Raw genomic sequence first — 122,444 nt, 5'->3', positions numbered from 1 at the left:
ACCTGCCACGTCCTTCCTCGTCAACAGGAAGGAGAATCTACTTATCGCCCAGCAAGAAAATGCCCAGTCATAAAAAGCAATGAATTCTGACCCATGCTACCTTGGAAACATTGTGCTACGTGACAGCCAGTCACAAAAGGACAAAGTTGTGTGACTCCATTGACAGGAGGCACCCAGAGCAGGCCCATCTGCAGAGACGGGAAGTAGGACAGAGGTCACCTGGGCAGAAGGGAGGAGGACCAGGGAGGCCTTGCTTCATGGGCACAGAGCTTCTGTCCGAGACGATGAAAAGTTTCGGAAATGGTGGTGATGGTTGTACAGCATAGCGAATGTAATTAACGCCATTCCATTGTAAACTTAAAAATGGTTAAAATGATAAGTTTTATGTTATTTCTATTTTGCCACAATAAAAAAAATACAAAAAATAAAAATGAAAAAAGAGTTGGGACGCTTTGGGCCGTTGAGTGTCATGGGACTCTTGTGCTGCAAGGACTGACAAGACTGTGTTTCTAAGATATCCCTTCCCAAACATTCCTGGATATCCCTTCCCAAACATTCCTGCTGAGCTCACAGCTCTACCTCCAGGCTCAGCCCCATCAGGAGAAGCTTCCAGAATCAGGGAAACACATTCTGGGGAATGAGTTTGGTTTTAAGCAGAATTTTTAAAGTATCTTAAAAGCAAAATGGCTATTTAAAATCAGCTAAAATAGGCCCTGGCCATCCAGCTCAGTTGGTTAGAGGTTTGCCCTGCTACACCAAGGTTACAGGTTCCATCCCCCATCTGGGCACATACAAGAATCAACCAATGGCCCTGGTTGGTGTGGCTCAGCGGATTGAGCGCCAGCCTGCAAACCAAGAGATCACTGGTTTGATCCCCAGTCAGGGCACATGCCTGGGCTGGGGGCCAGGTCCCCACTGGGGGTGAGTAAGAGACAACCGATCTATGTATCTCTGGCACATTGATGTTTCTCTCCCTCCCTTCCCCTCTCTCTAAAAGTAAATATATAAGTTCTAAAAATACATATATTTAAGTAAAGAATCAACCAATGAATGCATTAATAAGTGGAACAACAAAATCATCTCTCTCCATCTAAAATCAATCAATCAGTCAATCAACCGATCAATTTTAAAAAGGCTGAAATATAAATGTAACTTTAGGGAAAATTCATTATACATAGTATCGATGGCTAGCCCATGAGCAGTCAAGTTTAGTTTTCCTTTTCTCTCATTTCAGAAAGTAAAGATAAAATGGCTTCGCTTAAATATAAAAACCGAGCCTCTCTCCTCCCCTTGCTTCCTTGCTTGCATTGGATGGTTTGCCGAGAGCCCCCTGACCGTGGCTGTGTGGGTAGGAGGCTGAGACAATGTCTGCGTTCTTTACAACCACCCGGGTCAGGTTTCCGCTTAAGTTTCAGGAGGCAGAAAACTCCTCAAGGATTTCCTTTGAGAATAAAGACCTTTTAAATAGCACTGATCGCACGTTTCACATAACACAGGGAAGCTTTTGCCCAAAATTATTAGTGTGCGTGGCTTGAACTTGACTCAAGGTCAACAACGAACCCACACTGAGAAGAACCTTGGGGTGATAAACAGGAGAGTGGAGTTTGCAGTTCACCAGGGATGACGGTTATTTTAGGTGTTAAGCTGGCTAGGCCACAGTACCCAAATAGCTGGTCAAACATTCTTATGCATGTTTCTGAGAGGGTGTTTTGGATAAGATTTAATATTTAAATCAGTGGACTTTGGGTAAAGCAGATTGCTCTCTGTAGTGTGGGTGGGCCTCACCCAATCAGTTGAAGGCCAAATAGAACAAAAGCAGGAGAGCATTCGGCAGCAGACTGACATTAGACTTGAACTACAACATCTGCTCCTTCCTGAGTCTATTGGCTCACCTTGCAGACTGGGCTTGCCAGGCTCCGTAATTGCATGAGCCAATTCCTTAAAATAAATCTCTTTTTATATCTACATACACATCCTTTAGTTTCCGTTTTCCTGGAGAACCCTCACTAACACAGAGATCCAGGGACAAACCCTGGGTCCTCTCTTACACCGTTGCAGAACGATTTCCGTACGCCAATTAACCCCAATGTCTTTGTCTGTAAAATGGAGAGTGTTATGTTACCTGGAGTGTTCTGGGGACAGTGTACGTGAGGCAGGGGCACGTCGTGGATGCTGAGTACAGGTAGCTTTTACAAGGGAGCACTACAAGCACGAAACTAAAGAAACTGTTTCTCTCGCTTCAGAAGCTTGCACCTTTGCAAGGGAGATGATACTAACCCTGGGGGTGGGGAGCGTGCCAACACCACAGAATCAGTGCTACAGGTTTATGCTCTCCGGCATGAGGAGGATGGAAATATCCCAGCCCGGCCCATCACACTCCCACACAAGGATTGCTCTGAGCCGCAGGCAACTAGCTCTCTGCCCTCTTCCTGACTAAAAGCAGGACACAAATTTCCATTTGGATAGTAGGCATGTTCCTCTGACTACCAGGAAGAATTATTCAGAGACAAAGCTCTTAGCCCCTGAGTTGACTCTTATTTGCATAACAAAGCTTATTCAACAAACCTATTTGCTTTTCCTTTCCTCACCTTTCCATATAACTTACCACCAGAAATCCCAAGCCCCTGACTTTTGTCTAGCCTAGGATGGTATATAAGCCTCCACATTCTAATACAAAGTCTTAACAAAAATTAACACGGTGGAATGTCTCAGGGAAACAGGAAAAAACCCAGTGCTCCAAATGATGTGTTCTTTAATAATTACTTAAATAATCCGCAAAGGGTAACTCTCCGGTTCCTTTCTGCAATTCCCAGAAGACTGTTTCTCCGAGGAAGTAACCACCCTCTACAGCTGTAATCCCCTCCCTCTGTAAGCATTCCTTGAATAAAAGCCCATAAAGCTATTTTAAACATGAAATAAAAATAACCACCTCCTTGAGTCACATTCCTTTGTGAACTCCCATGCATAAGGACACAATTAAATCTTTTTTTCTGCTGTTAATCTGTTTTTTGTCAGTTTAATTCACAGGGCCGCCAGTTACTGAATATAGGAGAGTAGAAGATTATTTTTCTTCATGTGCAGCATCATTAAAAATTTAGGAGATCTCTCAATGAGATCTTGGCCTACTCTGAAGCGATATCTTCAATCACAAACCTATTTTTCTCATCCTGAATTGACAATGTGTTTACCTAGAGAAGACAAAGGCAAAGGCATTCAGGAAGGTAACACTGGCCACCAACTGGGTAGAAGAGCTGGAAAAGCCCACACACCCCTATGTTCACAGCAGCGTTGTTTACAATAGCCAATTTCTAGAAACAGTCTAACTGCCCACCAGTAAGTGAGTGAATCAAAAAACGATGGTACATGTACACAGTGGAATACTACACAGCAGAGAGAAAGAAGGAGCTCCTACCTTTCACAACAGCATGGATGGAACTGAAGAGGATTATGCTAACGAAATAAGCCAGGCAGTGAAAGACAAATACTATAGAGTCTCACCTATACGTGGGACCTAATACACCAAACAAAAACAAATGTGAGCAAACCAGAACCGGAGCTGTGGAAACAAGGGACAAACTGACAGGGACCAGAGGGGAGGCTGAAGGGAGATACGGGAGTGAAGAAGGGGAAAGGCCTAGTTAAAAACACAGGCATAAATGACCCATTGGACACGGACAGCGGGGTGGGGATGGACTGTGGGAGCGCAGGGGTGCGGGGGGGGTGGGCGGGGCAGGGGAGAGCACCAGGGGAAAAATTGGGACAACTGTATAGAACCACAATAAAAAAAAAAAACAACTTTTAAAAAAAGTTTGCATCCCTAAAGGTTTTAATAAAGTGCTATAAAATTAAAAAAGTGAATCGATCTACAATTACAGGTAGGTTACCACCAGCTTCTTGATGTATTAGATTAGAGGTTGAAATGAGGTGCATGGAACAAAAAGCACAGGGCCTCAAGTCCAAGGGGCTTTAAAATGCAGTCAAGGGTCAGCTGTGCTTCTTGGCAGCGGCTGGCGGCAGGACAGTCGTGGACAGATACATTCCCTGAGCTTCACTATGCTCATCTGTCAAGTGCAGTCGCGGTGCCCAATGAGAACGCAGCGAATGCCGGCATCTTCGCCCGCGCGGGGAGCTGAATGGCTGACGGCCACTGAAACAGACATTGTTAACCAGGCCCAGGCTGGACGGGTCCGGGACAAAGACAATGGAGTTTGACAGAATCACGTGTTAACGGGACGACAGCGTAAATGGGAAAAAAAGAGGAGAGAGAGAGAGAGAACAATTCTGGAAAAATTGAGAGAGCTTCAGAAATATCTCGAGCCTCCTGACTGCGAGGGCTTGCTGACGGATTTACATCTCAGAGCCCTTTTCCGACCTCCGCGTTAGCCAAGGAAGGGGGTTGGTCGGTTCTGCAGGGCCGGCCGAAGGCAGGCCACCGAGTGGGGCTGGTCGGGTGCATGCAGGTCTCGCACGAGATGGACAGCAATTTGAACATGTCACCTACAATGCCATATGGTGTGTTTGAGTGTGATACTGTTATGTTACGGAACTTCATGCTTATGACTTTGTAATAAACGTTTCACGTAATAAACCAGGGACGTTATTTGTGCCGGACCCCATGTATAGGAGAAAGAGAGAGAAAACCCATGTCCCTGTGCACTAGAATACATCGAATTTCACTAAACTGACCTTGACAGCACTAATGTCACCTTGACAGCACTCGAGGTGACCGGCTGGTCAGAGCGGAGCAGAGGGGAAGCGACTGGTGTCCTTGACCCTGAGCCACTCCACCCCACCGACCTTACGACGGTCTGGGTGAGCCTGTGGAGTGAGATGTTTTGTCAGACTCCAGTGCAACTGTGCGGACCTCGGAGAGTGTGTAACCCACTGCTGTCACTGCCGGGACCCAAGGGGGACTCCGCCTTGCACAGGCGTCTGTACGCACAGACACAGGATCCCCCGACGCTGGTTACTAACAAACATGGCGGGCGGGGTGGGTGAGACAGCCTGAAGGATGTGTCTTCCTTTTCTTCTCTTCCCCCGCACAGGTGCCGGGGTCCCAAGTGACAGCAAAGAGGTGGCCTGTGCCTTGATTAGGTGACAAACAAACGTGTGCTCTGATTTCTGCCCTGGAGTACAGGGAGGGGCAGGCGCAAACTCCCGGGTGGACAGCGGATTCCTGCAGTCGCTCTCAACTCCTGACTTCAGCCCCGCTGCCCCCACCTCAGGAGTCGGGGGCTTCCTTAATCGAGTCAAAGGGTGACCTGTAAGCTGACTCCAGAACTGAGAGGAAGATCCCTTCTATTAGCACTACGTTGTTTTTAAGTACTTTTAAGAACTTAAGTACTTTTAAGTGCCGTTCAGTTGACAAAAAATTTAATATACACCACTTCCTTATGCATATTGCTATTGATTTTTTAAAGCTTAATATTAGGAACCTGCCCTCAAGGATTTTACAACCTGCTAGGGGAGTCAAATATAAAAGTTAAATAGAACCATACACAGAGGGCACACATATTTTTGATTTTAAGAGAAGCTGGAGAGCACTAGCACTCACCGGGCATCTGTACCAGGAGCGTTTATTGCTCCAGGTACCGACACCGGCACCTGCATTTACCCCAGGATTCCACTTCTCCGGAGGGTGGAAGACGCTATCTGCACCTTGCCCGGGAGCATGCTGAGCTCAAAATGGTTAAGGAACTAGATAAGTGGTTTCCCACCCAGAGGTTCTGGCTCAAAATCCAGGAACCTTTCTACTACACCAAACCTGACCATAAATATCCCAAGTTTTTATGAAAGAATGAGCACTGCAGCTCACTGCACCCAGAAACGCCCCTTGGCTTTCCGGAGCAGCGCCGCTCCCAGCTGGGGGACAGCAGGCCTTATAAGCACAATTCCTCTGCGCTCCGCTCCGCTCGTTGGCAGGTGTCCCAGGCCACCGCTGTCTCCCTCCCCGTCCCCATCCTCCGGCCTTTCCGGAAGAGGTAACTGCCTTCCTACGGAAACTCTTTTCTCCCCCCTAACAAAGAGCAAGGCCCTTTCTGCAAACCCTGTTTGCTGCCCAGTAGCTCCTCTATGGAATCATTTAACCCAGGATAGTTCCGTGGTTTGGTTGTTGTTTTTTTTCACAGAGTGGTCCCAAAGCTTAGTTGAAAGCCAAGAGAGAAAAAGAGTTAAATTGACAGTAGCTTCCTCTACATGACTGTCCATTGCCATGGCACAGAACTGTCAGCTTGCTCTCCCATTCTGTGGTGTGCAGGCACGCACACGTCACGTGTGGACACATTTGTGTGGCATTTCCCAGTGTGGATCAGAAAACCAGAAGTTTCTCATTGGGGAGTCCGTGCAGACAGGGACATGGTCACTCTGAACGTCATGCAGGTAACACCCCAAACAGCTCATACCACAGCAGTGCGGTGGCTCTCCATTGATCCTTTTGTTCACGTGGAGATTAGACAGAAAAGTCCGGAGTGTTAGCAAGCCTGCAAACTCCCAATGGTATTATGTCTTTATTTTGGGGGTTCCTAAGAGGGATTTCACAGTGTCGTTAACAGTAGTACTAACCATCCTCTTACTTAACCAAAGCCAACCAACACAGAGTTAGAGGGTCTTTCGGTGGGGTGTGTGTGGTACAAAGATGTGAGACTGGGGGACTTCCGGTCAAGATGGCGACGTAGGCAAACATGGCTTTCCTCTTCACACAACCACATCAAAATCACCACTAAAATATAGAACAACCATCACTCAGAACTTTCAGAAATTGAGTTGAATGGAAGTCTGACAACTGTGGAATTAAAGAAACCACATCCATCCAGACTGGTAGGAGGGGTGCAGAGACAGAATGGGCTGGTCCCACATCCATGTGTGGTGGCTAAAAATTTGGGAGGGATATCTCGGGAGAGAGGAATCCCAGCCCCACACCAGGCTACGAGTCCAGGGTTCCAGTGTCAGGAAGATAAGTTCCCACAACTTCTGGCTACAAAAACCATAGGGGATTGAACCAGTGGAAGAAACTGTGGGAGCCCTGGGCAGTTCTTTTTAAAGAACCCACACACGAACTCATATACTCAGAGTACTCCCTCTGAGCTCCAGCACTAGGGTAGCAGCTTGAAAGGTGTATAGCAAGGAACTGAAGTATCTGGCATCAAGGAGAGCAGAGGCCATTGTCCCTTTCCTGAATCCTTCACCCAGAGAGTCACAGAGTTGGCAAGCCGGTGCCATATCCGAGACTCCATCGACCTGGCTAATACTGTCTGACTTGCCTTGGAGATCTCCAGAGACTCCACCTCATCCTACTTACTGGCCCACCCAAGCTGCTTTTCCATATGAATGGCTGGTCTTGGCTCATGCTGCACAACTTCCTAAATCCTGTATCAAACAAGCACCAGCTGGCCTCAGTGAGCCCCAGGCCAGTACTAGCGGCAGCCAGCCAGCCTAGATTCATAGCTTGGCTTTACCTGGGAATCTCCAAGCCCAGCACAAGTAGCAGCCACCTCAGATTCTCAGATTACTTTATATCTTAAGCAGGGTGGCCCTGGGAAAAACACAGGTTGGGGCTGACCTTGGCCTGCACCACCCAGAAAACCCCTGGGCCAGCGCACCCAGTAGACAGCAACAGACCACCCGTACCCTGCCCCTGAATAGCTGATCCTCCACAGAGGGTGGAGATTGGTGGTCAGTGGTCACAGCCAATCCTTGCAGCTGACTGGCCTGGGTAAATCCTTCCCATTGACCTGCCAACAGCACCCAAAGCTCAACTGCACGAGGAGGGTGCACTCAGCCCACAGGAAGGGCGTACTTTGAGTACCCAGCTTAGGTGATAGGGGAGGCTGTACCACTGGACCCTACAGGACATCTACTACGTTCGGCTATACTGCCAAGACACAGGGCCAAAGCAGCTCTAGGAAATACATAGGAGCAAACACAGGGAGGCTGCCAAAGTGAGGAAACAAAGAAAAATGGCCCAAATGAAAGAACAGATCAAAATTCCAGAAAAAAAGCTAAATGAAATGGAGCTAAGCAACCTCTCAAATGCAGAGTTCAAAACACCATTTATAAGGATTGTCAAGGAACTTAGTGAGGACCTCAGCAGCATAAAAAATATCTGGTCAGAAATGAAGGATACACTAATTGAAATAAAGAACAATTTACAAGGAAACAACAGTAGAGTGGATGAAGCCAAGAATCAAATCAATGATGTGGAGAAGAAGGAAGGAAAACACAACCAATCAGAACACAAAAATAAAAAAGAATCCAAAAAAAATGAGGGTAGTGTAAGCAGCCTCTGGGACAACTTCCAGAGGGCTATTGTTTGCATCAGAGGGGTGCCATAGGAGAAGAGAAAGAGCAAGAAATTGGAAATGTATTTGAAAAAATAATGGAAGAACACTTCCCTAATTTGGTGAAGGAAATAGACATGCAAGTCCAGGAAGCACAGAGAGTCCCAAAAAGATGGATGCAAAGAGGCCCACTCCAAGATGCATCATAATTAAAATGCCAAAGGTTAAAGCTACAGAGAGAATCTTAAAAGCGGCAAGAGAAAAGAGTTACCTATAGGGGAATTCCCATAAGACCATCAGTTGATTTCTCAAATGAAACTTTGCAGGCTAGAAGGGATTGGCAAGAAATATTCAAAGTCATGAAAAGCAGGGACCTACAGCCAAGATTGCTCTACCCAGCAAAGCTATCGTTTAGAATTGAAGGGCAGATAAAGAGTTTCCCAGGTACAAAAAACTAGAGGAGTTCATCCTCACTAAACCATTATTATATGAAATGTTTAAGGCACTTATTTAAGAAAAAGTAGAATCAAAATAATGAACAATAAACTGGCAATAAATACATATCTATCAACAATTGGACCTAAAAGACAAACTAAGCAAACAAGAATAGAGACAGAATCATGGATACAGAGAGGGTTTTGATGGTTGCCAGATGGGAGAGGGGTGTGGGGGAGTGGGTGAAGAGGTGAGGGGATTAAGAAGTGCAAATAGGAATTTACAGAATAGCCACAGGGATGCAAAGTGCAGTATGGGAAATGGAGGAGGCAAAGAGCCTACACATGACCTGTGGACTTGAACAATGGTGTGGGGATCGCCCGAGGGAGTGGGAGGTCCTGGGTGGAGGCAGGCACAGGGGGAAAAATCTGGACACCTGTAATAGCACAATCAATGAAATATACTTTTTAAAAAAACACCCTGGCTGGCATAGCTCAGTGGATTGAGCGCAGGCTGTGAACCAAAGCATCGCAGGTTCGATTCCCAGTCAGGGCACATGCCTGGGTTGCAGGCCACGGCCCCCAGCAACTGCACATTGATGTTTCTCTCTCTTTCTCCTTCCCTTCCCTCTCTAAAAATAAATAAATAAAATCTTAAAAAAAAAAAAACAAAGATGTGAGATTGAGAGCTGAACAAAAGCACACCCCACGGGGATGGGACTTAAAGATATTAAAAGAACAAACAAATGAAATAACTGATGCCAAGAAAAAGCAACTTGGAGCGGGGGAGGTTTTTCAGTGTATTTTGCCAGTAAAAAGAGCACTGGGCTGGGGCAGGGGAGGAGAAACTGCAGTGTTGTGGGGTGGGCATGGGGGCGGGGGCGCAGGCGCAGGCGGAGGGATATCAGCCTCAAGGGTCATTCAAAAACCAACTGATTCATCCACGCACAGTAACACACACCACACATTTAAAAAAAAAAAAACCTGCAAGCGGCAGGGTTCTCCCTTTAACTTGCCTGTAGCTCAGCACCATTTAGTTAGTTTTTTCAGTCCTTCCAATAGAAGAACAGAGGCAGCTTATGTGAAAGGGTTGACCGGTGAGGAAGGAACGTGCAGAAATAGAAGGTCGTAGAAATAAAGAGCACCTGCTCCAACAAAGGTCCCCGACAAGAGAGCCCTGCTGTACTCAAGCCCTCCAGCCTGTGAGCGCTTCCTTAAACTGAGGGCCACAAACACTCAGATGGGGGTAGAGGTAGGCCCAGCTGCCTGCAGCACAGGTGGATCAGGGCTACCCCTATCCTCTCCTCAACTTCCTCACCAAGTGACGTGTGACCCTGGAAGCAAGTCTCAGGCTGAAATCGGCCATAAAATAAACACGCGGGAGCCAGCAGGCACAGAGAAGTCGTCCGGCCGGTTCTGGCACTCGGCGAAGCACCAACTCTCTCCAGGCGCCCTGACAAAGGCCTGACACAACAGACTCACGTGGGCGCATGCGACAATACTGTAACAGCGAGATTTAGCTAACCGCTGAGTCAGAGGCAGGTGCAAGAACCCTCCCGCAAGCTGTGGGCACAGGCCCCATCTGCAATCCTGAAACAGAGACAACCTCTGGGAGGACATGCACTATTCATAGGATTTCTAGATCGTAATCCCCAGTTGAAGCAAGGGCGGGAGGGTCTGACACTGTTCTTAACCTACTCACATACAGTGGTCCCCTCCTATCCAGGGGGATACAGTCCAAGGCCCCCAGCAGACGCCTGGAACCACAGATAGTATCCAAACCCACCTACGCTACATCCATACCTATGATAAAGTTTAATTTCTAAATTTGGCGCAGTAAGAGATTAAGAACAACAATAATAAAATAGAACAATCATAACAACTTTTTGTAATAAAAGTTATTTGAATGTGGTCTCTCTCTTGAAATATCTTATTGTACCGTACTCACCCTTCTGGTGCCGTGAGATGATAAGATGCCTTATCAAGTCACTAACTTTCACCTTTTCCCATAAAGGAAACACTTGATGGCTTCTCTGTGGCATCTCTGAGCTGCCAGTCATCCCACTTGCAGGTGTTTGCTTGAGAGGAACAGAAGCTGATGTCCATGCGACACTGGTACATAAATGATCACAGAAGCTTTACTGGTTAGCAATAGCCCCGAACGGGACCGCCCCAGGGGCCCCCCAGCAGATGAATTGGATGAACACTCGGTGGCTCACCCATCCAGGGAAACACGACTCGGCAGTCTACAGGAATACGCTGCGGATGCACGAGACACTATGGGTGGCTCTCAGAAGTATGCTGAGCAGGAGAAACGGGAGAAAACGGGTGCGTCGTCATGTGTGATTTCACTTACGTAAAATCCTAGAAAGGGCAAACTCATCTCCAGTGACAGAGAGATCAGGGAGAAGGAGGGCAGCGTGGGCAGGGCAGAGGAGGTCGAGTCACAGAGGGGCCCAGGAAACAGGACTTGGACGGCGACAGGTACGGTGGTCACCCCATGGTGGTGAGGGTTTCGTGTGTGTGTGCATGTGACACCCCTGTCCAGTTGTTCACTTGTGATATGTGCACTTAAATACTGCACATTTTATTGAAGGGGGTCAGAGCTTGCCACTCTGAAATATGCTTCTTTGGGATATTGATTCTTTTATGCTGGTTATTTTTAAGAAACAAAGACTCGGGAAAAACCTTTGACTTTCCCCCAACTGCCTAAAAGGTTTTGGACAGAGCGTCTGCTCCAGGAAAGGAGATACCGTCCTAAACAACTACAGTTTAATATGAGGTAGGTGTGGTAGACAGGGGGAACCTAGCAAGGCCATTTTTTATTGATGAGAGAGAGAGAGAGAAATTACTTTGTCGTTCCACTTAATTTATGCATTCCTTGATTGTGTCTCCTATGTGCCCTGACTGAGGAGCAAACCCACAACCTTGGTGTTCCAGTCCGTATTCTAACCCGCCGAGCTAGCCAGCCAAGGCCAAGGCCCCTTTAACCAAAGTCCTCTGTGTCCCCCTGTTAAAAATGGCCCAGCAAGCATTTATTTGCCAAATATTTGCTTTTCAACCTCCATGTGAATTGCCTTCCTCCTCTTCGAAGCCCCAAACCACTACCCACCCCCTCTTTCTCCTTAGCTCAAAATGGCACATAAGCCTTAACCGACCGATTCGTCATAGGGTCCCACATTCTTATGGAACCCCCATTGTACACACACAATTAAATTTGGTTATGTTCTCCTGTTAATCTGTTTCATGTCCATTTGATTAATAGAGCAGCCAGAAGAACTAAGAGGAAAACACGGGGAATTTTCTTTTCCTCCGCGTTATCATGTGCCAATTACACTTCCACAAATCTTGGAAAAGTTCACCGCTTTGTGCTCAACACACTCTTCCTGCAGTTTACAGAGTCCCTTCTATGGCGGCTGCCAGCCTGGTGGCTGGGTGAGAGGCTCAATACTCAGGCCCGGTTACAGCTCACGGCTCGGCTATTGACTGGTCTAAGTGTGTGTTAAGAAAGGCCAGGCATCTCATGGTGCTAAAATGAATGGGGAAATGAGATCGAAAGGAACAGGAGAGGCACCATGGGTCGGTGGCAAGTGGATGGGAAAAGTGTGGGTTTGAGTGGAAGCACCGGTGCTCACAGAGGTGTGACTTCGAGCTCGCTTCTTAATCTGTCATGGTGTATTACTTAGAGCCACGTGGTCGCCAGAAACTGACTCGGCTGAGACGTGGAACAGATTAGAACCAGCCGCTCCAGAGCCTCTGAACAGCAGGACTCAATAGTTTCGCCCACAGTGCTCCTCCCTCTGGTCCTGAATTCAAGTCCAGAGACAGAGCATCCAGCTGGACCGTTCTGAGTCGCGTGCGCACAGCCCCTTGACGAGGGGAGGGACGAGCATCCTATGAGGGAGTGCAGCTGAAGGGATTGGGGGCATGCAGATGCTGTCAGCAAATGCAGGTGAACAGATGCTTGATGCAAAGGCAGGTGGTCGCTTTGCCGATGATATATCGCACACAGTAGAGTTAGTGGCGTCCGACGGCTCATTATCTCCCACAAACCTGTGGGTTAGCTGGGCGGCTACCCTTCTGGTTTTGCCTGGCTCGTGTGTGCAGCAGCACTTGGTGCAGGGCGACGGAGTGGACAGCCAGGACGGCCACGCTCACACCTGGAAGAAGGTGCTGGCTGTGGACCAGGACGTCTTGTTTCTTCTCTGCATGGCCGCTCCTCCTCCAACAGGATGGACCTGCTGCCTCTGGGGACGTCACAGGACAGTGTTCCGAGCGAATGAAGGCAGAACCTGCCAGCCAGCTCGAGCCTGGTTTTCGATCTCACACACCTCTTCTGGAACATTCTTTCGGCAGTCCAAGGGTCCCTGCAAACTCTAGGAAGGGAACGGATAAACTGCACTCCTGGGTGGGAGGAATGGCTACGCCACAGTGCAGAAAGTGTGCGTGCTAAAAAAAAGGGACATGTCGCCGCTGAAAAACCACCCAGTGCCATTAAGAATATTTTTATTTTCCTCATACACGAAAAGAGAATAATAAAACCCAACTCCTAGGGTGATTATGATAATTAAAGAAAATAACATATTTGAAAGGTATTTTTCGCTAAAAAGCACGCGGTGAGAGAACGGCTATTGTAAATGTCCTTATGGACTAACGGTGTAGGTGAGCAACCCTCAGACGGAAGTCTCTTGTTCAAAGCACTCGCGTGGACCTCTTCGGCCGGCGGAGGCTGCGGTGCACAGGACAAGGGACCGAGTTCTGTCGTCGAATTTCGGGATGACGTCTTGCTTATCACTTCCTTTCTCTAAGCTTCCAAATGCAGCTGGAGTAAGGGATGAAACACATCCAAATTTTCATTCGATTCACCTTCAGTTTTTGTCTTTCGTTTATTATGTGTGTATCTGTTGGTGTCCGGCGAGCAAAACGGAACTACTGCAGCAATGTCACGCAGCAGCAGGGCCTGTGCCCAGGAGACTGGCTGTGGATGTATGGAAGGGCTGGAGCCGAGGAAAGGAAAACCCACCGCTTCCCTGCTGTGGCTAGAACACCGTTCAGGAAGCGAGGAGGCTGACCTCCCACCCGCAGTGCCCGTCCCTGGTGCTGGAGCTGCTGTGCTGCCGGAGCCAGCGCCAGATTCCAGGAATCCCGCGGCGGCGCTGAGGCTGCAGGAGCCCAGGGCAGCCGCTGCTGTTGAAATTCGACTCCCTGAGCACAAACTCACATTCACCCAGCACTGCTGCTGCTGCTGCTGCTGCGTCATCACTGTTGGCTTCGCCCTTCCCACCGCCTTCCCAGCTCCCACCGATGTCTCCCATTAGCAGAAGCTAATTGGAAGCCAGCTGGCTGGGTCTGGGCAGTGTAGTCTAGCCCCTACCGAGAAGGTCAGGAAGAGCGGGAACACAGACAGATAGCCAGCACAGTGTGCGCCTGGGCCCAGATGTTCCGCACACGGCGCTGCTGTGCGCGGGTGTCTCCAGATGTTTTCTATTCGGGTCTGTTTGAAGCAGAGAGAACACATGTTGGATGTTTCAAAACTTCTAATAGAACACTATCAGAACACATTTTAACCATCCGACGATCACACCCCTCTTCCTCCTGCCCATTCCCTCCTTCCCTCCTTGGGTTTGGCAGGAGATATGTAAGTGCTGGCAGAAACTTGCATTTCACACTCCGCTTTGCAGAGTACCAGTGGAATCTTTTTAGTTTCCTGCCTCTTATCCACTCAGAAGTGTTTCATCAAGTAACCGATGCACTGTGTACATTGTGTGGGGCATTTTATGCAGGGGGATGGCAGATTCTTGGTTTCCCTCCAGTGCGCCCATGCGGTGCTCCGGGTTTTCTCTTCCAAAGTGTTCCCCATCCCTTATCAATGTCGGCACGTGCAGGGCAGCGAAACACGCCACTCCAAACCACGACTGTGGGGTTCAGGATGTGCTGCTTCAGGGTATCAGTTATTTTAAACCATAGGCACTTGAAAGACAGCAAATTCGGGGAAAGACTTTCTCTGAACTCCCCTTATCTGTCTAAAACAGAACCTCCGAGAGGAACTCAATTGTTGCAAACGCCCTCTTGGATGTTTCATCAACCAGGGAGCCTGACTCTTGTCACAGGGGAAGAGGCTAGATGTTGACACCACACTCAGACACACGTTGTCACAAACTAGCATAACTCCCGTCTTTTCTCCTAGGGGCCCATTCCCCTTCCCTAAAAATCATTCCGTCTCCCCCAAGAGGCCCATGCTCCCTCTCCCCTCTCTCTATTAAAATGGTATTTAAGCCTGAATTCTAAGCCACTTCTTTGAGTTACTCGTTTTTCCCCAGGTCTCTCCCAGGTACACGAGATATATGCGTTAATAAAATTGTGTTTGTTTTGCTCTTGTTAATCTGAATTTTATCACAGAGGTTTCAGGTAATGACTCAGAAAGGTAGAAGGAAAATTATTGTTTCTCCCCTATACGCATGAAGGCTGCTAGATCCACAGTAAGGCAAAGGGTCATTCGCTGAACCAGCAGTGACTGTCTCCTATGCAACAAGGTCATTTCCTCTTAAGACCCAAGCCCTGAGCTCATGAGGCTCTTCTTGCCTTTTTCTCAGGTTCATCGAGCCTGGTTGTTCCTTCATGGGCACAAGCCACGCTGCTGTCTGTAAGGCCGGCTGTAGAGGGGGAGGTGTGTTAGCTCAGAGCCACTGTGACAAAGGACGCGTGGTCAGGGATGGGGAAAAACTCGGCCCCACAGTCAGCGTCACAGGAGAAGCCGGATCACACTAGACAGCAAGGCAGTCACAAAGACGGACCGCGAAGCGAGGCTCGCTCTGGAAAGCGGCAGTCCCATGGAACCCGGCTCCAGTCGGCCTCTGCGCCCGGCTGTGTCACCCCAGGGGCCTCCATCCGAGGTAACAGCAGGGGATGCAGCGGTGAGTGGGGTCCTCAGGGGGTGAGGGGGGGGCATGTGACAAAGAAGGCTGAGGTCCTGCGATATGACAGACATGCTCTATCACTTTGTCATTTTGAAAACAACCTCAGGACATCATCTCCTCTTTACAAACAGGGAAGCTAGGGGGACCTCGCATCTAAGCAACGTAGCCAGAGTCGACGCCCTGTCTATTCCACTCACACTACAGTACAACCCGGGACTGGCTTCCCCTAAGGGGACCGAGGCACAAGGAACCTTCACTGAGGCCCTGCCATGTGCCGGGCACTGTGCTGTGTGTTTGACACCTACTATCTATAGTATTTCACTCTTCCTTAGCACCCTGGAGAGTAAAGTACAGTAGAGGTGTGACCTCGAGCTAGCCAGAGCTAGCATGGCACACCCGTTCTGCAGGGTGGGGAAATAAAGCCTAACACTATAAATGTGTACACAAGACGATTTGAACCTGGGCCTGGCTTACTCTAAGGCCACCTTGTTTGCATGAACCAGCCGCCTCCCAATCTACTTTGGGGGTGAAGATACAAGCATCTAAAGGTCAGGAAGCGCACTGGGCAGAGGGCAAGGGCTGGGTCACGGGCTTGGGTAGGACCGTGCAGAAACAGAGGAGAGGAAAGAGGCCTGGGGGCCGGGGTGGCCATGCCCTCGTCACAGCTGCCCTGCCCCTTGGGCCCCTCTTCCCTGCCAGCCTCTCTTGGAGGTCAAGAAAGGCCTAGGCCACTTCCTTTTATTTTTTTCCAGAACCCGGTGTGAGTTTGCATGTTGGGTCCAGCCAGGTGTTTCTGTGGATCTCCCCCACGGCGGGCCTCCCTGCTGCCCGTCACCCCCTCCGCCTGCACCCGGGTCTGCTGGGCTCCGCAGGGCAGGCGCCTCTCATCGCTAAGGGGCCGCCTCCTTCCAAAGGTCGTACACAGAGCTGGGCAGGGCCCACGCCTGCTCTCTAATTGGTCCCCCTAAGGACCCGTTACGTCACGGTGCACCCAAGGGGTGGACTATAAATAATCCTGACCAACGGAAAACACACATTAACCTTTAAAATAATCCCCAGCCTTGCATGGACAGTGAGGCCATGAAAGTCAGTTTCCTGGGTTCATGCTGGGACTTGCCAGCAGCATTCGGACCAACCACACAGCACGAAGATGTCAGTGGCATCCAGCAAGATGGAAGAAGTGAGCTGCAAACATATTATCATCTCTCAGATCTCTTCCTTTTACCGTTTGGTGTTACAAGACAGAATTTTCCTGCCTCAGCAGCTTGTAGTCGTGTCTTCACCCCACACGCCCTGCTCTTCCCCTGCTCCTTCTCCTCCTCTTCCTCCTTCTCCTCCTCCTCTGAAGAAGAAGAAGAGGAAAAGAAGAAGGAGGAGAGGGTGGGGGAGGGGGAGTCATGCGATTGGGAAATTGCTGGCTAAAAATTCCTTCTGCCTCAGCACTTTGTCCTCCTAACCTAGTTCTGTGAAAGGTCTCAGTGGCCAAAGCTTCATGCACTCGAGCCAAACAGAGCTCGGAAACGGAGTGGAGTGCGAGGAAGAAAATCAGACAGTCTGAGGTCGTAAAATGAACTCTTTTAGCCTAGTTTTCCATTCTAGGTAAATGTCATCTTCAGGAACATGTCGTTAAACACCATTTTGTGAAAAACCAATTCTGGGAAGCGATGAACAAGAGATTTCCTCTTGGCAAGGAGTCTGGATCTACTTCTGGTGTTTCTCGTCCGCTGCGTGTTCGGCAGGTGATCTGAAAGGCAGGAATGGTGCCGGGCCATTCCTCCCCGTACAACAGCTGCACGGCAGACACCCTGAGGGTCTGAAAAAACGACCTCCGGAGTAGTGGCTCTTAGGAGGAGTTAGAGACAGACTGCTTTATCACTCTCAGTGGACTCCAGAGGCATTTCCAAATGTCTGTTTCCTGACCTGAGTTTTAGTTCGTCTTTCAGCTGTGGGCCAGCAAATGCTGTGCCAGAGTTACCTTCTCTCACTGTTCTGGAGTCTTCAGCTCCAAGATGGGACAGATGGGTGGTTGGATGGGTGGTCGGATGGGTGGGTGGGTGGGTGGGTAGATGGGTGGATGTAAATGTGGATAGATGCACATGATCCTCTGTCTCTGGGCCCAAGAGCCTGTGCTTGGAGGAGCTAGTCACCTCTCAGCAGTGTCAGACTTCTGTTGACTCAAGAGTCCACCCGTAAACCTAGGGAAACCTCCCTTGTAGGGTGCTAAGCAATGCTCTCTCTTCCAGCTTATGGACTGGCCACGATACACAGGAAGGAAGTCATAACTTAAAGATAAAATTCACACATAAACCGTCAGCCAACATATGAACCGTAATCTGAAGTCTCACAGTATTCCTCAGTGTCACCAACAATCACAGGGATATTCCGACACCTGGCACCATCTCCTCTGAGCCGGGTCTTCCTGCCGGAGCCGCCCCAGCGGAGGCTGTGGCGCTGTGCTCTGCGGAGGTAACTCCGCCCACAGCTGGCTTTGAGGCCCACACCCCACTCCCTTGTCCGTCCGCGTGGGGGTAAATTTCCTAGGCCTGATGACAGTGTCAATGAACCTCCTCAAGTTCCTTGCAACTTGCCTTCTGATCACTAATGGCAGATGAAATAGCTTGTCATTGAGTCAAAGGAACTTTCATTGAATTTCTGCTCTTCCCCAAAACTACTCCAACAAAGGCTTCCTCCCCTGGGTCCTGTCCTACCTGACGGAGGCCCCTGGGTGCGGTCACACTCGGAGCCCAGAGCAGCCAGGAGGAGGGTCCAGTGTCTCCTCCACCCAGAGAGAAAGTGGGTTTTAGTACTTCGAGGCAAATGCACTTTTCCAAACTGCCCGTCAGGAAAAGGTGTTCCTACTTCTGATGTGCGTGTTCATTTTCATTTTTTTTCCAGTCACCTCCTGGTAACAGCCAGGGCTCTATGTGGATGACTGGCTCCTTTTCATAACTCCCCCGTGAGCCTCCGCGCCCTTCCCGACGCCTCGATACACACGGCTCTGCTACCCGGAGGTCACCGTGAGGCCAACGGCAGAGCCGTCTGGCACCCAGGATGTGGAAAGTCATCACTGGAATCCACAGATCATCTGGGTCCATTAAGGGACCTCATTTTGCACTCCGGCGCTTCCTTCGAGAAATTCTTTTCCTCAGTGTAACATCCAAATCACCACTCCATACAAATGAAATTAAATCAGACATTCAACTCTAAATATGCCTTCAAAACCATCACTGTTCATAGACTCAGCCCCTTCCCGGCCCTCCTCCCCACCAGCCCTGGCTGACAGGAGCCCTGTATTTATTTGCTGCCTCCAGTTCTTCCTCCTGGTTTCAGATTCCAGCCCCCTCACCCCCCCTCCATCAGTGTTAGAAGTGGCATAAACAACCTTATCTTTTGGCAGCATTTTTTAAAAACATAAGTCCTTTCTTTTCTCTCCACTTCCCCAGCCCGCCCTGGGCTATATTAGGACCAACTTCCCCTGCTTTTCTGCAGAGCCTGGTCCCGGAATCGGCACCTGGGAAAACACTGCCTGCCTGATGGCTTTGCCCCTCCAGCCGGGTGACTGGAGTTCAGCGGATTATGGGGCTCATTTCTCTGTGGTGTTAACTGAAGGTCAAGGTCCATTGTACTTCAAACCCCTCCCTTAGAACACAAAGGCCAATACCGTTCCCACCAAACCAGCTTAAAACCGGATACCTTGGAAGCAGGTAGGTGTGGCTGGACCGGCTGGCGGGCAAACATTTACCCTCCGCAGGGCTGCTGCCCGGCAGGTGGGGCTGAGGGCCTGGATCAGGGGAAGGTCCCTAAGCAGCTCCTTCTCCTCTTGCCCCATTGACGCTAAATTGCATGGAGCCTCTTTTTAAAGCCTTCCGGAGGAGGGTACGTCAGTCGTTGACCTTGGGAGTGCGCCTTCCTGCGCGATTTAAATCTAATTCACTTACACGCTCAATCTAAGTCATTTCTCGTTGTGAGTTCTCGAGCGAGCGAGTGAAAGGCTGCTTCTGCAGCTCTCACTGCCTTTGCCTCGGAGCCCCGCTCGGCTGGCCTCTCGGGAGCAGTCCCATGACTCAGCTGCGTCCTTCTGGGTGCAGAAAGAAAGGGCCTCCCATCCTCTGCAGAAGACCCCAGTCACAAGCCCCCAGCACCCTCCCGTCTCCAAGCTGCGTGGCCTCAGTTTCCCCGACAGTCTTTGCAGCCGTCCTTTGAACTGTCTTAAGGATTTGTTTCTCCGCCACCACCGCACCCTCCCTCGCGGCCCAGGTTGACTCCTGAGCAAACGGCAGGCAGGGGTGGGGTGAGGAACGTGCAGCCCTTTGAGAACAAAGGCCAAGGCCAACCCTGAGTCCAGGAGGCAGAGCAGAAATGGGACAGGAGCGGCCAATGGCAAGGACAGGAGCAGGACACAGAGATCTTTGAGGGCACAGGCCTGGGGCCCACATGCAGGGCTTTGCAGCTGCAGCTGGAGATGCACCCTTCCCACCGAGTGCCACCTTCAGACGTGGAGGGTGGATTTGAAGGGCGAAGAGGAGAAAGGAGAGGGGACAGGAGTGGCGAGGGGAGGGGAGAGAACGAACTGACTGGCCAGGAGTGGAGCATGAGGAACGGTCCTGGCCTGGGAGCGGCTCCAGGGCTGAGAAACAGATACAGACATATTGAACTCACTGGTAACGCCGGAGGCCCTGACGGCTCTGGGCGGGCGTGCCTGGGTGCCTCCCCGTCCTCCAGTTGCTGGGTAGATGAGGCTTTTCTGTCTGTACTCTGTGATAGGCAGAGGCATTAAAGTTGTTGGAAGGGCCTTGACTGGAAATATTAGGGAAGGACACACTCTAGAACCTGCTCTTCTGCAGTTTCATTTCCTCCAAGGGTGCCAGTGCCACAGAAGCACAGGGGGCTGCTTTCAAGGGGAAATTACAGGGTCCGGGAGGCTTGAAGGAGGCGAGAGAAAGCTGCAGCATGCGTAGGTGTGAGCAGAGGGGCGGCACTGCGTCCTGGAGAGAAGCTCCTAAATGCCCAGCGGCCAAGGTCATGGGCAGTGGCCCCATGTACGGGATGACTGCAACCTCTGGACACTCTGACTGCACCCCCTGCCGCCACCAGCTACAGTCTGCACTTGCGCAGTCCTTCCACACTTCAGATGGGCCCTTGGAAGCGACGAGAAGCAGGGCTTTTCAGAAGGAAATAGAGAGTGTCAGCACGCTGGAAACTTTAAGAAAAAAAATCTGAATATTTTGCAGAAGTGTCTTCTTCCATGAGTGCCGGCTGGAGCTGGTTTCCTGACTTTGAGAAACTGGACTTTCCAGAATGTCCGCGGAAGGAGTGAAGATGAAGGATTCGCAGACACACTTCCCCCAGTGTTTGGAAAGCGACGGTTGACCAAGACGGCTATTTTGGGATTGCATTTTTAATTTTGATGAAAGGGCCACTACCAGAGACACGTGCCCTCATACATACTCCGTTCTCCAGGAGAAAGCACGAGCCAGGGCATAGAGACGCAGTGCTGGTGGAGATTACCGTACTAATATTTTGTGAATATTGTTATGAATTTTATTAGAGCTCTGGTTGTAAATGCCACAATTTTTTAACGATCTGCCCCAGCCCTCCTTTTCTCATAAGCCCAATTATTTGTTATGTTTGATTTTGCAGAAGTAAGATTTTAATTTCTGGGGTGGGGGGAATGCATACATGGTATTACAATAAAAACATCAGTATTTGGCAGTTTCTGGCTTGTTGACCTATTTTCTGGATTCTTGTCTCATTTCAACTTTGCTGTATTAGTGTCCTATTGCTGCTGTAAGAATTTGCCAAAAATTTAAAACAACTCAAACCTGCTATCTTACAGTCTAAACACCAGAAGTCTGAAATGGGTCTTACTGGACTGGAATCAAGGCGTGGGCAGGGCTGTGTCCCTTTGCTGTCTTCTCCAGCTCCAGGACATGGCGTTCATTCCGCGGCTCCCAGCCGACAGCTGTCAAAGGCGGCCGTGTCCTATCAGGCCTTCCTCACGTTTCATAAGCCTGATTCTCGTGCCTCCTTCTCATTTATATGGAGCCCTGTGAATGCACTGGGTCCCCCTGGACAATCCAGCCCAATCCCCCATCTCCTCAGAGCTTGGATTTACTGGTATTCACAAAGTCCCTTTTATCATGTAAAGTAACATGTTCAGAGTTCCTATGGACTAAGGCATGGACCTTTAGGGGATGGGGGAGCATCGTTCTGCTAGCAGCCTGTGATTGTTTCCCTTTCCACGTGTCCATGCTTGGCCACACCCAGTTGATCCCAAGCCCACTGAGAGGAAGGACCACTTCTTTGTCTTCTTATTGCCATTAACATTCGCCCAATTCAGATACTCAAAGGGTGTGTTCATGAACTTTCCTTCCTAATTCTCAATTTAAATTACACCCTTCCAGGTACACCTGGTGTGGAGCCAACCACGGTATCTTCCCATCTTGCTAGACAAAGAACGCAAAAAATGATTCAATATTGTCCCCATTGTCTGTAAATGTGCCTTGCAAAATTCTCGAGATAAATGGTTAGCATCCAGGGTGTGGGCTCATGAAAATATAAACAGCACACACACAACTAGAGGTGGAAATAAGTGTGCCACTGTAGCCAGCGCAGACTTACAGAGCAAGGAGAGAGCTGGGCGGAGTGGGGAAATCACCCAGGGAGACAGAGAGTCAGAACGGGTCCCTTCTCTCTCCGTGTGGAACAAGGTAATGGGGAAGTCAGGAAAAGTGTGAAAAGATGCAATAGTATAAAAAGGAGAACCCCCAGAACAGCAAGGTGCATGTATAACTTAAATGTGAAGGCCTGTTCAGAAAGTATCCAGCCACATACTATGAGAAAGAGAGAGACATTTATTGAGGAAGATACAAGAAACATTGTAAACAGGACAAGGATGCCTCAGTCCCCTTCAACGTAGGCACCTTGGGACCTCACACAGTTCTCCCAACCGCCATCAGCTGCCTCATCATATTTTCCTGACTCTCATCAACAGTCTGAAATCTCTTCCCTTTCAAAGGTGATTTGAGTTTTGGGAAGAGCCAGAAGTCAGAGCGCACCAAATCTGGGCTGTAGGTGGGCTGAGTCACTTGGGTGATTTGCTGTTTTTCCAAAAAACTCTGTATGAGACGTGATGCATGAGCAAGCGTGTTGTTGTGACAAAGCTGCCAATCACCAGTTGCCCACAGCTGTGGCCTTCTGAATCATCCAAATAGTTTCCCTGGAGGAGTGTTCAAGCTTAATGAACATTTGACGCAGATTTGTTGCTCTAGTCACTCAGCCATTTAGAATGTGACGGCCACACAGCACGCTTGCTCACTCAATGGTGTCTACGGCCCCCGCTGACTAGTCCAGTGAAGCTGTCATTGTTCACACATGTGCATTCCAGTCCACTCTCCTTGGCTGCCAGGTTATATCCATGTCATGCAAACCATCCTCGTTATAGTAACGATGGCTGGACTTTTTCTAGACAGATCTCATATATCAGAGGAGCAAAGGAGTTCTCACCTTATTGAAAGTGACAGAAACAAAATCAAAAAATGTAGAGAGACTATTGGGGTTTGAGGGAGAGCAGGAGGGACTGATATAAGCAGACTTGGGGTCCTGTGCTTTGTCAGTCAAATGCTCAAATTTGGACTCCATGGACATTTCAAGCTTATCTCCCTCCACCCTAGCCCTCTCCAATATTGTAGGTACAGTGATGTGGTTACATTGCTCCATACTCCCCTACCTTGCTGTATGTAAAAGTACAGTCTCCTCTTCCTAGTGTTCCCTCCTGTCTGCCTCGCATTGCCAGGTTTAACTAAAATACAACCAGGTTTTCCCCAGTGAGGAAAGATCCGCCCCCCCCGCCCCCACACACACTGCCCTGAATTCCAGAGCTCTTCCTTTGCAAAGTGCAGAGTGCCAGAGTTAATCCTGTTTAGCTTTAGTTATAGTTAATAGGCTTAGTGATTAACGCAGGTAAAAAGCTATTGTTCCAGGAACTGGAATGCATGACTACACCTACCCTGACTCCAGGAGGCCTGAAAGCAATTCAGTCTTTGTGCCCTAGGAGGACTGCAAGTGATCAAGAGGTCATCTGTGAGGCTTTGCACTTCAGGGAGGGGCCGCCCTCCAACCAGGATGCAGATCGCCACTGGGCAGCAGACGAAGGGAAGCTAGGCTAGGAAAATCACGAGATTGTAATTTTTATCTGATTAACCCTTGTCCTGAATCCCAAACCCTTTACCTACCCTTTTCTTCTCCTTAGAATAAGGTCAGCTTGAGATAAGATGTTAAGATGATTTCTAGGTCACGTAACCTGCCGTCTTCTCAGATGGCCGGCATCTGTATAAAGCGGCCATAGAGATTCAATCCTTGTCTCTACTTATTGGTTCTGGTAGTTACAGGGGGCACGAATGCTGGCTTTTCTGGTTTCACAACCGTGTGTGGCTTCACCTTCTGCAACATAAATCCCCTTACAGCCTCTCAAAGCAGAGTCCAGGGTGGCTGATGGTATTTCCCAAAGATGAAAAGGTCACAACATCCCCATCCAGGCTCTTCTAGAACTTCGTCACCACTCTGTGAAGACATAGAGCTGAATTCCCTTCCTTTAATCTGGGCAGGTCTGTGACTCACGTGTTTTATTCTGCAAACCACTGGTGGCCGTGATAACCATTAATCCACGTTTGTGCTATAGTGTTTGTCAACTAACTAGCATCTGGAAGAGATCATCTAATGTCTTTAACATGCCCTTGACTCTGTTACTGCATCCCTATCATTGGTGATGCAATAGGACACTTCCTCTGTATTAAAGGGTCAAGGGTTTACACTGGAAACCTTATAATTTTATTAACCGATGTCACCCGATTACATTTAATAAAAAACATTTTTTTAAATAAATGCTTTTTCAGTTGACTATGTCTACTGAGTCAGCAGTTACTGCTGAAATTTGTTGAATAGCCCTTCCAAAATTATACTTGCGGAATATAAAAATAAGCGGATTACTTAATTTCTATTGAAAATGCAGTGGACGTGATACTACAGGACTTCTTGGGCAAGGAGGACATTGGACTTCGGTCTTGGCTGCTGGTGCACCGGCGCCTGGAGCCCTGAGCTGCTGTGTTAGGAGTCCACCACCTGGGGCTGCCGTGCTGAGAGGAAGGCACACCCCACGGAGAGGCCCGGGGAGGGTGCCCCAGCCAACAGCACCCACCTTCACACACCCCCAGGCCCAACAGGCATGTGTGAAGACATAGAGCTGACACAGGCATGTGTGCACAGGACTCTTCAGCTGACTTTGTCCCCCATCTGCTGCTGCATCACCCCAGTTTCCTAACTCCCGATATCACGGAACAGAGGCAGGGCCTTTCTGCTGCCCAAATTCCAAATCCACAGAACCCATGAGCATAATAAGGTGATTGTTTTAAGCCACTACATCTTGAGGGTAACTTCTTATGCAGCCATAGTAGCTGAGGCACCAGGGATGAGTAGCTGGCATAGTTTCCATGGAGTTTACTGCTTGGGAGTGTCCTGAGTCAGAGGAACAGTTATAGCCTTTACAGTGTCAGGTAAACTGACACCCCGAACAATTACAGGACAATTAGCGGCTTCCGCAGAGTCTCAGACACAGTGCTGGGCGAGAGAAAATCATGACAAAAATCAATGCTCCGAGTTATGTCACTGGGGGCAAGAAAAAATATTGGGGGGCATTAAATCACTTTTCTAGGAGAGCAAATGAGCAGAATGCAAGTGTCCAGAGACCTCTGAAGGCGGTCGGCACAGCACCCTCTGCCCGGCACCCTCCAGGGTGAACTGCCCACTGGTGTGGGACAGACTGGCTCCAGCCCTGGCGGGAGGGGCCCTGCGGGAAGGAGGCAACCAAGGAAGCCCCCCAGACAGGTGAGGGGTTTCCAGGCGGTCTGGGGAAAGCGCTTTCTGGTGCCTCGCATACAGACGTTATTTTTCACGCCACATGGTGGGCCGCACACAGATGTGTGTTTGCACACGCACGCACACACACACACACCCCCACACATATACACACACTGCTCAGCTGACAGCAGCAGGACTTCCGGCGGCTGGATCAAGTACTTGTTGCTCGGAAGGGAAGGGAAGTGCCCGCTTCCGCTGAGCTTTGCTTTATGTGGCTGAAATGTGAGGAACTTGGCACGCCTCCCAGTCTGAAGTCTGTGCGAATGGCCGATAAGACGAGCAGAACAGTCCCCACCAAAGCGACTGGAGTCACAGTGAGCTGTCTCTTTGCGAGACACTTCCTTATATGGGGAAGGGTTACACTAAAAAACAAAACACAGCAGATTCTGCGATAGTGTCTCGGCAGTTAGCCGTCATGCGCAGACGTTGTTGAGACATTTAGGAATCCAAGCGATTATTACTTGCACTATTGTTTTCTTTGTTTAAGACATCTGAAGGATTTTGTCCAAAGCAGGGTGGAAATATAACATTTTTATATTTTCTTCCCCAAATGAATTCATTCATCAATAAATAATCACCAAGAAGGTAACTCCAAATATGTTCCTTCAGGGAAAGAAATTCCAAGAAGGAACTTTTAATAATCTGTAAATAGATGTTTCCTTCTGTATTAGCTGGGGCTCATTTATTGTGTGTTACAAATTTGCTCAACATTCAAGGCTCCAGACTTGAATTTTAAATACCAGCCTTCTTCTGGTCCTGAGGGGTGTAAACACGTTCTGACGGTCGCTTTAAGGCACGGTGGTCTTACTTAGTGTAATCACCCATTAGGCACCCTCAGTGAGCTGCTCACTACATGGCAAAGTCTCCAGCGTTCCTGGGCTGACGTTTGGAGAAAAGTCTGTCTCACCATGTTGTATTAGTTAAGACGGTGCTAGCTGCTATCAAACATAAACCCCCAAATCTCAGTGGCAAAAATACCATTATTTATTTATATGAAGTACAAAATTTTGCTTGTGAAATTTATTTCCCACTCGTGTGGTGTCCCAGTGGCACAAGGCAAGGGAAGGCAGAGCTCCACTCTATACAATCCCGGGGAGACCCCAGCTGCAAGGGGCAGCGCCATCCTCAACGCAGGATGGTGATGATCCGGCCACCCGACAGAGAGGGAGCAAAGGAGCATGCCGGCCAGGCCTGGAAGTGTCTCCATCAGTTCGCCCCCAGTCCCATGGCCAGAACTCAGACGTGGCCCCAGTTAGATGCACGTATTTCTGGGAGATGCCATCGCTGGCTGAGCATCGATTTCCAGCAACAGAAACGAGCACAGCTCTTCGGTGAAAAACCAAACCTTCTACCACACAGCTCGTTTACACTGTGGGTTCTGCCTATCGCCCGGCCTGTCGCCAGGGCCACAGGTCAAGCCCAGTCCCGCCAAGACCCAAAAGACTCATGCTCTGCTCTCTTAGTCTGCATTACATTTAGCCCGGAACAGTGCTACGGAGCTGAGGGACGGTCCTTCCCGGGAACACAAACGGATGAGGCTCTGCCGGCCCAGCTCACATTCCTGCCCAGGAGCACGGTGGCCTTCCACGTTTCCAGGGGTCCTTCACCCCAGGGGCCACCAAATGAGGAGGACCTGGGGAAAGAGGAGAGGGTTCCTCTGGTCCTCGGTGGTAGGTGGGCACCCCCACCTACCCAACTTTGGGAAGCCGGGACCAGGCATAAGAAGATTTGCTATGGGGCTAGGTCCTGGCTAGGATCTCGCTTTGTGACAGACCCTAACTGTCCCGGTTCTTCTGCGAGCACCTACTGCTGACGGCACGCCCAGGGCAGCCAGGCCCGTGCAGAGACGGATCACTTATGGAACACGCTGGCCTCCTCTGTGGCCCCATCGCTTTCCTTGTGAGGCCCTAGATGATTTTTAAGGACGAAAATGCAAATAAATTATCATTTGCTGCTATCCCATCAGACTAGGCAATGCGCGAAGTGCAGTACAACTTTCTCTCTATACTAGTCAGGATGGTTCTGCTGGATAGAAACCGGGTTTTCCATTTAAACGGAGGTACCTCAACCAGGTTAAGTAGCTCAGTCATTATTTTTTAAGTTGAGCAGAAATAGAATTATTTTTCCTTTAAGTAGCTCATTCAAAGTAAATGATGAGCGGCTGAGCTGAGATTCAAGTCTGGCCCAGTGTGACTCTCAAGTCTGCTCCCCACCCACCACGCCATCCGAGGAGTGCCCCCGCCTCCCCCACTGCTGCCCCACGGGGCGCTTTCCACCGGCTTCCAGGAGCAAACGCTCAGCGCACAGAAGGAAACCCCAGCCCGTGCGCTCCTCCCTGGCCGGGCTCACCCAGATGTGTGTTCTCAGCCTGCTCGGAGCCCGCCTGATGCCCACCACGTGCAGAAAGCTTGAAGAAAATGTATTCGTTGGAAAGTGAGATTTCATGTACGTAACTGTGCACGGCCATAGCATAGGGTCAGTGGCCGTCCCCGTGTCAAGGCGGGGCCGCAGAGACGCACGTGTTTCAGATCCATCATCACACAGGGCTGACTTCCTTTACCCAGTGTTCTTCACAGTCCGCAGGGCGGAATCCCTTCTCTACCCCCAGAGATGTCACAAAGGCAACACCGGTTCAGAGAGTGGCCAGCTGGTCACCAAGACAGCCTGTGGGCCAAGCCACAGAACATTTTATTTATTTATTTATTTTCATTGCTTTTAGAGAGAGAGGAAAGAGGGGGAGAGGGAGAGAGAGAGGTAGGAAGAGAGAGAGAAATAGAGAGGGAGAGAGGGAGAGACATCAGTATGAGAGAGAAACTGGATAGGTGTCCGCCTCCCACACCCACCCTGACCGGGGACCGAACCCACAACCTTCCGGTGTACAAGACAACGCTCCAACCAGTTTATCCACACCAGGCAGGGCACCACAGAGCATTTTAAATGAGAGTTACTAAAGCCAAGATTCCATAGGACTTAGTATCACTTTGTTGAACAAAACATTATTTGTGTGCCTCTGTGGAGACTTGAAGCAAAGGCACAGCAATCTGGTGTTGGAGATCGTGACCAAGAAAAGAACACCGCATGCTCCCTTAGAGACATTATTAACACAACGCCTTTGCTCACTGGCGCACTGAAGATGTCCCGGCACTGCGCCGGATGTTGCGCACACGCTGTGTTACTCAGCCTCTCTGACGTTCCTACCAAGGCCGTAACAGTCTCACTTCTCTTTTGCAGAAGCAAGCAAGGACACGGTGAGAGTCGGATTCAGTGCATCACCAATGACAGTGGGAGAGCCTGAGCCCGGGTTTGTCTGGCTCTCTCTAGAGCCCACGGGCTTGCCTGCCGACCAGCCCACCTAGAGACTCAGAGCTGTGCGTGAGGAGAGGCAGCCAGAAGCATTTCCGGCCCGGAGAGCAAGGCCGTGCAGCGCTGCGTGGCACTGCTGTTGTGCAATTTCAAGGGACGGGACACAGTGTTCTGAGGTTGCACAAGGAATGTAAACAAGACAAATGAAATCTCTCAGAATCGGTGCTAATCCCTTGCTGAAGCTGGATTCCAGAAAGAGCATGTGTGTTCCATTTGATGAGGGAGCTTGGTTGGCTCCCAGACGCTCAAAAAAAGTGTTGAGAGCAACACCCGAGTTTTGCAAGTGTCTGTGCATGGAAGGTAGTTTATTTCTCCCTAAGCCAACAGTTCCTTTGCTTCTGTCAAGTCTCAAAGGCTTGTTGAGCTATTTGAAAATTTCGAGGAAGGCTAGAATTGGCCTTTATAAGGAGAGCCCCAAAGCTGACTTTTGTTGATGAAAGTATTTTCACTAGGTTTGCGAGCCTGGCCTTGCTTGGCCATTCCCAGTACATTGCAATGCCATCTATTTAAGATTTGTGAGCCCTCGTGGGGGCAGCAGTAGGATGGGATCCTGTGCAGGCCCCTGCCAGCATGTCCCTGCACACATAATAAATGAGTAGATCAAGGTCCTGTCCCTCCAGAAGTGTTTCAACTGCTTCAGATGAAATTGCTCATGTAAAAAACTGGCTGGCATAGCTCAGTGGATTGAGCACAGGCTGCAAACCAAAGCATCGCAGGTTCAATTCCCAGTCAGGGCACATGCCTGGGTTGCAGGCCACGGCCCCCAGCAACCAGACATTGATGTTTCTCTCTCTCTCTCTTTCTCCTTCCCTTCCCTCTCTAAAAATAAATAAATAAATAAAATCTTAAAAAAAGAAAGACCCTTAAAAAAGATGTAATTCTATTTAAAAAAAAACAAAAAACACACAAAAAACCTCATATATATTTTACCACGTTTTCATCTGTAACTGAGGCTTTAGGTAGACATGACGGGTACAGACGAGGTGAGTCCTACATTTATGACTTCATCCCGATAGCACCTGCCAGTTTCTGGGGGACAGCACCCTCACGTCCACGGTGCCCACAAGGAAACTGAAAGTCAGAGAGGTTAGAGGTTTTTCTCAAGAACCCAGAGGAGCTGAGCCCAGATGCAAACCCAGGGCTCTCTGCTCCCAAAGACAGGCTCTTACGATGTCTCTGAATAACAGACCGAAGTGTTCTTGCACAATCACACAGCTCCTCGTCTGAGAGGCCACGGGACCTCGACATGTCTTCGCACTTCCTGGTCCTCTGAGTCATTGTAAGAATCTTGGAGAACAGCAAGGAGGAGATTCTTACAGGTACCTGTAGATAGTTTGGTTTTTTTTTTTTACATGCATGGTCCTTTCTTACTCACATACAAAACTCCCCAAAGTCTACTATCCATTATGTGAAGTAACACAGTTTCATCAGTCCGAAAGTCACTTAAGTGGAGCCCCAATAATTTGCCCACAGTTTCCTACACACTGTGGAAGTTTGAGCTTTTATTACGGTCCCGTGACACTTCTGTTATGTGGACATATGACTTCCAGACCGGGCCTCTCGGCCCCGCTGAGCCAGCCAGTCTCATTCACGGGCCTTCAGCCCAGCTGGGGCGCAGGGAAGCCAGCATCCTCTGGGCCACGCTCAGGATCCTAGCGGGCCTTCCTGCAGTCTGACCTTCAGCTCTCGACAGATTTTGATCATACCAGAGACCATAGACTTGGAAATGTCACCACAAAATCCTAATCCCTGGTTATGCCTGAAAATGTTCAATAAAACTGACTTCTGATGTTTGCAACTCCCAAGAGACCCCGTTGTCTGTATTCCTTTGTCATGGATGCACAGATGCTTTAAAGACGGGTGCCCTCCCCTCATCCAAAACCCAGGGTAACTGTTGTTTCCACAGGCTTCTGTCAAGTCCAAGAATTCAGCTTCACTATCTCTGCACCTACATACGGTCCCCTTCTCCCAGCTGGACATTGACCGGGCACAGCTTTCTTTCTAAGGAGTGTGGCCCCCCTCCAAAGGACAGCTCACTGCTGCTCTGAGCATCAAAGAGCCAAACCCAAAGAAAGCCCTCGACAAGGTTTGCCCCGGGCTACAGCTGGAAAGAAGAATAGGTAAGGGGCCCAGCCTCCTCTTCCCGGGTCCGGTGTTCAGTGGGGGAAGTAGAGTGGGAAGTCACAGGAGTTCCGGACAGGTGTGGGCAGGTGAACGAGGAGAAAGACAGGAGTGGGTTCGGGTTTTGTGAGATCCCAAAGGTAATATAATTTGGGGTGCCCCCTTGAAGGAAAAAAATGCGCAGCATTATAAATATAAAAATAGGGATGAATGTCAGTAGAGTGAGAAAAGAATAAAAAATGAGATATAAATTTAAAACTGACAGGTAACACAGACATCAAGAAGTCCAGAAAATTAAGATTTTTCACTGCTGAAAATACCCCTACCATACTTCCAAAAGACTTTTATTAGCTACCTATTTTTAATTATTTTATAGAAAGAATATACATACACTGTAGCCTGTTCTCCAGATGGTTGGAAAGTTCCTTCCCACTTTATAAGTTGTTATTGATAACATCTTGTCAATATTCAGGATTGTTTTCAAGTTTGGGGAGACCTTTGCGGTCTCCCGTTCACAGAGGAACCGTGCCAGGTGTAGTCACTATGTGTAGTACCACCTCGGGCTGGGGCCCCAGGAATGCGGGAAGTCCGACAAATTCTATTCCGTGCAAATTCTATATCAAAAATAATATATACATATTATATAGAGAGAATTCTGATTATATAGAACTGATGCACTATATATATACAAAAATATATATAGTGAACTTACAGTGAAATGCTCCTCATTTCCAAGGTCATTCCCAGCGGGGAGAGCTAGCCTTTGAGCAAGTGTCCGTGAGAACGTCATCCTCTACGTAACAGTTTTGTGTGTGGAGGACTAGAAGAGTTTCCCGCAGACTAGCTTCCGGCCCCACGCACTTCGGTCATTGTTTCTCCCCCGCCCCCCACGCGCTCTCGTGCGGGCGACACTGGTTCTCAGACGCCCCACACTTGTGTCCCCATGCTGGGGTGAATCTGCCCAGTGGGCCGGGGGAGTATTCTTGGGAGCCATTCCTCATCAGGAAAGTTATTAATACCCATGGGGGATTCGGTCTGAAAGCCACGCGAATATGCCCCATTTAACCCAAACTAAATATATCTCCAACTCAGACTCCACCAAAGCAAAAGCAAACACCACCCAGGGCCACTCCCGAGACCGACACAAGACAAACAGAAACGGGGAGAAGTCAAACTGGAAACGACCAGCCGTCTTAACGTGCGGCTTAAATATCTTACTTTCACAGATTTTGTAAACGATTCTGAGCTTCCTCGAGGGGACCTAGAAGAGGCCCAAGCTAGCCCAGGGCCGTGGGGCTTACGCTTCAAGAACTTCTCGGTGCATCGCCCCGGGCAGTTACTTTGCCAGGAACACGGCAGAGGCGGAGCAGAGCTTGGAGAGGGCTCCGTGCGACCTGCAGTCCTCCGTCCTCCGCACTGAGGGGCACCGCCTCGCCCCCACAACTCTGGGACTCACAGACCCCCTAAGGAAGGAAAGACGGAGGGGAGCACCCTAAAATTCAGTGTATCCAAAGGAGGCTGAGTTGAAACCTTCATTCTGCCACCAAGTGCAGAGGGCTGCACAGAGCGATCATGCTGAATTGCAGAAAAAAATAAACACTACTTTTTGCCGAGAGAGCTGTAACCTGTTGTAAAGTGTAACCCCAAACGCATGTCTACCGAGAACCTCGGGATGCGACTTTGAAAATAGAGACTTTGCGGATGTAATTTTAGTTAAGGGTCTCCAGATAAAATCATCCTGATTTTAGGAAATGCCCTCAACCCTGTGGCAGATGCCCTTATGAGAGGGGCAGACCCCGGGAGACACACACACGCAGGCGGCCACAGGAAGACCGAGGCAGAGACTGAAGTGATGCAGGCACACACCCAGGAGCCCCTGGGGCCCCCACGAACTGGAGGAGGCAAGGACGGATTCTCCCTCCAGCCTCTAGAAGGAAGCACGGCCCTGGTGACTCCGGGATCGTGGACTCTTCGCCTCCAGCTGGGCCTGTTGACCGGGGCACCCGTGAGCGTTCGCCCCCCGCGCGCCAGCCGCAGGCTAGTCGGGCTACTTACGAGGTTGCTCAGGGCTCCAAGGATTCCTAGACAACGAGGTGGGACCGGAGGAATGGCCTTTTGTGACCTGGCCTTGGAAGCCACATGGCATCACTTTCGTCATTCTCTAATGGTCACAGGCCCAGCCACAGTGCAGGGCAGAGGACACAGACCCAGCCCGGCAACGGTAAGGGTACCAGAGAACCTGTGTCCGCAGTGCGCACCTGCCATGGAGCGGCCTTCTTTCACCCTTTCCTTAAACCCACGCGGGACCCAGGGGACGGCTCGGGCTCTGTGTGAGGAGCTGCAGAGCAGCCTCCTCTGGCTCAGCCCTCGACGCTCCGTCGAGACGGACCGCAGTGATGGCACATGAACGACTTAGAGCGCCGTTTCACCGAACTCTCTGGGAAGCGTTTGTCCCAAAAGCCCGTTGGCAGACCTGCATCCCTAGCTTCTCAAAACCAGACTTTGGCGAGTAGGCTGACATCACCTTTTCGTGCGATGATCGCGGAGCCTCTTGCAGCGGGGGATGGGGTTCTCCTGAAGGTCGTAACGTTCCAGCTGCCCATCAGCCGGGCAGGAGATCGTTTCTGGGATGGGAAATAAGGAGCCTGAACTGGGGCGAAGGATACAACGCCTTCCTCTCCGGAGCCACGGCCTCGTCTGGTGCTGCGTCTGAGGAGGGAAATGCCCGCGTGTTTCTGGCAGCGGGTGTGGGCTGCCCCCGGCCACAGGCGAGCAAGCCCTGGTGACAACAAGGAGGCGGTGTGGTGCGAAAACCCGGGGCAGCTCTGAGTCTGTGCAGTATTTGTAAATGATTTCCCAGGAATATCTGTGTCTGGGCTTATAGCTACATCTCTGTCGACATCTATGTCTAGGTCTGGTTTCATGTTTCTTCCTCTACCCTTGAACCTCAAGTAAACCCTGTTGTTTCGCAATCTCCTTGGGAGCTTCCGGGGGTGAAACCGTAACCTGGCCCCTGGAAGCAGAGGGCAGGGAGAGACCAGAGCAAACAGCCAAGTCTTTCAGCTGGGCCGGTGGCAGGTTTGGTAAACAAGGAAACTCACCCAGGAGGCTCGCCCTGGATGAGCAGGTTCCCACACCCGCCCGCCCTCATCTCACAAGTTCATACGGCGGAGGCTTTCACCGAGGTCAGTCACATCCAGTGGATGTGCGCTGGTCACGCACCCAGGCCAGATGGTTTCATCAGCACATGGCGATCGCAAGGCCGTGTCCTTGGGCAGCTTCTAGCGCAGGGAAGGCAAGCACAGCACACGTTCCAAACACAGGGGGACCAGTGGGGACTCTCCGATCACCCGGCTCCAGGTCAGAGGTCAGAGCAGGGGTCACAGCTTCTGGAAGACCTTCCCCAGCACTTGTTAAACATCATACTGTGGTCTCAGCCCTGCCGTGGGAAACTGAGGAAAATCCAAGCCCGTGCAGTCAGAGGGCGGAGGCCCCTCCCTCGCGCTGGTGGTGGGAGGGGTCTCTGGCGGAGACCAGGTGCGCCCTGTGGAGGTGTGATCCACAGGAGGGTCGCGGGCAGCGTGGCCAGAAGGTCAAGGGGGGAGGGCCTGAGAGACATATCTCTGAATTCGAGTCAAATGGACCTTGGGGAACAGCCACCAGTAGCCAGCAAACCCTTGTGTCGGCACTCAGTAACCTACGATAGTCCAGGAGGGGCCGACCTCTTGTTCACTGCAGGTCAGAGGGCAAAACGGCAGCACAGCTTTCAGAAGTGGGGTGGCAGTGTTTTTGCACAACGAGGTCAAATACGCCCTGTCTTAGTCAGCTCGGACTACCAGAACAAAATATCACTGCGCTCAAACAACAGATGCTTATTTTTCTCACGGTTCTGGAGGCTAGAAGTCCAAGGTCAAGGTGCGGCAGGTCTGGCTTCTTGTGAGGGCTCTTCCGCCTGCAGGAGGCCACCTCCCCTCTGCCCGCAGTCCAGCCTACAACACACACCCACCCGATACCCAGTCACCTCACCCCTAAATACCTCCCCGAGCGAGTGTCGCACAAAACTAGCACGCAGATGCTTCAAGTACTTTATGCATCGTCACCCCAAACTGGAAACAACCTACATGCCCTTGGAAGAGGACCAGACTCTGTCACCCCCAAATATGCCGCGTTGGTATAAGGATTCTTTTGAGCTGAAGTCAACTGAGAATCCGCAGGTGAAGGAAGGCATCTCCCCAGAGCTCCCCTTACCTGACTAAGAGTAGACACTTCTGAGAAGGCGGGACAGCCATAAATTCTCTCTCCTCGCTAGCTTTGTGACCACGCAGAAGATGGAAAGTTGGCGCCAACGTGGGCCTGCGCAGACGCCCTTTCCTCAGGAACGCTTGCCTTCCGTCCACTCCCCTGTGCACGAGCCTTCCCATCATCACGCACCGCCCCTGGAAGCTCAAACCCCTTTTCTTTTGTCTTTCCACTTCGGCACAGTTTTATGGTCCTTTTCCTGAAATGGTAGACAAGCCTCCTGGTCTGACAGCCTTTTGGAGGGTTTTGGTTTCTGGGAGGGTCTCTCTCTCTTGTGCATGTGAAGTAAGCCTTGCTGTGCTGTTCAGGTGTCTTTTATCAGTTCCGTTTCCAGGGCTTCCGAGACTTGAACCAAGGAGGGCAGAGGAAAAGGGGTTCTCTCCTCCCCCACCCCGTCCACGGATGCATGGGTGAGCAAACTGGGACCCGTCCACACGATGGGGTATTGCTCACAGCAAAGGGTGAGCTACTGACGCATGATTGAATGGCGTGGTTGAGTATCAAGTCCGTCAGGTGGAGAGAAAAAAGCCAGACACAAAAGGCTGTGCATTGTATAAAACCATTCACATGACATCCTGGAGTAGGCAACACTTGTAGGACCAGCAAGCTGATAAGCAGCTGCCAACGTCTGGGAAGTGGGGAGGGGACGACTCCACAGAGGCAGGAAGGAAGTTTCCAGAGTGCAGGATGTATATTTTTACGTCGTGGTTGCGCTGGGGGCTATGCGTTTGTCAGAACTGAACTAAATGCATTTAAGACATTAATTTGGCCGCATGTAAGCGACATCTCATCATTGTTTCACATGAGGACGAAAGAAGAAAATGACCCAGAATGCACGCCACACAATTTTTTAAAATGGAAAAGGCCCATTCCCACTGCTGGAACTACGGTCACATCCCATGGAACGCAGTTTGCAAACCGGGTCTGCGATCAGGGATGAAGCCTTCGGACGGTCACACCGGGGTCTTGGTTTACTTCCTCGTCCGCAACACTTGGCGGATGGACACCTGCCGTGGGCGCTGTTCTGGATGCTGGGGCGTGTAAAGGCGAACTAAAAATAAGGGACCGGATTCTTCCTGCGGAAAAGAAGGGAAGGGACTGCCCCCTTCTCCCTGTTCTTTCAGAATTTCTTTCTCTGTCCCCTTCAGATGTGGGTAAATCCTTCTAATGGCCAAATAAGCCTGTTGCCAGTGCCTCTTTGAAATGTAACCATGGGAGAAGAGAATGCTGTATCTCCCAGTCACCCGACTCAGACCGCAGACCCCTAGCTTATTTCGTAATCAGAGACTGAATACTCTTCCAAATCGTTTCGGGCACCTGCGTTCTCCACGGCTTTACGGGGGCACTCTGCTTTCCGGTCATGTTTGAGAACGTGGCCACTTGCGTACTCTTAATATTGACAATGTCACTGGAAGGGTCTTGCATAATGCATAATCCTCTTTGGCTAAACTTACAACTGGGCTTTTCCTTTGTGTTGTAGTATTAAGCAGCTCCTATTGAAAGTCACTAGAAACATTTGATCGGTTTGGGAGCCTGCAGAGGTTTTTTATGGTGTGTGAAGCGGTCACACCCATTTCCCCTGGCTTCAAGAACTTTGTAGTTTATTCTGTGTGATGAGGTGACTCGCAAGGCCTGGCATCGGCCGGGCAGCTTGTGGGCACACGGCGACTCTTGTTGCAGCACTGTACAGCAGTGCCGTCTTTGCGAAGACATTTTCGGTGGCCATCAAGGTCAGAGGTTAACAGTGTGTGGTGCCACCGACGCAGATAATGACACAGAAGTGGCTAAGAAGGTGACAAGATGCTCCTAGGCTGGCCACGTTTGTGGTACCTTGCTCCTCTGCCCAGCCACCGGCACTGCAGTTCCTAATTTCATACATGTCACCACGTGAAGAAACAAAGTGACTCTTCAGCCAGAGGAAATCCGGCAGTTTCCAAAAATCACAAGGCCTCGAGAACTCTACTTCGCCCCCAGAGCTGGAGCAGGTCGACCAGCTAACAAGTCGAGCCGACCTCTGCCCTTCCTGCCACCCCAGCTCCGCTCTCCCGAAACAACCCGAGAGAGCACAGAGTTCAAGTCCCAGCCGGGAGAGAAAACCTATCTGAAAAGGAAGAAGAAGACAATAGTTTTGCTTCAAGTTCCTGCCTGAGCGACCCCGAGGCTAATCTCTTCCAGATCAGACTTCAGTTCCTGAAGGCTCCTCAGCAAGGGTGCGTGTTCCCGGCAAGGACTGTACAGGCTCCTGTCCTAGGGCCTTGAGCCTCGTGTGAACGTGCATGGACACGCAGCTGTCGTGAAACACCCCTCACGGCTGATGCAGGAACTAAACACTAATCCCATAAAAGTGTTTTGCAGTTTTGATTGCTCTCGCATGTGTGTGTCCTCTTGCTTCGGGTGTTTGTTTTGTTTCTTTCTTTCTAACAAAGTTATGGAGCAAAGCACCTTTGAATCGTGGTGACACATTCTCACGCAGCAAAGCCCCTCCCTTCCTGTTTTGCCAGGCTGCCTCTGACAACATTCCCAGCTTTATAACAAAGAGTGCGTCCCCAGCCTGTAAAGAGGTGACAAGAATTTACCCAGGAGGGCAGGGCCAAACCAGGCCAAGACGCGCAGGTCCACACGGAATTTCCATGAAGCTCTGGAAGGAAAAGTCGCCTGGTGGGCATTCGGTGTCTGTTTCAGCGAGGGCCAGCCCCGGGTGGGGGTGAGTGAACCCCACGTGTGTGTCTGCAGCCGCTGCCCCCACTGGAGCTGGAGGACCCGCAAACAGGGCCCCGGCCCTCTGCTCCCCTACCCTCACCCCTCACCCCTCACCCCTCACTCCTGTGCCAGACAGGAAAGGGCAACTGGAAACCCTTCGCTCTCACTTCCGGCCGTGGAATCCTGCACTTTTACCCCCTCACTCATCATGCAAACTTTCAGATATTGTACATCTCACTTTTTCAAGTTGATTTTTGAAGAAAAGTCTCATTTCCCATTCCCAGCTATCTCTGCATGGTACTCTTGGAGGACTGGACTTTCCCAGCCCCTGGAAGGACCTGGGCCACTACTGTTGAAAATGAAAAGAATTCACTTAAAAGAAAGACCTTTGATCTAGATAAAAAATCGTCACCGCTCCCCAGGGATAGGTGGATGATGTAAATGCATCTTTTGCCGCTGCTTAGGTTAACTAGCATAATCTGAACAGAACCACTAACTTCTGAGACAGACATTGGTACTTCTTTTGCAGATTTTGTCCGCAAGTTTTCTTGTGGTCCGTGATACCACCCCTGCCCGCTTGCTGGATAATAAATGTCAACAGACACTTGGTGCGACTTGCATCTTCATCATCCCCTTCTTGAGGAGCAAAAAGAGAGCAATACATTTTACATTAAGCAAGTGCTTTTTAAAAATCCATGTTGCCCAAGTAAGTGGCTGTGGATTTAGACCATCCGATAAGTGGCGGTCGCTGCAGCAAGAGCGTCGAGGTACTTTGTGGATGTTCTACGGAAGGCGTGAATGCTCAGCGTGTGTCCTCTGCACGCATGGCAAGTGCAGCTGACCTCTGACTTCCCACGTTTCCCGCTGACCTCGCCACGGGGCTGGTGACGGTGTCGTTCACGTCCCAGCCCCCCAGCACCACCGGAGGGCACGCCTCGTGGCAGGCGGAAGCCGCAGCAAATCCCTCCCCCGAGGTGGAGAGGCTCCTGCTATCTCCAGACACCGGCGCCTGAAAGGTCGTTGTGCTCTAAGCAACCCACGCACTGCCCTGAAAAAGGAGATGATTGTGACGCTGTGTCTGGGGAGGGTCAGGGTACACACACAGTAAAGGGAGAACTGTTTTCCCTGCACGTGCGCCTCACACTTGGAATCAGACCAAGGGGATCCCACAGTGAGAGCAGAGATGCACCGAACTTATTTCGGATAAGTTAACGTGACCGTAAACATGAACGTGTGGCCGATTTTTAAAAATGACACATGTGTATTATAATTGAAAAGAAGATATTAGGGCAAAGTATTGAATACATACGCATAACTTCTACCTCATCTATTAAACTGTTTAGAACATGTATCTTTATTTCCTCTCCCTCGGACCGGCCAAGCCCAGCGTGGTGTGAAGTCCCCTATGACTGCTGTGTTTCCATCCACTTCTGTTCTCATCTTGTGTCACCTCTGCATGACGTTGGTGGTTGCTGCGTTAGCTGTGTTAGCTGGTCCATAAATGTTTATGACTTACCTTGATCGTGAATTGTGGTTTTCAGCCTCACATGTTTTGTCTCATTTACAGCTTTTTGGCCTGAATTCTACTTTATTTGTGATCCAGCAATCACTACCTGGCCTCTATTGTTGTTATTTTTCTAGGGTGTCTTTGCCCATTTCTTTATTTTTGGTCTTTTGAATCACTGTGCTGTTGGTGTGTCCATTAAATACACCGTGGGGGTCAAGTTTAGCCTCGTAAGCCAATTTGAGAGTTGGCTCATGTGTCAGTATCGCCAGAAAAGAGAAGAAACAGCAAAATCCACTCCATTTATTGCTATGACTCATATGTTTAGTCTCAAGACTGTCACGTTATTTTCTGCCGCAGTTACTGCCCGTGTTGTGTTATTTTTCCTTTTGAGAGAGAGGTGCACCAATAGGTTCCCTGCTGCGAGCGCCCGAACCGGGGATCAAACCCGCAACCTCGGTACACACCCCAACCGGCAATCGAACCCGCGACCCCCTGGCGTACGGGACGAGGTTCCAACCGACCGAGCCGCCCGGCCAGGGCTGCACGTGTTATATTATAGAGTATTTTTCTTTATTTGGCATCGTTCCTTTGCTGTTCATTATTTCACTTCTTCTGGCATTTCAGAATGTGTGTGTGTTTGTTCCAGCGGCTGCCTCTGTATTCATCCCGTTTACAGGGGCTTCCTCTCCCTTGTTTCTCACGGAGGCTGTGCTCTCTGGGTGTTCGCTCACACTCCTCCCCTTCACCGCTGGGCTGCACAACTGTCAGTGTTACGGTCCCAGCTTCCGTTTCTCTCCCTTCCCCCTCTCTTTCGGTTGTACGCTTTTTACTCTCCTAGAACGTATACGATATAGGTACTACAATTCATGTCCTCGTCCTTGTTTGGGACTAAAGCTCTACAATGAATATATACTTATTTAATGAAATATTGTATGTATACATAAGTAGAGAACATAATGGAATGATTGTGTAATACACAATATATATAATATAATAAAAACGATCATGGGATAATATGCTTCAAAAAATTGCCTCATACAATACATTTCCACCGCCAGTCTTTTTGCTAAAGTTCCTCCAGTTATCACGTGGTCAGAGAAAGTTCATCCCCGGAAGAACCCCACTGTACATGTGCACGGTGTCCCCTGAGTTACTGCACGTTGAAATAACCCTAACCCTAACCTTGGTCCTTGAAGGACAGCGTGGCTAGATAGAATATCTCTGGCCCACGTTCTGGCTCTTAAGTCCCTTCAGAATGCGGCCCCATTACCAACCGGCTTTATAAGTGGGCTCCTGAGAAACCCGCTGCTTGTTTGACATTCTTGCCCTTGTAAGTACTTTGACCTTACAGTTGGAGACCCTGTGGTGCATTCAGCAGTGGTCCCCCAAAAGACACATCCATGCCCAAGTCCCTGCAACATGTGAACGTTACCTCATTTGGAAAAAGGGTCTTTGCAGATGTAATTCGGTCAAGAATATTCACAGTAGATCATCCCGGATGATCCGGGTGGTCCACTAGTTCAGCAACCAGCCTTCCTGTGAGAGACAGACACAGGAGGGTAGATCTGAGACAGACGGCGGATGGTGACGTGGAGGAGAAGCCGTGCAAAGACAGAGGCAGAGACCGGAGGGATGTCGCCACCACCCAGGAGCACCAGGGGCGCCCCAGCCTGGGAGAGATGAGCAAGGGTGTTCCCTTGGAGCCTTCAGAGGAAACGTGCCCCCTGTTCTCGCCTTGGTTGTGGACTTCTGGCCTCGGGAACTGTCAAAACATCGATTTACATGGTTTCAAGCCACCAAGTTTGCAGTAGACTCTTACAGCAGGCCTAGGGAACGAATACGGGCCCTGAAGATTGTGTGTGTCTGTGTGTCTGTCTTTACATCTGACAGTTGACAGGAGCGATGTCTCCAAGTTGTTTTTATAGATACAATTTCCTAGGGGGCCTTTTCCACATTTACATTTTCTCTTATTTCTGGAGAGTGCTCTGGAGAGCTGAACCCAGGATTATTTGACTTGAAAGGCCTAACTAACCTCTTTCCCCTCCCCTGGGGCATCCAGGAGTGTGCAGGCTGCAGTCTCGGGATGCTCTAACAAGTCTAGGACCACGGTTCCGGGACTGTCTCGCAGCGGGGCTTCCAACTGTGGATGAGGTGCAGCTAGTTGCTTGCGCTTGCTGAGACTGGGCGTGAGAACCGAAGCCAAAGCCGCTTTCCCGCTGATGCGGCTGTGACCTGCGGCAGCCACGATGGTGGAGACACTGGGACTCTCTGAATCGGTGTCTCAATCAATGCTCGGTCAGTCATGTAACGGGTGTCGAGAGACCGGTTAGGGCGGGGACGACAGGGACTTCCTGATTCTGATTCCAGCGAAAGCCCTGTGTTCCCGCCGCCTGCCCCTCAGTGGCGGCCTCCTGACGTCCCACCTTCACGGAGCGGGCGCCGTGGCAAGGGCCTCCCGAGGGCTCAGTGCTATAAACACCAGCCTCTCTGCGTGCAGGGCCTCCTGCCTAAAATAGCTAGCGTGGTTTCTATTTCCTGCAACTGAACCCTGCTGATACACACGGTTTTCCTCTTTCCCACTAACTGCTGGTCTTTGCAACCGCCAGCCCTCTAATTGATCCTTCAAGTTCTGAAATGAAGGCTTTGCATGTCTCCGTCATTCCCGATCTGCCTTCTCCAGCTTTGCTTTTCTCCGTACCCCTTACTGTCGCTGAAAGAACATTCATTGGCTGAACGTCCATCTCTGCTAGAATTTAAGCTCCACGAGAACCAGGACTGTATGCTGTTCACTTCTGGAAAGCTCTTTAATACTTAGGACAGTTCCGACAAATGGAAGGAACTCGGTAAGCAGAGGTGAATGAATACATCCGCCTTTCTAAACAGAATCCTGCTATTCAATTAACGTATCAGTAATAGACTCATCAGTAACAGGCCCTTCATAATGCCTCCTCGTGAAACTTTCACCTAGGTTTGGAAAACCCTCAAAGAACACAGAACGATGTTTGTTCTCTGAAACTCAGCACTGCCTGTAGGGTGGCCAGCGGCTCCTTGTTTGCCAGAGACTTTCCCGGTTCTGGCGCTGCAGTCCCATGTCCCAGGGACAACCCCCGCAGTCCCGGGCAAAGCAAGATGACGGTTCCCCCCGATTAAATCCATGAGGTGCTCAAGCAAGGTATTTGGAAGTGCATTACTTGAAGTCCCTCTAGCAAATAGAAGTTTGCAAACATGAGTCTTCAGTCAGCCTATGATTCCCTTCCCGCATCACAGCCAAGGTGCAAACGACCCCTGAAGCCATCAGGCGGAATTTGGGCAACGGCTCTGGGCTGCGTTTCACATTGTTCCTAATATTTCTATCTGCCTACACCCTGATTATGTCAGGGCTCAGCCTGAGAAATCTCTTCTGTATTTCATAATTACATTAAAAACATAGTACACCAGCTCCCCAGGGGAAAGGCTGCAGTTTAAGTGCATAATCTGGTTGGAAGACAGAAGAGGAAACTTTTGTAGCGTTCACTCACATCAGTGTTAATTCTAGGAATAAATAAAGCCGCAGCCACCGGTAACCATAAGGAACTCAAACCCCCCCCCCCCCCACCCCGCCCCATCCCTGCTAACATTATCCTGAAGTTTCAGGCAGTGTGTTCGGGTATAATTTGTGGATTTGAAATGTCCGTGCCTTTGAGCTGGTGCATTAGAGAGAATTTGTAGGGTCTGAGGACTCTCAGATCCTCGACCCAAACTTCTGGAAGATGGGAGGGACGTCACGGTATTCTCTTTCCTGATGATTCACGTGGATGGATGTTTGGGTACTTAGATTTCAACACGCTCTTCTCAACCAAAACTGAAACTTAGAGATGCTGTCACCCTGGAAACTTTTTTGCACCTGCAGAAAACAGTCATGTTACTAAAATGAACTGTTTTTGCTGCACAGGCAGTTGCCTGTAATGGGGGCGCCCCTCCAACCGTGCGTGTAAGGGGTTAACAGACCGGCATTGCACAATCCAGCACAAGGCATTCCACAGAGCCGGCGGTCTCTGTCTGAACACGTTTACGAAGCAGACACAGAGGGACTGACCGGTCCTCCCACCGGCAGCTTGCCCGGAGGACAGGAGCAGCACCCACAGCTTCTCTCCTTAAGAAACTGGTCACAAGCTCCAGAAAACACTCTTTTCAGACCGTGCGACCTCTGAAACGCCCTGCATCTCAGTCCTGCCACAGCGTGACTCAAGTTCTTGGACAGATGTAACATTTTCGCTGAAACTGGCTCTTAGGCCTGGCCACTTCCTTCCTCCCAGGCATTATTTTCAGCAGCAGAGAGAGACAGGAGCCCTTGCACCTGCTGTCGCTGTGGCCGAGGAAGGACACCTCCACAAAACCCTTGCTTGCCCGCAAAGAGGGGCCAGCGATGTCCAAGCCAGGGCTCGGGGTGCTCTCAGGGCCCAGAGGCTGGGCAGGGCACCGTCCTACCCACCATCTTTTTGTGTGGGCACAGCCCGGGGCTCCGCTCTCCAGGGGAACACGACTGGTCGTGTCCCTAAGGGGCACAGCCAAGGGTCCGCACCCTGCTCCTTTGACACTGATGGGATGATCCCAGGGGAAGGGGAGGAGAGGCTGAGATGACTGCCTACTGTGGAGCCAACCTCGGTCCCCAGGTTGGGAAGGAAAGGCGGCTGAGACACAGCCCTGAGAAGCTCACAGTCCTGTGGACTGTGACCCCCCTGGGGGAGGGGTCTACCACAGCCTGGGGACAGATGGAGCGTGCTGGCTCCCAGCCCTCGGCTCATGGTCAGGTTCAGGTCCCACTGGCTCTGATCAAGTCACCTGGCCCTGGGTGTGGCATGGGATGGCATTTCAGGATGAGGTAGCTGGACACCACCAGGTAAAATCCAGTTTCTGCCTCCATGCTCCTTCCAAACCCAAACCGGTACCGAGACACTGGATAGCTTTCCTGGTACGCCAGGGAGGTATCTCGGCTACCGGTCTGCCAGCCTCTTCCCAGCATGCATTTTGTCTTTCTCCAGCAGAAATCTGGCAGAACGCTGGGGTTCTTATTTTCACCTTTTATCTGGGTCTGTTTGTCCATAGCTAGAATAACAGGGCTTTTAAACCCGAGTGAATGCCACGTTCAGAGGATGGCCTCAAGCAAATGGAATGTCTAATGTTCCTTCTCTCTAGCTCTGAGGGAGAGGCCATTTGGGGCTTCGTATCTTTTTCATTCACTTGCAAAATGCTTACAAAAAGCACACGCCAAGAATCACCAATCTTACTTATTCCTAACACTTTCATCTCAGTAGCAGTTCCTTGATTGTCTCGTACACTGCAGCTTTGGTGGGGGGGGGGGGGGGAGATTCTATTTGGGGGTTTTCATTTCCACTGGATTTGTGCTGTATGTCTTTCTCATCCATGCCTGTTTCTTCTTCTCTATAAATACATTTAAACAGACTAAACACCCCCCTTGGCAGTGACTCCACCAAAACACGGAAAATATGTTACAGCTGAACATGGATCTGTTTGGAGACTTGCAAATGGTGTTCTGCAAGCCCGTGCTGGGTCCTCTCAACCTTGCGCCGAGCCGGAAATTCCTGTCACTGGGGTCAGAGTTCACAGCTGTGCCGAGTTCCTCATTATCAGGGAGGGGCCTCGGTGCTGGCCGCAGAGAGCGGAGACTGTTGTCCCCACGGTTGTCACACCGCGCTGGCTACCTAACACGCACACACACATGCACACGGCCGAGCCCGTCGTAAAAGCGTATCAGCTCGCCCAGATGCCAGCCCGAGGAAGCACGTGTCCCCGGAACTTCCTGTAACTGACAACAAGGTCGGAGGCGTGGGCCCGAGACACGCCCCCTGGCTTCGCTGCCCCCTGCCGACCCCCAGCGTTGCACTGTCCACCCAGCTGGTCTCCCTACGCTCCTGGGGAGTAACACTTAGAAACGAAAAACAATTACTCCCTTTCTCGGGAATAATTGAATCGTGACTCCGTTTTTCATGGCCTAATTGGCTGCAGAAGATCATAGGTACTTCGACCGTGCATTTCCAAATACCGAACTTCCCTGCACCTGGCAAGGTTCCGGAGGTCTGCTTCCGCCGACCAGAGGGGCGGAGGGAGCCGGCGGGGGCGCCGGAGACCGGCCGGATCGCTGAACCGGGCAGGAAGTGAGCGGGTGCTCCTCCTGTGCTGGGGGCGGGGACCCGGGGCCACCCTCACCCCTTCGACGGCCTGGCCTTGGGACCCGGGGCCTTCTGTTACTGGTTCTCTACGTGCATTTTAAAACGGGGCGGCTAAAGAAAATGACTGCAGATGCCAGTCACGAGGAACTGGGAGAAGAGCGAGGTGCCGAGGAGGCCAGGGGGCCCTTTTTCTCCCGGCGACTCCTCGTTTGACCAAGAAAGGGCGGTCTTCCTGTGACATGGAGGGGAACACGCGGTCAGCAAGGCGCCCCTCGCGGGACGGGCGGTCAGCAGCCCGTGGCGGCGCTTCAACGCCCGCACAGCCAGCCGTGCATGCTTGTTAATTTCTGGGCGGGGCCGCTAATTTTACGATCACCAGTGACCTCTGCAGCCACACAGAGAGAGAGACGCATTAAACCGGCCCTTTGCCTCTGACCCGAGGAGGCTTTTCAAATGTCAACCTCCGCCACAACCCTCCCCCCCGGCCACCCCAGGTCGGCGGCCGGCAGATGGGTCTCAGTTCCCCGATTTCACAGGTGTCCTGGGAGCGTGAGAGGTGACTCAATGGGGCTCCCCCCAGGTCAGGGATACACCCTGAAGTACCACACGGGTGGGGGGCGTCTGGGGTCCTCGAAGCCACGCTTCTTACTGGAAAAGACACACCCTTAAGTTCTGAGACCTATGCGTAAGGCCCCAGGTTCTGGAAGGAAGAGGGGCTTAGAGTCAGACCCCAGCAAACACCGCTTGTTCTTGAAGACGTCTTGTCCGTGGGCCCGGCGTGAGACTTAGTGGAGAGTTTTAGTCGCAGGCTTGAGCCTCCAGCGGGAACAGGGGCAGCACCGAGGCGGGTGGCACATGCACGCACGCTCACGGCAGAGCGGAACGGCGGGGTGGCGAGAAGACTCGCCCCATCGTCACACTGGACTCGGGCTTCTCTCACGCCCTTGCCCCGCACTACCCGTGTGACCTTGAGGGAGGGCACTGTCATTTTCAGCCTCTGTTCCCTCCATGGGAGATGGAGGTAAATCCCCGCCCTGCACACGACCTTGACGACTGCAGAAGGTGACTCCCATAGAACATTCAGCGCAGTGCCCGGCTCAGGGCGGGCCCTCCGTGGAGGAAGGCACTCGTGTCCTCCCGGTAGGGCCCTCCAGCGTGTCTCGTGCTGGAGAAGGGAACACTGTTTGGTCCCCAAGAAGAAATGGCACTTTGCCGGTCCCGCCCCAGGGCTGTGCTCCAAAGCAGACCCAGACAAAGCAGGCGTGATGCCCATTAAAAATTTAACTATATATCATATTCATTTATTATCAATCCACAGGATAATTTGATTGCTACATGAGCTCATAAAAGCTTTTTCACCTTTACAAAATTAAAAAAAAATGTGCCACAAGGATGTAATAACAACTGCTGATAAACAAGAAAAGAAATCTTAAAATTATAAATTTGCTGTAGAAAAGATAAAAAACAATTATATTTTCTTTAGAATTTTCACCTTGAATAAAATATTTCCCTGTATAAAAAATAAAAAAGCTTGCTCTGGTTAGAATTAGAGAACTTTTTTTTTTTGTCTTCAAATCTGAGAATTTGCATAAGGTCTCCATGATAGTTTTTCTTTGTACCGCGTGGCATTCAAGCATAGCAGATTAGAAAGATTTTTCTCTTTTTTTTAAAGCAGTCTTAACATGGGGCATCTGTGGAGAAGTTCCTTTTCTTCTCCCCCCCACCCCCTGCCCCAGCAATGTGGAGCGCAGCCACTGAGGGAGGAGGAGGAAAGGAACTGGGAGGAATGGCTGGGAGCCGCGGGGGAAGGGCGGGAAGGGGTGCCGAGTGCGCTGGGAAGGGGGGCAAGGTCACGAGAAGGTCTATCTGTAAGTGCTTTAAGATAAGGTGCAGAAGCCGACCGCAGATGTCGCTAGTACTGCCCTATGTACATATTCACAAGAATAAAAAATTCCAGCGAGTTCACATTTTCTCTTCCACTCGGAGGTGTCCACTCCACCATGCTGGCCTTGACCACGGGCAATGCAGCACCTCGCTGCCCGTGGGGGTGTTGGTCCTATGATGTCCTTGAACTTGAGGGAGCAGCCCTGGGAGATCCAGCAGGCTCTTAGAGACACATGTCTATCACTGGGCTGGAGTCCTGAGTTAAAGCGACGCTCCAGTCCTGGAGTTGGACACAGCGATCCATGTCCTACCATCAAGGCTTTTTCCTTTAGATTTGTCTAAAACAGGTGCCAGAGAGAAAAATAAACTACAAACGAACAACAAAACGAAGCCAAGAAAACCCCAACAACCACCAGGGGAAGTCGAAGGCTTAACAGCTCTTGACGCGGGCCTGGGCGATATCCGACGTCTTCTTGATGACGCTGGCCCGGTTCTCCCGGTTCTCCCGGTCTGGCCGACTGCTGCTGGGCGCGGGGGCGACAGGGGACGCGAGCGGGTGGTCTGGGTAAGGGGGCCAGGAGCTGCTGAAGGGCATGGGGTAGCTCTCCTCTTTGATGGTGACCTGGAGGTCCGGCTTGTTGGAGGTCACGAAGGTCGCCATGCTGGGCAGCAGGTAGGTGCTCCGTGTGCCCATGTTGCTGAGGTACTGCTTGCCTTCGATGTTCCTCTTCCGCCAGGGCGGTCGTCCCTGCCGAAGGAGAGAATGGAAATAGGCGTTTTCTGGGCTTTCTAGGGAATAGCTTAAAAAAAAAAAAAAAGGACCACCGTTCCCACGTGTTAGTGTTTAACTGGATTTCTTAAGGGTCGTGGAAGGAGCAGAAGCTTCCCATGTCGACATCTGTCAGCAGGAGCCCCTGTCCAGCGAGTCACACCCCGAGTGGTGGTTTCTGCTCCCTTTCTACCAACTCCCCTCTGCTAGCGCCCAGAAATGCAGCCCGGACGGGGCTGGGAAGGCAGGAGAACAGGCAGCCACTAGGCTTCCAGCTCCCCTCGGCCCCGGCCGCCCAGCCTGATCGTCAGGCAGGTCCTAGGCCTCGATGGTCCGTCTGTGATGGCAACTTGGTTCCTCCTGGGCGGCCCCACCGGGTCTTTGAGTGAACTGGCATTTTCAGAGGGAGGGGAGTGAGACACCCGGCACCAAACAGTCAGTAGTACCCCCTTGGCTGCTGTCAAGTGGGTGCCACTTGGCACTCCAGGGTGCCAAGCCAACAGCCGGCCTCACGGGCGGTGTCAGAGGAGCTGGTTCCCTGACCTTGAAGAAACAGGGTCGGAATGCATGTGCGTTTCGTGTACACCTAGTTCTGTCTTTTCCGGATTCCCGGACTGTGCTGGGAAGTACTTAGTACACTGGGGAGCCACTCCTTCAAACAGCCATTAGCATGTGTGTGTGTCCTTCTGTCCTTCTGTCCCTCTGTCCCCCTCTCTCTGACACGGGCACAAAGCAGGCTTCAGCAGGAGTGCTTCCCATCATCATCACCGCTACAGCTGGTTCCTGCGCTTGTGTGAGCCCAGAGGGCCGGGGCCCGGGTGCCCAGGGGGCCACCCTTGCTTCGCCAGCACTTTCTGACAACTACTGCTGGCCACTGCTTTTGGCCACCCGGACCCTCTGCCTCTGCGCGTGAACGCGGCTGTTGGCAGCGGTAAGAAGCGCAGCACCCCCCGCCCGGTCCTGTCTCCTCTTCCTGCCATCACAGCCTCTCTTCCCGGGGGCGAGGTCGGGCACCCTTCCCTCCTGTGCGGCTCCCAAAGCTTCACCTTACACTTCGGCCTCCACAGTACAGTAAAAGTCATGTTCTGTACACTTTACCCCCCCACACACACACACACCCCCAAGAGCCACCCTCGGGACCAACGGCAAAGAGCCTTCACGGGCAGCGAGGACCCCATGCAGCCGGCGGCCAGAGTGCTCACCTCGGCGCTCTCCTCGTCACTGGGCACGCTGTCGGTGGTTTCGCTTTCTGTGCAGAGAAAACACAGGGCCGTCACTCCCGCAGCACCAAGGGCTCCGAGGCTCGGGCAGGGTTAAAGGAATCGGCACTTCTTTTCTTCCAAGAGAAACGGGTAACTAAACCCTTCATTTCCGCCCCCCTTGTAAGATCAAACACGTGTGTGGGGGAGATGCCAGGGTGAGTGGGGGCGCTCTAACTGGCCCTAAAGAGGACGGCTTCGGGGTTGAGGGCGCCTCACTCTCCACCGGCCAGGAGGGGGTGACAGTCACTGGGGTGCCACCTGCTTCCTGCTCCCCACGCCCTCTGCTCACACCCGCCTCCTCGCCAGGCCTGGTCCTCCCCACATCCCCCCTTTCAATGCCCCCACGGGCCCCCTCTTCCGGTGCAAGTCCCCGAGTTCACCACGTCTCAACTCAGAGTCTTCCTCTGTCACCCCGACCCGACCTGACCCGACCCCTCCTTCCCCTCGCTCCCCTCGAGTGCGTGTGCCCTGGATTTTCGAGTTGCATCTTCTGCCCAGTTACTGTGGACGGGCAGGTCTGGGGTGGCCGCGCCACCCCAGTGGCTTATCCCGGCGATTACTCTCCTGTGGGACTCCCTCCTTGGGAGGGTGGCTGGGACCCGTGACTTGCTTCAGCCCAACAGGACACGGCAGTGAAGGGGACGGGGCGTGTGCAATTATGCAACACGAGGCTGAACCCTGCATCTGGAGGAGCCTCTTTCAGGGGGAAGTTCGTACGACGAAGGATTAAGGGCTGCTTCCTGCCCACAGGCAGCGAGAAACGGAGGCCCTCGGCGGGACGACTGCAAGGAACCCACATACCCTGAGCTTGGACGCGGATCCCCGCCCCTGCCCTTCGATCCTCAGCGTGGCTGCGGGTCCGAGCTCAGCCAGGCCTGCCCTCCCGAGCCTCAGAGATGGCAGGATAAGAAATGCATGTTGTTTGAAGCCACAGAGAGTGGATTCCGTCAGCATCCTGATTCAGCTCGCCAGCCCTTAGCCACGGGGCAAGTCGCCTCCCTTCCCGGAGCTGTGGTTCCCCGTTTGCCAAACGGCAGGGTCACACCTCCCCAAGAGGGCTACGTGCTGACCGCGTGAGAGGCGCAGGGCAGGCCCGGACAGGCCCTGGCAGGCGGCACACACTCAGTCAAGGTGGCTGTGCCTTTGAACTCTGCCTCGGTCAACACCGGATTTGCACATGCTCGATTAACAGCGTCAAAGTCAACACCAGTGATTACGAATCACCTGCACATAGAACACAGGGGTTTTTTAAGTTGTTCAAAGTTCACAGCTTTGAGAAATCAAAGCACCAAGGGCAGAACTTCTGAAACACAGAGACGCTCAGAGACCCCTGAGCCGGGCCCCGAAGAGCAACCGTCCGAGCACACGGTCACGGAGGGCCGTGGGCGGGGCGGGGCCCACTGCGGGGACACAGGCCTCCTCGGCCTCACCGGGAGTCAGAGTCAGCATAAGGAGGCGGCGCCGTCATCCTTCCACGGAGGAACTGGCCTCCAGTCTCAGGGCTTGCCAGTGGCGCAGCCCCAGCCCAGACCCATTCCTCTCGCGCCCCAGAGCCCCAGGTGCAGACTAGGCCCTCTGTGAGCTGAAGGCAGGAGAGCACAGGGGCAGACAGAGCGCCCTTTGTTCCCTAACAGAGAAAGCGAGCGTGCCGGCCACAGGGGCCCCGCCCTGGAGCCTTTCTGCAGGTGTCTCGGCTGTTGTTCTCCGGTGACCTCTGGGGCAGAGAGGGGGACCGTGAGGAGGACGCCCTGTCCTCTCCTCAGACTGAGCAGGCGCCCCCGAAGCTTCCCTGACCGCCAGCCACAGACCCCCGGCTGCTAACCACCCTGGGCATCACGCCCACTGCTCCAGCGTCTGACGAAATTTCGAGGTCCTCTTCCCATTTCTGTGCTTCATTTTCTCCGCGCTTTGCAGGAGCCAAGGTTTCTCTTCCTTCCCTGTAAGTCTAGGCTCCTCCCCTCCTAATTACCCTCCATAAATACCTTTCCCCTTCAAATAAAAACAAAACAGATGCCAACAGGCATGCTCTGGGGGCTGGCTATGCGCAAAAATGAGCAGTGGACCCCGATGTTCTGGAATTCCGGCACAGCCCAAGGCGAGGCTCCCTGGTCACGCCTGGCACAGACCGCGCACGTGGTCAGCCAGTTCTCAACGTCAGGGACCCGGCTGGAGACACGCAAAGACACGCGTGTTCCGAACTCACGTTCCAGCTGACATGAATGTTGGCCGAGAGCATCGTTTCTAGATGAGGGTCATGCTTCTGGAGCGGTTACGAAGGCTCTCCACACGGGAACACTGAGCTTTCCGACGCTGGTGCGGAAGAGGATGACGACCTTGGCTGCCTTCAGCCCAAGAGCAGGGGCTTCGGGCAGGAAGCTCCAGCCTCAGAACTCAAGACCCTTCTCTCCGGAGCCCCAGTGGTTCCCACGGCCGCCCCTGAAGCTCCACCCACAGCACTTTGTGGGGGCGCTCAGGCCCATGTTCCTGGTTTCCACCATTATCGCCCCTTTCAATAGCAACGTGAGTTATTTCATCTTTCCTTTCCATTACTTTGGATCCGGTGTTTTATTTACTGTGAATACAGTGGAATGAAAAACAATTGGGAGGTGATTCCCAGCATGGTCTGAATAACTTCTGAGAGTGATAACGAGTGTACGAGTCACGCATTTCATCGTTCCGGCCTCAGTTTCCCCGAAAGCAACCGGGAAGAGGGGCGGTTCGGGCTGGGTGCTCTCGAAGGCCCTTCTTCCAGATGTGCAGCGCTCGGGCGACGCCCGTCTTCGGCTCTCGCGCCGCCGCAGCCCAGCCTTCGCTGTGGAACCATCTCAGGAACATCGGGGGCGGGGAGGGGAGGGGGCAGTACGTTTTCCAGCAGAGCCGCTCTGCCCTCTGGCATCCTGGGGCACTTTCTGGAAGGCTCTTGTTCAACACGTTTTTTTGAGGTTGACAAGATTTCTCTCGCTCCATCCCTTGCTCAGTTACTTTTGCTAGAAAGCTCCAGAAAAGGCTCAAATCAGAGTCATCTGCATCTCAGAGAACCTTCGTCTCCGCCTCACCCAACGGGAGGCACTGGGATCCCCGGGGACAGGGCGTCTGTACTGCCGGGGTCGGTCCGGAGGCGGCCTCCGTTCGCGCGGCCTCTCGGCGGTGAGCGGCGAACCCTCTGGGCCGTGCCTCCCTCCCCAGCCCGACCCCGTCCTCTCGTCCAAGAGCCTTCTCCGACGGGCTCTTGTGAAACTCTGACGAAACTATCAACATTGAAATCCTGGCGTCACGCATCAGGCAAGTGGCCACGTTACGGTGGACCTTTAAAAACAAAACGGGCCCTGGCTGGTGTAGCTCAGTGGATTGAGCGTGGGCTGCGAACCCAAGTGTCGCAGGTTCGATTCCCAGTCAGGGTACATGCCTGGGTTGCAGGCCATGGCCCTCAGCAACCGCACATTGATGTTTCTCTCTCTCTCTCTTTCTCCCTCCCTTCCCTCTCTAAAAATAAATAAATAAAATCTTTAAAAAAAAACGACTCTCCCCTAGTTTCCCAAGGCTGAGCTCTGGGACAACTCCCACCCCCATGGGATGCAAGTTTAACGAATCCAACTAGAATTCGATGGTGCTGCCTTAAACCAGCTGATGCAAGTACTTCCCCCGTCTTTGCTTGCTCGCCATCCATGTAGACTGGAGAGAACAGACTTGCAAAACTCAGTGCGGTTTTGTAATCCCGTTGGGATTTTATTTCAGTGACCAGGAGGGGAAAAAATAGCTAACGGCGGTCTCCAAATACCAGGCTCCTCAGCACGTGAATGGAAGTGGTTAGGGAAGGCTGGAATTCAGCGGAATAATCAAAACAACAGCAACAAAAAACCCGTCACGGAAAACGGGCAAGGAGCCAGCCCCACCGGGGAACACAGAGGTAGAAAGGTGACCAAGGACCAAAAACCCTGCCTTTCCCATCAGCGGGCTCTAGAATCCCTGACTAAATAGACTTGAACTTGCCATCGCCAGCAACGGATTTATGAGGAACATAACAGTGATGAAACACTTTGGCTCCAACCAACAAGCCTCCCTCCAACAGGCCCTGGAGAATTCAGACAATGAAAACAACAAAAAGAGCTCAAGGCCGGCCTCCCACAAACCCCCGCTGCCTGGCGGCCTGGCACTGAAGTCCTTCTTTTCAAACCCATGCAGATGCCTGAAAGGCCAATGGAACTTTCATCTCTCTCCGCGTGAGTCAGCTGTTCTCGGGATTCTTCTGCTAAAGCGAGATGCCACTGCCGGCAGAAGCGCAGCAGAGGTCGTTCCGGAAGCCCCGGGGGGACTTCAGGAAAGTCTCCCTGCACACACGCACGGCGAGGCCTATCCTACCGCTCCCACCTGGCAAGGAGACCACGTGGGGAGGACTACTGCGGCGTGGCGTGGCAGCCACGCAGCTCTGTAAGCAGAGACAGGGCAGCCTGCGGTCAAGTGTCAATGGTCTCCACTTGTACCACGGAGACAGGAGCTGTCCGCTCGGCCTCCCTCGGGGGGGCTCCCCGAGATCACGGCGGGTGGGGGTGGACGTGTTCTGATGGCAGTGCCCACACACGGCCGGCCGGCCGGCCAGCCAGGGCAGCATGGGGGTCACAGGGTGGCCTCAGCTCCACGTGGGTGCTAACTGGGCTGCCCTGCCATCTGCCCCCGGACGCACTGCTTCGGCCACGTGGGCCCTGGATTCCCGGGGTCAAAGAGGGAAGGACGACGGTACCCGGGCTGGCAGGCAGGATGACTCTCACGCTGATGACGCGGACGAGTTCCGAGAAGGAGCGCGGTCCCCGGGGCACGAGAAGCACACCGAGAGGAACTCCCACGCAGGGGTGCAAACAGGCCCGACGCCTGAATAACCGCGGACAAGCGTGTCCTGCTGGACGGACCGGAAGCCTCCTGTGGCCGAGGCCGTGCTCACACGGCTTCAGTGTTCCCGGCAGAAAAGACGGCGAGGGCCCTGAGCTCCTGTGCCAAGCGAAACGAGCCAGTCTCGAAGTCACGTGCTGCCTGCTTCCACGCAGGTGGCGTATCTGAAGCAGCCAAACTCACAGGAAGTAGAATGGGGGCAGCCACACGCTGGGGGGCTGGGCAGGGGGGCGGGGAGAGCAAGCTGGTGATGAACGTTCTGGAGACGACAGCGGTGACGGTTGTACCACGCCAACGCACGGAATGCCGGCCAAGGGCAAAGCTGGTGTATGTATTTCATGTTATGTGTACTTGACCACCATTATGAAGAAGTTAAAAAGGAAAGTGGGGGTTTGGGGGATTCAGTGACTGGTAAGTCGCAGACCACCCGCCCTGGGGCGGCACCCTGGCTGAAGCACCCTCGGTTCGGCGGCCCTGGGAAGGGGCCCTGGGAAGGGTTCCCGAACCGTGCGTTGGGGGTGACTGCAGCTGCTCCCGCGCTGGGGCCTGGGCGCTGCGGTGCTTCCATCGTCAAGTGACAACACTGACTGGGAATCTGTATTTCCTAGTTCCAGCCAAGTGCCCCCAGACCACGCAGGCAGCCCCGAGTACAGGGGCGTGTGATGTTGGTGGGGAACAGGGGCCACCGCTGTGGTCTGTGAGGAGGGGAAGCCACCCGGGTCGGGGTCCAGGCCTGTGACTGTCTCTGAGCCAGTCCCTGCACGGCTGGGGCCGAGCCCCGGGGGCTCAGAGAGGGGCTCAGCTGCCTGGCCCAATCAGAAGCTGTTCCGAACTGACAAAGAAGGGGAACGGATGTGGGAGTCACAAGTAACCCCAGTGGGTGGACTGGGACGAGCCGTGGGGTCTGAAGGGCTAGCTCAAGTCCTGACCCAAACACTTCCTGGCCATGTGACGTGGAACAAGTCCCTTCACTTCCAAACGTCAGAGCACCGGAAGAAATGTTCCCTAAGGTCCTCCCCAGCTCGGCCCGACTCAGACTCCATGCCAAACGCCCTTCCGAATTTCTGAGAATGCGTGCACATACAACAGACTCAGGTGAACGACCTCTCCAAAGGAATGTTGTTTGTTAGTGATGCGTGAAAATGTCATGGGCGATCAAGTAAAAGAATTGCTGGGACTATGTCCTCTGAGAAGAATGGTGTCAAAGCAAGAACAATTCCCAGGAGAGGGCAGAGGCCCTTTGCTGTGCAGGGACACCGGCGGCCCCGGACTAAAGGACAGCCCCCACCCCACTGGCTCCCTGCTCAGCCCTGGAGCTGCCCCCTCCCTCGGTCCCTGCTCAGCCCCAGAGCTGCCCCCTCCCTCGCTCCTTGCTCAGCCCCGGAAGGCCCCCGCCCCACTTACTCCCTGCTCAGCCCCGGAGGGGCCCCCCTGCCCCACTTACTCCCTGCTCAGCCCCCGAGTGGCCCCGGCCCCTCACCTGCATAGGAAGACACGGGGGAGATCTGCAGAGGGTACAGCTCGCTCATGCTGACCGGCTGCTCATCGCTCTCGGTGGTCACCTCCACCACCTGGCAAATATCCGGTGGGTTAGTGACAATCTCTTGATCCTCAATGTTGCTGTCCAGAGGTGATGGTCCTACAACTTCAAAGAAAAGGAAGCCATCATGCACCAGCGTCTCCTGCTTTCACAATTCTAAAACACACTCTCAAGACAGAAAACCTTCCCCCGCAAAAAGCCAAAGAGCCAGGAGTCCGATTCTCAGCCACCATGTGCCATCTGCTCTGCCATGAAACCCAAGAACAAGCCTTAGCTCTGGGTTACTGTCCCCAGCGAAGCCGCTCGCCAGAGACCCGACCCCGCAGGACCACTCCCGGCAGGCCTGCCACTGGGGCTCACACGGGACGATGGCCCAGGCTTAACCCGGTCGTGGTCGTGATCCAGGCTGTGGGACCACAGGCAGCGTCCAGACTTAGCCCCAGGGCCAGACGGACTGTGCTTTGACCCTGACTAATTTCTGTTCTCTGCTCTCATTCTGAGCGAAGCTGCTGTGCTGTGTTCTGGGTCCTGGGCTTCAGAGAGGCATTATCGTATCCTAGTAAGAAGGAAGAACCACCTGCGTGACCCCACAGTGTCACTCCTAGCGGTGGGGTGCCCCGTTCATACTCCCAGCCCTCTTCCTGCTCTGCAGGCCGTGTGACCACTGGAGGAAATATCCGAACAAGAGAACACAATAATTTCCCAGTTCTAACACACAGTAGCAGCAGCGACTCCCCAGGGCGGCGACAAGACGAACTCTGACCTCCTGGTTCTGAATCCTGCCTCCTTGTTTTAAACCAAACTTTGATACGTGAGACTGTAGATTCACAAGCGGTTGCAAGAAGTAGTACAAAGAGATCGTGTGTGCCTGTGACCCAAGGTCCCTCCCATGGTGACAGCGTGCAGAACCACAGGACAACACGAGCAGACGGACAGCCGCCTCCGCCTCTTGCTCGGCGGTCCTCCGTTTCACCTGCATTTCCTTCCTACGTGTGGGTACGTGTATGCGCTTACTTCTGTGCAATCTTATCACGTATGTAGTTTCACGCACCTGCCGCCACACTCATCACAAGCACCCCCCATGTTACTCTGTTGTTGCCACACCCGCCTTCCTCTGACCCCCTCCCCTTGCCTCGAACCCCTGACATCCCCTCATCTGTTTCTCCTCTCTGTCATTTTTGTCATTTCAGGAATGTGTCATTCACTGACTCGCACAGCAACCCTCTGAGACTGGCGTTTCTCACTCAGTGTAATTCCCTAGAGAGCTATCCGTGCGAGTCATGGGGGTGAAGAGCTGGCCCCTTTCCCTTGCTGAGTAATATTCCACAGCCGGGACGTTCCCGCAGTCTACCCACCCTCCCTCCGAAGGATTCTGGGTCGCCTCCATTCTGCGGTGACTACAAGCAGGGCTGCTGTGAACGTTTGTGCACAGGGCCTGCATAAACCTAAGTTTCCACTGCTCTGGGGTAGATGCCCAGGAGGGCAGTTGCTGGGTCACAAGGCAATTACACGTTCCATTTTCCAACAAACTGCGAGAACTGCTGTGCGGAGGGCTGCCCCGTGTCACACTCGCGCCGGGGGGCAGGGGCGATCTCTCTGACGCACCTCCTTGCCAGCTCTGGAGTCCTCACGCTGTCGTTCACTTCAGCCACAGTGACTGGCAGCTGTGGCTCTGATGTCCACGCCCCTCGTGCCCCGCCCTCCTGTGAAACGGAGCTGACCTTGCCCTTCAGGCGGCGACGCGTTGGATGCAACGCACCTGGGGAACTGGCACCAGCAACCGCGCGGGCACCACCGAACTCTCCCGAGGGCCACAGCGTTGTGGCCTCCTAATCAACATTTCACCTGTGCTCCGTGTGTGAGTGACTTGAATATTTTCTGCCATAAAACTGACAGGGGAAACCATGGTTATGCTGTTACACATAGAGAAACTCAGGCACAGAGAAGCAGAACTACGTGTCCGAAGTCACACAGCTAGTAGGGCTGTGTGCAGCGTGCGCCGTCCCTGACCTTTTCTTGGCCATCTGCAGAATGTGCGGGTCAGGCGGGACGGCGGCCCCAGGTCAGCCCTCCGGAGGAGCCAGCCCTCGGGGACCGGTTCCTGTTTTCACTGCTCTGAGGGTTTGAATCGCTCCAGTGGTTCTGTTTATAAATGGATTCCGGTTTTGCTCGTTTGGGAAGGGGGGTGGAGGGGGGTGGAATGACCAGCCTGAGGTAGGGAGAGCACGGCCTGATCCCTGCGCAGGGAAGGCCTGAGAAGGAGCGAGGACTCCCGGGCTCTCTCGAGAAGACAGGACGGGCACACGGAGGCTGGGAGAGGAGAGCTGGGGATGGGACGGAGCCACGGCGGAAGGGGAAGTGGGGGTTGCGCAGCTTTTCCTGGAGGGGAGAGGGAGGAAGCGCAGGCAGGCAGGCGGGCAGGTGAAGTCCGGCAGGCGGCCACCAGACTCCCACCCGTCCTCTGGACGGTGTCAGCGTGAGAGCATCCGTGACGCAGCTCACCAGACACAGACGGAGCCCGGCGTGGCCCGCTCTCAAGTTTCTTCTGCCTCCTCTCCCAAACAGAATGGAGCAGCAGGAAAATGAGATTTTCCAAGTGCTAAGGAGCTGTTAGTGGGTAGAGACAGAAGCCTAACAGGGTGTGAGAGTGTGTGTGTGTGTGTGTGTGTGTGTGTGTGTGTAAGAGAGAGAGAGAGGGGAGGGGGTGTGTGTAAGCCACACCCAGTCTCAGGCGATTAAAGGCTTACAGAGATTTGACTGAGAGCAAAGCCACGTGGAACTTCCAGCGCTGCAAAGTCCATTTCTCTTTTGCACTGTCATCCCGAACAGAAACAGCAAGCTAACCAGGAGCGTAAACAATGGCAGCAGTTCAAGCATCTTTCTAATTTTATCCCTCCGTCTCGACCAAGAATTCTCCCCCTCGCCGTTCTTTCCCACAACGCGCGACTCGCGGTGATGCAACGCGCCGAGATTTATTGAGCACCTACTTTGCACAAGACATTGCTGTCGAGTACTGGGAGGGGCAGAGCCAGACCCACGCGGTCACGGCCCCGGAGCCCAAGCAGCCCGGGAGCGCTCCAGGCCGCAGCACAGTCACGAGAGTACGCCGAGTGCAGCAGTGAGCAGAAAGAGAAGGGGAGGGAGTGGCGGGGGAGGGAGTGGGGGGGGGGAGGCCGCGTGATGTGAGTGGAGGAAGTGGAATTTTTTTCCAGTTCGAGGAATCAAAGGCTTCTATGAGGCCTTGGGGAGGGCAGGGCGGGAGGCGAGCAACAGGCCGTCCTCACAATGCCTCCGTTTCTTCGGGGCCTTTTCCTGAGCGGCCGCCCAGGACAGCCCGCCCTCTCCTTCCTGCGAGCCTCTCGCTCGCTGTCCCCGCTGTTCGGCCAAAACTGCAACCTGACGGGACCTTGTGACATGTCTCGACTCTCTGCCTCGCCCCGCAAGTTGATTCCACACACCCTCACTTAAGGGTTTATCTGGGGCTGTCCTCTCCGACCCCAATAGGGCCCTCAAGAGAGGGGAGGACCCGCGAGAGGACTTCTTGTGCCCAGACGCGGCAGAGGCTCTCCCCGCCTCGCCCCAGACAGCAGTGCGACGACCCCTGCCGAGTAAATGGAGAGAAGCAGCAACCATCTTGTGGCCTGGGCGGGGGGTGCCTCACGGACAGCAGCCAGAGGCCTGGCCACTCACAAACAATGGACATGACGACGCACGTTTTGTAGAAAACTTCAAGACACCTAGCCAGTGGGCTTTTCCAGATCAGGATGAAGTGGAGAAGACACACGTGGTCAGCCACAGCTCCCGAAGCTGCAGGTAGGTGGGGGGGACACGCTTCAGGTCGGGAGAAGGTCCCGCGTCTCCACTGTGTGGTGCTCACTCTACAGGATCCATCTGTCAAAACTCACAGGGCCGCCCGCCCCAGAGGGGTGCGTTTTATACCGCGTTCCACTGAATAGACGCGCCTTAAGACACAAGGAGGAGAGGAGCCCCTCTGCTTAACTCTCAAAATTACATGCATTGGGGTAACGTTGGCTGAAAACCTCGTGTGAATTTCAGGCGTACGACTGCGTGACACCGCACCTGCCGGCCCTACTGTGTGCTCCCCACCGGGAGCCCGGTCTCCTCCCTGCACCACGTGTTTGACCCCCTTGGCTCTCTTCTTCCGGCTGCTGGCGACCGGGATGCAGAAGTCACGTCTCCGTTTCCCAGGCTACAGGCTGGGTCCCCAGTTGACTTCGTGACACCATCTCCACGGCCCGCCGTCCCCTCCGAGTGTGTTGCTTTATGCCTCGGGCCGGGGCGGCCACTTCTCTCCACCCAAACACGGCTCTGTGGGCACTTTAGAAACTTCCCCCGCTCAGAGGTGTAAGCCCTAGGGAGAAACACGAAAACCCCAAACCCTGAGATGCTCTCTGACCGTGCTGTGGGCACGGTCCCTGGTCGATCTGTGTCTCTGTCTCCGTGGCGACTCATTTCCCTGGACCCCCAGTCTGCCCCAAGGGACCACACATGAAGTAACATGACTCACGACAACTGCAAAGTCCCAAGAATGGCAAACGTTTTAGCAATCCACTCGAGCAGATAAGGTTAGAAGTGGCACCCAGCTAGGTGTTCGAGGATCCCGACTGATAAATAATAACAAAACCTAACATTTTGGCCTCCCCCATGACTCGCTCCTAGGCCCCCACACCCCACAATGAAGGTTCGGTCCTCGTCCTCATCTTCGACGTGAGGGCAGGCGTCAGGGAGAGTGGAATAACCGATTCCTGGCCAGACAGTCAGTTAAGGGGCAGAACCAGGATTCAAGTTCAGCTTCCCCTGACCCCAAAGCCCAACTCCGGGGCCTCCCAGCCTGGCATCCCCAACAGGGAGTTACCAAGTTCAAGCTGAGCGCCGCCTCTCGGCTCTCTGAGCCCCTCGTAGGGTAAAACCACTCGATTCTCACCTTAACAAGACTCTGGGATAACAACCAGTAATGGGACTGCTCTTCAACAGTTCTCTACGGGGCGCCAAGGAAAGTCCCCAAAGGTCAGAGGAGCGAGAAACCCACTAAGCTTCTCCAGTTTATTAAGGTCAGCACATGAGGAAAAGAGCCACCTGCAGGAATGCAATTTTAGCTGGACCTAGTTGCTGAGAATTACAACAATATTATTCATGGCTGGTTACTGATGAACTGGTCTGATTCCTTAAAAGGTCAATCTGACTTTATTAACAATTGTTGACCTGACGCTGGGCCCCACAGGAGAAAGCAGTTGCCCCCGTGTCTCCGAGAAAGCTCTTATTTTTTTTGAAGATTTTATTTGCTCATTTCTAAAGAAAGGGGAAGGGAGGGAGAGAAATATTGATGTATCAGATGTGTTAGAGAAACATCAATGTGTGGTTGCCTCTTGTGCACCCCCAACCAGGGACCTGGCCCGCAACCCAGGCATGTGCGTTGACAGGGAATCGAACCGGCAACCTTTTGGTCCATAGGCTGGCACTCAATCCACTGAGCCACACCAGCCAGGGCAGAAAGCTCATTAAAAACAGACTTTTAGAAGCAAAAAGGTCTGTGAAGATGGGCGGGTCCTCCTTTGCAGCTGAAAGAAGCTGAAACCCAGAGAGGCTGGGAAAACTGTTCGAGTCACAGGCAGCTGCAGGGTCGAGAATAAAGCTTACTAGGGGGCATATGAAATCAGGCCCGCCCCGTAGGACCATGGAGGGACATTTCTTCTTGGCCCGAGCTGGACGTTTGAGATTTGAAACTGTTACCATCAGCCCTGATGACATGGCACAGAGGAGGCTACCATTCTGACTCAAATGTCTGTTAATATATTGTGATGGTGTCACGGCCATAATCATAATAATGTCTTCCCACCCTATAACCACAGAGTGGTTTTTCCATTACTCTCCCGTGATCCTCATAACGACCCTGAGAGGGAGGCAGGGTCAGGACAGTCATTTCTGTTTTAAAAATGAGGAAACCAAGTCTCAGCGAGGTGAGGGAGGTCACCCAAGGTCACAGGGTAAATAAAAACTGCAGAGCTAGGTCTAGAAGCCATGTCTTTTTAACTGCTAATCTAGGGTACTTTAAATAAAATAATAATACTGAGAGAAAGCATGGCCATGGTTTGGTCTAGCAGCCCAAGAGCAACGTCAGGATCTGTGAGCCGCTCATTTCTGAGAGGGGGGCTCTGTCCTGGCCGGGCAGACTGGCCCCCCCGCAGCCACCCCACCAGCTGGCGCAGGTGGCGGGAGGGGTGGGGGGAGGCCCGGGGCGCACTCTCCCCTGCCCCGAGAAAACAGTGTCTCACACTGGGGAGCAGAAAAGTGGGTCAGACTTCCCAGGCCGGCAGCCGGACCCGCTGGAGGAGCTGCGCGACCCGGGCTGTGTCCGCACGCAGAGCCTGAGCGGCGCCCCTGCACTCTCCCTGCGCGGGCACAGGGGAGGGGTCGAACCGTTCGGAATCGGGAATCGTCCCGGTGTGAAAACAGGTCTGAGAGAGGAGGGCAGGAGCCCCGTGACCAGGATCTTGGGGCCAGGAGGGAGACTCCGGGCCTTTGTCCTGGGGGAGACGGGGACAGGGTGAGACGTCTGGCTCTTTTTCGGAAACTCCTCCACGTGGAGAGTGAACGGGGCGGGGACAGAACGGAAGAGCACATACACAGCCTCATAAAAAGACGGCCAGTTTCTTAGGTAAATAAAAAGTTCTGCCCTGGCTGGCGTAGCTCAGTGGATTGAGCGCGGGCTGCGAACCAAAGTGTCGCAGGTTCGATTCCCAGTCAGGGCACATGCCTGGGTTGCAGGCCATGGCCCCCAGCAACCGCACATTGATGTTTCTCTCTCTCTCTCTCTTTCTCCCTCCCTTCCCTCCCTAAAAATAAATAAATAAAATCTTTAAAAAAAAGTTCTTAGGGTTGGAAACAGGACGGCCAGAGTCCACCGGCCGGCGTGCTGGCTGAACACGGCGGCCAGGAGCATGTCCACCGCAGTCTCGGCACTGGGAGCAGGCTTTCCGAGGTCCAGCCCGCGGGAGAAAAATAAGGATCTCATTGGTTCTGAGTCTGGGTGTACTGTGGTGTCTTGGTTCACATTCACACGGGGTTTCATGCTGTTCTGAGCTTTCTAGGGGTCCCGGCAAACTTGGGTGCCTTGCCTATGGCCCCCCAGTCCCGAGGGGTGAGCAGCTCAGCACCCCCACCGGGCCAAGGGAAGGCACGGGGCACAGCCTGCGGAGGACCAGCACGGGAGACCCTCTGTGCACCCTCTGCCCGAAGCCGCTGTTGATCATGTAGCCCAGGGTGTCAAACGCATTTCCACCGGGGGCCACATCAGCCTCGCGGCTGCCTTCAAAGAGCCAAAGGGAATGTCAGGACTGTATCCACGCAACTCCTCCTTAACTAGGGCAAGGAGCTCCGAGCTGCCGCTGGGTAGAGACAAGGGGGAGGGTCGGATTAGGTCTGCGGGCCTTGCGTTTGCCACCTGTGCTGCAGATGGAGTTTTCTGCATGTTAAGTACCAGGAAAAATGGCAAAAAGAACAGGGAACAGAGGGCTCAGAGGAAGAGATGAAGACAGAGTTCCACAGCCTAGGCCACCTCTGGCCACCCTCGAGTCATTACGGATTCTGGGGCCAGAGGCCGGGGCGTGGTGCTCAGGGGGTCTCCACGGTGTGAATCTGGTTCTCCCGAGACTTCACTCCTCCCTGCCGACACCTGAGTATATAAGCTTGCCTGAAATAGCTACTTGAAGTACACTTCCAAGTTAGCCAGATTTGGAAGCAATTACCAGAAGAAAAATAAAACAGCACATCCTCTGAGGCGTATTTTGGGCAGCCGCACTCAAGACGAAATCCAGATCACGCTGTTCCCTAATTTCCGTATGCCTAGTCAACTCCGGGTGGCTGCACTGACCTCGGAGTGCAGTGAATAGCTCCCCTTGTTCCGCAGCAATCTCTGCTCTATGGAAGGGCGGGGTCGCCTTTCATGGTGAGACACAATGGGCTATAAAGCCCCATCAGGCGACTCAGACAGACCGCACGCACCTGCCCACTTGCACCCTGGCCTGGAGACCACTGCGACAGAGCTCAGCCAAAGCTCCGCCAGGCCGGGCACGCTGCCAGCGGGGCAGAGTCGGAGCCATGCGCCATGTCCCCGGCTTCTTCCGCTTCCGAAAACAGAAGTTGCCACACACATGAAGCAATACAATGCTACAGAAAAGTGCAAACAGAAATAAGGCGTTTTCTCCCTCCCCTTCGAGGGAACTCGGGGACCGGCCTTTGGGGGAGCTGACCTGTGCACGTAACCCTACAGAAGAGCGGCGACACTGACGGGCAGGTCTGCCACACCGAGGCGGCACGCTCCTCTGTGGCGCGCAGTGAGAGCCCCTGCGAAGAGGGCACAGTCAGCTGCTGTGGGCCAGAAGGCACGGCCGGGGTGCAGCCTGCTGGCACCCGCGGGTGTGTGAGCACGCCGTCTTCTTGCCCTGGTCTGGGGGGGAACGCCCTGGTCTACCTACAACGCAGGGTAGGGCCCCCTTCGCGTTGTGCACGCTTACTGGATTTGTTTGCGAAACAGCCACGCTGTCCAGAATGAAGGGGGCCGGGTGTCTGTCTGGTCTACACCGGACTCAGTTAGTGATTTTCCATCTTCTGCCCTCGCTCAGGGCCCACAGACGCGGTGAAGAAATACCACCTTATAACCACCCGTGTCGGCTCCCCGTCCTCACCTTCCAAACACCTGCTCCTACGAGCAGAATGGGGGGCTCCTGGGAGCTTTCACCTCGGTGCCTAAGCACAAAACTGAAACAACTCTTGAGTTTAGAAATAAACTGAAAGTTGAGAAATGGTGTCATTTAAAAAAAATTTTTTAAGGAGGCTCAGATACCGCAGTGGTCTCAGAGTCAGAATCCCCGCTCCCAACTCCCCAGGACAGGGCTGGCTCACTGATGGTCACAGGGGACATGTGGACAACCGCCCCTTTAAGGTTTATAACAACCCGGGGCAGCTCGGCTGCTGGCAACGACCACGAATCACCCGTCCTTCCAAACACTTGCACGGCGCCACTTCCCACCTAACTGTGAACCTTCGTAACAGCCACTGACTAGGAAGCAAAAGGTATCCAGACTCATTCTACTGCCACCCATTACTGTTCTATCGTTAAGCCCAGGGAGGGAGTCACTCAACCCCACCCAACCTGCACCCATCGTGGCCCCACAAGTAACGACTTGTTAAATGAGCCCCCAGCCCAGGTGGCCGCCATCACAGCAGGGACCGAGGACGGTCGCCCTGAGGAGTTACATACTGAGTGAGGCTCAACCAAAACACACGAACACCCACTGCGGCTCCACGCGGGGGTGGGGACGCAGCTTGGGCTCCCTGGCCAGAGGGCGCAGGAGGGAGGACGGCTGGGCTTCTGGTCAGGCAAGACGCCTCCCCGCAGAGGGGAGTGGCCAGAACGCTGGACCTTGATGACCTCTCCCAGCTCAAAACAAACCAGTCCCGTGCAAAAACGCCTCCTGTGACGTGAGCGCCGGGGGAAGGCCCGGCCAGGCCTGCCCCGAGGGTCAGCCTGCTCTCTGCCTCCTCTGCACTCTGCCAGACTCCTCTGTGCTCGGGGGACCTCCGGGTACGTGGTTCCACTTCCAAAGCTCCGACCCGGGGGGGAGCGAGGGTGACTGACGTCTGCGGGGCCACGGCCTCCGGTCTGCACCCAGCTGAGAGGCAGAAATGAAGGCGCCCAGGTGGGACGTTTGCTCTTGCAGCCCCGCCGACCCCTCGGGTTCCTACCAGCATCGCACTGTTTACAGCGTGGAGCAAGCGTGATGGGCACACAGGTACCCGAGCGCAAGGCCCTGCTGGTGGATTCTGGGGCTGGAGCTGGGCCTCCGCCCACCACCCACGGCCGCATCCCAGTGGGACTGGATTGAGATAAGAGTGCACACCTGTCACCCTCCTGCCTAAACCCTCCCCAGTGGTGTTCACACTGTGCTTGCACGTCCAACATTTGTGCGCTTTACTGTCACACTTGACTTAAGAACGACTCTTTTTGGAAAACACCTTCCAGCATTTTGGAAATAAAACCCCACCTCCTCCCTCCGGCCTGCAAAGGCCCCCTTGCCCTCCCCTGCCCCCCTCCCCTAGGGGAACCGCTTGCGGCCACCGTGCAGAGTTACACTGCCTTCCTTCTGGTCTTCCACGTCAGCCCCACGCCGCCCCTCCTCACCCACCCGGCTTCAGGGGCAACACCACCCCCTGGAGACGCCTGGACCCAGTCCCTGGTTCTCTCTCTCGTCCCCGTTCTCCTCCTGGGCCGCCGTAGCTACCCGCGGCTTTGTTTACTGTCTCCCCCATGAAGCTGGGAACCGGCTGCCGGCTCCCCGACCCGGTCCCTGCTCCCAGTCCCGAGTCTGGCACAGCGAGGGTGCCCGGGAGTCTCAGTGTGACCAAAGCGTGCCCTTCGGCAACAGGCCTCTGTGACTCAGTTTCCCCCTCTGGAGATGAGTGCCGCCGTGGCGGCGGATCTGCTAGGAGCAGGTGCTCGGGGACCATCTCCCCTCTCCTCGCTCCCAAGTTAAATGAATAACTTTGCCCACGTGAGCCTTCGCTGAAAGGGTGAGAGGGGCTAATCATTAGCCACTGGGGAAATAAAACCGTTTGGTCTCCTTGGACTCGCCGTCACCCTTGGCCTATTTTCTTGAGGCTGAACCAGCGGGGTTCCTTGGTCCGATCCTCGGAGACCTCTTATCGTTCTACCCTGGAATCTGGGGGCCGGGGCGCGCAGTCTCAGATGGCTCCGAGACCCCCGCCCACTGAGCGCGTCGTTCCAAACCGCGTTCCACGAACGTGGGGCCCCAGAGGGCCGCTCGTGCGCATAGGAAATGAGATGTCAAAACAGTTTACCTATGATGTTCACCGTACTATCCACTTCACTTTTTATAGCTGAAGTCAGGACCGCATACTCGGGAGAAACATCACTTACTCCATTACTAAGCCCCAAAGATGACTCAACTGGTTCTTGCTAGGAAGAAGAAAAGAAAAAAGAATTGAGAATACTTCCTTTTCCCTCCCTTTCCTCAGCTTCAACGCTATATCCTCTGCCTCCTTTCTTTAAGGCCAGGGTCACCCCCTCCTTCTGCGTCGCGTTCCTCCTCCGAGGACGCGGTACCAGCGCACCCGCCTGCCTTTCGGGCGTGGTCCCACCTGCACACGGTAGTCTGGGCCCAGCAGAGCTGGGTGGCTGTCTGGGGCAGGGGTGTCACAGTCATTTCCACCGGGGGGCACAGCATCCTCACGGTTGCCTTTCAAAGTGCCGACTGTCATTTCAACTCCTTAACAGTTAAGGAGCAGTTACATGTATACAGCCCTGAAATGTCGGCCCTTTGAAGGCAGCTGCGAGGCTGATGGGACCCCCTGGTGAAGACGAGTGTGACACCGCTGGCCTGTATCAAGTGCCTTGTGCCTGGTTTTCAAGCTGTCCTTCTCAGAGGGAGGGAGTGCTCCAAAGGGCCGGCTCCTGGCTCTCTCTCGACGGCGGGAGACATGCCGTGTCTTTTACGATGATTTCTGCGGAAGAGCTCTTATCCCTGCATTTCTGAGGAAAGCTGTCTCAACCGCTGGCCCAAGGACTGGAACCCGGGGGACGCTGTGGATGACTTCTTCTCAGACCCGGTCTGCCCTGGACTCTGGCCAGACGCACAGCCGAAGGCTCCCTCAGCTGATGCGGTCCAGTCGAGAGACCCACACCCACAGCCTCACGGAGACGCCTCCTAAGGGCCGGAGCGTCCCACGCAGCTCCAGAGGCTGCACGTTCATACTACAGAACAATGAGGCAGCCTTCCTCTCCTTACCCAGGCCTCTCAGGCCTGCTTTATGCGTGCGCACCCTAACCCCCCTGGTCTCGGAGAGTGCCAGCCAGCCAACCCCGGGAGCCCCGGCCCCGAGGTGCGCGGTGACTTCCCACAGTCTGCAAAACTGCCCTTGGGTCCAAGACAGCGATCGAGCCAGACAAGGAAAGAGCCACACAGGACAACGCCTTTGGGAAGCCAAAATGGAGAGGAGGGTGCAGGAGCGGAACGAACACAAGACGAGAGCATAGCGTCGTGTGAGGCTGGCGTGGCTGTGCTTGGGAAAATCCAGAGTGCTGAACACCTCTAAGGCATGCGGGGCATTTCTATCAGCTTGTTTATGCGCTACTTGGGATCAGTGATGAACCTCCCCACCCAAAGTGACTTAGGGAAGTCACACAGCGAAGGAGGGGGGATGTCCTCCTCCTGCCTGATCCCACCTGGCAAGTTCCTACTACCGCCACAGCTATAAGTTCAAAGACATCACTGCACTGGAACAGCTCAGTTCTAAAAATGGACAGAAGAAAGCACACACGGCGTGGTTGACCAGATGTACCGAAGGGCGTACATCTAAGGAGGGGCCCTGGACAGCCTCGCCAGGCAGAATCGCTCCCCCTTCCCCCTGCAGCCCCTCCCATCCTCCCCTCCAGAACAAGGTCCACATAAGAAGTCTGGCCCTGGCTGGTGTAGCTCAGTAGATTGAGCGCAGGCTGAGAACCAAAGTGTCGCAGGTTCGATTCCCAGTCAGGGTACATGCCTGGGTTGCAGGCCATGACCCCCAGCAACTGCACATTGATGTTTCTCTCTCTCTCTCTTTTTCCCTCCCTTCCCTCTCTAAAAATAAATAAATAAAATATTTTAAAAATTTAAAAAAAAAAGTCGTCTGTCCTTTCTGGGGAAAAACTCACTGGCTGGTGACTTGAGTCACCATCTTTTCCCTTCCTTCAGAGCCGAACTTCTGAACAAGTATCTGCCTTCCCCACCTTCGCCCCGGCACCCTGGTTAGAGGCTGCGGCCTCGCTGCCTCTCCACTTGAGGATTCAAGCATTGGGCTCCCTGCAGCTTGGGCAGGGGCGTGCAGGGAAAGGCAGGCCTGGCTTTGCAGCCACACGGGCCTGAGCTCAAAGCCTGGCCCCTCCACCTCTCACTGGTTCAGGACTTCACTTAACCTCTTCAGCCTCTCTCAGGGCCTGCAGGGCAGCTGTCAACGGAGGGGAACGCCAGGACCGATGTCATAAAGACGAGATATGGAGACCGAACGAGATAAACGCGCACCTGGCACTCATTAAAAAAAATGCTCGCTGTTATGTACCGCCACCAATAAAGCTCTGCCTGCCCCAACTCACTGGCGGTTCCCCAGGGCCCTTTCCCACGATGCCGGACTTGGGCGCCCAGCGGGAAGACCTGCACGCTGCCCCCTGATGGGATGAACACCTGGGGTGCTGCGGGCCCCACCGTTCCGACGGCACCTTCCTCCTCCCGGGTCTCCTCAGTGGCTGTGCCCTCGCACGTCCCTTCCCCGACCACACCCCGTGCTTCACTCACCTCCGTTTCCTCCAGTCCCTCAAAAGCAACTACAGAACATGCAAAAGAATTATAGGAAGAACTGCTCATTTTTAAGGGTTTCTTTTGTTCCTGTTTACTCACCCAGCTTCTAGGTTTCTCATACAAGTAATGAGCCAGTCAGACCTGCATATACTTAACGACCTATATTATTCTGACTTCTCAATGGGAGACCACTCCGAGTTTCACAGGATCTATAGTATAATTAGTGGCAAGCGGTATTTTATCACTTTACGCTTGAGCAAACTGTGACTCAGAGACAAAATTAATTCCCCAAGGTCACACTCCTTGTAGCCCGAAGAGACACTGGAGCTACACTCCGTCTTTGACCGTGAAACACAGTCCGGTTCCAGGAGCTTTCCGCCCCAAGGAGCCCGCGTGCGTCCCGCACTGAGTCCAGCAGAGACGGGGAGAGACCACTTCCTGCACCGCTCCCTCGTGCGTCCCTCCCCTGAGCCCTGCGTCCGGAACGGAACGGCAGAGTCCACCGGTGGAGACTGGGTGCGACTACCCTCCTCCCGCCCCCACGTCAGAAACAGCCTGTCCACTTCAAAGTCTCCGGTGCGACCAGTTCGCTGGTGCAACGCTCTGGAAGGACATGCAGTGAGCTGCCCCGCGAGCCGGACCCGGGCCCCCCAGCACGGTCTCCCTCCGGGGTGCAGGACAGCAGGGTCTTCGCTATGCTCAGTCGGAAGCTGTGAAATGAGTGGCACAGGAGTATTGAAACCCAAACTCTCTCTCTCGCTCTCGCTCTGCACTTAAAGCGAGGAACCCAGAGTAAAAACAGGCCATACTGCTCCGTACGGAACGTGTGTGTTCAGAGACCCCGCAGGTCGCGAACGGCCTTCTTCCACGGTGCCCCCCAGTCCTCTCTGCGCCCACTCTGCCCTGCCCCCACGGGACGCACCACCACCAACCAGGCCCGGTTCACCCTGAGCCGGCCTCCTCTCCCTGCTCCCTTTCCGACTTCAGGCACGGGCTCTTCTTTGAATCAAGCCGTCCTGGTTTCCAACCCTCTCGGCTCGCCCCGCAGGAAACCAAAAGGAAAAGACGGCACTTGGGTTCAGGGTCCTCCCCGGTGCATTAACTCTGCCAAACACTTACGCCCGACAACGTGTTTTCTCATTGTGACATCCAAGGTGTGGTCTACAGTTTAAGGGGTTTTCGAAGACAGCAAACCAGCACCCTCGAGAGTTCAGGGGCAGGGCAGCCTCTCTCACCCTCTAAAATAATGCCCCTTCGGCTGGTCTCCAAGCCACGCACGCTTGGGTCACGGGGCAGCAAGCTCCAAGCCCTTTCTGTCTCATCCCTGAGCCACCCTGCTGGTCTAAATGTCCCCTCCCTGAAGCCAGATATAATGGCCATAAACCCATTTCCCACCCAACCCACCCCCCGAGTACCCCAGTTCATCTCTGCAAAGCCAGTCTCCTTGAAGCCACATGGAAGAGGATCTCTAGGGCTCTCACTAACAAAACTTTCAAGCTGACAGCTGGGCTTCGTAAAAGGAGTCCAGGGGAGGCACACTGCGCCCGCGGAGGCTGCGAGACCTCTCCGAACAGGAGCCTTAGAGTAAAACACGCAGAAGCCTCCTGCCTGGTCCTAGGAACCCCTCCCTTCTCCCCTTCTTTCCCGGGAACTGGATTGTCTGCATTCTCGTCCTCCCCAGTCTCACTGCAACTTCCCCTGTGACCTCTCCTCTTGGCTCGCTTGTCTCCCCGCCTCCTCCTCGGTCTTCATCATGTCTTCATCGCGTACAGCTTCTCTGCTGGAGAGGGCACCCGTCTACACGGCCTCTGCCGGCATCCTTGAGTGCATGACCACACACCTGTCCACCGGTCAGACATTTGCTTTGGAGGCTTCTCTGGCGTTTCGAACTCAGCATGTTCCAAGCTCAACTCACCCTTCCCCACAAAACACGCGCCATTCCCGACCAGCCCCTCCCTGAGGGCTGGAAACGCGGGGCCTCCCGCTGACCCACTCCCGACTCCACCCTCTGTGTCCCCTTCCCTCCTGCAGAGCAGGTCTCTCCCTCCCCAGCCCACCTGGCGCCCTCCTCGTCTCCGCTCCTTCACCCAGCGTCTCCCGCCCCGTGCCTGCCGAGCTCCACGAGAAACCCCGGCCTCCAACACCCACCTCCTCACGCTCCACATCTCCCGCCAGGAACCTGGCTCTGCCCTTTGCTTCACAACCCCACCCCCCTCGCACCCAGAGGTTATCCAGCCGACCGGTTCACACTGTGCTCTGAGCAGTCGTCTTCGGATGAAGGTTTAAAAAACGGAGGACCTCTTGCCACCGAGGAAGGGACCGCTCTGGTATCTGCCCTGACAGTCGGTGGTCCTCTGGCTTATCTTGGGACAGGGACAAGGAGCTGTTGTCTTTTAGCCCGGCTGCAGTCACTGTTAGAACCAACTGCTCTGCTGGAGAGTCCCGCTAAACCACTATCCACTCTCTGTGCCGTCTGCCCAGAGGTCTGCACGCAGAACTATCACAGGCCAGGCCTCCTCTGGACCCAGTGACCCGAGCGGTCCTCCTAGATTCTACTCTCCACCATCACACCCATTCTTTGATCTGAAAACTCTTTACAATTTCAGAGCATGCACCTCTCCTCTGCAAACAATCCTCGGAGGTGGGAAGTATTCATTGCTGATCCTCGTTACCTCTGTGGCTCTGCCTCCCATTGTTCCCTCCCACCAACCCCTATTGTGCTGAAGCCAGTTTCCTGACTCATCCCCGGGAGACCAAACAGCAACTCAGAGCCCCAAGCCCTCGTGCAGGGTGCTCCTGGGCGCTGGAGATTGGGCTCCATTTTTTTCATTCGACCCATCCCCTGGGGCCTGGCTCAGACCCCACAGCCCAGGAGCAGCTGGGAGGCCCTGAGCCTGGTGAGAGACCACGGGTTCTGGGGCTGGACTCGTCTGGGCTAAAACTCCAGCTCCGCAAAGCAGTGCAACCTCAGGACAACCACTCAGCCTCTCTGTGCCTCCGCCCCCTCACGTGCAGAAGGGAGACACGACCTGCCCACCGCGGGGGGCAACAAATGATATGATAACTTGAGCCTGGCCCTTGGCAGAGGCCCCCAAATGTCAGCTACCACACCTGTGTTTTACTCGTCTCTGTCCTCATTGATCTCGACACGGTGGCACCTTTGAAACACATCTATGCATTGGGAATGTCCAATCCAGTGTCTGCTCACTATGGTGTTCCTGCCTTTTACTTCCTTCCTCTACTTCCTCCACTTTAACTTCCTTGGTTACCGCCCCCCCCCCCCCCACAGGAGGGCCGAGGGAGAACAGCTCCCTGAGGACGCAGGCGGTGCTCACGGGGGTGGGGGGAGCGCCAGGGAGCACCAGGGAGCGCGGCGGCAGCATCTCTGCTCCTGCGACTCGGCCGAGGGGCCTCGGGCCTCCCGTCTCCGGGGGGCTGTCTGCTGGGAGGACACACGGCAGGGAGACCAGGTGCCGAGTGACCCCAGAACGATGCTGACCGTCGGTCCGCACGCTCCGAACACGCTCTGCTTACCCAAGCCTCAGTCCGACTCGAACTGGATGAGGGCTGGGAAGGGCTTGCTTCCGCGGCCGATTTCACACCTCGTCCGTCACCGCACACAGGCCAGACTCCCCCAGCGGGAGAGACCCGCCTGGCACACCCGGCAGCAGCAGACTCGCACAGCACACACGCACTCTGGGCTTAGCTGTTCTCGCATCCGACAGAAGTAACGTCCTGCTAGCTCAGGACGGATGAGGCCCTGAGATCACACAATTCTGGACTCCACGGAGAGTGAGCTTTGGAAACACCCCACAGAAGCAGTGAGAGAACACGATGGCATCGGCGGTCAGCGGCCACAGAACCTGGGAGGCCCTTGTCCACGTGCCACTGCAGGACCCATGCCCGCAGATTTCGGTTCAAAAGGTGAAATCACCTGCCTCCTGCTGAGGAAACAATGTCCCCTTCAGAGGCCAATCTCCGGCGTTAGCCATGTCTTCATCGTCCCAGGAGACGTCACAGCGTGCACTGGGCCTGGGTGGAACTTGACCCTCACAGCTGCGCCTGAGGGGGGGCCTGTCGCTTGCTCTCTGGGCGCCTAAGGCCAAGGCCCCCCCAGGGCTGTGCCCTCCACAGCCTGTTCACCTGAGTGGCCACGTGGAGACACTGCCACGGCTGATGTGACCGCAGTGTCCTTCACTGAGGAAGACACCACATGTCGGCTAGTCTAAGATGCACCTGCCCACATCCCTGAAACAGGATGTGCCTTACAACCAACCACTTCTGTGTCACAGTTTCATTGGAAGCAGTTTTTCTTGTTTGGAGAGATGCACAGACTAATGCTGAAAGGCGAGCGTCTGTCATCCCCTTATTATTTCTCCATGAACTCCCTCCTGATGTAAAACCCCCTCCTGCCCCACGTGCTGTGTTCATTTAAGCTTCTGCTGGGCCAACACACGCTCAGGCACGTGTGCAGCGGTCACACACGTAGGGCCCACCCGTTCTGGACCCGGCACTGCGCGGGACGCCGCGAGAGCGGCGGGAAGCAGGACCTGGTCACGCTGCAGATCACGGCAAGTTCTTCCACGTCACACGCTGGTGGGGAAGCTGCACTTTTCCGACCGAACCACACTGCTCAAAGCTCCACACTTTGGGAGACTTGCTACAACAAATAGCTACATGTTTTACACTGCAAGGAAAAATAAATTTTTTTTAAAGCGAGGCGGGGGGACCTGCACATTACAAAGCACCGGAGAGATGCGCCCGCCCGGCACCAGCGCGCGCCTGACGTGCGTCCCCATTCCAGCGAACAGACGGCACGGAAACGCTGACGCTGGCGAGACAAGGGCAGATCTGCCCACCGGACACTCGGTGATACTGGGGAGTGAAAGACGGCCCGTCTTTGAAAGATCTATGCCGAAATATTCAGGGAAGACATGACAGGATGTCTGGAATTTGTCTCAAAACGTTGAGCTCAACCACGCAACGCAACGTTGTTTATGTCGGTCAAAAACCATTAATACTGAAGTTGGGGCGGCGGCCTACGGAATCCATTTCACTCATCTCTCCCCTCCCTGAGTGCATAAAACTTTTCTACGATAAAAAGTTACAACAACAGTGGGCCTTCCTACATTGCTAAATTTAGAGTAAGTCAGAAACTAAAAATGTTGAAAATGAAACTGGGGGTACGGCTGTTACAATTCGCTGCCTAAAATATTTTTTTTCCGTTCTAGAGATAACTATGCCTGAAACATCTAACTGTTTACCTAAGTTTCCCCTCCAGCTCTACCTCCACGAGTCTAACTTTGTATCTGGAACAAGTTTTTAAACATTTTTTCCTCCTAGATTGACACGCTGGTTTATTTCTGTAAACCCTGAGCTGTCTCAGGCAGTTTGGTTTTTTTTCCTCGGGTCCACAGCTGACTTGAGATTAGAAATCAGGACCCTTGGCATCTCCTTCAAGTTCAGTTCTAAGTAACGGTGTGACCTTGGCCACGTGACCCACAGACTTTGGGTCCACGTCACTCAACTCCCTCGAGCCTCAGTTTCTCCATCCGCCAACAGAGCGCATAGACCGGACAACCTAGGGGTCTGGGGCCGCAGGGTCTGCCCCCCGCCTGGCAGCTGAAGCCCATCCCCCGTTTTGCACGGGACCGCTGCCTGTCCTCTGCTCGTTAGCAAGGGCTACCCAACCTGCACACAAACATGCTCGCACCGAAGGGGATCTCAGACCTCGCAGCCTCCTGAGCAGCTCTCTCTCTCTCACACACACACACACACACGCACGCACACGCACCCCGGTGGAAAACCCTGGGGAAGCCCGCTCTCACAGTGGAGCAGGAAAAAACTCCTGAGAGCCCCACGCTCACGCAGTGTTTGACCTCAACGAGGTCCCCCATCTAAGGGCCTGTCACGGACTGTATCCATGACACACAGGTAACCCATTCTAAAACAAGGAGATAATAGTGCATGCGGTACTTTAAAACACACTTAACAGCCCGAAAATGCACTTCGTGTTATCAGCTAGTAGCTGGCTGCTGGAGCTGAGGTGGTCCTACGTGAGTGACGGGCAGGGGGAGGCTTGAGAGGCAGATTCAGCTCCGTGTCAACCTGGGACTCACTCGTGCATTTCTCGGTGGGACTGGGTGAAGCGGGGGTATGTGCACATGCGGCTGCAAGTGGGGGCAGGCCAACGAGGAGACGTGTGAAGCACACAGAGCACAACGGCAGCAGAAGCAACACCAAGTATTTCCCAGGGGTCACATTACTTGTGTTTGAGAAACAGAATAGGAATTACTAACACGGCCCCCAGCTTGGCCCTTCTCCCTGAGCAGCCAAAGATTACCTTGATGTGCTTAACTCTGTCCTCCTTTTCTGTCTTTGGTTTCTTTCCTGCGGCAAAAGGAAATAGTTCCGGATTAATCCGTGAAGAACACAACAGAGAAACAATTTCCCCTAGGCTAAAAATAAAAAGGCTTTCTAAAACTCTCCGTGAACCTGGACAAGCCGGAATCTGTCCACGGCCAAAATTCCAAATGTGTCACCGCCTTTGGTGACCTGCGAGTCACTGTCCCCGGCCAGGTAAGGGCAGGATTATCATCCACGGGGTGAACCACAGTCACAGAAATAACCCCCAAAGGTGCTACAAGATACGTTAAGTGGTCAGTCAGCAAATCCCATTATCTACCTTTCTTAGAAGGCCGCTCGGATAAGGGCAACATCCGGTAGACGCGGAAGGCGTTATTTCCCTTCTTTATACTTTTATCCTTGACTTCTTCAATGTCGGGCAAGGAGTTCATGGCACACCGGAAATTTGCCTTCCATGTTTTGGGATCGGGTTTATCTACTCCTGGCTGATGCTTTCCTAACAAAACGGCCAAAAGAATTAAGGTTAGGGGGAAGGGGGGGTGGGGGGAAGGAGACACAGAGTAAACATTTCCGGAGACACAGGCTTGCTCGCTGGCCCAGCAGCAGAGACAACGAACCCTCAGCCCCAGGCTGTGCCTGCAGCAGCTGACGCCCGGGCATGCCCGGGACTGAGCAGGTTCCTGGGATGTGGGAAGTCTTGTTTTAGGATCCAGACAGTTGCGGGCAAACGGGTACACGCTGGTCACCCTGACTTTGCCAGAACAGCTTGAGAAAAAAAACTAATAATGGGAGAAGAATGGGGAATCCGTGTAAGTACCAGAGGAGGCTGGGAGACTGGGAGGCAAGTGAGCACAGGTCACTGGGTGATCTTTCTCATGTGAGAAATGTTAAGTAGAAAGTCCACTACTCCTGTAAATAGCTCCCTACTTACATTTTGTTGTCGGCAAATAAACTGTTGACTACCTTTTGGGGAGGCAAGTTGAACCCAAGTGCACAGCTGCAGAACAGAGAATTCTTGGTCACCCCGGCACGCACCTGGGCAACTTAGACAGAAGTTCGCACCACAGGAAATGTACGGGCCGGGTTTCTGGGGGGGGGGGGCGGGTGGACCCTCACTTCTGGGGGATAAAGCCTGACTCCCCCCCGTGTCCTAGACGTGCCTGGGGACAGCTGACAGGTGTTTCGGAGCTGTCTTCACGAGACCATGACCCAGGAGACGCGACGTATATAGTACAAACAAAAATAAACACCACAGTGCACAACTTGCTGAGAGAGGAGAACCTCAGTGTTCCCGGTAAAAAACCTCACGATGAAAAGGAAAAGCTGTGAGGCCGTGAGTGCGCGCATCCCCTCGAGGGGCTGCGTCTCTTCACAAGGACCACTCGGGTCAAATCATGCCTCTCAACATCGTACAATCTTACTTATCAATTGTACCACAATTGATTTTTTTGACTTTTAAAAGATTGTATTTATTTATTTGTTTGTCTGTTTGTTTGTTTGGAGGGGGGGAGGGAGAAAGAGAGGGAGGGGCACACCGATGTGAGCGAGAGAAGTTGATGGACTGCCTCGCGCAGGTGCACGCGCCCTGGTGAGACCACGCCCACCGCCCGGGCACGTGCTCTGGCCGGGAATCGATCCCGCGGCCTCTCACTCGGCGGAAGGACACCGGCCCGCTGAGCCAGGAGGCGTGAAAACAGCAACAAGGAAGCGGCACTGCCGCCTGCGCCCACGGCGCGGGGGTGCGGTACCTGTGTGGATCGCCCAGTTCCTGAAGAGCGGCGCGTCCTTCTCCACGTCCCACCCGTGTCGAGCTGCGTGCATCCAGGGGATCTGAAAAATCTTCTTCTCCTGGAGGAAAAAAAAAAAGTAAATAAGAACCGTAGCCGTGGCTTTCAGGCCGCCGTCGAGGGGGTTCCTAAGTTCCAGCGAGTAGGCTTCCCACTAGGTATCCCGGGGCCTGTTGCGTTTCCACGGCAAAACCTACTGTAAGCCAGCCCACCTCCCCACTGGACCCCAGGTCCTGACCGTCGACCTGGCCGAGACTCCGAGTCGCGCAGCGTCCGGCCGAGCGGGAACGCAGCCCGAGGCCCCAGCGGACGGTTTGGGACCTGCCACCGTGTCGGGTTATCTGTGTCCCCCCTTCTCGGAAGAACCGCAGGCAACGGGCCCCGACTGATACGTCTCATGCTCATTCCTATCATTTATCTCCATCGTTCGGTACAGAGAAACGCCAGCCGCCTCAGTAAATCAAAAAGTAGGCAACTCTCCAAAATACCCGTGTGCGCTGCGAAAGGGAAGTTGGGGCCAGGAAGCCGCGGCCACAGGGGCCAAGCGTCCCGGGGCGTGGGCAGCCCCCGAAGCAGGAGGCCCTGCCTCGTGTTCTGGCCTCCGAGCACCCACTGCCCCGCGGGCAGCGGCAAGCGGCGCAAAGACGGTCGGTGATGGCGCAGGGGCGCTCCGTCTGTAGAGCAAAGCCGCGCCATAAAACGCGTCTCCTGTCCGGCCTTTCCGTCTCCGTCACTGCCCGAGAGGCGACTCAGAATCGCTCCGGTGAACCCCGGCGGACACGCGACGTGGAAACGAGTGCTTCGGGAACGAGCTCGCGCGCGCGCGGCGAAACCACCCAGGCGTAGGCTGGTTCCACCGGCAGCGCCGGCGGTCGCCTCCGCCCCGGCACCTGCCGCGTGGTGTGGCTGCACGGGCTCGCACGGCCTCTTCTGTCTTATGATGCCACGACCGCGTGGGCTTCGTCTGTGTCGTCACTCCCACTCCGCAGCTGAAGACGCGGAGGCACAGGCCTGAGTTATCCACCTAAGTCTCACGGGGCAAAAAGCGTCCGAACTCCAGAGCCAGGCCGGGCGACCCGTCTTCCCTCCTCCATCACAGCCCGCCTTGTCCCCGAGGTTCGGATGTACACGATGTTCAGGCTCCTGACGGATCTGCTGACCTGGGTTCTGTGGTGACGGAAGCCCGGGAAAACGCACACTTTCAAAGCTCCCCCCCCCCCACTCTGATCGTTCCCAGGCCGGGGGAGGTGCCTGCGCCCCCAGCCCTGGGGAGGGCGGGCAACGGCCGGTGCGGACTTCCCGCAGGCCGGTCTCGCGGCGCAAGGCAGAGGGGGTCCCGGCCGGACCAACGGGGCTCGGGGCCCCTGCACAGAGCCAGCTCCAGAGCCTGAACGGAGAGTATTTCAGGACATTTGCGAGTTCCCCAAAACGCATCGAAAGGGAAAATTCTGCTGTGCCTAGAGCTCCGTAAGCGAAGAAGAACTGAAAGCCAGAGGCTCTCCGTGGACCCCGCCCTGTTCCCTCTGCACCACCCGCACCCGCCGGCTCCGCGGTGTGGGGGGGCGGGGGGGCGGCCCTTCTGGAAACAGCAGCCCTCCGAGGGGGGCTGAGGGCGGCCTCATTTTTAACGCAGATGAAAACCGGAGAGGAAATCGCCCATCGCCGTTTTTGACGTTCGTGTGGAAAGTGAGGAACGGTGAAAACGCGTTTATTTCCGTGAAAGAACTGTCCCCTGGAGAGCGCAGCCCGAACCTGAAGGTCTGTGCTTGCAGGGTCAGGCCCTGGGAGAACCGGCTGCTGCGCCGTTTCCTAGGACACGGGAGCTCCGGGCGCCACCGCCGGAAACCCGCGAGACGAGATGCAGAGCCGACTGCGACAAGCACATCTTCCTCCGAGCGTCGGCGCGCAGGCAGGCTGTGCACATGCACCAGCTCACCTCTCCGGATGAGGTGTCCCGGAGACCTCACCAACATCACGCAGCTATGAACGTGCTACCTGAACTGGGCAGATTTCCACCACGGACCCCCCTGAAATGGGCAAGGGACCCCAGAAGACCGAATACAGGGCCAGTGGGCGTGTAGAGAGATGCTCAGCACCGGTATCGCCAGGGACACGCAGAGCAAAGCAGTGACGAGGTTCCATTTCATACCCACTAGGATGGCTAGCATCAAAAAAATAGTAACAACAAGTGCTGGTGATGATGTGGAGAAACTGGAACCCCCATACGGTGCTGGTGGGAATGGAAAATGGGGCACCGGCTGTGGAACACAATTTGGCTGTTACTCAAAAAGTTAAAGCACCGAGTTACCACACAACCCAGTAATTTCTCTCTCGGATATGTGGCCGAAGAATTACGCACAGGCGTTCCAACGAATACCTGTGCATGAGAGTTCAGAGCAACACTAGTGGATAAAGGAGATGTTGTATGTGTATAAAATTAAATAGTATTCAGTGTGCTGATACATATACGCTACAACATGGACAGACCTTATAGATACTGTGCTAAGCGAAAGAAGCCAGGAGAAAATGCCACGTCACGTGGTTCCACTTAGGTGAAGTACCCGGTCTAGGCAAATCCACAGACCCGGAAAGTAGGCTCGTGGCAGCCGTGAACGAGGGGAAGGAAACGAAGAGCGAGCCCTGGACGAGGACAGCGTTGAGTCTGGAGTTAGACAGTGGTGATGGTCACATCACACTGTCAATGTCCTGAGTGCCACTGAATCGTACACTTCAACGTGATAAAAAAAAAAAAAAAACCAACCTGCATGGAACTGTTAACTAGTTTTTCATACAGAAAAAAAAGAGAGAGAGAGAAACCACTAATGAACGTATCCCACACATATCTTTTTAAAAGACCACGTTGAAAGGTAAAGGTGACATTCACTTCACAACCAGAAGAGGTTCTGACCAGTAGACATTCTGGCCGCAGGTCACTGTGTCCCCTGGGACGGTGAGGGCACTGCTCTGCATCTGGGTGGACTGTGACACACCAGCGTGCGCCCTCAGAAGCCCCCCACGTGCCCAGCGTGCACTCACGGAAGGACTCACGTGCCAGAGTCCACCCGTGCCGGCACCCAAGGGCGGGCAGGAGAGGTAAGCGCTGTCTGAGTCGAGAGGAACACTGCAGATGACCTTGGGCAACGCAGAACCAGCATGCCTCGGCCCCAAGTGGAAACCGAGTCTCTTACCTCTCTCTGCCCCTTCTCTCCCCAATACTTACGGGACGCTCCAATTTCATTTGCTATTTTTGTTTGAATCCCTTACCCTGTTCCCAGGCGGCCTGATATGTACCCAAGCACGAGCCTGCTTTCAGTTCAGGGAAGAGGAGGGGAAGGCCTGGACCTGGCCGCTGACCTCCTGTGCCTGGCGGGTGGCCTGGCCGGGACCGGGCAGACCTCCGCGGTGGGAGCGGAGCACTGAAAGCCAGTGTGGGAGCAGAGCACTGAAAGCCAGCGTGGGCACCGATTGGGGCCGTGGGAGACTCAGCGACCCTGACGTGGCTGCCTCCTCCCCTCTCCCAGAGGTGGCCCAGGACAGTCACGGGCCAGCATCTGGGCAAAACCAGAACCGACCCGGTCCCTTCAATAAGTCAAGGGCAAGGAGGCCAGAAAGGGGGGCGTGCTGTCCACAACCTGCAGAGACTCTGAGTCACAGCCACCAAACACAGCTCTCTCGGACCGTCTCCAAATTCCCACTGAAGAGATGAATTGTGGAAAGATAGCTGGGGAGTACGCGAGGCACCTTGAGTATGAAAGGGGCAGTGATGCTACTGAGAACTCAGGACCGATTTTTCCGATTGGCACAGTATCATGAAAACTTGAGAAAACGTCAGGTCTTATAGGTGTACACGGTCAGGGAGTTGCTCTAAAATATCACACACACACACACACACACACACACACACACAAAGGCACGAAATTTGATAATGGCTAAATCCAGACAAGAATTTGCTATGCTACGCTTTCTGGACCTGAGGCTGTTCAAAGGAACTGTGCCTATTTGCAAGCACAATAAAAAGCAGGCGGCCCGGCCAAGGCCCCATTCAGGACCTAGTTACAACGCTGCTTTGACTGACTTCCTCACTGGTCCTCCCGAGGCATCCAAAGGACCCCTGTCATCACCACCTTGCTCCCCATTTATTCAGAATAGGAGAAAGAAGGAAACAAATAATATTCAAATCCAATACCATTTTTACACTAAAACTAAGTGAAAAAAATAAGGTGACGGAAGGAAAAGGAACAAGAAGAAATCAGATCGGAGTGATATCTGAAGTGATCCAAGGAAGCCAGAAGCGACAGCAGCTTTTAAAAAATCAAGTTGCAATAACCTGTCTGCTTGTTAGAAGCGGCCACAATCCGGCTGTGAGCTCCCAGCACGGGATACAGAGATCAGGCCCGACTGGTGGCGTGATTCATTGTGTCCTTCAGATTAAAGATGAGGGGGAGGGAGAAGAGGAAAGTGACATTTGCTCAGAGGAACTGCTACATTCCTGGCAGTGGGGGAGAAAACTCCCTCGGGCCCTTGGAAGGGAGGCACAATCTGCTACATTTAGCTGCTTTTCTACAAGGCAGCTACATAATTTCAGGTGTTCTGTAACTTTAGGGATACTGTCTTCCCCATGCACCCCTACCAGGAAGGGCCCATGAAACGGAGAGGCTGAGGCGGATGAAGGGAGGAGTGTTCACCCGGGGATGGGGAGGAACGACACCATGTTTCCTCGTCAGGACACGCGGGCACACAGACAAGGCTTCCCAGTAAAGATAAGGAGAAGACACTTTGAAACCACGATGCTGTACACCTGAGACTACAATCATATTGAAATTCAACTGGAATTCAAAGATAAAAAGAAAAATGAAAAAAAAAACTTAAGAGAAAACTTTTTAAAAAGACAAAATTTTCTTAAAAAAAAAAAGAATATTGGAAAACTGTCCGTGTGCCCCACTCCCGACATAAAACCCTAGGGCCTCCACGTCCGCCGACCCTACAAAGCCAGGAGGGGCAAGCAAGGCACTTAGAGAAAAGGAAGAAGGCAAGAAAAACACAGCAAGAAGCTCCCCATACACAGTCTTCCAAAACACCAACGGTGAGCTGACACCATAAGTCAGCGGGGGGCTACGGTCCGAGATGATGATAAAAATCTCTTACAGTAACTACCTTCTTACCATCATTTTTGCTTGGTTGATTTTTGGGGTGGGGGGGGCAATTAACAAATGGAAAATTTTGAACACAGAACAATTTTACTTTCAGAGGTCCACATGCACGTGCTTTATAAGGATCTCTCCCTCCCTCTCCCTCTCCCTCTCCCTCTCCCTCTCCCTCTCCCTCTCGCACAGACACACACACACACACCCCTGGCACTCACCTTGTTCAGCCACTTCAGCCCGGGTATCGTGTTGGAGTTTATCTGTTCCTCCAGCCACGGGCGCATGCGCATCCTTTCCACCGGCATGGTGCCCCGCTGCGGAGAGAAAGTCAACGTCAGGCACTGAGGTTCTGCCCTCACTGCGGAGTTCTACACCCCTGCCAACCCTCTTCTCCCCGACCCCTCCCTCCTCACCACACAGCTGAGGTGTCTGTGGGGGCTGGGGCGGGGGCACAGGAGGGGCTCTGCCCCCGAGCCATCTGCCCCCGTTTGAGCAGCCAGTGTTGGTGGGGCAGCACCGCTGGAGCCTGAGTCTGCTCTCAGCAGCGAGCGTCCCAGGGACTGTGGCTGGACTGGCGGGAACTCGAGGGCCCAGCCGCCTTCCAGGGACCTTGCCTAAAGCTAGGCCTTACCCCTCCCAAACAGCCTGTGTTTACAGCAAACACCCCCACCGCCCCAGGCGCTCAGAGCGCCAGCACTCTGCAATGCCAGCACTCTGCAATGCCTCCCGTAGGTGGGATCCTCCAGGGAACCAGGGTGGGCAGTGCAAACCATTGCAGGAGAGATTGTGCTATAACCAACTCATTCCTTGGGGGTGTCTGTGTTACAGAAATGCACCGAACCCCCAGGAGTGCCACTTTCAAGCTCTAGAGAAATCACTTCGCTGGGGTGCAAGTTCCCGCACCAAATCGCACCCCCTCCTGGGTCACCTGCTCTGGGGGCTCACCAGAGCCTGCTCTGACTCAGCCTCCTTCTCACGTGAATGCACGTTCTCACGTGGATGTACGCTCTCCTTCTCCCCCCCCCGCGCCCCCTCCCCCCGCCCAGGGACCTTTCCTTCCCTGCCGCCAGCCCTGCCACCAGCCCTGCCACCAGCCCTGCCGCCAGCCTCCTCCTCCCTGTTCCTCTGACTCACCTTCCCCCCGAAAACTGTTTCACGGGCGAAACACCTTTTCTCTACCGGCTCACGTAACTGTATACGTCTCTCCTTCTATGTATATTCTAGAGCAGTCCTTCCCGCCCATCGAGATAGATCCAGAGCAGTAGAATCCCTAACAAAGTGTACCATCCACTGCTCTTCTTCCTCCTATTTACACACAAACTTCAGCGTCATGCGTATTCGAAAGCCAGGATGACGCCAACTCGAGCCTCCGCACTACAGGACTTTGTGGACGGCATGACGTCATCCTCTTTCTACCCTTAGCTGTCTCTTCTTTCTTGTACTCATTTCCTCGGGGAGGGGGGTGGGGAAGAGCTCTGAAAATGCTGTTCAGATGAACGCTGTTTCGGTTTTGGGCTCGGAGGATCGAAGTCTCATTAACTCCCTCCTCCAGCTCCCAAAGGACTGCGTCCCTCCCCTGTGCAGCCCCCGGCCCACCCCGAAAGCATCACTGAACAAAAGCATCCCTGAGAGAACCACATGGGGCCCTGCGCCTGTTGGGCCTCCGTCAGCTCCAGAACTGAATTCTAGAGCCCGCCTTCCCCTCGCACAGCTTGCCCCGTTCCGACGCGCTCACGGCTGCAGAGGCCCCCTCCCCTCTTTCCAGGCCTCGCCCCTTCCTACCCACCCTCCAGGGCCCGGCTGCTACCCTCCTTCTCCGCAGGGCTGGCCAGACCACGCCAGCCTGAAGGGACCCCTCCTCCTCCGGCTCCCACAAGACTCGGTGAGCTTACATGCTTGGTCCCTTGAAAACCAAACATGGCTTTAGGGAAGCCATTGTAAGTTGTCTTTATCCTGAACTAACGCCTGCCTTCACGATACACTTCTGGCTGTGTACATGTTCCCTCCCTGACCCAAGGGAAACTCTTTGAGAACAGGAACCCCACCTCCTGCAGGTGTTTTGAGGATCCCACAGAGCCCAAACGCTGCCTTCCGCCCCGGAGACGGTCCATACAGGAACCGGGCCAGTTCTGGAGATCAGCCGCGGCGGGCTGCCAGTGCAGGTGGGCTCCGCCCGCCCCTCCCCTTACGAGTGGAAGGAACGTCAAGGGCAGTCCGAAAGGACCTGGAGTGGCCACAGGGAGTCCCACATCACAGCTGCCCTTGGGGGTTCCCAAGTTGTTCCACTCACTCATCCATCCACCTATCCCAAAGCCATGTACTAAGAAACACACTCCAGGAGCAGGAAAAGGTGAGACATTCCCTGCCGCCTAGGAAGTCCTGGCCTGATGGAAGATAGGAAAGGAGAGAATCACCACCACACACAAACAGCCCTGTCTGTCCACAGAATGACAAGGAGCGACCGCTGAGCTCTGGGAGCGCTGGGAAAGCTGGCCACCGAAGGCTCCCCCGGGTGACTGACCATCAGAAAGGCTCTGTCCAGCAGGGTGATGACCACCAGCCCCGTCTCAACATCTCAAGGCCCAGAGAGGGGACAGGTAGGTCCGGAGCGGCGAAGGAGGAGGGAGGGGCGGGAGGAGTGGCTACAGGACCCGCGGAGCTGGTAGGGACCACGGCCGTCCCGGTCTCCCTACACTTAGCACCGTGCACCACGGCAGGGATGTGGAAATGGCCCTGCTTCCGACGTGTCATTACAAGTGTAAGATATTCCCCCCATATTTTTTCACAAGTGACCCATTTAGGAAAAAATGGTCACCTGAAATATTTCAAAAACTTTTGTCTTTAAAACACGACCTTACATGGGGAGTTACAGTCACCTTTATTATTGGCGGATTCCATGTTCCCAAAGTCGCCTGCTCACTAAAATTTATTGGTGACGCCCCTATCAATACTTGGGGTGCTTTCGTGTCATCAGCAGATGCGCACAGGGAGGTGAACAGTTTGGGTCATCCAGCACACAGGTGCCCAGCCGCCATCCCACACGATGACATTCTGCCTAATGTCAGGTCACAGTATAAACACGTGTCCTTTTCAGAGTCTAGTTCATGTGACACTAGTTCTCATTTTTCCGCTCTGTGTGGTGACGTCACTGTTTCAGACGACCCTCGAGAACGGTGGGTCCGAGGTGCGGGCCCGTGTCCCTGAGCGCAAGAAGGCCGTCCGTCACGCGCCTTCCGGAGAAAAGGTGCGCGGTGGGCGTGAGTCACGGCGTTGTTGGCTGCGAGCTCAATGTCACTGAACCGACCATCATGAAATACGCAGGTTTGAGGGAGAGCAAATAAAACACGATCACTGGCTGGTGGGTGACAGTGCCGCGAAGAGAGGCTCCCGGGAACCTAGTGTCCTTATTGGACGAGGACAGACACACACACAGGAAGTGCCAGCTGAAGACACACACAAAGAGGGACGACGGCCATGTGAGGTCAGAGGCAGAGACCGGAGTGACGCTGGAGACGCAAGGAAGGGTCCTCCCCTGGGGGCCTCAGAGCGGGAACAGCCCTACCAACACTTGGGTTTGGACCTCTGACCTCCAGAACCGCCCAGAGAACCAACTTCTGTAGTCACGTGGCCCGCGGAAACAAGCCCAGAAGGCACTCTGCGTCAGGTGACGGGGCCCCAACCGAGACCACATACGGGTGGAGGCGTCCCGAGGTCGTGGGGAGGAGGGGCAGACACGGCTAAGGCCCCGGGGCAGGAGCACCCGCTGCCAGGAGGCATCGGGAACCGGGAGCCAGAGCCGGCAGGCCCTGCAGGGCCCCGAGGACCACGCCGAGGAGGCTGCCCGACACCCCAAGGCTAAGGAGGAAACTGGAGACGTCTGTGAATGAAAGAGAGGGTGGGTTTCGTTCACAGTAAAGGTAAGCGCTGATGACAACACCCAGACAGGTGCTTTACCAACTCGGATGTGCAGACAAGTCTCCGTTCAGGAAGTCCGGGTCAACCTTGTGATTCACAAGCGCCAAGGTCCGTGGTCTACACTGAGGAGCGAGGCTGTGGACCTACTTGTATTGTCACGAGTCACCTGGCTCTCCTGTGCAGAGGCCGGCCCCCCGGGCGGACAGGCCTCCTTAGTGAGCGTCGGCGTCTGATCTGGCCGCGTCACCCACGTGCTGGCCCAGCCCCTGTGCACACGGATGCTGTGCTCTCCAGCCACGACGCAGCTCAGCCAGGCCTGACAACGTGTCCCTTACCAACCGAAGGGCTAGGAAATCCCACGTGCAAAGTCGGTTCTCCGCCTTCTGTCAGGGCTGCCGCTGATTATAAGCAGACTTTTAGGGAGAGCAGACACAGCAAGTAGCTTATCAGAAAAGGGAGACTCTGATATAAAGGCTTCACTTATTTCAGATTCTTTTTTTTTCTTTAACAGCCAGGACACCCCTGCTGATACACGAGCAGAAGCCAACCCTTTTTTTTTTTACATGAAGGCACTTCCTCCGTTTCGCTCGACTTCACAGCGAGTCCCCCTCCCTCCCGGAGCAGGGAAGGAGCTGCCGGTGGTCCGGGCACGGAACACCACGGACAAAGGGTGCAGCCTGACACAGGTCGCTCCAGATGATCAGAATCTGAGTGTGCACTAGCAGTTCTGCGAAAGAAAGCCGAGGGAGAATTCTCCGTGGAGCCTCGCTAGTGCCAGAAGCTCATCATCTAGTTTGACACTGAAAGCATGTGTCCAGAGATTAGAATGACAGCCACAGAGGGCCAAGGGGCCGGGTGCCCAGCGTGCGGAGCGAAGAGGCTTCCTCGGCCTGTGTTCTCCAGTTTCCACCGATGACATTCACAATGATAGATTGCAAGGTTCTCAGAGGCACCAATGCCCCGGCCACACGAAACCTGAGCGAAGTTGGAGAAGGCATGGAACTGGGTAGAAAACACACAGAGGACCAACATACACTAGAAACCAGGGCACATCTGCTCCAGTCCTGACTTGGCCATCGCCGTGGCGTGTCCTTGGCCGGTCACTAAATCTTCCTAGTCCACACTTTGGTCATCTAGAAAGATAAGAGGCTTCATAGAGATGCCTTCGGAGGTCACCTAAGGTTCTAGGGATCCTTTCGTCACATGGAGGCTCACTCGTCCGATCGATCTTTTCTCTGAGCTATGAATCCTGCGTACGGTGTTGTTTTTCAAAGCAAAACGCTAAAAATTTTATGATTCTATAAATCTAACACATGAAGTATCTACCCTCCAGCCTGACAAAAGCCGCTTTCTAAAATCAGCTACCATCACACCTGTGAGTCCGGGGGTCCGGATCATCGTCACAACCACGGCGCGTGCTATAAATCAACTCAGCACATGGCGGCTACTCAGAATATTACTGGCATCAGGGCTGCTGCCGCGTACAGACAGGCAAGTGGGTGGCTGCGATTCTCAGGGTGTGACTCACGTCTCCCGTAAAGCTGAATGGGGGTACTAACAGTGATCTTGAATTGTAACCTAAAACACTGAGGCTTGGATCTTGGTATAGTAACAGCAATGGCTACTACTTATTGGGTGCCTATATATGCTAGGCATTAAAGCCAGGGTTTCCTAGGAGCTTTTCATTGAACTCTCACAGCCCCGAGAGGCAGGAACTTAGGGAGCCCGACTCTCATTCAGGTTTGTCTGAAATGCCCAGCTCAGAAACCCTCTGTTCGCCTCACTTTAGGAAGCAGTCAGCATGGCCCTTTCACTGTCCTCACTGAGCCTTGCCTAACCTCCTCTCTGTTTTGCCGACCACTGACATGTTAATCCTCCTAAGACACCTCTGAAAGCAAGTTAACGTTCTGTTCAAGGGATTTCCAAACGTCCCTGTGGGATTTAAGGCGACGAAACCCTTGGGTGAGAGAGGGATGCTCCTGGTCCAGCCCAGGAGCCTCACGACGACTACTCCACAGAAACGATGGAAGGCGGAAGACGGTGGAAAGATGTGTTTACAGGAAGTACTGCGAGAGAGTAACTGCTGCTCGAAAATTTGCTATTCAGCGAATATCTCCTTCACGAATGAAGAGGAAATAGAGGCATCAAAGGAAACCTCAGAGAATCTCCCACCAGTAGCCCTACAGCTCCTCAGTGGAGGTCATGCTCCCAGGGTCACAGGAGGAAGGTCAAAACTGGGCGCGAGTAAAGGCGAAAGTCCGGGCGCCAGGACGCTGAGCACGGGGCTAACGCCTGAGTCTGCGCCGCAGAAGCTGCCCCAGCAGTGCCCGGCCCCACCGCTCGCCACTGCGCCGTCTGTTACAAATAAACCCTCGAGGGTTCTCGTCGCCTGCCGGTCCTCCCCACACAGCCACGGGCCCGCCCCTCTGACCCGCCTGCACAAAGGCTGCCCTCCCACCAGAGGCTAGCTGAAGTCTGTTTTCACCCACGAAGACTTCTCTCACAGCTCTAACCCCGGCCCTTCTTCTCCTACAGCAGGCATCGGCGGCAGGATCCGGCCACCCAGCGTGTCAACAAATGTTCCCTAAACACGTGCTTGTCACAAAAGAAAAAAGAAAAGCAGTGGCCCTGGCTCGGTGCTCAGGTGGGTGGAGCACTGTCCCGATACTCCGAGGCTGTGGGTTTGATCCCCGCCGAGTCAGGGCACACACAAGAAACAAGCAACGGATGCGTAAGTGGAACAACAAACCGGTATTTCTCTCTCCTTCTCTCCCACCCACCCCCGTTCTCCCTCTCCCTTCCTCCCTCTAAAATCAGTAAATAAAAGACAATCTTTTAACTGTGCTAAGTGCAACGGAGGAAGGATTCAAAACTGCGTACAACGTGACCACTACCCTGAGGGAATTAACAAGTAACTGGGGATACGAGACATACATCACATAAAGGTAACTAATGCTGTAATTATGGTAATAAAAGACTGCAACAGAGATCAGAAGGCAGTGCGTGATTAATTGCCAGTTAAGCAAACTGGTTCATAAAGAATACATAAACGTTATTAGATGGGTCTGTCGGGGGAAGCTTGTGGGAAAGAGCTCTCGGGGTGGAGAGGAGTTGCTCAGGCAAAGGGAGGGCAGCAAGCGGGCCAGGCAAGGTGAAGGCTGGTGCACACAGCCAGAGCGGGGTGGGGGGGGGGTGTGTGCTGACGTGGGCAGAGCACGTGACAGAGGCGCCAACATCCGTGGGGCTTCCAAAGAGTCACCGGGCACGTGAGACAAGTGCACACTGGGTATTTTACGTAAGTCAGCTCTCAGCTTCGCAACAGCCCTAGTCAGTTCAGTAGTATCACCCCCAGCTTGGCGATGAGGGAAGGCATAGCTTGAAAATGTAAGAACAACAACCACCAAAAAACAACAACCAGAAAAATGTGTCCAAGCCCCCAGATGAGGAACCAAGGTTTGAACCCAGATCTTCCTGGAAGGTCTCAAACGCCCAGCTAGAGATTGAGCTTGTCCACAGAGACGACGAAAAATGTCCGAATACCCATGTGTCACTGTCGCAAACCAAGCAGCACTTCAGACAGGGGCGAGTGGCGGCCAGGAGGTCAGCTAGGAGCTACCGCTCTGGTCCAGGATCGAGGCTGGGGGAGGGGCGCGCAGGGGAAAACACAAACAGCAACACCCCCAGAGGGATGCAGTGGCTACTTGTAGCAGTGATTTCTCCAGGATATAAAATCCTTCCCGAAACAGACGTTCCTCTTACAGGACCTCCTACACCCCTCCCACTGATTTTTGTGTACCTTTTTTTAGCAAAAGCAAGAATTTCAGCAAAAAAAACATTATGTGAACTGAGAGGAAACTGGAGTGGAAAATTGGAAAATCATCACCCTCATCATCATCATCATCATCATCGCCACCACCCCATTCATTCAAGCGTTTCCCAGGAATCGGGCACCAGGCCAAGTGCTTTCCTGCCTCACTCCACTCAGCCCTCAAACCGGCTGCATGAGGTGTAGTAGCTCATCTCCCGCCTGCAGGTGAGGACGCGAAGAAGCTACTTCCCAAGCCTCAGGGCTGCTGAGCGGTCAAGTCCGATTCCAATCCGGACCGCCGGACCCTGGACAATGCGCCCCCCAACCTGCAGATGAGTGTTTTTCAAACCTCACGTCGCAACCCAACAGGGCGTCACGAAATCGATTTGTTAGTGGATTGCGGTCGGCACTTTCATGTGAATGCATGAGAATACGACTGGAAACCACGAGGGCCCCCCAAACGAGAGCGCGCGTGGTTTTATTCCAGCGGTGTTTCGAATTTATATTATGCTGGCCCTGTGGTCAGAAAAGCACAAAAAGCACCGCGCGGGGCCGAACTGCTTGCCAGATGCGCACACAGGTGTGGCGAGCACGTGGGTGGTGAGTGGAAGCGGAAAGCAGAGGAGCCCCTGCGAACTCTCAGAGCTGCACCGAGTCCTGGCAGACAGAAGCGAAATGTGCGTGAAATGTACGAGCAGATTAATAGCGCGTGGGGAGCGGAGATACAATAGTGTCCCTCTGTGTATCAGGGGAGGGCTTTGGGATGTGCCCAGTCAGCTCTACTCAACACCTCTCCGCCTCCAGTATTCGGATCACGACACACTCCCGCGGGACCCGGGGGGACAGAGTCAACACTGAGCCCAAGTCGTGATGTGTCAAGAAGACACTGAGCATTTTGATGGCGGGCCGGACGCCGAGTGAAGCATGCCCCTCGGTGCGCACTGTCCACGCCGATGCAGAGCCAGTTTTAAAAGCTTTACTACATACACCCCAGGAGAGTTAGGAAGCGCCGGAAACCAACTGTATCATATCTGTGGCCTCCCTGATGTGATACTTACTTCACACACGTATTGTTTTCTTACCCTGAACCTTTAAGAAGACGCATGTCCGTTCAAGAATGTTCATCTCTAACCCAATTTTCCTCAAGGTTTTAAGCAACTCGGGCATGCCTTCTCCTACTATGGGGATTTTTTAGAAACCCAACTTTGAGTGGTAGGATTTCTGGAAATAGTTACCCTAAATATATCATAATCCATAATTCCACCCTTCTGTTCACCTAAACCAGCATCCCCCAACTGCACAGGCAATGTTATTACCTGGGGAATCGAAAAAACAATCCATGGCCCTTTCCTAGTCCGGCTGAACAGGTATCTCCGGGCGTAGGAACCAGGAACGACTTACTGTCCCAGGGAAGAAGGTTTGGTTGTCGCTGGGGCAGCGCTGCCGTTCAGTGCCCGCCCACCCAGCGGTCTTCGGATTCTACGGCTGACCAACGCCTCCTATTGGGTCATGGGAAACGGGGAGACCCATGGGGAACAGATTTCGTTATGAATGGATACAAGTGTGTATGAAATTAAAACTGTAAAATGCCTTCAGCCCTGGCGGGTGTGGCTCCGTGGACGGAGCGTTGGCCTGCAAAGGGAAAGGTCCCGGTTCGATTCCCAGTCAGGGCACCTGCCTGGGGTGCAGGCTGGTACCCAGCTGGGGGCGTGTGAGAGCCAAGAGCCCAATGTTTCCCTCCCTCCCTTCCCCCTCTCTAAAAGTAAATAAGTAAAATCTTTGAGTCATTGAAAAAATAAATTAAGTTAAATTCTAAAATGCCTTTAAATGCCGCAGAACAAGTTTCTCATACTGAGAATCACCCAAACGAGAGTTTTGCACATTCGCCATTCTACCTCCCGTTCTCTCACCGGGCATGTTTTCTGCACGCGTCTGGAAGGCATTATCATCCCGCGGCTGCTTTACCCAAACGGCCCTGGCTCTGACCACAAACTGCTCTGGTACCCGAAACCGTGTGCTGCAGCCTCTGGTAGCGACTGCGCCGCGTCACACCCCGAAACTGACATCTGGCCTCCACATGGGCGCTCCAAAGACACCGAAATATCGCTGGAGCTCGGCACGGGGGCGACCCGACAGGCCCTCTGGGAAACAGGGCTCCCTCCAGGGAACGCGTGGCATCTGGGAGGGTGTGCCCCCTCCCGCGAGGCCCCCACCCGACAGGCCCCGCCCCGCCCCCTGGAAGGCCCACTGTCTGCGCGGTTCTCACGGCTCATGTGCAGGAGGCAGTTCAAGGCAAGACCCGGTCGTAACCCCGAGACCACGGGCTCTGTAGGGCGCGTCACCTCTCCTGCGGTTTCGGGCTCTGTGGGGGCCTTCCCTGCTTCTCCCTCCTCAGCTCCTGCCCCCCAGCCCCATGGGAGCCGTCCTCGACCCTCCCTCCCTCCCTCCCTCCCTCGCACACTCGTCAGTCCCTGCGGATGGTCCTGCCTCCAACTTCCGAGAGAAAACTAGAGGCCGCTGGCTCTTCTTCCCGACTTTCTCACGCCCTTCCCTCTGCACGCCCATCCGGACTTCCGTGCCATCCTCCTCCCTCCTCCCCGCCAGGCGGGCAGTGACGCCTCTCTGCGGCGGGCCGCGGGGCAGCGGGATGAAGAGGAGACACCCTCGGATTCGTTTCAGGTCTACTGAGTTTGAAACACCTTTGCAGTGTCCAAAAAGAGGGGCTGGGTGGGCGATTAGGTGTGTGAGGCTCAAGAAGGCGGCCAAGCACCCCTTTACACATTGTTCAAATGCCATCCCCTCCCCAGCCTGTCGTGGCCAGCGCAGGACTTCCCTTGAACACAAAACACATGCCGCCTCCACCACGTGTCTTACGCCGCCTCCCGGTCATTTTCACGTGCCTCGGTCCACGGAGACAGAAGCTCCCGTCCAGCCGCAGACCTGCTGGAAACCTCGTCGTGCTACATACGTCGACCACGTCGTCTGGGACTCTGCCCCCAGCAGGCACCCACTAAACGCAGACCCACCCCGTCCGGCGACACTGGACAAGTCCTCCACCTCCCCAGCCCTACAAGGCAGCCACCAGCCACGGGTGGCTCCTGAGCCCCTGAAATGCGGCCAGTGCGGGCGAGGAGGATCCGTCTGTCCCAGTGTCAAGGCTGGTTCTCGTCTTTGCAGATCACAGAGAGTGGTCGGGGTTCTGTGAAAACACAGTATCTGCATGGAGCACCCCCGCGGGGGTCCCCGAAGAGGCCGGTGCCCCACCCGACGCTGAAACTGTTCTATTTCGAGAAAAGCCTGATTTTTAAAAGCCTGACTCACACTCCTCAAGCTTAACCCCCTTCTGGAAGGGGTCCCGTTGGTGAGCTTCTGCGCGAGTACTTCTCGCCCTGGCCCCGGCCCACGCACACCAGCGGCTGGCAGGCACAGGGCACACACACACACGCACACGCCGTCGCGACGGGAGCGGCAGCAGCAGCAACGCATATTCAGTGCACAACGGTATTGGGCAGGTTCTGAACTCACTGTGACCATCCGTGCATTTGACTCACAGCAGCCCTGCAAGTTAGGGGCTACCGAAACCCCCACGTTCCAGCTGAAAAAACGGAGGCACCCAAGGTCGAGTAACTTGCCCAAGGCCCCAGAGGTAGGTACTGGGTGGCCGAGCCCAGACTCAAACAGGAGTCGCAGGCCCTTCCTCAGCCTGTGGCCTCTGAGGCCACACTGGGGTCCACTGGACGAGGCATCGAGGCCCCACGCCTCCCGGTCTGACCCAGCGGCCTCCCCGGAGGGGCCCCCCAGCCAGGGCCGAGGCTTTCCGCAGCCACCGAGTCACGGTCAGGGATGCTCAGTGGAGCATCCCTTAGAACAGGCAAACATTCCGATCAGTCCAAATGCCAGACGGTAGGAGGATGATTAAATACAATGTGGTAGACTCAAATAATGGGATACTGAGCCTATAAAAGACTACTTCATTTGTCAGGGGAAATGCTCAGAATATATAAGCTAATATAGAATGACTATCTGTAATTATACACTCTACGTGTATGTTTTTTTTGTATTCTGCATTAGTAATATATAAGGTAGCACAGTCCAGATTATGACACAAGTTGATGCGCGAAGAAAAAGTGGGGAGTTGGGGTCAGTTTCAACCATCAGCGCAACACCCTTCGAGGACCTGCCGGGCCAGGGGTGGCTTCCCCATGGCCGTTGAGTCCAGGCGCCGACACGGTACCGCTCCTCGGACAGTGCTGACGACAGAGGTCGCTAACACGGCACTGCAGCCGCGGCAGCCAGCTCGCAGGGGCCGACAGCGGGCAGCCTCGGGGGATGGGCAGCGCGGGGGATGGGCACCCTCACCCCAGGGAGCAGCACATCAGGTCAGGAGGATCCCTGAACGGTCAGGGCAACGGGCTGCAGTGCTCTCACAGCTCGGGGGGTCTTGAGAGGGACAGTCCCCGTGAGGGACGGTCGAGTCCTACGACGTCCCAGTGAGTGCCACCCTGCGTTCCCTCCGAGCCCTGAGGACTCCGAGGGTGCTGACACCAGCAGAGTGCCCTCGTTTTAGGTTAGAAAACAAGGACAACGTGGCAATAGAGAGCAGTCCTCCTCCAAACAACTGAGAAGGCTTCCTCTTACCCTGCACTCCTCCGTCCTCCCCTCCCTTCATGGATAATGTAGTCCGAGGGACCATTAGGTGAAACTGAGCAAAACAGATACACGAGACTCAATAACCGTTCCCCAAATCCATGTTCATCTGGAACCCGTGAGTGTGACCTCATCTGGAAACAGGTCAGGCATCACTGTGTGTAAAGGACGCCATGCTGGATTAGAATGGGCCCTCACGCCAGCATGACCAGTGTGCTGACACCAAGAGGACATCTGGACAGGGACACACACACACACAGAGGACAAGCTGCATGGGCACAGAGGCACAGACTGAAGTGACGTATTCACAAGGCACAGAGGCCAAGGACCGCCAGCTGCTCCCAGGCGCAAGGGGAGAGGCTTGGAGTGGAGTCCCCCTCGGGAACCAACCATGCCCGCACGGTGATTTCTGACGTTGGGGTCCTCTGTTATGGCAGCCAAGACAGACGCAACATCGTAGGCATCGGGGGAGGGGGACAGTGACATCCCCTGTGGGGGACGGGCAGCAAGAGGGTGTCCGCTCTGGGGGTGGGAGGCAGCGGCATCCGTGTGTGGGGTATCCCAGGCCACGCGGGGCAGCAGGGACAGATGCAGCAGGGAGACCAGGCTGCAGTGGGGCGTCAGGGCCCCAGCCGAGCGAACGGGCTCCTGTGCGGGAGGGCACGGCCCCGCCCGGGGTGTAGGAGCCCGAGCAGCGGGGCGGGGGCAGGCATCCTCGTTCAGGTGGGGCACCCGGGGGGACCTGAGATTGGGCACATGCAGGCAACTGAGTTAATAATGCACTGGAGACCATGAGAGCCAGGGATGGAGAAGGAAGCTCAAATACAGAAAAATAAAAATAAAAATAAAATAAAAATTAAAACTACATTAACCCTGGGTGCTGGATTAGAATAGAACTGAATTCGTGGTTTTCCATATATCTCAGTAAGTACAGGAAGAAACCCAGACACAACAAAGTACGTGCCTGTGTAAGCCTATGCCTATGCAAGTCGGTCCACGCAGCCCCTGACCCAGCCCACTCAGAGGGGCTGGGGCAGCAGCACACCAACGGCGATGAGCGAGTGTAGGGCCCGAATCTTGGCTTCGAAGTCACGTCCCCCACTAAGAGGAATCAGGGCTTCCTGGGAAATGGCTGAGTCCAGGGCTGGGGCCGGGGAAGCAAAAGTTGAGCCCAAGCCACTGGGTGGGGGGCGGGGCAGAAAGCAAGGAAGTGTGCAAAGGACACAGGGACACAGCAAGAAGACCCAGCCGCCAGGGCGAAGGGCCTGCCCCCTGGCCAGATCTGAGCTAATCTGGGCACCCAAATAATGACACAAATGTGTCCCAGCCCGTTGAGCACAACAGGGGCCCAGGAAACAGGAAGCAGGGGGAGGAGACAGCTTCTCTGTAAGCAGAATGCCAGGTAACGAGTGTGGAAAGGTGCCTGAACCAGGAGACGGCCACGTGGCAGCTACTAAAGTTGTCCCGATTCAGCCAGGAACCCTCCCCAGACACCAAAACCCGGCAGGTGAAAGGTTGATGAGAAATGGGGCACTTACGTCGTCGAGAAGCACCTCCCACAAATTATTCTTTATCACAAAGGGGAGAGTGTCCCTGGACGGCGGAGAAGCCTGCCTGGTCTCTCCGGAAGGAAACGGTCGCGCGGCACCAGTCCGAGTCCCACGCCCGCCGAGAGGACGCGGTAAGAACGGCGCCGCACACGTGTGCTGTTCTCAGACCCTGGGCCGGATCACGAGCAGGCCACCCACAAACCCGAACTGATGGACCCTCCCAAAGACAACTGGCTTGTAGCTGTCACAAACGTCAGAGGCACGGACGTTGGGGAGAGATGAAAGGGGCAGGACCCGTGAGCCCGCATCCATTCCTTTGGCTACGAGGGACATGAGAGGGACGACCGGCCAGCCTGACGGGGCCTGGGGTTGAGACGGCACCTGTGTTAATGGCCCGACTGTGACCGTCACACAGCAGCAGCCACACTGGAGTGGGTGTGTCCTTGTTTGCAGGAAGGGCACACTCAGGCATTCAGGGGTGATGGGACCTCCCGTCGGCAAGTTCCTCTGCGAAGGTTCAGCAAAATGACTGACTACCTGTACTATTTTTGCAACTTCAGCGTCGGACTGCAATTAGCTGCAAAGAAAGAGACTCGGAGAGGAAGATGTGAGCAGCGCACACGAGCGCCACCCCTCCAGTTCGGAGGGGAACCTGCCGCATTTCAGCAAACACAACAAACTCCAGACGATGCCGATGCCTTCCCGCGGTGTGCAAATCCGGCTGCTGGCAGTTCCTTCTGAAGCAAGGCTCCGCGACTGCACGACGTGCATGCACCCCTCGCCGCAGCCCCCCGCCCCTCGGGGCAGCGCGGTCGGGCCACGGCTACCTGAGCTGGGAGCCCAGGGGCCGCACTGCCTGGGGGAGATGAGGGGTGACGGCCCCCGATGCCTGTCCACAGCGGGTTGTGTGGAAAACTGAACACGAGACGACCGGAAAGCTCCCTGCACGTTTGGAGGAAGGCTCTCGGATGCAGGCACCAGAGGTGACCTCCAGTCCCACTTCCGTACTCATCACAGTTGGTTCAAGTTTAAAACACAAGGTCGGTTACCAAGCGCCCTGGGCTCCCCTCACAGGCTCAGCTGGAGCAAAGGAAAGCAGTTAGCACGATGTTCTCCAGGCGCACCCATGGCGTCACAAACAAGACTAACAAACGAAAACTCAGAGACACAGACTGCAGTATGGTGGTCCTCAGAGGGAAGGGGTGGGGGGGGTGAAGGGCAGAGGGGGTCAAAGATACGATGAGGGAAGAAGCCTTGACTTTGGGTGGTGAACACACAATGGAACATGCAGACGATGTATCACAGACTCGTACCCTTGGAACCTCGACCGTTCTATTCACCAATGTCACCCCAATAAATTTAGTTTTAAAAAAGTACAAAAAATCTGCCCTGGCTGGCATAACTCAGTGGATTGAGCCAGGGCTGCAAACCAAAGCATCACAGGTTCAATTCCCAGCCAGGGCACATGCCTGGGTTGCAGGCCACAGTCCCCAGCAACCGCACATTGATGTGATGTTTCTCTCTCTCTCTCTCTCTCTCTCTCTCTCTCTCTCTCTCTCTCTCTCTCTCTCTCTCTTCCTCCCTTCCATCTCTAAAAATAAATAAATAAAATTTTTTTTTAAAGTACAAAAAATGATTAGGATGGCAAATTTTATGTTACGTGTACTTTACTGCAATAAAAAAATGTTGGGGTGGGGAGAAGTTAGGAGCCCCATCCCTGGGCCACCACTGACCCCGTTTGTCAGACACCCCGCCGGCAGAGGCCCGAGTCACCCCGCGGGGCTGCTCCCTAGGGGGCATTTCGGGCCAGTTTCCCAGAGCCGCCCCCAGAGCTCCCCAGGCTGGCATGCCCAGCACAGCTTCATTTCCTTTCACGACAGCACTCCCACTGCCACAGCCTTGCAAGAGCTTGGCTCCGAAAAGGCCCACCATGAACACGGGTGTCTGCTTTTTGTTTCTCGCTGACAACTCTCCCCCCCGCCTCGGGCAGAGTCCGGGGCCTGAGTAACCTTCAGTTCTGTTTGCTCTAACTTGGCTGAAGGTTTTCGTAGCGACGCCGGCCTCAGAGAACACGCAGAGCACACGCTTACTGCTCTCCAGAGAGTACCCAGAACACTGTAAGAACAGAAAGTGAAACCGGTGGGTCAAAGACAACTCCTTCCTTCCACACCGCCGTCCCCAACAGCCATCCCGCCGGCTGTCATCTGCCCTGCAGCCAGCGTGCCCGTGTATGCAGCACAGGTGTGGTCCGCTCAAAGCCCACGGTGGGCACATGCCAGCTCCAGCCTCACCTCCGGCCCCGTGCTCAGTCCCCAAGCCTGCAACCAGTTAGCTGTCTGCACAAGGCCTCTGCTCCCACTGTCTCTTCGCCTCAAGAATGTCCCCTCTCACTGGTCAGCTCTGACATTCTTTGGTCTTGGCTTCAAAATCACTTCCTCGGCAGCCTCCTCTGTCTCCCCCGGCCAGCCCGGCCCCAACCAGACGCGAATGCTAATCCCTGAGGCCCGAGACCAATTCCGTCTGTTCACCCCTCTGCTCCCAGGGCCAGCCCAGCACGTGGCAAAAGCTGGTGCTTCATTAATAAACTGTGCACTTCTGTGCATGCCGGCACCTGACCGTCCCGGGGCAGCACAGCCTGGTGACAGCAGGTACAAGGGCGAGATGAGGACGTGCCGTGAGAGAGAACAGGTGTGCATAAACGCCGTGGGGGGATTCGGTCCAAGAAAGCAGTGAGTGGGGCGTACACTTCAAAAATCACTTCCCATGAACAACGAGTCCTATTATTTCAGGCTGTCAAGACACCGTCTGGGTCTTGCTGATTTCACAGGCTTACATATGAGGATTCATCAAAGTATCGATGCTTACCAGCACGGTGGTGCCCTCTACCCAGAATTCAGTGGGTGCCCACCATGGTGACCCCATCCAAATGGACCTCCTTCGCGTGTGAATGGGGCCTTATCTACAATTACACCTTGCCTGCATGTCATCGTAAAGAGGGGTTGTCCCCGGAAAACCCAGAATGGGACGGTCCCCTGGGTAGAGGAAACAGCTGCTCTGAGAACAGGCTCAATTCAACCTTTTCCTGAGCATGCTCAGACCGTGTACGTTTCGGGATTCAGAAGCTTTTGGATTTTAGAGAGATACTGTGGGGCGTGTATCGCAGAGAAGAACATACCACCCCCAGCAACAGCTACAGCAGGACCCTGCAATCCAACTCGGCAACATTTCCTCCGTAAAACACGGGCACCCGCACTGCGTGGAATCAGCGAAATCAAGGAGCAGCTCCGGGCTGATGCAGGGTGGGCAGGCCGCACTGCCCACCGCGCCACGACAAGCACTTCCGGTTTTCAGAGCCATGTGGACTGCAAATGGGAGAGATGCGGGATCTGCCATGGGTTTCAAGTCGTCTCTACCCTCGGCAACTGTTGTCGTTCCCATGCTATACAAGAACATCGGGGTCTTCTTCCTTAAGTCATACTTCCATTGTAAGTCAGTCCGGTACCCTCTATGTTTAAATCAGGGAGTAACAGTGCGTCTTCAGTCCTGTGATGCAACGGCTGAGTGCGAATGCGCATTTTCACGTTGGAGGGAGGGGAAATGCTTTCGCTGAGTATTTTTATAAACCAAAGTGTTGCGGGTTCGATTCCCAGCCAGGGCACATGCCTGGGTTGCAGGCCATGACCCCCAGCAACCACACATTGATATTTCTCTTTCTATCTCCCTCCCTTCCCTCTCTAAAAATAAATACATAAAATCTTAAAAAGACAAACAAAAAAACCTAGTCTATTAACTATTAAAAAAATAAAAATTAAAAAAAATTACTCTTGACTTTAAATTAGGTCTGCCTAGCAATACGTATACCATGTTTTACTTCGCCAATCTGATACATGAAATACTTATTTATAAAATAAGAAACCCTTTAAAGAAGATTCAAGATTTCTTTTAAGTATCTTCCCTAAGGTTCCTTTACGATGACATTACTCCTTCTCCCGTGACATTTTACATTTCATTTCAAAAAGTGAATTTATCACAAAAACTACTCTTACGAGCACCAGAGTGAGTCGGTTGGGTTTGTGAGTTGATCGCTGGTTACGCTGAGTAGGGCCGCGTCACCTGCTGAAGCGGGTGCGGAGACCCCCTCCACATAACATAAGCCCCACTGCTCTGCGGGAACCAGGACCTGCAACGCCAAGACTGCGTGTCGTGACCCAAAGGCAAAGGCACACAGGAGTCGTCGGCACAGTTCCCCTCCTCTGTTTTCTTAAATCACTTAAAACAGTTTTGCACGAACGGGCCCAGGCGCCACTGCAGTGTGGGGAGAAGGACACACAGTGAACGTTCACGGGACCTGGGTGGAAATTCAGTTTGGAGACCCTTGGTCACGTGCATCAGGGACGGTCAAGGTGAAGGAGCCCGCAGACTCTAAACCAGCACTTACATCACATGCATTGAATTGAATTGTTCCTAAGTATATGCATAAAGAAGGCAAAACTTGCTCCCCAAAGAGCAGTGCCCAGGAGCTACGGATGGCAGTGGGGATAATGACAGAATGACGGCGATGATGGTTTGCAGAGCACCTAGTACTGAGCTCTGAGCTTTCTATACGTTAGCTCATTTAACCCTCACAATAACCCTCAGGTAAGTACTATTTGTCGAGTTGGAAGAGCAGGAAGCTGTGGCTCAGTCTGCCCCAAAGCTGACTCTCTGTCAGGCAGCAGCTCCATTAGCATGAAAACAAGGGTCTGAAAAGAGGCTTTCGCCCCGGAGCGACAGCACTCAGCACTCACTGCCGTGTGCCCTTTGGGTCCTCCAAGGTGAACGTTAGAAAACTGGTGGATTTCCCAACCTGCACTTGGACAGAAAGCTAGTTCTGACATCTGCTTCCTCGTGTCTGGAACATTTCGGGAACAGGAGTGTCAAAGTCCCCCAGGCCTACCGGTCGGAGGTGTGGCGTTTCCCAACACTTTCTGTCCGGTCAGGTCTTTGTGCAGGAAGAGGTGCTATTAAGAATACAAATCCCCCACAAACAAGAGTGGAACTGGGACCTAAGTGGCCGTCTGGGACTTTTCCTAAAAGAGGAAGTCTTTTGACGCTGCCTGACCCCAGGGCTGCACTAAAGAAAACACTTTTTTTTTAAAGTGACCGCTCTCACCCAATCCAGCAGCAAAGGTAAGCATGGGCTTAAAACCCGAAATCCCTAAGCAAAACTTTGTAAAACCTTCCCATCTCTACTTGACCTCCCCCTACCCCCAACCAGGATGCTGGTGACCACGTGAGACACCTCCCCCCCCCCGCCCCAGCCGCCCCCCAGCAGGCACGGTTCTGGCAACAGCTCAGTGCATCAGGCAGAGAGAGCATCACAAAGCTACAAGGTTCAACCCCGTCTCCACCGTCCTCAGCCCGCAGGCAGCGGAACGGGGAAGGAAGAACTGAGGAACAGGGCTGATTGATGCAAGGGCTGCTGCTTCTTTCTCAAGGCACAGTGCCAAGGTTCATCAAGAATGCAGAGACCACAGGTTTTGCCTCAGGAAACCCTTCTGCCCCTACTGGATGAATCGAGAACGAGCGTTAAAAAGCGATCCGGATCCACAGCCAGGAACTCCAAGTGGGAAGAGAGGGCCTCATCACGGCAGACCCGTTTTAATTCCTCAGCCCCGCAGGCAGGAAGCGACGGAGCAGGAAAGGCGGGGGGGCGTGGAGGGCTGTGGCTCCCAAGCCCGGCTCTGTCACTTACCAGCAGTGTGGCCCTGGGCGGGCTGCTGACCTGTATCTGTCCCCAAGGCTGCGCCGGGATCGGATGAAGACACAGGTCAGACAACTACAACAGTGCCTCCTATCTCACGGGCTCTACGGGCTGGAGAAGAAGCAGGCACAAAACTTCCAGACAGCAGCTTGGCGGTCGGTATCAAAGATTTTAAATGACCTCCTTTGACCCAGCCATATCACTTCTAGGACTGTTTCCCAAGGAGTTTAATCATGTGGGATGCATGTTTTCTTAAAAAAAAAAAAAAAACTTTGCCCCGGCTGGTGTGGCTCAGTGGATTGAGCACTAGCCGGTGAACCAAAAGGTCGCTGGTTCAATTCCCAGTCAGGGCACATGCCTCAGTTGTGGACCAGGTCCCCAGCTGGGGGCTCACAAGAGGCAACCAATTGATTGCCTCCCTCTCTTTCTCCCTCCCTTCCCCTCCCTTTGAAAATAAATAAATAAATAAACAAACACATTTCAATGATCATTAACTCTGATGCAGATACAAATATAATATCCTGTCTTATAAAAAAGAAGAGAAAGACTTACGAAGTTGCCCAGATAAATTACTTTCCAGATATACCTCAGTTATGAAAATCTAACAGCATGTTTAAACCCATCGCCTTCTTAAGAGCATTTTCTAGAAGAATTCATCAAAGGTAACAAGGACCTAAAAGGGTAGACTGACTTTTAAGAATATTCCATACGTCTGAAATCACGCTGGGGCCTCAGTTCCTAGATGACACCGGAGTCTGCAATTCAGCAGAGCAAGAATCGTGCACAGATTTCAAAGCATATGGACTCGGGCTCACGCCTCATGTTCAGACCTTCTTCCCACGTGGAAAATGGGAAAAGGCGGCGCCCTGTGTGTCCTTGCCTCAGCATGTCCTAGGAGACCCCCTTCGCAGGTCGAGAGTAAAGCCAACTCTGAAAGACGAAGCTTCTCCTTTCAGGAGTTAAGGGGACAGTTCATTTAAGACTGCCCCTCTTGCCCTCACCAGTGTGGCTCAGTTGGTTGGGCACTGTCCCACAAAGTGAAGGGTCGCTGGTTCGATTCCCGGTCAGGGCACAGGCCTGGGTTGTGGGTTTGGTCCCCGGTCTGGGGTGCGTACGAAAGGCAACCGCTTGATTTCTCTCTCCCACAAGGAAGCCTCTCTCCCTCTCTCCCTCCCTTCGCCCCTCTCTAAAAATAAATAAAGTCTTCAAAAAACAAAACAAAACAAAGACTGTCCCTCTTTCCTCGAACAGGTTGGCATTCCTGGACCCAACCATCAAAGTCAGCAGTCTGGAAGCCCAGAAAAGACATCTTGGTCCACAAGGACACTGGGGAAGTACGGGGACAGTGAGAGGAGACAGTGTGTGTGAGCAAGGTGTGGCCAACCGCACGGACAGATGACACACGCACACTGGCCCGGGGCGGGGGAGGGGCGTGGCAGGCCGTGGGCAGGACCTGAGCTGCTCGGGGTCACCCAAGGCCTCTCTTCCGCTCCCTCTGCACGGCCAGCCCTACAGGGGGGCTGTGTCTGGTCCCACCAGGAACACGGAGAAGACGAGAGGACGGGGAAGGAGGAAACGGCGACGCCTTTAGGTCCTTGAGCTTGAAAAGTCAAGTGACAGGGGTTCTTAGAAGGGCCAGCATACTGGAACCTTCCAAGAAAACCCATTTGCATGAAATGACAAAACTCTTCGCTGCCGCCCGTTTCCAAATCCATCGCGGGCGCGCCGTGCCCTCTCAAAAGGGAGCCGCCCGAAGAAGCAGCTGCTCGGGAAAGGCCGGCCTTGGAGAGCACGGGCACAGCCTACCTCTCCCCCTGGGTGAGGGTAATCGATTCCCTCCCACACGCCACAGCCACGGGCGAGGCCTGACACCTCCTTCGGGCCGCTGCTGCCCCTTACCCCCAGGGGGATTTCCTTCAAGTGGTCCCCTCTACCAGTAGCCTCTCCAAAAACATCTAGAAAGTTACCTAATATGATTATTATTACTCAGCCGCCCACTTTGACTTTTTATATGCAGATCAAGCGCACAAACTGTAAATGTATGCACTGCGGTGCTCGTGAATTTGGTTCTACCCCTGCGACGACCCACCCAGATTACCCAGGAATTCCAACCAGAGAAGGCAGTGAAACCGCTAACCCATCCTGCGTCCGGGAATACCTGTGAAGCAAAACCCCATCTCTCCCCGGCACACGGCAGAACGGCCTTCAGCAGTGTTTAGATGTTCCTTACTGCGGCTGAGCAAGTTCCCAATCGCACCTAGAAATTGCATTTGGCATTCGCCGCAGTGTCACTATTTCCACCCCCTCGTCCGGCCCTTCCCAGGGCCACACCGGGCCCTTCCCTGTCCCGGAGAGACCTCAGGTGTGGCGTCAGGCACACCTGGATTCGAACCTCCGCACTCACAACCTACGTCTCCTCCAACTCGTTTCCTCATCTGTGACGACACCCTAACAGCAGGCTGGCAGAGCCACTGCGAGCACGACGTAGAGGAGGGACTCTGCGAGGGACAGAAAGACGAGGCGGTGGCTGCGGTCCCCCCTCAGCCTTCCACAGAGAGGTCCCCCGCAGGAGAGCCCGTGCCCCACCCCGCAGCAGAGCGGGCCACGCAGACTCCCTCCTGAGGGGCAGGCGGGTGCTCGGGTCCGTCTCCCGGGATATCTGAGTTTACTCTCCGCTCTGCTCGGTGCTGCCAGGGTAATCCTCTCGCCACATCCCGTCAGCATCCTGCAGTGGCCCCACAGCACCTGCCGAACAGAACCTGGGCTCACAGCCCGGTCACTCGGCCCCGCCCCAATGACCTCTCACCGCGTCCCCCCCTCCTTCCAAACAGCCGAGGCTCACAGCTTCCTGTTCCGGAACACAGATGTACCCACCCCCCCCGCCCCCCCGGCACAGAGGCCCGGGGGGCGGGAGCCCCATCTCATTCACCTTCCGACCTCCCCAGACATCCAGCTCAGCACCTGGCCTACAATGTGTGGTCGTGACTAAGAAAGTGGGTAAATGTCTCCTCTAGAACCCACGGGGGACACAGGGTGGACGACAAAAGGCGGATTATGTGAACTCATGTTGTGATGGATGAAACTTATTATAAACCAGTGACAAACGGAATGCAATGATTGCAAAAACACGCAACGTAAAAAAGAATGATTTTTTACTACAGTCAAGACATTTCCTGGTGACTCAAGCTCAGTATGATAACAAACTTTGGAATTATACTTATTCACTATTTTGTTCAAAAAAAAATTCTTATTGAGCCATGTACTGTGCCAAGCACTAGGGACATCTCGGGGGGCCGGGGGTGGGGGAGGGGGGAGGGGTACAAAGACGAGGACGTGATCTCTGTCCTTCAGGGTCTGCACCGAGACAGACGGCCCCTCTAACACAGGGTGCCGTGGCCCGAAGCGGACCGCGGGGGAGCAAGCCGAGGATGCTGAACCTTCAGACGACGCCCTTGACGGCACATGTACCCCATGCAAACGGAACACGGTTCCGGGGTCTCGGTTCCTTCTCTGCACCAGACTCACCCCCTGCCCCCACTTCACTGGCCTCACAGTTGGTGGGGCCGTGCATCTCACACAGGTGACGTGTCTGGAAGGCATTTTGGGGGAGTTTCTCTATATTATATAAAAGCCCAGAAGAGAGAGAGAGAGAATTCTGGAAGATTTCAAAGAAGAGGGGGCATCGGAACTGGGCCCGGAAAGGGAAGGGATTCTCAGGTGGTCAAGAAGGAAAGACATTCCACGCAAAAGAGTGACAGCTGGCCGGCCGGGCGAGAGTGTGCCCGGCACATCCGAACCAGCGGGAACACCAGACGCTGTGCCCCTGGCACTCGGGGGCGTGTGGCCGAGAAACAGCTGGACCAGCACCTTAGCAGGGTCCTGCTGTCTGACAGCACCCCGGGGAGTCTCAACAGTGGCCGCTGGCCTTCCCGCCTGCTCTCTGGCCCTGTCCCTCCCTGGGAAACCCAGCACACGAGCCCTGTCAGCTCCAAGGTACAGTGGGGGGTTCACGTCTGCACAGGGAATGACAAACGGACAACTGGGCCAGTCGTTGTGATTGGACTCAACCAACACTCGCCGAGCCCTGGGCATTGCTGAGCCCTCACACAGCAGGCCCTCTGATTTATATTATAATGAGTCAAGAACGCAGTCGCTGAGAACAGATGCAAAACGTGGTATACTGAAATACGGCAATGAACTACCCAGAGCGTCCGAACAGGGCTTCAAACCTTATCCCAACAATGAAGTGAAGAGCCCAGCAAATATCCAACCAGCGGTACCAGTGCAGCTGGGCCACTGAGCCGTCCGGCCTCCCCACCTGGGGGTGACGCCGTTCCTGCCCCAGTCACACTGTACAGATGCCACTGCCTCCCTCTGGGCCTCCGGAGTCCCTGCAGCTTAGGCCTGACCCTACTACGGTTCCAGGGGCCGGCCCTCCCACGGTGTCCCTCGCCAAGCGTGCCTCCTGCCCGGGCAAAGGAGCCTCCCCAGCCAGCAGGCCAGGCCCGCTGCTGAGCCGCCAGCAGGACCCAAGCCCCCTCCAAGCCACCGGGACGCCCTGTCCTGAGAATGCCCGCTGTGCCACGGCGGGGCTCCAGGGCACCTGGCCCTCTCTCCGTTCCCTGACTGGGGTTTCTCCTCCTCTGAATTCAAGAGAGCCGACGCTGCCTCCCCCTCACCTGAGTGCTGCAAACCTATTCACAGTCACCTCCCTCCAGAAACCAGACCCAAACACACCAAAGAGAGCACTAAACATCTTTTTGTGCCCGTGCGTCACTTCCCCCTAGAGACGTGTGCGAGCACTTCAAGGACCGGCCTCGTTCCTTGCGAAAGCGCAGCCCCCCTTGCATCGGGAAGGGTGAAGGCAGCCCCCCTTGGAGCTCCTCTGAAAGGCGGCAGGTGCACAGCTCCGCCACACACACCCACCTGCCAGCGGCGCCATGCACCACCCTTTTCTCAAAGGTGAGGGGCCAAAGGCTCCAAATCCTCAATGACCGCCTCCCCGGAGAGCTTGCTCTACGCTCAGAGCCAAGCCCTTCCTCCCTGGTAAACGCGGGGACTCTGAAGGCAGCAGCACCTGGCCCCCAGGGTCCGCCTCGACACTTGTGTCTGCTCCCCCGACACGGGAGAGAAAGGAGTTTCAACCCTCCGTGTCTTCACTCACTCTCGCTGTTCTTTCAAAGGAAGAGGCCCGCTCACCCACGGGCCACCAAGGGCCACTCCCTCCTCCGCAGGGCCGGTGGCAGGTCGGTGGGGAAGCACGACCAAGTTCTCAGGCCAGAGGCGCACCTCTCCTCTCAGTTCCCTCCCACAGCCGTTCCGGGCTGCGCCTCTCTCAAGCACACGTGTGGTCCCTTCTCGTCCAACAAACGACTGTCGCCCGGCCGGCCGGCCTAGCAAAACGAGAAGCTCCCTGAGGACACGAAATCGTCAGCTCTGCCCCTCCGCGGCTCGGGGCATGCCGCGACAGTTCACAACGGTCTGTTGGAGGGACTCATCCTCCTGAGCGTTTTATTTAAAATACCTGTTTGCAGAAAGAAGTCTTCGACTTCATTGCGTCACCATCCTATTTGTTTTCATGGTACTTGAGGCCAGCTTTCAGGACTTTTTTTTTAAAGCCTTGGCCCCAAGCCTGAACGGAACAAAATTTTTGCAATTCCTCTTCCCCTTCTGCCTTGTGTCAAACACAGACATTATGCATCTTCTTCCCAATTATTTACAACTCGCCCTCAGTTGGGATCCCTACCTTACCTCCCCAGGCTGTATGATTCAAGAAAGACCAACTTTTCGAAAGGGCCGTGCAATGGGAAAGTTGGGCAGGCTGCGGAAGTAAACCAAGAACGTTTCTCTGCATTTCTTCTTCGCCCGTAGCTCTTATCAGAACAAATACGTGGTTTCTCGTTCTGTCAATAATCCACAATAAATACACAAACGCTTTTATTCACTTTCCCTAACAGCTCTCATTACAGCAATACATGTTTTTCATCCACTCGAGTACTGAACTACTGCCGAACGCATTGTGTGTGAATTCTCCTGACGCAGCTGTGGCTCTGAGAGCCTTTTCACTTCCTTTTATCCCGACACCGAGACACAGACAAGCCCTGGGGTCTTTTCCACGAGCCCAAGCACTGAGGGTACCACGTCAGCAGCCTCGATGGTCAAGTCACTGCGGCGATCAAGCACTGCTAGGAATTTCAGGAGTCAAAATGCAACGGATACAAATTACCTCTATACTACAGAGTTTGACAACACATACTGAGTACTCACTCTGGACACAAAGACCCTGGGCAGGTCCCCTGATTTCTCCAGCAGAAGAAGTGAAGGAGCTGACTATGATCTCCAAGGAAACCTCCAATTCTAACCTTCTGTGAAAGGGCTAAGTATGTCGATCTGATTCCCCATTTACCAACCCACGGTGACTCACTTCCTTCAGTATAATTCAATTCCTCTGCAGGTGCGTAACAGCTTTATGACATCTTAAATTTTTAAAAATGTGTTTGTGCCACGTGCTACATATACTGTGAGGAGAGAGAATTTTCCTTAGTTTTTCAGACCGTACTAGTTTGTGATTTTTGGAAACCCACAGAAAGAATGACTCGAGCCTACAACTCAACAACAACAACAACAACAACAACAACAACAAATAATCAACTCAAAAATGGGCAAAGAACTGGAATCAACATTTCTCCAAAGAAGACACACAAATTGCCAAGCAGCACGTGAAAAGATGTTCAATATCGCCAGCTATTAGGCCAATGCAAATCAAAACCACAATGAGATCCTCACGTATCCCAATTAAGATGGCTATCAAAAAAAAAGTGAGAATGACACATTCTGGGGAGAATATGGAGACGCTGGAACTCGTGTGCATTCCTGATGGGATGTAAACGGCACAGCCACCGTGGAAGACAGTTTGGTGGTTCCTCACACTGTTGATAAACTCACCGCCACAATGTGACCCACTGGGCAGAAGACTCCCAAGCGAGAACTCAGACGCTTGCACGCGAAGGTTCGTTCCGGCGAGATTCACAACTGGCTGCAACCCCCCGAGCGCCCACCAATGGACGCGCGGATAAGGACAGCGGTGGGATGTCGTTTAGGCGTACAAAGGAGTGGGGGTCCGACTCCTGCCACAGTGTGGGCTAACCTGGAAAACACTCTGGTAGGGGACAGGAGCCCGTCACAGAAGGGCAGATACCGTGCGATTCCACTTCTGTGAGGTCCGCACGGAGACAGACAGCAGGACGGTGTCGTGGGGAGGGAAGGGGGGCTACTGTTTTGTGCACCCAGAGTTTCTGTCCGAGATGGTGACAAAGCTCTGGAGGTGGACGGTGACAACGGTCACACAACGCTGTAAGCGCACCGAATGCCACCGGATGGACCATACAGAGCTGACCGCAATGGTGGACCCTGTGTGCCATAACTGTACTGCGACAACAGATGAGGCGCTAGGCACGCCATACGAGTTCTCTGCTCACCGCCACTGCTGCCTTCAGTCCTGTGACTGATAATAATCACTATTTAATTCTACGCGACCAGAAGCATTCGTTGGCCACACACACACACACACACACACACACACAGACACACACACAGAGGCTGTGAATGATGGATGGGTTTTCAAAATTAAATAAGGGCCAGTTTCCCCTTCACGGCGAGGTCATCTCAAACCGCAGGAGGAGAAAGCCTGCCAGCGCCAGCCTCCGACCTCGGGGGGGCTGGGGGGACCTGGAGCAGCAGTGCCCTGTCTGCTGGTGCGCTGCTGGTCCCAGTGCCCACCGCCCTGGGGGGAGGGGAGGAGACGACCGTCAGGACTCACCCCCGTGGGTCCCCTGCCTGTCGAAGGGCACCAGGCCGCAGCTGAACCCCACCTGCCCCACCACACGTGGGGGAACTGTAGGGGAGCAGCAACAGCGACAGCCCTGCAGTATGCTGTTTTAGGCCTCGGAGGTGCTGTATCAAGAACCTGACTTCTAGACAATGAAATGTGTGCAGCTGGCCAAAACTCTGTCACATTAGCACTGCTGTTTCCCCTACCACCTGAGACACCCCACGTGGCCTGCGGAAGGACCCAGAAGAACCCCAGAACACAGGTCCCTAAAGTCACCCCGGGACCGAGGCCAGGGACCAACTGTGCTTGGGTTTCAGCCTGCTTCTCAATCAGGCCCCTGAATAACTAACTGTAAGCGATGCCGCGCGCCGACTCCAGTCCAAGCTGGTTGCTCTTTTGCCTTTTCAAGTCCCCATCTACACAGTTAGCCCTGAGTAAACACCTGCTCAATCATTGACTGAATGAAGGATCCAAAGTCCAGCTGAGGGTCCGCCTCTACCCCATCTGCCAAATCGCAACCAGCTTTTGAAGAAAGAAAGAAAGAAAAAAAAAAGCCTAATGCATTCAAAGCACCTGTCACAGAGGCAGATCCTCTCCTACAATATTTTAACTTCATCTTGACTTCTGGAATCACCAGCATGACGGCCCCCCAAAGTGGAAATAGCAGTTCATCTACATTCCCGACGGGGCCTCCCTCCCAGGCTCCCCAGGCCTCCATAGTCATTCTAGTGACGGGGAGGAGAGAGGGGAGCAGGCCCACGAGTGTGGGTCCTTCGGACGACCCGGAACACCCCGAGTGCCCAGGGCGCCCAGTGGGAACCACCGCCTCCCGGCCAGTTCTCCAGCCTTGCTGCCCCAGGACGTCGACTTTGAAGGTCAGGAGAACAGTGCACATGTGCAAGGAGGTGCTTCCACACAAACAAGATCCCCGAAGGCGGTCGACAGGATTTACCTTCGACATTATCACTTGAAAGTGAGATGATCCTCGCCCGTTCTTCTGTCAGTTTCAAATCCCCAAACCGACCAGAATTCACTTAAAATTGAAAACTCGAGTGTTTTTCACTGGAAGAGAGCAAATCGGGCGCAGCTCCGAGCCACTGAGCAGCTGGGAACTTTTTTTTTTTTTTTTTCTTTTTTGCTGAAGGTTCGGTTTAGTCTTTATTTTTCTAGCTGCTGGCCTTGCTAACACGACTCCGTGAAGGTCGTATTTAATCTTGCAGAGAAATGCTACCTAAGCAGTTCTTTGGTAAGCTTCAGTAAAAATAAATTGCCCTGGCCCCATGGGTAAATTTGTTGCTTCAACCCAACAATTACAGTCAGAGAGAACAAATGAAGGCAACTGTAACATGCCATACTTGATTCCGAAAGAATTTTACTGAACATATGCTATGGGCGGAGAGTTTGTTAATAACAGTTATTGTTAATAACTAACGAACCCACCAAGAACACAGCAGCTCCCAAATGTGTATCTCCAGTTTATCAGCAAACATAGCTTGTTTATATGCACAAGAAGGTCGTTAGTATCACTGAAAGGTAAATGTCAAAGGAATGGACTGATAAAAGTTTTTTTAAAAAGGCCTAGGCACAAAGGAGAAAAACCAAACCATTTTTCATCCTGTGCGCGTTGAGCCCCTAAGGCAAAGTGACAAATTCCAATAGTTATGTGCCCCACACACGTCCCACTAGGTTTCTACCCCAGAGCAGACCTGCGCCATCCAATCCGAGCTGGAATTCAGCCTCCCTAGCTAAACTTTGCTTTGCAGCCAAAAATCAAACCAACAAATATTTATCTAGGGCTCCCTGCGTATCAGGCACTGGTGGGAGTGCCAAGCAATCCAACACGATCCTAGCTCTCAAATCACTCGCCACGTAGGTGTTCTAAACAGAAAAAATCCGAGGAATCGACGATTTCCCCAGCAGCCCAAGAGGCCAGGAAAGAGTCGCGATGCTCACGGCAAATTGCCCTCGGAGGGGCGCACGCGGTGTGCTGCTTCTGAGGACCTGCGAAGCGTCTTATCCTTCTAGGCCGGAGAGACCAGGTGAGGTTCGCCTGGGAGACACAGGGACGCGCGGGAAGTTGTAACCACGCCCACTGCTCCCACTCCGCGTCCCTACGGTGCTTCGGGGTTCGGTCCCCACGGGACAGCGTCTCCCCCCAACACAGCTCTTCACACCTCGCCCCCCCCCCCAGTCCCACCCCGTCGTCTACCACGGCAGCCCGCAGCCACGAGGCCGCTGTGTGTGCCCTTGAACGTGACCAGGCTGAATTCCGATGTGCCGTGGGCATAAAACACACTGGATTTTGAAGATTCAGTATGAAAAAAACAACACGTTTTTATATTAATGACATGTTGAAATAATACTATGTTGGATAGACAAGGTAGCACAAAACATTATTAAATTAATTTCACCGACTTGGCTTTTCCAACATTGCTACTAGAACATTAAAAAGCACACATGTGGCTAGCATTGTATTTGGGCTGGACACCACTGTGCCAATCAATGCTTTTTGTTTCTTTTTGGCCGTGCTTTGGCGTCCCGCCTCTGCGCTCCCAGCCGCTACACCCCGCCCTAGGCTCAGAACAATCCAAACATGTCTTCAGCATCTACAAAAGGATCAAAAGCATTCTAAAAATTTCTTCAGGCAAACATTACGAATGTAGAGGCTCCTTCAGTTATGGAAAGTCAGAAGTCGTACTCTGAGTCACACAAGTCACACAATTCGCTCTCCAGCAGGACCCCGGTACCGGCTGGGAGGGGGAGGGGGAGGGGCCGCAACTGCCCAGCGCCCCCTGCTCTTCCCACGCACCTCCGCCACTCAAGACTCGGGAGTGCGCAGGTCTGAGCCCGGGAAGGTCGGCCTTCACTGCCTTTAGAAACAGTTATGCTCCCCACGCTGCAGGAATCGGATCTGTAGCCACTTGCCTAAACGGATTGCCCTTATCCACACACACCCTTGACCTCTCTACCTCCTCAAGAGGGCCGCGTGGCCACAGGTAGGTCCCTAGGCCCCGTTCCCAAGGCGCCAGGAAGACCCATGTCTCTCAGCGCGTCCATTTGAAAAGAGACGAAGCCCGGACCGTAGGGACACCCCCAGCTGTAAAAAGCTCACGTGGCGAAGGGTCAGGATGAGAACCTACAGAGTGCGGCCCACACGCACGGCCGTCAGTGTTCACAGCGCCACCTGGGTCGGGGGACCAACGCGGCCACACCGCTCGGGCTGCCGACCTGGCTGTGCAGGTCGGTGGAGAACTCTTTTCTCCTGCCCCAGGGTCCTGGGCCACGGCAGCTTTCACGCACATCAAGGACGTCCGTGAAGTGGGCTAACAACACCCGGGCCTTCCCCAGGCCTTGACAGGACAGTGGGCCCCAGCCGCATCGAGGATCCATCCGAGGATATGAAACCAGCAAGAGCTGCGGAGGGGCCTTCTCGTGTCTCGGGCCGGGGAAGCCCGCACCCTCCAGCCTGGCTTCACGCATCGAAGCAGAGAGCGCACCGGCCGGGCCTCGTGCACGCGCAACATCCTCGCCGGCCACGGCCAGGGCGCTCGTCCAGCTCTTGCACTTACCAGGGGTGAGGTTGTGTGGGACACGGTAGAGTCGACTTGAGAATATTCTCCTGCTTATATTTAGTGCTGTTGTACTAAATGTGGAAAATTCCAGTGTTTCAAGAAGGTTTTGAAAAACCCACCATCCACCCTGGCTGGTGTAGCTCAGTGGATTGAGCCTGGGCTGCGAACCAAAGTGTCGCAGGTTCGATTCCCAGTCAGGGCACATGCCTGGGTTGCAGGCCACGGCCCCAGCAACCACACATTGATATTTCTCTCTCTATCTCCCTCCCTTCCCTCTCTAAAAAAAAATAATAAATAAAATCTAAAAGATTAAAAAAAAAAGAAAAACCCACCATCCAAATGTTTTCTTCCAGGTTTGTTTGTTTTTTTTAAATGATGTATACACAGATATACACACACATTTTAAAAATAAAATTCAGGTCACAATCCAGTAGCCTCTTTTTCTCCCCTCAACACACGACACAGGCCTTCTCCCATCGTTCAAGGCCAGCCCCTGAATTTCGTAAGCTACGTAACACTCATGGTCTGGGTGTGCCGTATTTCCCTTAAATGTGTTCCTACCGCTGGGCATTTAGGTTGTTTCCAAGTTTTCACACTCTAACGAAAGCTACTTCAAGAAACATCCTTGTACACAAACCTTCATTCCATCTCTGGTTACACCATGTGAGTAAGTTCCTAGAAGTGGAATTACCGGAACAGAGAGCTGAACATTTTTAGACTTCACGTACACAAAACTAAAAATTCCAGAAAGTTAATGTCAATGCACAAGGCCCATCTGTGACCTGCAGCACGTATTTTAAAGTCAGGGACCCGCAGGACCCAGTCCCGGCATTTGCGGTTCACCGACGGCCTGCGCTCCCTGCTCCTCGGGGAACCCTGACTCCCAGTCCCCTCCCACGACCTGACGGAAATAAAAATAAAGCAGCAGCAGGAAGGACAGTGCAGGAAGAGAGGAGGGCGCAGGGGAGCCAGTGCGGCACTCTGACCTCTGTTATCAACACGTCAGGGCAATTTTGGATTCAGTCCGAAGCCTCAGGCTGGCAGGAGCATCCATTGCTCCATGCTCTCCGGCTGTGATGCCACCTCTCAGGTAGCTTCGGCCATGCCCCGGTGACAGCCACTCAGAGCCTGCTGTCTACTTGTGTGCAGTTGGCCAAGGCCTGGCAGTTTCCCCATCAGATGCCAGCATCCCACGCACAAAAAAGCCTGATTCCAAAGTCAGAAGTGGAGGGTCCTCTAGCATTTCAACGTGCCCTTGAGTTCCTGTCCATGGACTACCAACTGGCCCTCCCCCACCTCCCGAATGCTTCCCGCAACACTCCCGGCAAGACCAAATGTCTGCCTGCCCGACCTCCTCCTTTCCCTCCCTCTTTCCCTCCCTCGAGAGTTCGGGAGGCACGAGCGTACTCTCCACCTGGTTCTCTGTTTTCTCCACCTCATCGGTCCAACGGTCGATCGGTCCATCGGCCAACGGTCATCGTTCAGTGACCTCCCCCCACCCCCCGCCACTGTTGCCCACCGCTCCACACACCCACAGCGCCCTTCCCGGGTGGGGGACACTCTTCCTACTGCAGTCGTTTTCCTCCTCGCTTCAATGATTCTGGGGTGAGGAGAACAACAACCACCACCAAGAAACCAGCCATCTTCAAAAATAACACGTGAGAGACTCCTGGAAATAAAGCGGTTGGCAGGCAGTTCCTTCTCACTCAAAATGCCGACCCCACGACACAGGAAAGTCGTTCGGATTCCGAGCCCCCGGGGCCGGGACAGCGTCTTCTTTCCATCTTAAAGGTTTTTCTTTGGATCCTACAAAACCCTGACGGTCATAAGCTCAGTAACAAGAACAAATTAAATTGGGAGCTCATCTCGCCCTCGATCACATTAGGTGTGTGAGCAGCAAAATGCTGGTACACAGGCAGCAGCACGCTGCCATGTGCGCCTGGGAGGGGATTATTGGTGAAAATTACACAGCAAGTAATTAATTAACTCTCAGAGTGTTTGTTGAATGAAAACCGGACAGCCCTTTACCACACAGAATCCTAAATTAAGATAACGTATCGAACTAAGTGGGCCTTGCCCTCGAGATAAAAATGCTGCCAATCCACCCTCAGAGAGAACCACAAGGTCTTGTTTCTCACAAAGGTGGGACTTTAGACAGGGATCTCGAGCCTGAGACACACGGAGACGTCTTTGTTCAACTCTACTTCTTCCTTGCTTATCAAAGCTTAATACTACGTTGGAGAGGGGACTACAAGCCAAAACAGAAACACACAAAACCAGCCCCCAGCTCTTTACGTCCTTCCTAGACAACGAGGCAGATCCGTAACACAAAGGCCTTCCGGCCTCTCCACAATGGAAAATTCAAAGTTTCTCAGCCTTAACAGTTCCGCCATTTTTATAGGACAAGCAGGGTCAGCATGGGGAGGGCCCACAGGGACGACCACAGGCTCCCTCTGCTTAACTTCCAACCTGACGCAGCCTCTGAGCCAATGGAAAAAACAAAAAGATTTGGTTCTGGGGGAGAAGAGCCTGGATTCAGCGCTTCTCCACCTTTGCACTGGCCCACACACCTGAGGGACAGGGATCCAGGGAGGGACAGGGATCCGGGACACCCTGGTGAGTGGCAGAAGCTTCCTGGGGGGCAGGGGGTGCTCCTTAGGGCTGGAGAGGCAAGGAGAGGAAGGGCTGTCGGTGAGCCTCAGACCGGAAGGTCCCTGGGTGGTTTCTAAAAGCCCCTCCCCCTGGATGATTTTGATGCACACGTGAGTCCCCTACAAAGACGACAGAACTGTGCAGGCCCATTTTACAGACCGGAAAACTAAGGTCCAGGAAGGGGAAGTGACTGGCCAGTTAATAAAAGAGCTGAAAATCAGCTCCAGGCCTCTGGTGACTATTGACCTCAGGTGACCCCCACTTCACAGAGCTTTGGATTTGGCCAGCCATCACAAATGTGTAATAAATAAATAAATGAAATAAAGGCACCCTGCTTGCGCTCATTTAATTATATAATCCCCGGGTTGCCACCATAGTTCCAATCCCGGGGTCACGGAATCCCAGGCCGAACTCAAACGTTACTGAGGGCAGGGGAGGGCCCTGGGCTGGTCCCAAAACCTCAGAAAGCCTAAGAGGACCACACGCTTATGCAGAAAACAGCTGCCTGGGATGTCCAAAACACCCCTTTCGGGCTGGAATTCGATCAACCAGATTGGATGCCTCCAGTTCTCTCAAGAGCATCAGGAGCTCCGACTGGAAGGCTCGCGTGTTTCTGAGTGATCTCCAGGGGCACAAGACGCCTTCCTACCGACACGCAGCTAGTCTCCCAGACGGTTTGTCGGGAGGCAGGGCTGGTGGGGGGAGTCATCTACAAGGGACTGCTGGAGGTAACAGGCTGGCCGGTAGGGCCTGCCGCCTGCTCCAGGCCTGCGAGGCCGGGCGGAGGCCTGGGGCCAAGGTCACGCCTCGGCCCCAGGAGCTGGGACCTGCGGGCTTCATGTCCTGCCTGTGTGTTCCCCTTGGTACTTTGCAGAAAACGGTGGCTTCCGGCTTAAATCTAGACTCTACGGATAACTTACCGCTCTTTGCGAAAAATCAAGATTTAATCAAGCCTCTGAGTGCCCGTTCTCACCAGGAGGACCACTCGAAACCCTGCCCGGGGCAAAGACTGATCACACACACTCAGGCCCAACACAGCGCACAGACGGGTCAGAAAGCCCTCATCTCCCACCCAAGGGTGGGAGGGCACCGGGTGTCCCACCCCACACAGATGAACGAACCAACTTTATTACTGACAACTGAAACTTCACAGCAATCCATATTATGTTCATATACTACTTTATGCATTCTCAACGTTAGCTACTATAAACATATACTATGTATTCTAGTTACTTTTACATACATTGTGACATTGTTTTCACAGACACAGCGGTGGGCGCATAGTAAGCACTCAATAAATACAAGTTCACTGAGTCCCTTTAAAGATCTAAGAGCAAAATACTGAAGTCAGTGAAGGGCCTGCCTGTAATGAGATAACGAACTGAGACAGAAGCAATGACGGAGAAGATCCACACTAAAGCACAGGGAGTTTGGGGAGGTCTGTTTCTGATCTGAGGAGGGGACATGCACTCACTGGTCCGACCACTGCTATTTCCGTATCATTTGGTCTCCATGAGTACCACCTAACGCTTCTTCTCACCAAAAAAAAAAACAAAAAACTGACTGACAATATGATATTTCATTGTTAAATACTTTGCTGCTTTACAGGAATGTATATTCCCTGTTAAATGTCTTACCATTATTTATATATTCTCAGAATAAGTAATCCCTTCTGGGTGAAAATTCTACAAGAGAAATTGAGTGTTTCATTCATAGTCAGGATGTCCTGGCTTTTTAAAATTAATAATAATATCCTGGCTGGTGTGGCTTGGTGGATTGAGTGCCGGCCTGCAAACCAAAGGGTGGCTGGTTCAACTCCCAGTCAGGGCACGTGCCTAGGTTGCGGGCCAGGTGCCCAGTTGGGGGGGGGGGGCACCTGAGAGGCAACCACACACTGATGTTTCTCTCCCTCTCTTTCTCCCTTCCTTCTTCTCTCTCTAAAAATAAATAAAATCTTTTTAAAAATTAAAAAGCATACTTTTAAAAATGAACAATAATCTAGCCCCGGCTGGCATAGCTCAGTGGATTGAGCGCGGGCTGCGAACCAAAGTGTCACAGGTTCGATTCCCAGTCAGGGTACATGCCTGAGTTGCAGGCCATGACCCCCAGCAACTGCACATTGATGTTTCTCTCTATCTCCCTCCCTTCCCTCTCTAAAAATAAGTAAAATTAAAAAATAAAAATAAATTTTAAAAATGAACAATAATCTGATAGAATTGCATAAATTTGTGCCTTACACATTGGTACACAGCTGTAACTTACACGACCTTCTTTTCATACACAGTATCTTATCTGTCTCCCAGAGCAACCTGATCAGATATACTGTTAAGCATGATTATTACCCTCCACAAAACCACCCCCAGGTGATAATTCCTGTATGCGTCTTTTAGTTGCGTTCTGACAGCTCACTGACTAGAATGCAATATCCCCGGGGCTCTGGGTGGGGGCGGGGAGGTCTCCCTGTTCCCGGCTGACCCCACAGTGCCTAACACTGTGTGCGAGGCATGCTGAAATGTTTTAGGGAACCGCAGTAAATGAATAAAGGCCTTTGTCTGCTGGAAGCCCTTTTTTGGTGTACAGCACATAATGGAACTGTGTCCCACATGCCCTACTTAGACTTCAGGGGTCTGTTCCCTATCAAAAGGGAATTGTATGAAAATTCTCTAAAAACAATAGAGCTTACACTCGATACTGCTAAGAATAGAAGGACGACATCGTTGGAAACAGGAGAAGTTCAATGCACGTCGAATGTTGCACACCCAAAGTTTCAAACTGTCCACTGTGAAGTTTAGACATCTTTAACTGGCTTTGGTATATTGAGTCTTTGCCTAACGCAGCGAGCGTTTCAGAAAGCTGAGAGAAAAATGGGGCCGTGGTTCACAGAACTGTCAGAACTTTACGACAACCATTTGTTTGCCTGAATTTGCTTCCGATTTAAGTACAAACCCTTACTTTTGATTATGATGACATTTTACAGGTAATTCCATCTGAGACACATGGAATTATCTCTACTTTTCCAAGGTTAACAGGAAAAAAAAAAGGACAACTCTTTGAGAATGAAATATGTAAATGTTTAATATTAAGAAGCAGTTCCAAATCACGGCAGCCAAGAACTCTTTGATCTGGGAGGCCAAAATCTAACTTCTTACACAACAGGCTGAGTTATAAACTACAATCATTCACTAATTACAGCGAAATGACCATCGATCAACAGATGGTCCAAGGTTACCCTTAGAAAGGTCCGCTTACATTCTAAATATTCCTTCTCCTGAAGTTTCCTTAAAAATTGATTTTTTAGGTTTCTTTTCCCCCTTTCTCCATTAAGGGAAAAAAAAAGGGAACGACAAGGGGGTTGAGAAAACCAGAGGAGCCCGAGTCCGCGTGCCCGATGACGTTCAACAGGGACCGCCCTCGAGGCCGAGGCCGGGTGAGGGAGCGCGCATCTGCCTGACGCCCAGGCTCTCGCCCCGCGCCCTGGGTCGTCTCCAGACCCCTGTGTGCACCTGCCCCGGAGCACCAGAGCCCGCCGGCCGCGACGTCCCGGCGTTATTTGCAATCGGTCTGAAAACTAATAAACGACTGCAGGCTTGACAGCACCCTTGGTGATTCCTGAAAATCCACAACAGGAAATGTCCCTCTCCTCGGCCCTCCCTGGGCCATTCATCAAAAGCAGGCCGAGTCACAGCGACAGGGCGGCCCGTGGCGGAAGGCCACTCAGATACTGGGAGGCTCTGCATTTTCTCATCCCCGAACCACGGAACCAAGGACAAGCCGCGCGGCCCACGCTGGAGGGAGGGAGGAGACCGAGGAGGCGGCGGGCAGCGGGTAGAATGTCCCCAAGTTCCAAACTCTATCCTGGGCGGTTCAACCACGAGCGGAACCCGAGCCACGCCGCTAGTAGGGGGCAACCTCTGCCGCCTGTCCCAGGAGTTGCACTCACAGGTGACGAGCACGGGTCGTGCCTAGGCCGCCCGGCCCCGGCCCCTAACGGGCGAACCGAACGCCGCCTTTGCGCCTGGCTCAGGCTGCCAGCCTCCGTCCCTTTTCCGCTCTAAAGGGGCAAGGGGGCGCGGGGGGGCGTCAATGCCCCAAGACCTGGGGCCCGAGAGCGATGCCGGCGCGTCCGGGGAAGGAGAGCGAGCTACATCCTGCAGCCCTGAGAACTTGCACAGGCTTCCGGAACCGACCCCCCAGGCGGTGGCACCGCGAGCGGCCGAGCGCCACGACTGGCCGCGGCGGGCAGCGCTCAGGGACGAGCCCGGCGGACCAGGCGGAAAGGAAGTGGCGGCCGCGGCTTTGCACCAACCACGTTCGGCCGGCGGGCGAGTGCCCCACGGCGCCCAGAGCCGGGTCGGAGGGCGTGGGGCGGGCAGTCACGTCCCCGGCCCGCCGCGGCCCCACATCCCCCAGGAGACGCGGGCCCCCCAGCGTGCCAGCAGGGCACCGCTCGGTCCCCTGAGGCTCCCCGCCCCCACCTCGCCCGCTCCGTAGCTGAGGCGGGTCAGGCCCAGCGCGCGAGGCCGGCCCGGGGCGCCCGTGGGGACCCGGAGGCGCCTGGCGCTAGGCCGCGGCCAGGGCAGATGACCCTTAGGCGCGGCGCCCCCCCGGGACGCGCCGCCAGAGCCCCCCGCGCGCCCGGACAAGTGCAGTGACAAAGCCCCCAGCCAGGCCGGGCGCTGGCCGCCGGGAAGGAGGACGCGACGTCCCTCCCGAGCGGCGGCGGCGGCGGCCCAGCCCCGCGGAAGCCGGGCGCGCCGGCCAGGCCCCGCGCCCAGCCCGGCTCCGAGCCCGAGCGCCCGGGACCCTTCCCCGATCCCGGCGGGCGGGCGCCCCATCAAGTTTCCTCCCGCCCCGGCGGGCGGCGCCTCTCCCAGCCCCGCGCGGGCAGCCGGGCGGACGGTGGGTGCCTGCTTATTTACGCCGGAGGCTGCCCGCACAGGCGCCGCCGCCGCCGCCGCCGCCGGGCGCGGAGCAGGACCCGCTCCCCGCCTCGGATCTGGGGGCGACGGCGTCTGTGCACACGCACACACTCTCACACGACCAATCTGCTGTAAAAGGAGGCCCGACTCCGGCGGACCCGCACCCCCACACACCACACCTGGGGCGCGGAGTCACACAGAGCAGGTCAGTGTCCATGGAGCCACCTCTCCGCGTCTGCAAATCCAAAAGTGAAATTAAACCTCCACCGACCTCCTCCTCCTCCTCCCTCTCTACCTCCTCCTCCTCCTCCTTGCAGCCTCAGCAGCCCCAGCACCAGCAGCAGCAGCAGCAGCAGCTACAGCGGCAGAACCTGCTTCCCCTAAAATCACAGGATCCTGAACCGCGCGGACTGCTCCTCCAAAAATCGGTATTAATATTTATGAGCCCCAGCGTTCTCCGTCTGCAAAACATCATGTCAGACCATCTGGACACGCGCGCGCACACACACACACACACACACACCCTCCGGTGCTCACAAACATGCCCTCACGAAAACCACACTCGCACAGTCCCAACTATTATTGGAAAAAAAAAAATGTTACCTCTCGAGTGTGCTTTTTCACGCTACCAATGCGATTCCGCAAGATTTGAGTGTTGCTAGGGTGTGTGAAATGGAAATGAAAGCCCGTCGTCAGTTGAATAATCGCAGGAGCAAAACTAAAAGTTACTCCCCGGCTTGCCTGAGAACAGTCCAGATCGAAAGCAAAACAAGGAGAGGAAACCGAGCAGCCGAGGCTGGAAATCCCCCCGCCCCCCGCCCCGCTGCGCCCGCCTCCCTCCGCCCTTCCTCCCCAGTGTTTGTTTCAGGCTTGTGCAACCGCGAGGGGGGTGGGGGGGGCGGCGGAGGGCGGGCGCGCGGCGGCCGCGAGGTGCGGAAGTTCGCCGCCGCCGCTCATTGGCAGGCCGGGCGGCTTTCATCATTTCTCGAAAAGTCGATTTCATTTTCACTTCCCCACGTCGCGGCAGCGGGAGCAACAAGCGGCTGCTCGTGAGTCTGTTGTTGGCGCGTGGGGCGCCCCCCGCGCGCCGCGCGAACAC

General features: G+C 53.8%; 2 protein-coding genes across 4 annotated transcripts; one reads left to right on the top strand and one right to left on the bottom strand.

Moving 5' to 3' along the window:
• Positions 1-46,974: 46,974 nt before the first annotated feature.
• On the bottom strand, positions 46,975-122,140 carry IRF2 (interferon regulatory factor 2). 3 transcript variants are annotated; one of them, XM_045821483.1, is made up of 9 exons: positions 121,949-122,140; positions 82,927-83,022; positions 77,526-77,625; positions 76,097-76,273; positions 75,755-75,801; positions 66,920-67,037; positions 55,982-56,146; positions 49,558-49,604; positions 46,975-48,334 (listed from the first exon to the last, which is right to left on the bottom strand). In XM_045821483.1, the coding sequence occupies exons 2-9, from the start codon at positions 83,011-83,013 to the stop codon at positions 48,017-48,019; spliced, it is 1,059 nt and encodes a 352-aa protein (XP_045677439.1). In that variant the 5' UTR covers positions 83,014-83,022; positions 121,949-122,140; the 3' UTR covers positions 46,975-48,016. The 3 variants fall into 3 exon arrangements, with proteins under 3 accessions (XP_045677439.1, XP_045677440.1, XP_045677441.1); XM_045821484.1 differs by lacking the exon at positions 121,949-122,140 and adding an exon at positions 121,525-121,629; XM_045821485.1 differs by lacking the exon at positions 121,949-122,140 and adding an exon at positions 114,761-114,995.
• LOC123807435 (skin secretory protein xP2-like) lies at positions 120,510-122,007 on the top strand. Its single transcript, XM_045821253.1, has 3 exons — positions 120,510-120,786; positions 121,018-121,550; positions 121,663-122,007. The coding sequence occupies exons 1-3, from the start codon at positions 120,510-120,512 to the stop codon at positions 122,005-122,007; spliced, it is 1,155 nt and encodes a 384-aa protein (XP_045677209.1).
• Positions 122,141-122,444: the final 304 nt, after the last annotated feature.

This window comes from Phyllostomus hastatus, unplaced genomic scaffold (genome assembly GCF_019186645.2).
Source record: "Phyllostomus hastatus isolate PE091 unplaced genomic scaffold, TTU_PhHast_1.1 phas_scaffold_46, whole genome shotgun sequence".
NCBI classification, from domain to species: Eukaryota; Metazoa; Chordata; class Mammalia; order Chiroptera; family Phyllostomidae; genus Phyllostomus; species Phyllostomus hastatus.
This window is presented reverse-complemented; position numbering and strand designations above follow the sequence as displayed.

Excerpts from the sequence above, each read along its gene's own strand:
- LOC123807435 (XM_045821253.1), top strand. The coding sequence starts at position 120,510 with ATGCCCCAAGACCTGGGGCCCGAGAGCGATGCCGGCGCGTCCGGGGAA. Across the intron at positions 120,787-121,017 it reads CCAGAGCCGGGTCGGAGGGC|GCGCGGCGCCCCCCCGGGAC; the intron begins GTGGGGCGGGCA and ends GATGACCCTTAG. Across the intron at positions 121,551-121,662 it reads CGCGGAGTCACACAGAGCAG|CCTCAGCAGCCCCAGCACCA; the intron begins GTCAGTGTCCAT and ends TCCTCCTTGCAG.
- IRF2 (XM_045821483.1), bottom strand. The coding sequence starts at position 83,013 with ATGCCGGTGGAAAGGATGCGCATGCGCCCGTGGCTGGAGGAACAGATA. Across the intron at positions 75,802-76,096 it reads CGAGCGGCCTTCTAAGAAAG|GAAAGAAACCAAAGACAGAA; the intron begins GTAGATAATGGG and ends CTTTTGCCGCAG. Across the intron at positions 48,335-49,557 it reads GTGACGAGGAGAGCGCCGAG|GGACGACCGCCCTGGCGGAA; the intron begins GTGAGCACTCTG and ends CTCCTTCGGCAG.